We start from the raw sequence: 135,031 nt of genomic DNA on the forward strand, positions 1-135,031 counted from the left end.
ACGTAATAGAATGCTAAAAAGATAAAAATGAAGAAAATTAGAATTATATTTTCAAATGATAAAATTTTTAAAATAAATTTTAAAAAAAGTATCATAAAAAAATAATAAAATAATAATAAAATAAGAATTATAATTATAAATTTTAAAAAAAATTAATTTTAATTTAAATTAAAAATTATCATTTAAATTATTATTTTTATTATTTAATTAAATTTATTTATTAAAAGATTACAAATAGATAAGTAAAGAAATTAAAAAAATAAAAAATAAAAAAAAAAAGAGAAAACGCCATTCTCTCCCCTCCCCAAATCCCTTTTTCCCCTCCTTCTTCCTTCTCCCTTCTCCTTCTCCCTTCTCCCTTCTCGATCTTCTCCTTCTTCCTTTACAAATTTAAGTAAAGGAAAAGAATACGTAATATATCATAAAAATGGAAGAAAACTAAAATTATATTTTTAAATTATAAAAATTATAAATTAAATTAAAAAAATATATCAAAAAAATAGTAAATAAAAGAGAAAAAATGGTAATAAAATAGAAATTATAATTTAAAACAAAAAATTAACTTTAATTTAAATTAAAAAATATCATTCAAATTACTATCCTCATTAAAAAATTTAATAAATTAAAAAAAAATAATTAAACAAATTATAAAAAAATTTAAAAAAATTAAAAAAAAGAAAAAGAATAAAAAAATGCCGAAGGGAACGGCGTTTTCTCCTTTCCCCCCTTCTTCTCTCCTTCTCCCTCTTCTCCTTTCTCCCTCTTCTCCCTTCTCCGGCGTCTCTCCGACAGCACGACGGTGAGCTGCCTCCTCTCTCTCCCTCTTCCTCTCTCTCCCTCTTTTTAAAAAATTTAAAAAATAAAAATTATCAGAAAGAAAGTCAAGGGGTCGACTCAAAGAGTGTGACAGCCAAAAATTTTGCATGCCGTTAAACTCTTTTAGCCATGAGTCGATTCATGGGGTCGACTAAAAAATATAAATCTATTTTTCTTACAAAATATACTTCCAAAAATATTGAAATTGCCTCTAATAGATTACACATCTTTTGTTCTTGCTTTTGAGACTTCAGAATCATATCTGATAAAATTATGATTTTTTTCTTCATTTTTTAACTTTTTAATGTATTTATTTTTTGATCAAAATTTAATTCAAATTAAAATTTTTTAAGTCACATTTATAAAATATCCAAAAAAATAAATTATAATTAATTTAATTACATTTTATTCTTTTATGAAATATTTTTTTTATAATTTTTATAATTTTAATTTTAATTTTTAATTTTCTTCCATTTTTATCTTTTTGACATTCTATTACGTATTTTTTTTATTTAAAATATTTTTTAAATATTAATATTTAAATTAATTTAGTTATTTAAAATATTATTTTTAATTTAATTATAATTTTAATTCTTATTTCTTAAAATTAAAAATTATAAACTTTGTTCTTCAATTACAATTAGAATTTTTATTTTTTTTCAATTCTTTATCTTTTTATGAAATTTTTTTAGCGATTTTTATATTTTATTTAGAAATTTTTTTAATTAAATTAATTTTAATTTGAAAATTAATTTTAAAAAATATTTTTATTTCACTTAATCTTTAAAATTTTATTTTTTTAAATTTTTAATTTATAATTCTTATTTTTTGTGACTTTTTAAAAATCTCACTTTTTAACTTTTCCTCTTTTTTTTAAACTTTTTAATGTATTTCTTTTTTTATCAAAATTTAATTCAAATTTAATTTTTTTAAGTCACATTTATAAAATACCCTAAAAAAGAAATTGTAATTAATTTAATTTAATTTTATTCTTTTATGATATATTTTTTCTAATCTAATTTATAACTTTTATAATTTTAAATTTAAATTTTAGTTTTCTTCCATTTTTATCTTTTTGATATTCTATTACGTATTTTTTTTCTTTTATTTATAATATTTTTTAAAATTTTATATTTAAATTAATTTAGTTATTTAAAATATAATTTTTAATTTCATTTACAATTATAATTCTTATTTCTTAAAATTAAAAATTATAAAGTTTGTTATTCAATTACAATTATAATTTCTATTTTTTTCAATTCTTTATATTTTTATAAAATTTTTTAGCCTATTTTTCAAATTTTTTTGAATCTTTTTTAAATTAATTATTTTTAATTTGAGAAAGTAATTTGAAATAATATTTTAATTTCAATTAATCTTTAAAATTTTATTTTTTTTTATTTTTACATTATAATTATTTTTTTTTGATTTTTTAAAAAATTTATAATTTTTTTTAAAATTTTTAGGACAAGTATTTCGAATGATGTTTTTCAATTAAATTTCAAATTTTTATTTCTTTCAAATTTCTTTCTCTTTTTTTTTTTATTTTCTATGATATTTTTTTTTATTTCTTAAGATTTTTTTTGACACCTTTTAAAAAATATTTTAAATAAAAAATCTAAATTAATTTTTTTAATGAATTACAAATTCAAATCTTTATATTTTAAATTTCAATCAAAATTATAATTTTAATTTATTTATTAATTTTAAATTTTAAAAAACCAATTTTCTCATTATTTCACGATTTTTTCTCCTTTTTTTTTTATAGGAAAATTTGAAAACGCCATTTTGAATGGCATTTTTAAAAACGCCATTCAAAATGGCGTTTTTAAAGATGCCATTTGGAATGGCGTTTCTTCTTCTTTTTTTTTTTTTTTTTTGGACGATGCCACCATGGAAAAGGGGGGTGACGTGGAAGGAAAAAAAACGTCATTCAAAATGGCGTTTTTTACTTTTGCATTAGTTTGGTAAATAAGTTTGGTTTTGATATATTTTGGTATTTAAATTTTTTTTTGTATTATTCTGGAAAAGAGCTCAAGATTATGGTCGCATCGTCATCGTCTATCCCATCAAACTCATCATGCATTTATGTTTCTATATTAAAATATTAAAAAAATAGAAATGAATAAACTTTAGAATTAAAAATATTTGAATAGTTTAGATAAATATCATATAACCTTCTGAAATTTATCCATTTCTATTTTTTTAGGTATGCTTCGGAGATGTGGCAAGTGATGACAGATCATAATTCATTCTTTCTATGATCGGTCCGACTATAAAATTTTATCTCTATTCTCCCGAGAAAATACTTATCCTATTTAATGATGCATCGTTAATTGGAAGTTGATGCCGTCCATGAAGTAGGAGAGCACTAATCTATCCGCACAGGAGGGATGGGAAGTGCCGGCCAATGATCTGCAGGATGCTAGTAGATCCGGAGATATGCTAATCTACGTTAGAAGACCTCTACAGAAGGAAAGAAGGAGAGCTCGAAGCAAATCCAGCCGGATGCAGTTCCTCCTACGTTTATGATGTCAAGTAGGATTCTAGAAAATGAAAGATGTGAAAAGACAGCGAATAGTAAGAGCATACGTCTTGTGTGCCTGCATGAGGTCTCGAGATTTTTTTTTTTTAATTATTTTTTTCATCAAAGATTAGGAATTCCCGTCTAGTCGGAGTTGGACTCTAGAGTCCAGATACAGATGGAGAGCTGACTCTCGGCTTTCTTTACCTGGATCCATGCGGGAAATCAAGTCCAACTGAAACAATTTTCTCTCAGTGCCACAGCTTATGATTGGAGTCGGATTTGGGCCACAAAAAAACAGTTTAGGCTTTAATCTTTCCTCTCACAAAAATAAAAAGTACCGTTCCATTGGTTATTTCAATGTACCTTTCCTTGAACATTGAACATCAATTGGATCACTCTTGCCAATAATAGAAGATATTAGAAAATGTTTACTGATTTGAACTTTTAAATTTCAATTTTAAAATTTGACCGTTGCATCACGCGTGAGACATTTTTAGATGTTTATGTATTTATTCGGTCTGAGAACGTGGAGAGTGGGTTAGGATAACTGTTAGAATTTAACACCTCATGATTCAGTTCACATTGAGCCCACAACGAGGTTCGCAGCGAAAAACGGAGTCCAACGAGATCAAGATCACCCAAAACGGAGCTCGGACGGAGAAGATATGAGTTTTTGAAGTCGGCACAAAATCTGAGGTGATGGAGGACCGCCGGCGGCCGACGGCGGCCAGCAGAGGGGCGGTGGCGCGGTCGCAGGTGGCGGCGTGTGGCCCAGACAGGGCCGACGTGCGGGATGCGCGGCCCGACGGGCGGGCGGCCTAGGCGGGCGTGCAGGCGCGGGCCGGCGCGGGCCGGCCCAGGCTCAGGCGCCCTGCTTGGGCTCTATACTCCGGTCCACCATGGACCAGACGGTCCACAGATGGGCCTGTGGACTGTATGGGCGTTTCCCACACATTTCTCGCGGTCCATGGTACTATTTTGTGGACCGGAGCGCGATCGAAGGGCCAGGATGTTCCGATATTGATCCGACGGTCCACGGGGTTATTTGACTTTGTTTAGGACTCCTAATCCATCTCTAATCAGGGTTTAAGCCCTTTAAAAGGGCCTGTGAGGCAACAGAGAAGTGTGTGGTTTGATTTTTTTTGCTGTGGATGTTGTACGGAATCGAGGAAGAGAAAGAAGCACGCGTTGATGAGAGAGAAGGAGCAGGAGGCTCTTGGACAGCGGACGTCGGTCACTTCAGGGGTTCGGGGGGCCTTCCAAGAGAGAGAGCTTTTGAGAGGAAAATTTCTAGAGAGAGAATTGGGTATACAAGGGTTGAGGGTGATATCTCCTCTTGTAAATTTTTTTTTCATAATGAAGTTTGTATGTTCCATGGAGGCGAGCCCTTTTGTGGCTGATCCATATATTTTGATTGTTTTTGTTTTGTTTTTTCTTTCTTCCTGTTGCATTGCATGGTACTGAAAGAATCTTGGGAGGTGGTGTCCTGATCAGACATCCATCCAACAGTAACAAAGTTGGCAGCACAAGGTCAAGGACACCCAAGCTTCACAAGTAATCCTAGTAAATATCTTGTTTTAAGATAAATACATATGATATCTCTCGTAAGCTTAAGCTATTATGAAAAGCAATCTGCCTTTATAACCCCATTTTTACATTTTTGATGGAGGTTCATTGACTTTCGTATTCACACCATATGACGAACAATAATGATTTCAAAAAGGATTAAATTGCCTCCTTTGATGCTTCATGGAATATATGCGATTTTTTTAGCGCATTTTTGACAAAGTTATCTCTGAACTAAAACTTCGAGGCAACTTTAGCAAACTTGGACTTATATTATGGCATTGCTAACTTTTGCAGTGCTAAAGGATTGCCAACATATGCGAACATCGTATGATCCAAGTTTCTCGACAAATGCAACGTTGGCCCAATTTGGATCATGTGAAACTTTGACATGGATGCAACTCGTGGAAGGCAGCTCTACACTAGAATCAAGTGCGAAGCATGAAAGAGCCGCACTTATATTTTACTATGAAAATGCTTAACATATTTGAATATATGTTTACGTACACTGCTAAAATGCTCAAAATCTTTTGATATTCTTTACGTACTTCCTCGAGAAAATAAATCTGAACATATCTCATGTCTTTAACATTTCAATCTCTACCACTACTGCCGTTTCAAATTATGCTACCCACTTTGAGCTTTTTATAATTTTGAAGTTGTTAAGCTTTTGAACTGAACTGACCACTTTTAGCTGCACACATCCAAATGCACAGGAACATGCACACACGTGCACGCATGCATGTACATACATGCAAATGCACTTGCACATGCACCATGAATATGAAAATATTATCTATTTTCGACCTAATAAGCATTAAAATTGTCTATAACATATCTTGAAAGTAGAAATTATCACAAGCATCAAATGAGGGCATTGGATATAGAGAGAACACTAACTGCGATTTACAGAGGGTTATTAAATCTTATCTCGTTCATCACTATAAAATCTATTACGGTCAATACAGGTCTAATCATAGCAATGATGCAAGCATGTAGCTAAAAAAAAAAAAAAGAAAAAAAGAGAAAAAATAAGTTGGGAATAGCCCAAACAGTTGGTTCACTCATTCATCTGCAAGTGCCTGAAAAATTAATTTTGCATTTTGGTGGAGCCCATGGTGATGCAATACTATGATGATTCTGGAGCTAACATCATTGAACTAGGGTCTTGCAATTAGATAGGACCATTATTTCAGAAGAAATTATATACTATGATACAGATGGTATATAACGCCAATTCCTATGGCAATGTACTAATATAAGTGCTTGATAAATAAGATATAGAGAAACAAGCAGTTATCATGTGGTGCATGCATGGATATATATATATATATATATATATATATATATATATATATATATATATATATATATATATATATATATATATATATATATATATATATATATATATCATATATGTCCATATGGTATGCATAGTGTAGAATATAATTTTTTTTATTTCAAATCTATGATCGTAAAATAATTAAAAAAAAAAGTCGCACCATTGTAGAAAAGATGAAGATGTAGTTATTCCTTCCTAAAATAAGATGTTAATTTTATAGTATAATCTACGATGGTCAATAATTGATCTTATATATGGAGCCATCCACAGATTGGTCAAGAAAGTGTGTGAGAGGATGGGTTAAAACCAGAAGCATCATTAGAATCTCTTGGAAACTTATTTTTCTTTTGTTGACGTAGATGGCAACGTAAAATGACCTTTCTTTTTAGTTGAGAGAGGGAGAAAATCGGCCCCACCATACTTCATTAATTGAGAAAAAAAATGAAAAAAAAGAAATATAGATTTTAAAAATTACATCAGAATGAAGAAAAAAATAAAAATATTATCTATTTTCGATCTAACAAGCGTGAGAATTGTCTGTAACGCATCTTGAAAGTAGAAATTGTGAACATCACAAGCATCAAATGAGGACAACAGATATAGAAAGAATACCAACTGCAATTTATAGAAAATTATTAAATCTTATCTCGTTCATCACTGCAAATTCTATTGCGGTTAATAAAGATCTCCATCATCGCAATGATGCAAGCATGTAGCTCAAAAAAAATGAAAAAAAAAAAGAAAAAAAAAAGTTAGGAATAGCCCTCACTTATTCTTCTGCAAGCCTCTGAAAAATTAATTTTGCATTTTGGTGGAGCCCATGGTGATGCAATACTATAATGATGTTGGAGCTAACATCATTGGACTAGGGTCTTGTAATTAACATAGGACTATTATTTCAGAAAAAATTACATCCTATGGTACAGATGGTATATAACGCTAATTACAGCTGTTCATTCCTATGGCAATGTACAAGTACTTGATAAATGAGATATAGAGAAACAAGCAGTTGTGATTCATGTGGTGCACGCATGGATATATTATATATGTTTATAGGATTTGCATGGTGTAGAATATAATTTCTTCCATTTCGAATCTCTGGCCGCAAGCACCAATAGAATGATTTAAAGAAGAAAAAGTCGTACCATCCTCTAAGTTGTCACGGATGTGAAGTGATATATTCTCACTGCTGGACAATTTGACGGACAAAGATGTAGTTGTTCCTTCCCAAAACAAGATGTCAATTTTATGATAGGATTTACGGTGGTCAATAATCTTACATATGGAGCTAACCGTAGATTGGTCAAGAAAGTGTGTGAGAGGATGGGCTAAAATCAGAAGCGTCATTAGAACATCTTTGAAACTTATTTTTCTTTTGTTGATGTAGATGGCAAGATAAAATGATCTTTTTTTTTTTTTTTCAGAGGGAGTGAGGGAAAACCCCACCATACTTCATTAATTGAGAAAAAAAAATGAAAAAGAAGAAATATAGATTTCAAAAATTACATCAGAATGAAAAAAAAATAATGACCGGTCAAGATAGATAAAGTGACATTTGGGTTATAAAAGTTAGTCTTTCTCACACACACAGAGCAAGTTAAGTTTTAATGTGCCAGTATACCGTTATATCTCATCATATATAATCCAATAGAAAAATAAAAAGCTTAAACAAATCATACACCAACTCTCTGGTTTTAATTCTCTTTCAGGGAAAAAAAAAAAAAAACTCCTATGATTTTAGTTAAACTGTGTAGTTTGAATACACGGTCAAAAGTTAACCACGTTAAGTAATGGGAAAAAATATTCGACTGTGTAGTTTGAATACACGGTCAAAAGTTAACCACGTTAAGTAATGGGAAAAAATATTCTATTGCGGCAAGGGAGCCCTCCAACCAAAATCCCACTGATACGGGGAGGTTTAGGTTTTTCAAGGACAAGATCCCTCCTTTATCATTTAAAAAAAAAAAAAATCCCAAAAATATAAAGATATTTAATTTCTTTTCATAAATGATTTTTGTCATGCCTTATTTTTAGGGATTGCAAACTCTGATATTTTCTCAATCATATAGATCTTTTTCTTAGCAATCTTAATGTCTGTATGAACCCAACATACGGAAGAATGATCAATATCAAATAGCCCAAAAATATCAACAAATAGCCCAAAAAGGCATGTGAATTCGAGAAATTACATACAAAATCTGGATAGATAGTGGATAAAATATGACACGTAGATCAAATTTATAAGAAGCAACCCATCATTTTCTCAAAAGAATATATAGCGCACCTCATCTTTCTTCTACCTACTATTTAAACTTTTATTTTGCTATAATAAATAGGAAAACTAAAGCACGACACAGTTGTAGGCCAAGCATATAAAAAAACCACAAAATCCCTGTGCTAGAATCGGATTATCTAAAGGAAAATGCGTGATATCCGAACCAAAAATGGGATAAATAAATCTTCGTTCAAAAACATGAGGAAATACATAATATCCGTACAAAAAATGGGATAAACTCATCCAAATCAATCAGGGAATGCATAATATCCGAACCAAAAGTGGATAACAGCAACCATCCGTCCTAATTTAGAGTCAATTAAGTACGTAGGAGCAATGGATAGCATTTAGTGAAAAGATTTTAAATTCAAAATTTACCGACTCAGAATACTTTTCTAACCCGAGACCCTCCCTCCATCCCTTCTCTCTCTCTCTCTCTCTATATATATATATATAGCATCTGCAGACTATTCTTTCTCTCCATTATCTTCCCCTTCGCACCACTCACCATTATATCTCTTGTCTCTCCCTCTCTGTCCTTCTCTGTATATGCTCCCCAGAGATCAACTTTTTTCCGTCTCTCCTTTCAATTACTAACCCTTCCTTAGATCCTTCTCTTGTTCGATCAGTGTTTGGGCTTTGGAAGTCTTAAATGGGAACCCTAACGAGAGGAGTTTGGACGGCGTTGATGCTGGTGGTGGTTGTCTTCAGTGCAAGGAATGGAATGGTGGATGCTTCTCATGCGGTGTATCCTCACCTCCAGTCCCTGCAAGTTCCCGCTGTTGACTCTTTGTTGAAGACAGGCTATCACTTCCAGCCTCCCAGAAACTGGATGAACGGTGAACCTTGGCTCCCCTTTTCAACATACTACTACTACTTCTTCTCCTTTTGTTTTCCTTTTTCTTCGCCATTTATCTCTCAATACGAATGAAATTTTTTTTTTTTTTTTTTGCTAATTTAAGGTATTTGATGCAGTCCAATTTTTTCCATCTCATCTCTTAACTGTTCTTTTGGATTCCTTAGGATGCCGTTCTTTATTTTCTTTTCTCGTTTGTATGGTCGTTGGATCACCGCGTGGACGCGCATTTTAGTGAGAAATTATCGAACCATGCTAAAATAGGCCGTCTAATCCCGATGACCGGGACGGTCGTAGCTAACGGAGCGGATCCATGCTGTCAAAAAAAAAAACGGAGCGGATCCATATCCTCTTGCTCACGTTATTCCCGCCGGATCTTTTGGGCGGTGGTTGTGGCCCGTAGGCTGTAGCCCCATAAGATTTCCTTGCGTTTGGTGCCTCTCCGGTACTCATTTGACTTTGGAGTGTCCAATACCATTGGAATTTGGCCACCAAGTATTTGATACATATCGGATCAGAGGTTCTTCTTAAATTAAATTTGGTGATAGTTTTAACAACAGCCAAATTAGTTTTCATTTATCAAAAAAAAGAAGAAGAAGAAGAAATGAGCACCATCGTTTGAACTCCTATGTGGACTTCCCACTATACATCCAAAGGCCATTTCTTCACCACTACGTCTACGATATGCTGATCTAATAAAACCATGGAGATAAAAATGGCATTCTCATCAATTTTCTCTATCACTTTCATTGAATAAATTTTTATTGATCTACACTACACACTACTAGTCTAAAAGCAGATATTTATTGCATTTAAGCCAGTTGGATGTTGACATTTTCTGTGTTTTTCTCATGCCTGCTTGTGCCTGTCGGTGAATTCAATGAACGGGACGACAGATCCAAATGGTACGCTACTTACTGATCATTTGCCCTTTATTACTTACCTTACAACCAATTCTAAATATGACTGATGAGTAGATTATAAGGCTTATTAAAAATCTCGAGCGGACGCTAAAATGTAAGCTTCCGCAGGACCCATGTATTATAAGGGAATATACCACCTTTTCTATCAATACAATCCCAAGGGCGCGGTGTGGGGCAACATCGTGTGGGCGCACTCGATCTCCATCGATATGATGAACTGGATCCCGCTCGAGCCCGCCATTTACCCCTCCAAGTCCTTCGACATCAACGGGACCTGGTCCGGCTCGGCCACCATTCTCCCGGGCAGCAAGCCGGTCATCCTCTACACGGGCATCGACGGCGCCGGACGCCAGGTCCAAAACGTTGCGTTCCCCAAGGACTTATCCGACCCGTACCTCCGCGAATGGACCAAGCCCGACTACAACCCCATCATCTTCCCCTGCGGTGTGAACGCCAGCGCCTTCCGCGACCCCACGACGGCCTGGCTCGGGCCCGACGGCATTTGGAGGGTCACCGTCGGAAGCAAGCGTGAGAAACGGGGAATGGCGTACTTGTTTAGAAGCAAGGACTTCGTGCGGTGGACCAAGGCCAAGCACCCGTTGCACTCGTCCAAGGACACCGGGATGTGGGAGTGCCCGGACTTCTTCCCCGTGTCGCCGGAGGGAAGGCTGGGGTTGGACACGTCCGCACGTGGGAAGGGGTTGAAGCATGTGCTCAAGGTCAGCTTGGATTTGACCAGGTTCGAGTATTATACGGTGGGAAAGTATGACTATGCTAAGGATACTTATGTGCCGGATAATACGTCGCCGGATAATAGCACCGGGTTGAGGTTTGATTACGGAAATTTTTATGCCTCCAAGACGTTCTTCGATCCAGTGAAACACCGGAGGATTTTGTGGGGGTGGTCGAACGAATCGGATAGAGCTCAGAATGAAACTATTAAAGGTTGGGCCGGGATTCAGGTGAGTATTGATTGTTTTTAGCTATATTCCTTTTTTTTTTTTATTAATTTTATATGCAATACGAAGTAGGTAATGACATGACGGTTGCTCTCTCTCTCTCTATCTCCATCTCTCTCTCGAATGTTGAGTCAAAGAGACTTTATTCTCAAGTTGTTGTTCTTGTTTTATAATTTGTTCTTTGTTTCGCGTTTCTTGTATTAGACGATTCCGAGGGTTCTTTGGCTTGATAGCAACCAACGGCAAGTTGTGGAATGGCCAATCGAGGAGCTTGAGAGTCTTAGAACGAAGCAAGCTTATATCCACGACAAGCTAGTCAAAAGTGCAAATTATTTTGAAGTAGAAGGAATACAAACTTCACAGGCTAGTAGTCCTTTTCTCATGTTACATTTGACCTACTAATCTATTCTTTTATCTACTGTCATTTATCATTCACCAAGTATATTGTCATATTTGTTTGCCATATTCTTTCTCCAAGTTTGAGCTTCTTTTCCAATATTATTTTTCATGTTATTCGCACGTGCAGTACATTCTGTTTCTTGGATAGCCAAGAACTCGTTTCTCTTTGGTATCCGCTGTTTCCGTCTTTCCAGACAAGTCAAGCCCGCTGTTTGAGAACTTGAATCGGTGATAGACTTGCTATGAAATTTCTAACAATCTACGTATTGTTGGCTATCTTATTTTCCGGTGGGACTTGGAATAGTGTGTGATGGGTTGTTGATCTCTTGTTTTATTCTACAGGCAGACGTAGAGGTAACATTTGACGTGTCAAGCTTGGAAAGAGCCGAGAACTTCGATCCTGCTTGGACTGATCCACAAAAGCTTTGCGGCCTAAAAGACGCAGAAGTCAAAGGCGGAGTTGGGCCCTTCGGGCTCCTGGTTTTGGCTTCTGCAAAGATGGAGGAGAAAACTGCGGTGTTTTTTAGGGTGTTCAAAGCTCAGAATAAGCATGTGGTCCTTATGTGCCAAGATCCCAAAAGGTTTGCCGTCCACCTTTCTTTTTTTTTTTTCCTAGCGAACAGATATATTGACCATAGCTCATCCAAGGAATGGTTAGCAAGAGAGCACAATATTCACTCATTTGATTTTTGCAACGCGTGATCACCACAATGATTCATAATCTGAAAGCATTATTGGTCTCCAATAAATTAATTTGACGTGCTAATTAAAGTGAACCACAATATTAGATTGTCAAGAGTGTGGTGATTGTGATGTGTATAATCAAACCAGCAGGAATCTTCCTACACGCCACCTTATCTTGAATTGTGAGGTGTTTGTATTTGACATGAAAACTAAAAAATCAACTTTGGTGGGTCAGATTTTGGTTGTAGTTGGAGAGTAAGAAAACCATTCTAGCTCAATGATTTTGGCCCAGTTTATAGTGTACAATAAGGAGACACGCAGATAGCTACATCTTTGGTAGAATAATATGTGGTAAATAAGTAATTGCTAATATAATAGTAGTCATGTTATTAATAGTCCTTATCATCCATATAGGTCTTCTTTAGTGCCACGTGTATATGAACCAACATTCGCTGGCTTCGTCGACGTTGACATAGCGAAAACCAAGAGAATCTCTCTAAGGAGTTTGGTATGTCAATCAATCTTCATCTCCTTATACTTTTCTAATCATATGTTCCCCTTTAGAATGGTTCAGTGAAATTGCCGAATGATTTTTTTTTTTTTTTTTCACATTTAATTTTTTGTTGACGGTTGATATGCAGATTGATAATTCTGTGGTCGAGAGCTTTGGTGCTGGAGGCAAGACATGCATTACATCGAGAGTTTATCCTACGTTGGCAATAGGACCCAATGCTCATCTCTTTGTTTTCAACAATGGGTTGGAGGATATAAAAGTTTCGGAGTTGAAAGCATGGGAGATCAGGACGCCTCTTATGAATGGAGACTAGTAGGATCTTTTGTGCGAATGCATAATCTGTTGTCTAATAAATCTCGCAAATCTTTCCACTAATGAAACCTGAGTAGAGCTAGAAAATGACACAGAATCATGTTTCTAAATGGATATCGAATAAAGCATTAATTTTTCTTGAGTGTTCTCCGGAAATGATGCAATGCAGATTATGTTCACCTATGTTCGTGTGTCCTGTTAGATCTGATCCGGACCAAAATGGTTTCAGCTTTGTCCTGTTTTTGGTCATTGTGGTCGTTATATCTTGGGCCTGCTTTTATTTTGTCTCTGCCTGCTTCTTCTTCTCTGTACATTACGACCTCTTCGGGGGTGGGAAGGTTTTGGTAGTCTCTAAGTTTATATAAGTGTGACCGATTTGATTCCTCTCCCTCTTCCGGACTATCTTCAATGTCAGCTAAAGGATTGTTTGATTCACAATTAGAATTGGAATGAGAATTGGAATAGATTGAAATCAGATTTGAAATAGTCAAATTCTCTAAAATATTTGGTTTGTGATTAAAATCAGAATCGAAATCAAAATTTAAATCCTCAAAGAATAATAAAAATTTTGAATTGTTGATAAATTAGACCATCCTCATTTCGTTTCTAAATTAGAATCGAAATAAAACTCCTTTTAACCAAACAGTTGAAGTAGTTGTTGTCTATTCCCATTCTGATTTCAAATTCTAATTTCTTCCAATCGAATATCCTCTAATGTATATTCAAAATCACTCCTATCTTTTCATCATCTTTCCTGTACTCTTAATTTTTCTTTATGAACTCTTATTCCCGTTTAGTCAAAAAAAAATAATAATAAAGGATTTGTTTAATCCACTACGATGGCAAGGTTTAAAGTGAATTTGACAAATGACCAGCGAAGCCTGGTGTGATATTAATGTTGAACTGAGGGGAGAAAAAAAAGATTTGAATGATGCATTCTCTTTTTCTTTTTGGTACAGATAGAACAAATTTTTTTTTTTTTTCCAGTTTTTTCAGTCCAGATCGAATGCTGCTCATTTTGAAGCACATGGACTCTTTTTAAAGTTCCAATGACTTCTTACCAAAAAGGTTCCCATGGCCAGAGACCTGCTTTCCCTTTTTTTTTTTTTTTTTTTTTTTGGTTAACAAGAAACCTTCCCCTTTTTTTTTTTTTTTTTGGTTAACAAGAAACCTGCCTTTTTTTCGAGCATAGAAATGCGCATCATGCTTTACCCAGAGAGAGTGAGACAAACAATTGTGCGAAGCTAAAGTTTTGTTCCCTTAGCTACACCCGCGTTGGAACTCGAGTGCACCTCAGCGTAGCTATACGCCTGGTAGTAGGAAACGCATGCGTACCTTGCTTTTATGAAGTCAAAAGGAGGTAAAAGTGACTTAGCCTAGTTAGGATATGACAAATGTCCACCTTCGACAAATGAGTCACCGACTTCAAGGAATAAAAACCTGACACGCCCAATTTTGATTTTAGATGAATGCGACACTATTAGGTGCTCCTCCTTAATGCTCCTTTCCAACATAGCAAAATTATTTAGAGCCACATAAGTTTCTTATGACAGCTTACCCTTCTCATTTCAATGAAACATTATCGACGCTTGGTGCGGAACATGACAAACTCAACAAACAAAAATATTTTTGCTCCTTTTTCCTTCCAAAAGAAAAGAGCTGGCTTTTCTTTTCATGCAACAAAAAAACAAAACAAAAAGAAAAAAAAAAGGAGAAAAAAAGAAGCACCTTGGCAGAAGGGGAAAAAACATGCGAACGGATCACGAGATGGGAGAACCGCCTTCTTCTAATTGGCACGGTTTGATGTCTCTTGATTCTAACGTGTGAACGGATCTTGACTTCCCGCAGCCACAAATCTCAAAGCACTACAAAATCCATGAATCCATCAGCACAGCACAGCACTAAAAGCTTCTAATACATCAAAATTATCGAAAGAACAGATCTAATTGAGGGGCCAACTTCCAAAGATCAGGTGCAAACTGGTGCATTTGGGCCTTGCCCCTCCTTGCCCTTTGAATAGGATTTTTATGATTTTTTTTTTATTTAATTTAAAATCCTAAAATTTGCTGACGTCTAATCAACTGGTGGTGCCATATTGAGCCTCCATCATTAGGGGCTTCGGCTCTTCAAATATCCTAACCTAGAAATGGGCAAAGTGTGGGGAAGCTTAGTGACCTGCATGATCCCAATAAAAAGGAAAATGGAGGGGACCATGGCACTATTAGAGAACTGCATTGCGAGATGTCCTCTTCAAGGCACTGTATATCTCTCTTTAAGTACCACAAAGCCGGAGACTTGTTCAGCTCACGTAATAGTAAATCTTCACAGCATAACCAGGAAAGGTGACCACAATGCTGGGGTCAACTTGTGATCATCCATGAGGAAGAGCTATACAAAGGAGAGATAAGTGTGGTCCTGTCGAGAATGCACGCATGCCTTGTCCCCAAGCCAAAAAAAAAGAGAGTGAGAGGAACCAAGAAGTGAGCAACCTTTCAAGATGTCACTTTACGAAATGATCATAATGCATCCTCATCTTGGATGACAGAGAGACTACCATTCCTGCACGAAGGAACTCTACATTCAGTAGAGTTGGTATCTAGAAATTCCAGTTCTATATAGCTCCAGAATGTGCCTTGCCATTATAGAGGCATGAGAAAGAACAACCCAGCTTCTCAATTCATGAAATAGTTCAGCATTCTTATGGTGATGAGATTAGAGATTCAATAAGAAATCATCCCCGCTTTTGACTTCTGTTGCCAGTGATTTTACTTGAAAAAATAAAATATTGTTCGTGGGACTCCAAAAGTTGGATTGGGAGGCTGTGGATGTGTTGTGATGACAGTTGCTTTGGCGAATCACACGAGGGGTGCAATCATTTTGAAGGAACAGGAGCAGGAGAGAATCTCTAAAGGACCACGCATCATGATATTCACCAAGAGAGTCGTGCATGGGATCATCTTCCACTTTTGCAAGGAAGCCTAATGGCCTATGCACATCCTCATATATGGTGGTAGGTCTAATGGCCTGTCAGTGCTTTCCAGAACGAACCATAGTCCCTGTAAAGGAAGAAGTCATCAGGTTTTGACCCTAGGTAGCTGCATTATCAAAGATTCATCAGCCTGTCCTCAAATTGTTGCATGAGAATTCATGTGTTTTTTTTTTTTTTTTTTGGCTTTTTATTATTTTCAGTTTTGAATTCTATCCTTATTTTTTATTTTGAATTGAAGAGATCAAGATTACGACGTTTAAGTTTTTAAGTCCCCATCGAGAGAAGCGGCACATTCAGTTCAGCTCGGTTGGTTTCTTATCCTTCCGTTTGTCCTGTTTTACCAATTTAATTTGAAGTTCATCCAGTGGATGGAAATGATCTGGTTTTTACACTTCCAGACAGTATTGAAAGCTTGAATGCATTGAAAACTTGGAAGTTGAATGAGTCTTTTGCTATCTAGAAAAGTTGTTTAGGTTCAGTCTCTTCTGAGGTCTCTTTTTTTTCTCACATGAAATTCAAAAAGTGCTTGGTCGAGGGGGTGGAGGGCTGGAATATAGATATCTCCCACTCCAACCGAACTCTCATTCCAATTCTGAGATGGAATGAAAATGATATAATCTAGTTAAAAATCAATCCCTACTTTTTCTTATGAATTCAAATTTCTATCTGAATTTTGATTCCGATTATGAACCAAATACTTTCGGGAATTTGGCTATTCCGATTTCAATCGTGAACAAAACACTCCTTTACTTCAAAAAAAAGAACATTTTGATGGAAGGCAGTAATCTCATATGCAGCACATCATAGCACTACCCCACCCTAACAGTTCTCCACAGTAGTTTTACCTTTTGATGAAACTTGAAGGATTGAAGACAACCACTTCAAATGGACCACATCATGACACTACCCCACGGTAGTTTTACCTTTTGATGGAACTTGAAGGGTTAAAGACAACGATTTCAAATGGACCACATCATGACACTATCCCTCTGATAAGGTGCCATCTGACATTTTAGGAAATACTTGGTTCGTGACTGGAATCGAAATTGAAATCGAAATGAATTGAAATAGAAATTGGAATGACCAAATCTCTGGAAGAGCTTAGATCATGATCGAAATCATAATCGAAATAAAAATAAAAATTTAAATCCATTGGAGAGAGTAAGGATTGAGTTTTAGATAGATTGAGACGTTCTCATTCCATCCGAAAATCAGAAACGAAATGGAACTTCCTCCAACCAAATAATTGAAATGGGAGTCATTCATTCTGATTTTCATTTCAAACCTTCATTCCTTCCAACCAAGCATCCCTTTCTTATTTCAAGAGTTCAAGCTTTTAATGAAATTTTAAGAGTTGAAAAGAGCAACCTTCAGTGGACCACATCATGGCACCCAAGTTTGCAGATAAGTCATACAGAATATCAACATCAACTGTTCACAATAATGATACCCACTGCACCTAAGGGTCGCACCGCCTGGAACATGTGCAATCAGAACTCAACTTTTGTACTCAGAAAATTCACTGGGCTAATGTCACTTGATCTTATATAGTGGTCTTGTCCCAACTCGCTCAAGATTTGGAATCAGAACACAAAAAAGATTGTACTCTAGAATTTTTTTCTATGAGCCTAAAAACTGACCATTTTCATTGACCACACGACCAGCATCAGTGCTGTGCGTCGGTAATACTCCACAGAGACCACCATATGGACGAACCACAAAGATCATCGTTACAAATGTTGCGGCTGAAATCCGTCCTGAAAATATTAGAGCAAAATGACGTCCAATGGGTCAATGATGGCCGGACTTACAAGAAAAATCTCCATCGAAATTGGCTCCGACGAACATCCTCCGATGCTCATATCAGATTTTACGCAGCAAGAGAAAAAGATCGAGCATTTATGAAAGAGAGAGAAGATGTACCTAGAGAGTTCTCGTTTACCTCTTTATGTAGGTGAGGTGGGAGCTTTGGGGAGAGAGAGAGAAAAGTCGTAAAGAATCTTTTTACCCCTCATCGTATTTTTGAGCATGTCTGTCCCTTTCGACTTTCTGAGTTAGTGAGTAACGTCAGCAAACGGAGATCCATCCCTATTTATGTCATGAGTTGACAGTTTGGGACTTTAAGAAAGACGTGATTTTTTCTGTCCGAGATCACATCCATTTTTAAATGAAATGATATGACCAGATCGCAGTGAGACTACTTGGGGTCATATCATGGCAAGACACTCCTCCAATAGTCTAACTTGATAGTTGTCTGAGGACTTCACATCGAAGTTATCGAGTGCACCGATCGAACCGAGCATCGGGAGAAAAGTGGCCTCCAAATAACTTGCATCTTCGGTATGGCCGATGTGCCACCTCCTAACATATGCTTTCTACTTTTTGGCCCGAGCTGGAATCAGACCAGAGAGTACGAACCAACGTGCTTCTGTGAAGACAGATTTTTTTTTTTTTTTGATTGTGCTGCTTGGATGGGATGAAAGGGAATGGAACAAGAGGGGAAGAGTCATTGCATGCGTCGAGTTCAAGTAACTTCAAGGCAAATCCCGAAGCATAAGCATGGTGGATAGCGCACATTTAGGAGTCGATGGGACAAAGGGTAGTGCGGAGCTTTTTCCACCATAAACCTTCCGATGCATGTAGCATAGAGGTAATAAAGATGCTGAGGTACTCCATGCTGAGGGGAGATCCCATGGTATTGAGCGGGTAGCTTCAGCGCCATCCACAGGTGACTTCGGCAATGGTGGTCATGAAGACGGGGGGGGGACTTTAGGGTCTCTCGTGGGAGGCTTCGGTGCTGTCAAAGATCGGACCTGCTTGCAGGTGCTCATACGTACAAAAGAAGCACGGCCACTCATAGGAGTCTGCATGTAGACAGTCTCGATGTTGTTCGAGGTCAGATGCACAAGGACCTCCTTTCTTTTCCCATGTAATTGCTTTTGTTGTAGCTTGACTTCTATAATCAAGCAATTATTAATAAAATAAAAATTCCTTACTTTATCTGTATTCATTGCTTCAGTTTTTTTGTATGCCATTGCTACTTGAATTTAGTGCTTAGGCTTCATATTCAGGGGTATGCAAGGACTTCCGTAAGTTAGCTTTAGCTTTGGATTCGGAGGTCCTTGTAGGTTATCTCCTATTTCTTCGTCTAAATCTTGTCGATGGTCTTTGAGCAACTTCGAATCTTATTGAAGTTGGTCTTCTTCACCTTGGATCTAATCAAGCTGATCTTGGATCTTGTCGACAGTTTTACTTGTTTCACCTTGGATCTTGTCAAGGTGACATTGGATCCTATCGAAGATTTTTGTCGGTGCACCTCAGATCTTGTCAAGATGACCTCGAATCGAGGATTTTTACTGGTGCACCTAAAATCTTGTCAGGGTGACCTCAGATTTCATTGAGGACTTTTGCTGTTAGGATGGCCTCGGATCTTATCGAAGATTTTTGTCGGTGCATCTCAGATCTTGTCGGGGTGACCTCGAATCTCATCAAAGATTTTTTTCGATGCACCTCAGATCTCATTGGGGTGATCTTGGAACTTGTCGGGTGATCTCGGATCTCATCAAGGATTTTTGCTGTCAGGATGATCTTGGATTTTGTTGAAAATTTTTGTCGGTGCACCTCAAATCTTATCAGGGTGACCTCGGATCTTGTTAAAGACTTTTGCCGGTGCACCTCGGATCTTGTCAGAATGATCTCGAATTTCATCGAGGGTTTTTGCCGATGCACCTTAAATCTTGTCAGGATGACCTCAGATCTCATCGAGGATTTTTGCTGGTACACCTCGAATCTTATCGAGGTGACCTCGGATCTCGTCAAGAAGTTTTGCTGATGCACCTCGGATCTTATCGGGATGACCTCGAATCTCAACGAAGATTTTTGCTGGTGCACCTCGGATCTTGTCGGTGTGACCTCGGATCCCATCGAGAATTTTTGCTGGTGACCTCAGATCTTGTCGAGGTGATCTCGGATCTTATCGAAGAATTTTTTACGAATGCACCTCAGATCTCATCGGGATGACCTCGAATCTCGTTAGGGTGACCTCGGATCTCGTCGAGAATTTTTGCTGGTGCACCTCGGATCATATCGGGGTGACCTCAGATCTCATCGGAGATTTTTGCCGGTGCACTTCAGATCTTGTCGGGGTGACCTCGGATCTCGTCGAGAGTTTTTGTCGGTGCACCTCAAATATTGTCGACCTCGGATCTTATCGGGATGATCTCGAATCTCATCAATGATTTTTGCCGGTGCACCTCGGATCTTGTCAGGGTGACCTCGGATCTCATCGAGGGTTTTTACCGATGCACCTCGAATTTTGTCGAAGTGACCACGGATCTTGTCGAAGATATTTGTCGGTGTACCTCGGATCTTGTCGGGGTGACCTCAGATCTCATTGCGGATTTTTGCTAGTGTACCTCAGATCTTGTCAGGGTGGCCTCGGATCTCGTCAAGAATTTTTGCCGGTACACCTTGGATCTCATCGAGGTGACCTTGGATCTCATCGAGGATTTTTATCGGTGCATCTCAGATCTCATCGGGTGACCTCAGATCTCATCAAGGATTTTTGCCGGTGCACCTCGAATCTTATCAGGGTGACCTCAGATCTCGTCGAAGATTTTTGCCGATGCACCTCGAATCTTGTCGGGGTGACTTTGGATCTCGTTGAGAGTTTTTTCTGGGTGCTCAAGGACCTGTTGTCCTACAAGAAAAAAATAAAATAGTGGAAGCGGCTAGAATGCCTATTACCATGGAAGTTGGGAGTTCTGTTTGAGAGCTCCTAAGTTTTGCTTGGCTCCCCATTGTTTATCTTGGCTTGGGCTTGAGCTTTGCCTCAGTTTGGACTTATTTTTTTTTTTAAATCGACCTGATTCTGGACTTCGAATCAGTCTAGATCTAACTTCGAATAGCCTGGATATGACTTCGGATTGGCCTGGATCCGACTTCGGATTGGCCTGGTCCCGACCTCGGATTGGATTGGTCTAATTCTGGACTTCGAATCGATCTGGATCTGACTTCAAGTCAACCTAATTTGGCTTTGGATCGGATTGATCTGATTGTGGGCTTCGGATTGATCTGGATCTGACTGTGGATCGACCTGATTCGGCTTTGGATCAAATTGATCTAATTCTGGGCTTCAGATCGATCTGGATTTGACTTCGAATCGGTCTGATTTTGGACTTCAGTTTTAGGCTTGATTTTGATTTGACTTCAGCTTTGATTTTGACTTCGACTTTAGCCTTGATTACGGCCTCGATCTTGATTTTGACTTCGATCTTGATTTTAACTTCGACCTCAATCTTGATTTGGGTGCTCACAAGCCCGTAGTTTTTTCCAAAAACAAGAAAATAAAGTAAAAAATGAGGGCTTAAGAACTTCTTATCAAAAAATTTTATATAAATCTTATGAAGCTTGCTTTCTCTTCCGATCCGAATTGCATGCCCCCTATTTCTTGAACTCAATTGGGAGTGCTTAGGAGGATGTTAACCGATCCATTTGATTTGTGCCTGCAACCGATTCATTTGACCTATGACCGCAGTTGAGTTCGGCACCGATCATAAATTCATAGATCGTCTAAGTGATATTCTTTAAAAAGCCTTCCCTATCTCCATACATATTTCTACTTTCTCTTTTTCCATTGGCCTCTGATAGATCTTTTCTCTTTTTCTCTTTCTCTCTTTTCTTTTAATGCATATTTGAAAAGAGGAGAAGCCATGGAAAGAGAAAGAGGAACCCTAGAGTGGAAGGTGGCTTCTTTCGAAGACTGAATGTTCGATCAATTTTATCTTTGAAGACTTGATGCTGTTGAAGTGGTGCGACGGAGTTTCTTTGATAAAACGATCACTCTTTCCCATGAATAAGCTTGTATCCTTTCGACTTAAATTATTTGTCCCTTGTTCTTAAGCCTAACCATCCTTTCGACTTAAATTATTTATCCCTCGTTCTTAAGCCTAACCAGGAGAGCTCGAAGGGGGGCGCCTCTTGTTTAATGAGGCAGAGTTTGATAGTTGCAAAGAGTGGACCATCTTGTTTCTTCCAAAAGCCGGCAGAGAATGTTGTGAGGCCATCTTTGATGGCTAACACAGAGCATGATTTCTAACCAGAGCTTCTGCCAGCGAGTGTGCCTTAGATTAGAATGCCTCAAGGACGTTCTTTGCAATTGCATGACAATGGATTGTGCACTTTTCTCAAAAATGGACAAAAAGCTTCTTCTCTAGCACCAATCTATTGCAGTTAAAATCCATTCTGGATCGGGATGCTGAAGCAAGACGATGTTCGATGGATCAACAACAGTCGGACCTATAAGAAAAGCTCCCATCGGAGTTGGCTCCAACGAAAATCCTCCGACACTCAAATCAGATTTTCCACAACAGAAGAAAAAGAACAAACATTTTTGAAAAAGAGAGAAGACGTACCTAAAAGATCCCCAATTGTATTTTTAAACATATATAAGTGAGATGGAAGCTTTGGAGAGAGAGAAAAGATCGTAAAGAATCTTTTTAGCCCCAATTGTATTTTTAAACATATCTACCCTTTTTGACATCTGTCCTTTTTGACTTCTGAGTTGATGAGTAATGTCACATACGAAGGTTATCCCTATTAATGTCATGAGTTAACAATTTAAAACTTTGAAAGAAACATGATTTTCGCCGTCCGCAACCATACTTATTTTTAAATAAAATGATGTAATCAGATTGCAGCAAAACTACTGAGATCATATCATGACAAAATACTCCCATGATAATCTGACTCGATAGTTGTTTGAAGACTTCGTATCAAAATTTTTGAATACACCGATTAAAAAAAAAAATTTCAAATGACCTACATCTTCGATATGGCCGATGTGCCACCCCCCAAAAACAAACTTTAAAGTTGAGAACAGCGGTTAAAAGAAGCTGCACCCAAACCTCTCCTCGCTTTGAAGGACCCAGCCATTAACAGTTTTTTTTTTTTTTATTACACGGGATGTTGTGCCACCCTTTATTTTGGCATTTAATAGAATACCATCCAGGCACCATCGTAACGGCTCAAACAAGTCAACATGCTCGGAAAAGACCTCACAATCCTTGAAGCCCCAAGGTATGGGACCCAATCATAAAGAAATTTTCTAACTGCCACCGAGTGGCAATCCAATAAAAGGATCATTTATTTCCAGCCAAATGATCTAAATTCAAATCACAATGAAGATCAAATTTTGATTAAATATCAAAATGCGAATGACCGAAAAAGAACACATTCAAATAGTTTGTAATAGTTGGCCTTCCTATGGAATAATGTATTCATCCATTAAATTCGTGATACAGTGAAAAAAAACCGTTTATTTATCTAAACTCGACTTTGAATCATCAAACATTCTCTATTAGACATTGAAATTCTATGATCACACTCAGAAAAGATAGTTGCACCGGACCACCCCTCCAACTCTTTTTTTTTTTTTTTTCATATACCAAAAAAAAAGAAAAGAATTTCCTAACTAACTCAACCATTAATTCACGTTATTTGCATTATCTTCTAGCGCAGGAATTTATCCCTGGGGGATTCCCCCCTAAAAAAAAAAAACATTTTGTGAAGTTCGACAATACAATGACTGGAAAGCAACAGCATTAAAAAGGCACCAGCAATAAATGAAGTAAGATGCTTAACTCAAAAAAAGCCACTCAAAAGGGTCATTCACCAGGTAGCGTGGTGTTATTCCCTTTGAACTGCCATCGCCATGCATGCAAAGAAATGAAACGAAGTGATTGGCACAAGGCACCTGAGTGACTTCATTGAGTGATCTTTCTTAGTTACCGTAAAAAGAGAAAACAAACGATTGCATTACTCGGAAAAGATCTAACATGCATTAACGATTCACATTTCCAGCACTTATCGAGAACCAAAAGGCAGTTTGTATTTGCTGATAAACTAGGAAAGAAAAATAACATGCAAGCTAAATTCCTCCCAAAAAAGATCTCATATATTCCATATCAGAAATAACTAGAAATGCGGAATACAGCTCAGCCAGGGTTTACTTGATCTTCTTCTTAGGTCTCAACTGCGAGACAGAAATAACACAACGTCAAAATTTACACCAAAAGAACACCATAGGGCATAACTATATCATAGTCAATGAAGACAAAATGTGAAACTATATAGATATATCGTAGGAATGGCAAAAATTGACCCTATTGAAGAAGCCGGCCCACCAGATACTATTGGGGTGATCTAGTTATTTAGTGGGTTTTTTTCGACCCAAACTTTAGATGAACATATTCATATATGGGTCAAAGCTTTGACCTAACATGGATTATGAGGGTAGAGTTTCTATATGCTGATTGATGGATTGAAATAATTTGGACCGGACAGAATGGACAAAAGCTTATCTGAATGCTTGGCCTTTTCTTAATATTAGTTGTTTAAATTATTTTAAAAATTAACTAGTAAGAATCATAATAAGTATTGAATTTGATAGGTTAGTTTAGCTTTATCAAAGATTGAATCGTATCACAAATAGATTACATTATGGTCAAATAGATGATCCGGAATGATCATCGGATTGATACAGGTCAAGAGGTTGGATGGGTCAAGATTTTGTATGTTGTTGGATCAGGCAAAATCTAAACCAACAAGAAGAAAACTTAAAAATTCATAAGCTTCATTACAGAACTTCACATATACCACCTGGCTAGCCATTCACATCAACTGTACAAACTTGACTTCCTGCCCTAGGAAATCTGATCTACAGGTGAATTCAGTAGTGGACAAACAAAATTGAACAGTTTTTTGAAAAAAAAATAGAATCAACAGACGACCGTCCTGAACCTAGCTTAGCAAGCCAGACTGACCAGTCAAAGGCATTCAACAGGAAAAATAACAAAGGGGGGAGGGTGTACCTGGTTGCTATGACCACACTTCTTCTTACGGCAATTCACAGCCCTAGGATGCAGACGAGCATAACACCTGAAAAAAGAAAAGGAGATAATTAAAAGCAAAGAAGGAAGCAAATAGCATTGGCAGTTGATGAGAAAGTAATGCTACTTGCTGGAAGAAGCCAATGCAGCAAAAAACATTTGCATCATTTCATTCAGAATAGATTCAGTAAACTCGGGAACATAGACAAATGACAAAATAAGGTCAAGGTTGTCAAAGATAACTCTAAAAATGATAAAGAAATAAAACACCTGTTATAAGTCTTGTAACAGAACATGCAATAAATATCATTAGTTAACCCAGCCAAAAAAGCAATGGATAAAAATTAATCATCCAATGTTATCACCATCTGAATGTTACATTGGCTACAGCAGCAATGGCGTAAATCATTCATGAGTTTCATAGACCCAGAAAACTTCATCAATCCTTCATTTACAATGACACCAGAACAGATGCCATCATCTGTACACACAATAACTCGAGAAAAATTAAAGAGCCTAAACTTGCACCATAACAATCTGGAAAAGGACGTCAACTTAAGTCAATCTTGGATTGATATTTTAATGAAATGTTTCAAAGATGACCACAAAAGAATGAAAGTAGGTGTTTTAACTGTAGCCATGAGATGTATTCTTAACAAACCTCATCCAAGACACATAGTAGGACTGCAACAAAACGACAATTTATAATTCTTTCCATGGATGAGTGGTACAACATTGACAGTTAAGCACAGTCCGCATCTATGACCTTTCAACTAGTGGAAAAGGTTAACATATCTACCTTGTTGGAAGTAAACAAGATGGAAATTTCAAATATCTCTAGTGTAAAGACATGACAGTTATGATCTCATAAAAAGTATTACCGAGAAATACTTTACATGATGACCTTGGCTGCATGGCAAATGTCAATACATTTTTTTATAATATAGACATCATGCATTCTGCAAAGAAAATAAGGCAAGCCTAAAACAAAGACAAAGATTTGCACACCAGCTGTGATCAGCATGAATGCATTATGATAGAGAAAACTATTGCCAAAACTCAAGACGATATCACATGGAGTGACAGGTAATCTTATAATTGAATGCATGCTGGTAACCATGCCAAAGTTCAAAACAGATGCAAGATGAGTTTTGTGGCCAACATGCTGCAGATTACAAATAGAAAAAGACATGGCTAGAATCACACATGGTTGATCAAAAGATATCATTTATTTCACCCAAAAAATGATTTCCTGTTTCCAAAGTCATCTGACCAGCAAATGGAAACGTAAACAAATGAGTCCTTATAGTATTATCTTTAGCTAAAACAAGAAATCATATTAGTCATTCATGTAAAGCTGGCGAATCTTAACCCATTGTGCTTACACAGTATGTTACAACCATGCCTAAAACAAAATGGCTTCAGCCGATTTCATTTACACCAAATAGCTTAAATAAGTCAAAATAAATAATAACAATTTAAAATTATAAAAGAAAAAAAAATATAGGAAATAATGATGATGTTACCAGTATACTAAATATAACATTTACAAAAGAGTACAGAAATTATGAATACCAACATCATCTTAAGCCATGATTGTCTTGGTTTTTCACTGGAGAATATGTTTAAGATGGTGCATCCAGTTCTTGTGAACCAATATAATTGGAGGAAAATGTCTCCCAGAATAATATCTAGCGATGAGTCAAAATCAAGCAGCAAAAAAAGTACAAAGGACCCTAACTTGGTAAAATGACTTTAAAATTTTAGACAAAATTCAAAGGCAGTACAATGAAACCAGCAGCTTTCAGTTCACTAGCTGAAGAACACAGGGTTTTGATTTTTCAAATAATGCATCCAACAGACCACCCCTTGATACAAATGCACATTTAGAAACAGATCTACATGACTACATCACAGGAAGGAGATCAAAGATCAAAACGTATTCATATTTAAAGCATAAAAACGATATTGGTTTCAATAATTTCAAGTTGATCAGCCACCCTCAGCTACCCAGGAAGAAGAAAGCCGCGAGCTACCAATAATGTGACAAGAAACCCATAGTTACACAGAAGAGAAACAAAGAACCTCTGAAAAATATTACATCAATAGCACCAACGCCCTTAAAATGCAGCTTAAAGTCCCTCTGAAGCATAGTAGAATACTTGTAGGGTAGAGAAGGACAATGTGGTACCAAACGGTACCAAACTAATGTCTCATGCAACATTCAGAAAGGTTTCTTAATAGTCCACGACTAGAGCTAATGCATTTGCAACAAGAAAATAACAGAATGAGACGGCAAACTATATTCTTGTCAATTTACAAAGCATCATACTGGAAGGTCATGATTATAATACACTACGACAATATAAAAAAAATTGCAGCAAAAGAAACAAGTGATAGGAGAAGAGAAAGATCAGAGAGAATACTTTCTGCAGATCATCTTGTCCTGGTTATATTTCCTGGCAAGGGCCATGAGTGATGGCTCGATGATACCACCCCTCAGCCTCAGCACCAGATGAAGTGTCGACTCTGTAACAAAACCACGACAACTTCCTCGTCACCAAATCATACCAACAAATGCTAACAATAAGACTGAAAGAACGCTTTAGCTAGGTTAAAAACAGCAAGGGACCGTACAAATAACCAATCTAACCCAATCATACAGAAACTAAGTCACATTGCAATAAATTTTGGGGGGAAAGAGGGACAGGTGGAAACACTCATTGAATCAAATAAAATTCAATCAGATAGAGACAAAAAGGTTACACCTTTCTGGATGTTGTAATCAGCTAGCGTTCGTCCATCCTCGAGTTGCTTCCCGGCGAAGATTAAACGCTGCTGGTCCGGTGGAATTCCTGCGAAAAAACACCATTTAAGCATCCGCTAGGTTTTTGATGTACGAAATCCTCAGAAACTGGATTCCAAAATAAGGGAAGAAGAAGGAAAAAAAGGAATACGTTGAATCAAATCTAACGAATTGGGGGGGAGAGAGAGAGAGAGAGAGGGGAGGAGAAGAGAAAGGTGGAACCTTCTTTATCCTGGATCTTGGCTTTGACGTTGTCGATGGTGTCAGAGGACTCGACCTCGAGGGTGATGGTCTTCCCGGTGAGGGTTTTGACAAAGATCTGCATCTTGGTCGCTCGATCTCTCTCCTCCGCCTCCTCTCCTTCGTTCCCGCTATGAAAACCCTAACCCAAACATCGTTTCGTCATTTTAGTAGCATCGCTCGTTGTTATGGGTGTGCTGAGATTTGCTGTTCCATTGGATGGACGGTTATGATGTCGCGACTGGGAAGAAACACAGGTGTGGTACTCTTCATATGCTCTGCCGAATTTAAAATATGCCGCACCGCACTCTGTAGAGGCTTTTACATGTCTACCACTCAGCATACGCTGTACTATACATTTGGCCCTAAAAAATTCTGTTTTTCCTATAACCCATATCTTTTTTTTTTTTTTTGTGCAAATATAAGTTTGTAATTAATTAAGTTTTTGTTACAATAAAGCTAGGTCTTAACTATTAAATGACAAAAATTACCTTTCCTCTGCCTGATTATTAGCATATTTATCTCTTTGATATGGAAGCATGAAATCTTGCATCTTAACATAATTAACAAAAAATGCAGGGACTTAGTTTTCATTTTCTACTGTTCATAAATCATGATATATAGTCACTGTATACAGACATGAATTTTTGATGCCGATGTAATTTATAAAAAATAGAGTGACTCATTATAAATTTCATCTTCAGTGTTCCATATAATCATCAAAGAATGATTTTAAGATCACTCTGCAGAGGCATCAATTTTCAGGTGTTGATAAAAATAACAAAAAACAAAGAAACTCACTATTCAATTTTATTTCTATGTCTCGTACAATAAAATTGGAATGGTTTGAATGCAAATATATAAAGCCATAATCCAATGAGATTTGTTATGATTAATAACAAAAAGAATATTATCTTTCAAGTTCATTTCAATGTTTCATATAATCAACCCCAAATGATTTTTCAATCACCATATGGTTAGCACAATTTTTTTTATATATAGTTCATAAAAAATTCGTAGACTTATTGTTGGATTTTATTTCACATGTTTCAAACGATATCCCTAGAACAGTTCTATCATTATATGATGTTACGGATTTTCTGTGTTGACATAACCAATGAAAAATAAAGAGCCTGACCAATGAATTTTATTTTGCATGTTTTGTACGGTTAGCTAAGAATGTTTTGACGTAGAGCAATGAATCTTCATATTTTACTATAATTATCAGAAAAAAAAATTTTATATTTGAATTCCATTTGTCGTGCTCCATGCATTCATTCCAGAATGTTTCTTTTTTTTAATAAAATTTACACATTATTAAGATTTGACGTCTCAAAATTCGATCTATATTGAGCCCACAACGAGATCCACAATAAAAAATAGAGTTCAATGAGATCAAGATCACCTCCAACGGAGCTCAAACGGAGGAGACATGCATGAGAGAAGTCGGCATGAAACTCGATACGACGGAGGACCGTCGGCGGTCGATGGCGGGCCAGTGTAGCAGCGGCGGTGCAGCCGCGCACGACCCAAGCGCAGCAGCGCGCGGGTCTGGCGCACAGGGCATGGCCAGTGTGCAGCCCAGGCCCGGGAGCGCGGGGCGCTACCCAGACCGGGGTGCGCGGGCCAGCCCAGGCCCACTCGCGTCCCTGTGAGCCCGTTGCCCGATCCACGGTGCACAGCCTACCGTGTGGACCACTTGAGCATTTCCTACGTATTTCTCGCGGTCTGCAGTACTATTCTGTGGACCGATATGCGATCGGAGGGTGTAGGTTGATTTCGATTTCGATCCAACGATCCAGACTTTATTTGAGGGTTATTCGGAGTCCTAATCACCTTCTAACATGATTTTAAGGCCTTTAAAAGGCCTGATGCGTGAAATAGAAGAGGGGTGGTGCGGCGTTAATCCGAGAAGAGCCTAGAAAATCCAAGACCCACATGAAGAGAGAGAGACGTGCGGTGCTGTGAGGAGAAAGAGCAAGGAGGCTCTGGACAGCAGACAGCGATCGCTTTAGGGGTTGAGAAGAGTCTTCCTAGAGAGAACTTTTATGAGGAAAAATTTTCTGTGAAGGAGAAATTGGATGTTCGAAGATTGTGGATGAGATTTTCTCTTGTAATATTTCATTTTTTCATAGTAAAATTTACATGTCCCGTGGAGGCGAGTCCTTTTTTGGTTGATCTATATAATTGATTATTTTCTGTTTTATTTTTTTTTTTCTACTGCATTACATGATATCGAAAAGATTCTGAGAGATGGTGTCCTGTCCAGACATCTACCAACACACATTTCATTGATATAAAGAGCGACCAAGATAGCATAAGAACAAACAGAATTAAGAGAAATGGTACAAATGTTCTAGAATGATTTTTGAGTTACCACATATAAAGATAAATTTTGATTGTTGATATAATTAGAGGCATTTGGCTCACGACTGTAATTAAAATTAAATTCAGAATTGAAATAGTCATATTCTCCAAAATATTTGATTTATTATTAAAAATTAAAATAAAAATTTAAATTTTTAAAAAGAATTGAGATTAAATTTTAGAGGCCGTTTGATTGGAGATAATCTAATATGAAAAATTAATTTTTATGTCATATTATCATATTTGGTATGAAAAAAAATGGTAAAAAAATTGATGAACTCCATGCTTATTTTTCAGAAACAAAAAATAAAACAGATATCATAGAGATTGATATTTGATAAATTTTCAAATGGCAGTAATTCATATTTGATAAAAATATTTTCAATAAAGTTACATATATAATTATTGAATTTATTTAAATATCTTTCTAAATTTATTCAATAAAAATTTTTGTCAAAAAAATAAGATAGAGATGATACTATGTAAAGGGCTATGTGATTATAATCATAACATAAAAACTAATTGGAGATGACAATACTATCTTAATATTAAAAAAATATTTTATATTAAAAGATATATTTATAAATTTAACTATATTCCTATGTAGATTTACTTTCAAATCCTATTTGACTAAATTTTTAGAGTGCCAGAAAGTACTTTCTGACTCTTAAAAAGTACTTTGAAGTGATACTGTGATATTTGGTAAAAATATTGGAAATCTGCTTTAACTAAACTTGTCAACGAGTCGAGTTTGGGTTGGAACCTAGATATCCAATCCAAACCCAATCTTAGTGATTAATACTGGACTCGGACCCGAATACCAAACAGATCTAGCCTTGAAGTACCAGATCCAGACCCTAATGGGTCCAAGTATCCGGATCCGGATTCGAAATCCGAAACTTATATTTAAAGTCTCAAAAAAAAAACCTAAAAATTATATAATAACCTAGAAAAACACATAAAAATTATATAATCAGATGATCATACAAATAAAAATACAAAAGTTGTTCAAATTCAACAATAAAACTCCAATTAAAACATCCAAAAACATAATAACATACAATTATAATATATATATATATATTATTCGGATCCCGAATCTATCGATTCTGGATATTAAATATCTAGACCTTATCCATTTACATGATTTATCGAATCCGAATAAACGAGTCCAATACTAATACCAGACACGAATCCGTCGGATAAATATCCATGGATCTCGGTCTGCACCCGATCCATTGACAACTCTAGCTTTAATTTTGTAAAAAACTGAAAAAATCTACTTAAAAAAATATATTTTAATTTTTTATAATTTTTTTCTAAAAATACTAGCTAACTAATATAAAAAATTATTTTATTTTTTTCAAATTACTTTATCAATATGATTACCAACAGTAAATAACTTTTTTTGTAAAAGCTCTATTTTCAAAAATTCTACTTCTCAAAAGCTCTACTTCCAAAAATTTCAAAAACTCTACTACCAATAGTAATCCCAAACAGAAACGTAGTAATCTTTTTTCAGTATCATTTTTTAAAATAATTTTTTATCAATCAAATATAATAAAAATTATTTTTTATATAATTATTTTTTTAAATAAATAATTTAAAAAATTATCAAATTATTCATAATAATATATCCCAATCAAACAAACCCTCAAAAGGAATTGAACCATTTTTATTCCATCCTCCAATCAAATGATTAGAGTAAGAGTGATCCATTCACATTTTCATTCCCCATCCCAACTCCCCCAACCAAACACCCCTCAGCCAGAGAATGAGGAGATGACAACTTACAAGGGAAAGGAACAAAAAGCAGCATGAAAGGATAACGATTTTGTTTAGATCGTCTGGAAAAGCAATAAAGCAATACGGAAACTCAAACGTCAAGGGCAGTAGCAGCGAAGAGCCCAAAACTTAATCTGGAATAAAGATAGTTATAAACAATTTGACCTATTTGATATGGTCAAGCATAACAAGCAACCCCATTATTCCACTGGTATAACCATGCCTAAACCTCCTGTATTATAGTGGAGATTAAAATGCATAGCCAATGATAATATCATTACATTAAGCTCCTCCTAGTTTAAAGCAATAAATTAGTACCCTACAAAGATACATTAGCAACATAATAAGCAGCTCCACCAATCATAAGGATCTCAATAGTAACCCCTAAAACAACATAACACATGCAAATAAGAACATCCTCTTAGGTTTTCTTTAATCTAGGCTTCTGCTTATGCTTTAACTGAAAAATGGTAAATGCAACTGCTTATGGCAACAAGCACAGCATTAAACAAGCTCATAACGTTCATTAGATTCTCCAATGATGATAAAACAAATAGCAACAGGTCTAAATATATCTCGATAGTGTCACTTGATAATCCGAAATCATTTCATCAACTAAATCATCATTCAACCAGATACGCAACAAGAAACTACAAAACTGATCCCAAAATCTAAAAGCAATTGCCCAGCCAGTGGCAGAGAACTTTTGCTACTCTGTAATAAAGGTGAAAAGGAGTTACAGCCTCCTCCCTCTTCTCCCACCCTTTCTGCGGGTGCTGTCTGTAGGGATGGGGGTCACGTCCTCTGCAGGGAAAAAGGCACAAGACAATACAGTATATTAGTAAAATACACCAATGGAAGGGGCAAGATATTCATCCACATAGACTCAAATAAAAAAATAATCATAACGGCAATTATGCATAAATTTTTGCCTAAGGAACATGTATCTTGATTGGATAATGAAACAGTGGATTTTTATTTCAAATAAAAATATGAAGCAGGTAATAAAACAGTCTGCACGATCCAAGCCAACAAAGTGATAATTGGAGAATTAGGACACCGGAGAACAGAGAACAAAAATACAAAGCTCAGTCCGTGTGAACCAAATATCAACAATGTGATTCATGAATGTTGTATTTTAGGTGATGATGCCATTTTAAATGATGCCTCAATAAAGGCCTGCATGTTAAGATCAGCAAGCATACTTATGACTTCTGAGGATACAAACAACATAGCCTACAAAATTCAGTGGTACACAAGAATAAGCATGTACCCACACTTGAAAAGCATTGCTTAAAAGCAGAACCCGGACCAGGCTGACACTAAGCATGCAAATTGGCATCAGCAGCAACAACTCATAAGATCGACTTAAGGCTATCCAAATTCTGTTATAAGCATGGAGAACTGAAGTGGGAACGTGAAAAAAGATCGAGGCAGAGTCAATCCATACCATTTTGGAAACCCACTTCCTGCAACTCTCATTACACAACACAGCAAAGCAAAGCAAGCAAAAAAATAAACATCTAGAGGACAATAGATGCAGGGAACCACAAGATTGTATTGTTTCATAAAACTATGAACTATCATGGACCATCATACCATACACACTATAAGATGAGTACATTATATTTATGATGCATTTCAGATTGCACCTAACCAGATGTTTGCCACCACCAGGGAAACCAAACATGATGAGTTTCACAGATGCATTTCTCCATGACATTTGGGTGAAATGATAAATTCATCTCCAACTAATTATTGCCATATCCTTAACCATGACCATGAGGTACCAAATCAGAAAACAAAACCTACAAAGCTGGCATAGTTCAGACAAATAGACACTAATCAAATTAGAATATTAACTTACCAATACGCCCAATTTTCATTCCAGAACGAGCCAAGGCTCTAAGGGCAGACTGAGCACCAGGACCAGGAGTCTTTGTCTTGTTTCCACCAGTGGCTCGAAGCTTAATATGCAGAGCAGTAATGCCCAATTCCTAAATCATGGATGAGAAAAAGAAATGAACATAATAACTAGAGAAGAACAAATGTAATTGAACCAAAATTGCTCGAGATAATAGTAGACCTTGCACCGCTGGGCAACATCTTGTGCTGCAAGCATGGCTGCATAAGGAGATGATTCATCCCTATCAGCTTTAACCTTCATGCCACCTGTAAAAAGAAAAAGTTAAGAGCTGTCCCTTAGAGTGCCTGTACCAATCCAAAAACCAATATCCGCTCTAAAAAAAAAGGATTACAATTATGGAACTAAATGTTCTACAAAAAAATTTATAGAGAGCTGCAAGATAACAATTTTCCACAGCTCACTCATGATCTTCCAAGATATGTTATGTACATGGCAATAATCCAAGTATCAGTTTTTAAACCTTCATCCCTACCATTTAATATGACCTTTATTTTTTTCTTGGCAAACTGATATAATATGATTCACAAAACAGTAGCTAAATAACTGAGATAAAGTTTGTACAAGGAGATTTCTTACTTTTTATGCAAGTACACATACTAATACAAGTATCAAAAATTTCATATCTGGTATACAACACATCAAGGATGCAAGAAATAAGAAATATGCAACAGGAACAAGTGAACATATGAGTATTGTGTTCTAGTGATTGATAAAATAAGGCTGCTCATATGAGAAAAAATATGAGTTAAAAAAGAGTTTTGAGTGACAATACTCTTAAATTCTTAAGTTAATAAGACCAATATGCCTCAAAAGTCCAATTTAAGAGAAAACTAATAAAACATTTATAAATCAATCACTCTTGCCCCATAGACACCTGTCAAGCATAATATTCTCAGTATCTATTGGACCTATCATACAAAAAAGTAATGTAAGTTGTAGGATTGCATTTACAAAAAAGCGATGCTATGAAGTAAAAAAAAAAAATGTAACTTGTATATCTTCCTTTGCCATTAGCTAGGGAACTCATGAATGAAATGGCAAGAGATATCCACCGTACCCAAAAAAAAAAAAAAAATGTAACGTGAATATCTTCCTCTTCCATGAGCTAGACATCTCATGAATGCAACGGCAAAGAGATATCCACGATGGAATCACTACAGATGAGAAACAAAAAGGCTGTCCCATCATTTATAATATTCACTAAGACATCAAATGCCATCATTGAGATACCCAAGGAAAAGGAAAAAGGAAAGAACCCAAAGAAGGACTCTTTGGTTCCTAGCATCAATATTGCGTGGTTATGACTCAAAACACATCTACATCATCAAAGGAAGGTGATCTTAAGGGCCATACTTGGGAAGAAAAAAAAAATTAAACAAAAAGAATCATGAAAGTTCTATACTGAGAAAGAATAGTAAATAACAAATAAAAGCCTAAAATATTAAACATTAAATTGCACAGTTATGACTCAAAACACTTCCATGTCATCAAAAGAAGGCGATCTTAATTACCATACTCGGGAAACAAAACATAAACAAAATAGAATTATGAATGTCCTATAGTGAGAAAGGATAATAAACAACTAGAAACCTAAATAACAAGCATAAAACTTGAAGCAGTTTAATCAAGAATTTATTATTTGATGACTCCGCCATACAGTCAAATTAAATCCTTTCCAAAGCACATGAAAGACCAGATCTGAAAAAGGACATTCTTTGCCTTGCTTGCATAGAAGTATCACAAACACTTATCAATTACAGCATTCTCCATTCTAACTGCTGCTATGTCTCCTCCAAGGCAGTTGTTTCTTCATCCAAGTTAAAATTACACATTGAGCTCAATGTTCTTTTTCTCAGTCTATCTAATGCAAACATTAACATTCTCACTAGGGCAATCAATGAAATATAAGTTTCACTTTCACTTCACAAATTCATATCATTCCCCATCTTACTACAATATAAAGATCATGCAACTGATAAAAGCATCTACTTCTCAATCTTATCACACAGCATCATTTACAACTTTGCTAAGTTCAAACAAACACTGCACAGGAACTAATCCTTTTGAGGAAAAAAATAGATGCATCTCCAAACAAAGAGGATAAAGAACTATAAAATTTAAAAGTAATAAATGCAACCAGGTAAAAATAGATCCATCTCATACCAGTGATGCGAACCATTGTTTCTCTCCCAGATAGATCAGTAACATGCTGCAAGCCAAATATGATATCCAGTCAATAAAAGGACCAGGAAATGCGTGCAGTTTTTGTAAATAAAGAAAAGGAACCCACAATGAAAGTATCATTGAATGACGCAAATATGTGAGCGACACCAAACACATGCTCTCCTTCTCGCACTGTTGGTCCAAGTGTCACATTTTCCTCTTTGGGCTCCCTGGTCTTCCTTCTAGACTGCAAACCCCACACAACTGAATGTGAGAGCCCCATGAAAATTAAGCTAAAATTTCATTCCATAGCAGATTTAAATTTAGATAGCATAAAGACTGCAAAAAGTTCATGAAAAGGCCCTAGCAGTCATAACAGACTGCTAATAGCAAACCGGATCAAAGATTTTGAAGCTAAATTTGTATTTGTATATGCAGACAATTACCAAAAAGCACAGAAATATACGATGAACTTAAACTAATTTTAATAGAAGCAATTACCAGATACTCTTTTTGCATCATAAAATGGATCAAAATGTACAAGTTCATGCATAGACATCATTCCGCCAAATAGCAAATTTTACTAGATGTTTGCATAAATTCACGAGATTTCATACAAAAGACTCATAAAAATAACTCCTTTGTCCCGACTGAAATATGAGATGATAAAGACATAACATATCAGAGCTTTTCGAAATACAAAAAATCATAAAGAGTAATATCCAGCTCTGATAAAAAATCAAGAGCTCCAGCTTAATCTTTCTTTCGGCTCAGTGAATCCCAAAAAAAGGAAGAAGAGTTAGGGTTAAGAAATCTATGAACAAGATCACATAATGCAACTCGAAAAACGAACCCAAAAAGCACCAAAAATATAAGAAATATATCGTAAAAATTTGACTTTTATGAGTAACAAAATCATACACTTTGGATTTGGAATACAGAGATTCAAATCTCAAAGCTCTCCACCAGGAATACAGAGCAGCGGGTAGAAGGAAAAATCAAGGACTCCAACCTAATCTTCCATCAGCTCATTAACTTTCACAAAACGCAGAAAAAACTTGGCTTCCAAACAACTCCTAGCTCTAGGTAAAACCCAAGGATCGGATCATGCTTCAGAAAGATTAGACGACCTACGAAACAGAAACAAAAAAAAAAAAGACGGAATCGAAATTTATAAACAAAAACAGCCAAAAAGAGCGCGAAGTCGAGAGGCCGATGCTTCATGTCTCTTACCATGGTCGCGGTGGGAGCGAAGCGGGCTACGGCGGAGAGACGCTAGGGTTTGATCCGGGACAAATACAACCCTAGTTTTCGCTCTCACCAACCCCTCTGTCTTTGCCATCAGCTAAATATGAAGTAGAGAACTGGGCCGAACCCGCCAACGTCAACTCGTGGGCCAATTGTATGTTTTGGGCCAGACTGGATCTAATGGGCCCAATTATACATTTATGCCAACGTTCGGCCAGATTGAATGTAATGGGCTGCCCATTTGACAATCTAGCTAAATTTAATTTTTCTCCTTTTTTTAAAAAAACGGTGAAACTTGAACCACTAGTCTACCAGGTACTTGATCCAAATGCTATTGGATTTTATAGCACTCAAGATTCGAAGCCTTTTGCTTAAAGGTGAGAAGGAATACCACTGGGATGCTTGCTCAAGTACAATGGATCCGTAAAAGCAGGCAGTCCTTTTTGTTCTTTCTATTTGTTCCTCTTCTCCATCACTCCTCTAATTTATGATCAACTTTTTTGATCCATAATTCCATCATGCATTATTTCTTTCTTTCCTTCTATACTATCTCTTTTTTTTTTTAATATATTGTGCGAGATTAATAAATAAATAGGTAAGAAAATATTTTGTATTGTTTTCCCTCTGAAGCTCCATTTTTTAATCTCCTCCTTTGTTGTTTATTCACTTTGTACATCTTCAACCATCTTTATACCCCATTATTATCTAAAGTACATTTACATTTTATACCATATATCATATTTTGATATATCAATGTATTAAGATTATTTTTTATATTTGCTATTTTTTTTTTGACCTACTCTATTTCTCTCTTATTTTAGTTTAAAATTTCATATTATGTAAGGTTTCTTTATGTCTAGCATCTAATTTTTTATTTTCTCATCTATCTTCATGTCTCTTGTATTTATTTTATTGTGACGTTATGCTTTAATCGAATCCTTTTTTTATGTTTTTACTTTTGTTTCTTTTATTTTTAATATTGATTTGTATGGTATATGATTTTAGTTTAATTACCTTTGTTTTACATTTCTATATTTTCTTGAATAGAAATTAAACTTAACCTTTACCATACTTTTATTTTTCATCTATATATGCACTCTATTTGATTTTTACATTAAATTTGTTATTATCTAATATAGTTTACTATTTTTTTATTCACATATATTATCAATAAAAATAACACGTGATTATAGTTTATAGTTATGCTTGTTTCCCTTATGTTATTTTAAACATTAAAAACTAATAAAAAGAGACATTTGTTTTTTAGTTATATTTTATAAATATTTAAAAGAAAATAGTAAAAGAATAAAAAGAGAAAAATTTAATATATAATTGTATTTATTTCCTTTGTAATTGCATCATTTTCTTTTATTTTTCCAAATAATAGAAAAGGGGAAATTGGAAATTTTTCATTACAATTTTCTTTTTAATATTTCAGAAAATGCTTAAAAAAATAAAATGGAGTGTTTAAAATATTTTTACAATTAATATGGAAAAGGGGAATTAAAATTAAGGAAAATATGTATTTTACAAGATATTGAAAAGAAAAATGAGTAAATATTAGTTATTTTAGAAGATATTGCGGGAGAGGGGAATGATAGTTTTTAATGACATTTACCTTTTTTAAATAATTAACTAAAAAAATTTTTGGAAGCTTTCAGAAAGAAAGCAAACAAAATTTCTGACAGCTGTGGGATTTGAACCCACGCCCTTCCGGACCAGAGCCTAAATCTGGCGCCTTAGACCACTCGGCCAAACTGTCGCTGGTGTCCAAGGTTTTGTCCATCTTTTACTTATCGTATATTGGCCTTCGTCGTCCCCCATTAAATTAATCAAGTTGGAGCCAAAGGCTTAATTTTGATCAACAAAATTGTTACTAATGATCAGAATAGGATGCTTTAGCAAGACAAACAGGCACTCCTATGCTCACCAAAAAGGCAAGCACAATGTCTCCCAATGATATAATCACAAACATTAGTGGATCTTCACCATTTGGAACAATTCCATGCTGTCAGATTTTGGGTAGCGGAACATCCCCAATGGCTACCACAAACTCTGATCCATTAATAATACCATCTCATAGCTTAAATACTAAATAGTCATAGTTGATAAATGGGTGCTAACAAGGACAGGCGCTACTTTGCAATCCAACTGAAATATACGAGGAGTCAGTCTTCTATACAACCAATAAAGCAAACACCATGATCGGGGCCTCAGCACCAGAAAAGCTTCAAGGGCTTTCTGTTAAAGTCGATCACTGCTCAATCAACTATAAACAATTTATCGTGATGCCAACTATCACAAAAAGAACATATATACCCGTCAAAGATAAATAAGTATACAACTTTCATTAAGGTGCAAACTTCAACACAAGAATCAGTTACAGATGGTATTCCATTATATGTGTTTCTGTATTCCTTAAATCACCCCAAATCATTCAGATACACACCATTCAACTCAATGACAAACAACCTCTTCCTAGGTAATCTAACACCACTTCAAGCTCATTTGTTTAACGATAGCATCAGCACTGGCCTTCTATAGTGAGATCTCTTGTCCTCTGTTTCAGTCAAATGGATCTATACGTGGATCATGTTCACTCGCCATATCCATTCCCGTGCAAAGGCATGTTGGGCACATCACCTGGGGAAAATGCAATTTTGAATGGTATCAGGGTGACATGGTATTCCATAAAATTCAGCCACAATTCCAAAGGTTAGAACAAACAACTGGTGCAGAAACATGGATAAGTAAAAGTATCAGAAATGGCTTAGCTGACAGTTTCAAACTTCCATCGCGTGAAGATGTAAACTAAAAGGTTATAAGGTAACACAATCAACATTACTTTGTAGAATTGTCATAAAATTTCATTTTTCTATAGTGTCACACCAGCCACCTACATCCAGGGAGTCATTGCTTGGCTACACAACAAATGGATCAGATGTTCTAGATGACTACTTCAGTTCCTAAATAATCACAGTCCAGACAAATTAGGGAACATAATTTAGCTTTTTAAGCTAGTTTATGGATCTTTGACAACGATGCTTCAAATGAGGCCATATACAAGGCAAAGTCATGAGCCTTATGTTTGGATGCAGGCTCTGCAAAGTCTGGCTTAGTGTCCTATAACAAGAAGAAGATGAATCTGCTTAGATTTCTTTGGACACACCATCCCTATAGCACGAGTATCAAATACCATACAGGTGCTATAGTTGCCAGAAAACAACTTCAGAAACAGTTTAGGACAACTTATTTGGAGAAAAGCTGAAAATCCACAGAACCGTCCATTTTTCTTTTGAGAAAAAGAAAATTCCCAGTACTGTCAAAAGCAATACAAGGAAATTTTTTCCAGGATTAGAAGGGGCTAATCCCCACTTTTTGACCCTATACCCATCCCAACCTAACACAAGGAACAAAAATTACAATGGTGACTGTTCTAGCAGATATGTCATACCTTTCCAGCACCTGAGCAATTTGGACACCTTTGAGTTGTAGGGGGTTGCAAAGGGCAGTCACATCCACCAGGAAGTGAAACTGGTTCAACGCTCAAGAACACACCACTGGCGGAACATCGAGCACAAGCCAAATATCCTACAGTCCAAAGTAATATATATGAAAATGTTGTGGAAACTCTGCCAGATTTATACAAAGAACTCTTAGCAGGCACAGAAAACAACTCATAAAGAAGAGTATCTAAATATCAGTAAATAACTTGCAACAAAAAATACATCATTTTAGGTTTCGTAAGTCACTGCTACCATTGAGAGCAGCAACTGCCCTCTGCAGGCAGATAATTTTATCATCTTGTGGTGATACCAGTGACTTGCTTCATCTAATGGGCACGTGTGCTTCCACATAAAAACACAGAGATGCCTTATACAAAATTAATACATACCAGTGCCATGGCAGTATTTGCATCTCTTTTTCTCTTGCTGCTCGACATTCTTGGCTTCAGCTAGCATCAAGGCTGATATTACACCCACAGCACCACCTGAGAAGGATGCTACAATGGGATCTACCTGACTGAATCACCATCCAAAAGAATGAAATTTAGGCAACTGAACATTTTATCCAAAATCTAGCAGCAAGTGACAACTTGCAACATACCTTAGTTGCATTGGCAAGTGGATATTGTGTATAAAGTCTTCGTAGGAAGTACCACCCAGTCCTAATTTCAGCTCCAGCTGTGGCAGAAACAGCTTAAATATTATATTTATCTTACATGGCAAGTGTCATAAAAAGAAAAAAAAATACACCCTTAATTGGCCACATAGTGCTCACACAATTTATAACATAAAAGCTACGACCCTGTTACTTATTTCACAATCCAGAACCTGAACCTAATATTTTGGTTCCAAAATGCAAATCCGATGGCCCAATCAGGTTGCTACTGTCCAGAAAATTCATTTATATCAACTAAACAAAACAAATTTGATTTCATGACTAACAAATGCATGATAGACACAGCATTTGTTAAAAGAAGAACTATAGATTGTTCATTATACAGTATAAGTCATCAATCCAGCAGACAAGAATTTGAAACAATTGAAAAGGGAACAACAACTTGACTGAATGTTGAAACACACACCATTGCATGATAGATGAACTAAAGATGATAAAAGCAGCACATACACATACATCTCAAAAACATAGCAATTTTTTCATTGCTCAGAAAAGTAAAGCACACAAAAGATTAGAAAAACAAAACAGCGAAATAGAAAAGTTTCAGCTTACTATTGGTGCAAGAAGGCCTCCAAAGACTATTATCCCAGATACAACTGAGAATGATGTCATGTATAGCTGCTTTAAGGTTTTTGGTGTCTGGTTCAGGAATAACCACAAAAAATTAGAATGCAAAATTTTAAACAAACCAATACCATGATCTTTCTGCAAAAAGAAAGAAACTGTCAGATAATCACCATATGAGAGAGAAATGGAATAGTTGATGGAATGTCAGGCATCTCATTCTCTTCAGTGCTCTCTTTGGCACATTCTACACTCTTTATGTGCTGTTGGACCCGCAATCTCCTAACCTAAATTTTGTTGTCAAAAGCATTAAATAAATCTAATAAAACGACAATTTGCCACCAGTATAGCTTCTTAGGCAATCAATTTTCCCAAATGCATCTTGAAAGTGGGTGTATCCAAACTAAACTTAGCAGACACAACAATAAATATATCATGTTTGTGAATCACCTCTTCCATGAGAAGAAAAATTTTATTTCGCCTACTTCTAATGTTGTCTTCAATTTCTTGAAGCTGCATCTGAACAAAATCCTGGATTGTCTCTGGCCCTTCTATAATGCAAAAGCTGCACATAAGGGAACACTAAATGAGACTATGTAGTTTATGGAAATTTAGTACTGAAGTTCTACGTATAAACGTATTGCAAAAGACCTCTCAGACCACAATGTTGCATACATCTTTGCAACTTACTGAGCATCTTGCATAAGACATAGCATCAAAGTTCAAATTCTAAATTTTATTATTATTATTTTTAAATAACAGAAAACAAAGCACACACTGTTGTCCCTAGTAATCATCTTCTATAAGATTCTTCGTCATGGTTCCCACGGGAGGTCGACAATTTTACGGGTAATACTTGACTACACTATGACATCACTGGTAAGTGCAACCCCATTAATATAACAAGCACATCCCAGTAATGATGTACTACCAAAATTGTCAGACCAGCCATGGAAAGAAAATAGAAGGTGGATGAAGGCCCCAGGGAGCAGTAGGCTGAACTTTTTTTTGTTTAATAGGACAAATTGTTACAAGGACATCAAATTGCAAAACTAAAATTACAAACAGGATCGAAGCTAAACTGCGCGATGGAAGCGTAGTTTAATTTTCTTCTGAAAATGGATTTTTAAGAATACTTTCATCTAAATGTCTTCTACGTGGAACACATGGTAAGTTCTAATCAAACACCTTCCACGACTCATCAAAATCCTCCTTCTTAACTATCCATTTCTCAAGCAGTTGACTTTTCTATCCTCTGGTCACCAATTACCACAAAACAGAACCCAAACTAATCGAAGAGGTCCCTAAATACGGCAATTAAAGGAAAGTAAAGTAAAGGGGGAAACCCCGGGACCGGGTACGAACCTGGAGGAATCATCGCCTGCGGGGTGCGAATTGTCGCCGGAGGCACAGCACACCGAACCTAACCGGAAAGAAGCCCCTTCTCCTGCTCTCCGGAGAGGCCGCCACCGTGGCTGCCACCACCCGCCGGTGCCAGAGAAGAGAACGAGGGTCTTGGACGGCGGAGGAGCAGATGTCGGGAGAGAGAGAAGAGAGGAGAAAGATGAGGCAATGGACGACGCCATCGGTATTCCACCCACCCCCTTCCCCACCAGCGACCGTCTTTTAAAACGGCCATTAGCAGAATCTACGGCCAGATAAACGGACAAATCTGGAAGCATCTCGCAGTCCAATCACCCAGGCGACGATCCAATTCCTGTTGGAGGATCCGGTAACCCGATAAGAAATTGGCAGATCTTTGAGTTTATTAAAGTGCGAGCGGAACTTGTCGGATTCGGATCCCTTAATCCGCATCTTTAACGAATCCGCTCTCAAAGATTCGGGAATGGATCTGACAGGAAGTCGTGAAATAATGAAGTTATGACGGCCGTCATAACGTTATGCCTTTGTCCATCCGAATACACCCTCACCGTCTCCCAGCGCTCTCCCCCGCCGCCGCCGCCGCCGCGGCCAGCGGGCCAACCCGCTGGCTCGCACGCCCCCTTCTCCTCTGCCGCTCTCCTTCCTGAAGGTTTGAGAGGATGAGGAACATAAATAGAACGAGGATTTAGAGGAGGTCTGGTAGAAGAACGGGAGGTAAAAGAGGCAACTTTAGATATGGAGAACAGGGCAATGGAGGGGAATTTGAGAGGTATGTGAACAGCCCCCATTTCCTTCCTATTTGGTTCACAGCGTCAGTCTAAATTCTCCTGTGAATCCAAAACCCTATAGATAAACCCTCTCAAAACCCTATCTTTCTCTCGGACAGGCCAACGACTAATAGAGAAGGAAAACAAGGGAACGGATTGAGAGTTTTACAACCATCACAATAACAAGGGTAGAACCTGGCTAAAAACCCAAAACCCTAGAGATAACCCCTCCCAAAATCATAAACTTTCTCTTCTAGAGACGAGAAAATGCTATTTTTCAGCAGAAAGCCATGGCAACTGCTCGTCCGTTTCGGAAGAACCCCAGCTTTCTCCGGCACCCAGAGATCAAATTATGTGGATGTGAAGATGGAGTGGAAGAAGGACCCCTTCTTCGACTCCCTTGACATCCTCACAAAGGGCAGGGACCTCCGGCCACTTGTCTCCCTCAAGAACATCATTGCCCAAGAACCCGATGCCCGCATCCCCATATCTGCTGTCTCCAAGCGAGGCCGGGAGCTCGAAATCGCTGGCCGTGTTGCCAGCTTCCTCCGGCGGTACCCAGCTGTGTTCGAGGAGTTCACAGGACCCAAGTACAACCTCCCCTGGTTCAGACTGACTGAAGAAGCTGCTGAGCTTGACAGAAAGGAACGTGAAGTGTACGAGACACGGCGGGTGGAGATAGTGGATAGGCTGAGGCGGTTGATCCTGATGTCGAGAGAGAGAAGGCTTCCATTGAGAATAGTTCAGGGAATGCTGTGGTACTTAGGATTGCCTGAAGATTTTCTTCAAAAGCCCGAGGAGATTTCAAAAGGGTGCTTCCAAATCGTTGAATTGGAAGATGAGGAGCAGGGATTAAGTGCCGTAATTGATCGAGATGAGCCGGTTCTTTCTGCACTTCAGAGGAACGAAATAAAGAAGTTAAATGGGACTGTGGAGTCACTGCCATCAGCCATTGCTTTCCCTCTCTTCCCTTCGAAAGGTCTTCGCTTGAAGCGAAAGATCGAGCATTGGTTGGAGGAATTCCAGAAACTCCCCTATGTCTCCCCTTATGAAGATTTTTCGCATTTGGACCCAAGCAGGAATATTTCAGAGAAGCGGGTTGCGGGAGTTCTTCATGAACTGCTTAGCCTCTTTGTAGATAATTCTGCTGAGAGGCGGAGGCTGCTCTGCCTCAGAAAGCATTTGGGATTGCCGCAAAAGTTCCACAAGCTATTTGAACGCCACCCTCATGTGTTCTACCTCCTGTTGAAGAACAAGACCTGCTTTGTTGTCCTCAAGGAGGCTTATTATGCCAGATCAACCACCACAATTGAGAAGCACCCGATGCTTGAGGTGAGGAAGAAATATGTTGGATTGATGAATAAGTCAGAGGCTATTCTGAGAAGCCAGAGGAGCAGGAAACCTTTGGCAGACGATGCAGAGGGAGGCCTCGATGCAGCTGTAGATTCTGAGAGCAGAGAAGATTATGATGGGTTAGATGAAGGCATGGAAGAGAATTTGTGAAGTTAGCACTGCTAGTTAGTCTGGACCAAAGATAAAAAGATTAATTTGCATTATCTTGTCACAAGTTCAAGGAATACAGGATACTGGAAGGTGGAACCGGGAAACAGTTGATCTATTCATTGAACAATAAAGCAAGCTATCCAATATTTACTCATGGATGATATGGTTATTGAGAATTTTAGAAGTGAAATGTGTAACTTATGATCATGCATTCAGGCTGGAGGTGTTAGCTATAACCAAGTGATTGAGATCGAACATAACTTAGGCTGAAACTGAGCCTTTGTGGTTTGACATCTATTTTTGGTTGAAACATATTTAGCTGCTTTGTTCTGAAAACAAAAAATGAAAAGCACAAAACTGAGCATGTCTGAGTTAAATTGTCAACACTAAAGCTTTTCATAATTGCTGCAAGAAATGAAGGCCTTCCTAGTACTAATTAGTCTATGTTTTTAGATTCAATGGTGAGATGAATAGGAACAAACTTCAAGCTCAGAATGGTGGCCATGCCATGTTTTGCAGTCTCATTGGCAAATATTGACTTCTTCTTTGCAAACTCGGGAAAGGACAGGCAACAGTGATTTTTGGTTCACATAACCATAACCTTTGTCAGCATCAACTGGATAATCACTTGAAATCTTCTTCTTATCCATAGACAAAAGTTACACAAGGGAACAGAAGTTTATACTCATTTTCTGCTTCTCCGACCTTGTGAGATCACATGAAACACAAGTTTTTCAATGCAAACCAAGTGTTTGTAGTGCTGTTTTTTCTCCTGAAGATGTTTCAAAGATGGATGACTGTGCACAAAAAAAAAAAAAAGTAACAAATATTATAGCTGATCTGGTAATTTTGACTTTATTCACTTTGTCAGGAGCAGCTCAAATTCGTGAAGGAAGAATATAAGATCTTTGATTTTTGTTTTGCTTAGTGGTCTTAAAGCACATATGAGGATCATGATGTTTTTAGTTTCTCATATTCCGGACTAAACTCCTATACAGGCTTTTGCTTGCCTTGGATAACCATGCCAAATGGACAAATTTATATTTTCCTTTGAAATATTATTTGAAAACAGAGAGGCGCTAATATGGAGGTGTGAGTGATTGCTTGAAGAAGGGAAACCCAAGAATGCAAGCAGAAAGCAAATTCTGATATTGCCACCTATGAGGAAACTTGGTCTTGGAAAAGATTGAATGGCAATTTGGTTTTCCGGAAAGCTGATACCAATCAGATGGAAAAAGGACTTTCCATCACTTCTATCAATGGCATCGTGCTTCATGAATTTCAAGTAATGCAAAATATAAACACATTTGTAGTTCATGGCTACAGATCTTAGCTAATGATTTGTTGTACTAGAAATCGAAGTAGAACTTCCGTGGCAAACATTCAGGATGAATTTGAATTAGACAGCTTTGGAGGTGGCGATCTTGATGTGTCAAATTAGCATGCAATTCAGGACTCAATTGGCCTTTATTTACATTTTTCCACAGGCAAATTCATAGGAAATGAGACATAACAACGCATTACTTTGTGGAGGGAGCACTCTTTGAACCAAAGTACAAGGTTTGGTGCCCATGAACTTATGAATGGCAAAAAATTCATGGAGCAACCTTTTCTAGAAGATATAGCTCTCTGTTTCTGGTAGAAGAGGATAGAACTTTAAAAAGCATTTTACTGAGAAGATAGTTCTTGGCAGTATGAGTAGAAGTAGTGCAAAATAGATTTATGAATGGATAATCGCAGGAGAATCTGTTTATTAAAGATACAGATCTCCTGTCCAAGCAGTGTGAGTAGAAGACAGAACTTTAAACCACATTTTGATAAAAAGATCATACTTGGCAATATGTGTAGAAGTGTTGCAAATTAAATGATGAGTATAGTGTTGGGGTAAACCGGCCGACCCTCAATTTTGATCATTATGACTCCGACAATGTATCAACCGAATAGATAGTATCGATTTTTTATTGACTGACCGAGCTAATTATGCCGACTAATCAACTAAAATCGATTAACCGACTAGTATTCGACTACCATCGATCGACAGCGGACGACTTAAACTGTCGGCGTGCATCGGCATGACAGAGCTAATAGCCGACGGTCACTCATAGATTCTGTCGACATAAAGTCAGTTATACCGACGTATGGTCGGCAATTTGCTCAACATACCATAACCGTCATGAATGGTTATCGACTATGTCACGGCTGTTAAGGGAAAGTAATATCCCATTAATTCTATATTTATAGTCCGATAATTTAGCACCATAAAAAGTGGGATCATGTACTCGACGGTTACATCAGAATCATCTATAAAAATGGGAGGTAAGTGAATAGTATGTGTAAGCCAACTTTGGGTCAAAGCTTTGCTACTTCATATAATCAAAGTTACTGTTCATCAACTTCCTCTGACTTAAGCATCGGAGAGTCCCCACCGGACACCAATTCGGTCTGTGTGGATGCTGTCTTGCAGGTGCTCGATACCGACGACAGGCGACAGGGAGTTGGCCGCAACAGATTGGCGCGTCAGGAAGAGGAGAAAGACAATATTGCATCATGACGAAAATCAGAGCCCAATGCTCAACTGCAACCGGATCAGTAAGACACTCTTCTCGTCGGGAAGAGATTCCTCCCCCTTCTCTAGTAGTAGAGCCTAGTTCCTCACGTCCTGCGATCACCACGGACGTCCAGCTTGCTGCACTCGTGCAGCAAATGAAGGTGGCACATTCGGTGCCGTCCAGGTACAACCGCCGCCATCCACGGTGATCACCTTCTCCTTCTTCGGAGCGGCCATCTCGGCTCTCTCACCGAGACGAATAGCGACATTCTCGACACTCTTACCGTACCGCCCACCATTCACGGCGTTCCTCTTCTTCCCATCTCGATCGTATTAGGAAAGAGAAACGGCTGCAGATACCTTCTGCTTCTCTTTCAAGCTCGTCGGGGGCTTCTACCCCCAAAGTTTCTCAGCAGTGTTGGTTCGATGAGTATGAGCGCAAGCTTCAAGAAATCAACTATCGACTCGCCTAACTTTAGGTGGAAGGTCGGAAGTCCTCCAACGACTACGACTTTCACACCGTCCAACCTCTCTCTCGGCACATCTTGGACGAACCGATCCCATCTCGGTTCAAGATGCCGCAAGTAGAGCCATATGATGGTTCCACCGATCTGATTAACCACCTTGAGAGCTACAAGACTCTCATGACAATTCAGGGGGCAACCGACGTCCTCTTGTATATCGATTTTCCAGCAATTCTTCAGAAAGTTGCTCGAGCCTGATAATCTGGGCTTCAGTCGGAAAGCATATACTCCTTTGGGCAGCTAGAACATTCTTTCATGGCTCACTTCAATACCAGTCGAAGGCCGCCACGAATCTCTGACAGTCTCTTCTCGATCAAACAAGGAGAGACTGAGACACTTTGAGATTTTGTGACCCGTTTTAATGCGGCTACGCTTGAGGTTAAGGACCTCAATAAAAATATGGTCATATCGGCCATAAAAAGAGGTTTGAGGGGATCTTGATTCACATATTCTTTGGACAAGACTCTCCCTCGGGCTTATGTCGAACTTCTGGAGTGTGCATACAAATATATGCGCAAATGAAGGAGCTTCTGATCGATGCCAGACAGAAGGCAAAGGTCAGAAAAAGAAGAAACAAAAGAAGGAAGGGGCTCCAGCCGAATCCAGTCGGACATCTTCTAATAAGCAAGCTTCACCCCGACGACGGAGTCCAAGGCCAAGTTACGGCAGGTATGACTCATATACTTCTCTTTCTGCTCCTCATGCATAGATCTTTATAGAAATCGAAGGAGCGGAATACCTACAACACCCTCCACCGATGAAAGCATTGCCGAGGAACCACGATCGAAGGAAATATTATCGGTTTCATCATGATCATGGTTACGATATCGAACAATGCATTCAACTTAGAGCTGAGATAGAAGTCCTGATTCGATGAGGCTATCTTGAAAAGTACTAGAGAGATCCTATGACACAACCTCCTACCGATCGACGACCTCAGCTGCAAATTGAGAAAGCTATAAATAATCAGCTGACTGTAGGGGTGATCAACATGATCTTCGGACGACCGAATTGGGGGGCAACTTCCGAAGAAGAGTCGGCGAAACGATGACGACTCAATAATGTAATAATTTTTTTGAAAAAAGATGTTCGGAGAATTCAGACTTTCCATGATAATACTATTGTTGTCTCGATAATGATAGCAAATTATGATGTAAAAAGAATCCCTGTAGATAATGAAAATTCAACTAATGTTCTGTTTTACTCGACTTTCTTTCGAATACGATTGCCGACTGATCAACTCAGAAGAGTCTCAACTCCATTGGTCGGCTTCACAGGAGATGCTGTCACAGTGGAAGGAGAAATCTCTCTTCCCTTAACTGTTGGAACCGAACCACAACAGAGCACTATTTTCATAACGTTCATGATGTTCGAGTACCTTCGACTTATAATGCCATACTCGAACGATCTGGGCTTAATGCTCTAAGAGCAGTGATTTCGATGTACTATTTATTAGTCTGATTTCTAACGAGATATGGGGTTGGAGAAATGCATGGAGATCAACAACTCGTCTGACATTACTTCCTTGTCTCTACCCAAAGTAATAAACCTGAAGACTCTTTATCCGTTGACAAACTGGACTAAAGAGAGAATCAGGAGAGGGGCGAACCAGTTGAACAACTAGTTTCTATCCCATTAAAAGAAGAAGAACCCGAGAAAACGATCCAAATTGGATCGCAGCTACCCGACTCAGAGCGGCAACAATTAATAAAATTGCTCAGAGCCAATACTGATATTTTTGCTTGGTTGGCCACTGACATGTTCGGGATCCTTTCAGAAATAATAACTCACCGACTTAACATCAATCCAAATGTTAAACCGATGAGACAGAAGAAGCGATCTTTTACTCCTGAAAGATAAAAGATCATTGATGAAGAAGTCAATAAACTCCTCATAGCAGGCTTCGTCAGAGAAGCTACATATTCTAACTGACTCACCGATGTGGTGATGGTAAGAAAAGTCAATAAAAAATGGAGGATCTGCATCGACTATATCGATCTGAATGAAGTTTGTCCTAAGGACAGCTTTCCATTGCTGAAGATTGATCAATTAGTTGATGTGATTTCTGACCACCGACTGTTGAGCTTCATGGATGCCTTCGTTGGGTATAATCAAATCCACATGGCACCAGAAGATGAAGAGCACATGATTTTTGTGACCGACAAAGGCATATACTGCTACAAAGTAATGTCTTTTGGTCTGAAGAATACCGACGCTACCTACCAACGGCTCGTCAACAAGATTTTCAAGACACAAATTGAATGAAACATGAAAGTATATGTGGACGACATACTGATGAAGAGTTTCCAAACTTCAGATCATGTTCGAGACTTGGAGGAAGTCTTCGGCACACTTCGACGGTATTAGATGAAGTTAAACCCAACCAAGTGTGCGTTTGGATTAACCTCCAAATTTTTTTTTCAGATTTTTTGTTTCACAACGAAGAATCGAGGCTAATCCTAAAAAAATAAAGATCATTATCGACATGAAGCACCCAAGTTCAAAGAAAGAGATATAATAACTCAGCAGAAGGATTGCCGCGCTCAGTCGATTTATTTCTAAGTCGGCCGAGAGATGTCTACCATTCTTCAAAATTTTGTGGCAGATGAAGGACTTTTTATGGTCGGATGAATACCGACAGTCCTTGGAAGACTTAAAAATCTACTTGGCTTCTCCACTTTTGCTTACAAAATCAAAGATCGGAGAGACATTGTATCTCTACTTGATGACTTCAATAGAAGCGATTAACTCGGTGCTCATCCAGGAGAATGAAAATCGAATTCATCGACCAATCTACTACACCAGCAAAGTACTTCATAATGTCGAAGTCTGATACTCAAGAGCAGAGAAAATGATCTACTCCCTAATCATATCGATATAACGATTTCGTCCGTACTTCCAAGCACATCCAATTGTGATCTTAACAGATCAGTCGTTGAAGGCGATCTTACATCGACCTGATACGTCAGGTCAGATGGTGAAGTGGGCAGTGAAGCTTGACGAGTTTGACAAACAATAACGCCCATGACCGTCCATGAAGGCACAAGTTCTGATCGATTTTGTCGCAGAATGTATAATATCTGACAATAAGCCAGAAGATACAGATGATAATACAATAAAAGAGGATACGACGCTCGACCTCGACCTAAGGTCGACTTGGGTGCTGCATATTGACGAAGCATCTAATGCATAAAGTAGTGGAGCCGGTCTTATACTCACAAATTTTGAAAGAGTAGTCACTGAATACGTCCTTCGGTTCAACTTTAAAGCCTCAAATAATCAAGCCGAATATGAAGCACTTTTAGCCAGCTTGAAGATAGCCAAGGAGCTTGAGATCGATAGTTTCAAGGTTTTCATCGACTCACAATTGATTGCTGGACAAGTCAAGGATGAATTTGAAGTTCGAGACCCTACTATGATGAAGTATCTTCAAAAGATGAAAGATATTACATGAAATATTTCGATATCTTTCACATTCCCAGAATCGAAAATGCTCGGACTGACATACTTTCACAATTGGCTACTACTGCTTTCAACTCACTGGGTCGGACATTCATTGAATGCCTCGAACAGTCGAACATCGACAAAGTCGAGGAAGTATTGCAGCTCACTATGGAACCAAGCTGGATGGATCCGATCATCCAATACCTGACCGATGGGATCCTTCCTGCAGACTCTTCGGAAGCTAAAAGACTCTGATAGACAGTCTCTCAATATGTGATCATGAATGATCACCTCTACAAAAGATCCTTCTCTCTCCCCTTGCTATAGTGTTTGAGACCTACAGATGCCGACTATGCACTTAGAGAAGTACACGAAGAGATTTACGAAAATCACTTGGGGGATAAGTCTCTAGCTTATAAAGTCCTGCGATAATGATATTAGTGGCCCATCATGAAAAAAGATGCAGCTGAACTCGTCCGAAGGTGTGAACTATGTCAAAAGTATGCAAATATACAACATCAACCGGCTAGTCAGCTGACATCGAGTACCATGGCCCTTCATACAATGAGAGATCGACATACTTGATTCTTTTCTTCCGGCATCTAGTCAGAAAAAATTCATAGTGATCGCCATCGATTACTTTACCAAATAGATGGAAGCCGAACCTCTGACGTGAATCACTGAAAGCAAGATGGAAGACTTCATTCAGAAATCCATCGTTTACAGATTTGGTTTGCCGCACACCATCATCACCGACAACGGTCAACAATTTGATAACCAAAATTTTAGAGAGTTCTGTGCGAAGTTTCATATTACGCACAAACTTATGTCGGTCAGCCATCTACAGTCAAATGGAGAGGTGGAGGTAACCAATCGAACAATCCTGCATGGGCTAAAAATCCAACTGAATGAAGCCAAAGACCTCTGGATGGAAGAACTATATCCGATCTTATGGACATATCGAACGACTTCCCGCATACGGACTGGAGAATCTCCCTTCAATTTAGCTTATGGGACAGAAGCAATGATACTGCTCGAAATCGGATTGCCATCAAAAAAGTGGAATAATATAGTGAACCGACCAACTCCGAATGTCGAATAGTCGACTTAGATCTCCTTCCAGAAATCCGACAGCAAGCTCAAGTTTGAATGACTGCATATCGGCAAAAGATAGCCCGGTATTATAATGCAAGAGTCAAGCCGAAGGTCTTCTGACTAGGAGATTTGGTCTTAAGAAAGGCAAAATCTCAAAATCCTTGAATCAAAGAAAACTATCCCTGAACTGGGAAGAACCTTACAGAATATTCGAAACTCTTAGATCGAGCGCATATTGGTTAAAAACCCTCAAAGGGTCAGCAACTCTCCGAACTTGAAATGCCGACAATCTGAAGATATATTATCAATAAAGTCATCGATATGTACATTATTTAAAATACAATCAGAATTTCATAATCACAAGCCTTTGACAAGTTTTATCAACTATTGGCTATATATCGGCTTTCATTGCCAAAGCCAAACTATCTGCTGTACTTTGATACGAAGTTTATTTCAACCTCCACTATAAAATCGAAGAATCAACTGCTTCGGTGACGACTGTATTTCGGTTCTCCTACAAAAACTGACATACCGACTGTAATCTCAACCAACATCGACTATACAGGCTTTTACTACAAAAATCATACTATCGATTATACATCGATTCTCAATATCGGCTCTCCATTATAAAAGCTGACTATAGTCGAAAGACTAATATGCAGACTTAGTCCCAACTAAGCAGAACGGAAATGCCAAAAATGACCAAAGTCGGATTGGAATTATATCGATATGGCTACAGCTAGTCGAAGGATATTCGGCTTACCACCGATTATCAAATAATCCGACGTACAAATCCAACCAAGTGTCAGATACTAGATATTTGACTTATCATCAAAGTACGTCGAGGACTATACGACTAACGGATATTCTACGAGTCTTACCGAATGATCGGATCACCAATCAATGTTCGGTGGTTACTTTACATTGCAGGCATTCCAAAAAATAAGAGTTCAAAATTAAAAATATTTTTATTCATTATTAACAAAGAGTTACAAAATTGGATCGGAGTCCGACTACAAATATCAGACTAAAAAAAAAAGAGGTAAAATACACTGACTAAGCTTCGTCACCGTTCCTATTCCTTTGTTCAAGGGTAGCATCATCGACTTGAAAGATTTTAGACCCGCTCGGTGCTTCATCTTGAGTCGGAGCAGCTTCTTCTTCAACAACCCCGTCTTCCGATCTTGGAGGGACGATGCTGCTCAAGTCGAGATTCGGATATAATTTTTTGACTGTATCTCGATCGTCTTCATACTCGACACAGTACGAGATGAAACCACTTTCGAAGATCTCTTTTTTGAATTCTTTCGAATTTTAAAAATCTTCGACTGCCCGACTCAATACCTCCCTTGCCGACTCTGCTTTCACCTTTGCCAAGTCAGCATCGGCTCGAGTGGAGGACAATTCTTCTTCAGCCAGTGCCAACCTTTTCAGACTGACCCAATGATGTCCACGTTCGGCTTCAAATTCTTCGATGCATCCGTCTCGCTCCCATCGAAGTCGATGGATAGAGTGCTTCTTGCTCTTGACCTGCGACTCAAGAGCCAAAATAGCCTCGTGAACCGACTTAAGTTCGGCCCCCGAGGATACCAAATCGTCAGTTAGTCGAAAAATTTCCTCCTAAAGTTTGATTCTCCGCTCTGCCATCGATTTAAGTTGTTCGAGTACAGCCGCTTTCTCAGTATCGACGGCTACCATCTTATTCTTCCATGCACTACAGATATCGTCGAACTTCATGTAGCCGGCCTCCAAGTCGGACATGTCATGGATCAACTACAGAGAGAAGATAAGTTGGGTTAAAAAAAAGGAAGAAGAAGAGTCTATCAAAGAAACTTACCCCGATGATCGTCGGATAAAAGGATGAAAATATCTCGACCACCGACCGTTTCCTCCAACGCTCCCAAGCTCCGATGCAACTTCTTCCACCGATGTCACCGAAGCTTTCTCCTGGTCTGTTATCGGCGGCCCGATGTTTGAAAGTGAGAGAAAGCTTGAGCTTGACTGCGCCCCAACTGAAGGAGCAACTGGCGCAGCCATAGCTCTCCTGCCTCGGTCCGAACCTCCTCAAGTGGTGGGACTACCGATGCTGTTTCAGTAGTTCCCCTTGCCGTCCTTTCCTTGGACGACGCAGTAGGGAGTACTGTCGAGGCCGATAGTGCCAGGACTAGCTTGGGAACCGATGTCGATGGAGCATCGGGTTCCACAGCCGATGTTGAAACATCAACTGGAGCTGGTGTTTGATGCCTCTTCGACGGCCGCGAAGGCCCGGCCTCAGACGCTGCCCTCTTCTTAATAGCATGCTGACAAATGTCGGTGTTTGACATTTGCACTCTCTGCTGCATGGCTGCAATTACAACGAAAGTCAGTACAATTCAGCAAGTAAAAGAAAAGTCAGAAATGACCGACCAACTATACTATACCTAGATGATGGACCGAACTAAGACCAGCGTCATAAAGGGCCTGTTTGATTACAAGCTCTTTTTATTTTAAGATCGCCATGTCTTTCAGCCGGTGAAAGTCCTCCTGGTTGTTGACTTCTATTTGGCTGTTGTCATTGAGATCGGTTCGTGGATCGCCCTAACAAGAAGGAAAACCCTAAGGAAGGGAAGAAGAAGCAAGGAAGTACTGATTCTTCCATCCATAAATGGACGATGAAAGATTGGTAATAAAGGATAGACCTTTTTGGAGATTGAAGAACCACCGCCTTCGGACCTTCGGATGAGGTTAGAGGACAAAGTAGGCTCGAAAAAGAGAAGGACGAGGTATGGTTGGCAACATCCGACACAGCAAAGCAAAACTAATTATCAGCCAGATCGAGTTCAATGCCAGCTAAGCCGGACAAAGTCTGTAATAATTCAAAATATTTTGGATAAATTTTAGAATAAAAAATTGAAGATCCGTCCGAAAATCTTCAATATAGAAGGCCACCTGGTCCAAAGGAGGGTTATTCACCTGACCATCGACTCCAGATGCGAAAAGTTGAAACTGCTCCGGGATACAGAATTGCTCCCGGAGCAGCTCAACATTCGGTCCCGAAAATGAAAAGACCTCCACGTCCAGACTCGACTGGGATTCATCAGTCGGATTCTCTGACCGATCGTCCTGAGAAAGAGAAGTCCTAGCCATAAGAACGACTCTAAAGAAGATGAGAATTCTAGAGGAAAGAACTCAAAAAGAAAAATGAACTTGACCTAAAAGTTGGGAGCGATAATCTTGAACATTGAGGCAACAATCCAGCAGAGTCCCGACACCAAAGACAGTGAAAAGTAAAAATTTGATTGAGAGCGATCCTATATATATAGGATCCCTCAACGGTTGAGATGAAGATGATCAAATCGAAGATCTACCAGATGATGATAAATGGCAACATCTGGATCGATCATTGATCGAATGGTTCAACGCACCTATCCCAGATCAAGCTACGTTATTTCTATCCGCATGAACAACTCCAACCCAATAACATTCAGACAAATGGCACAAATCTACTTGTCAAAATTATATCGTCCGATGTTGAATCGACTTTTCGAAACGATGCTTGACACTGACAATTGATATCAGATCAATCGATCAGTGCAACAGACGATCGTACTTGCCAACACGACAAAGTAGTCGATCACCCATATTTCGAAGAAAATGATATCAAAATCGAGATTTGATGTGACAGAACTCTCTTCATCCAACGTGATAAACCACGTGGCAATTCACACGTCGACTCACCTTGGACTTGAGAGTGGGGGGCAACTGTTGGGGTAAATCAACCGACCCTCGATTTTGGTCACTACGACTCCGACAATGCATCGGCCGAACAGATAGTATCGATTCTTCATCGACTGACCGAGCTAATTGCGCTGACCTACTGTCGACTAATCAATTAAGATCGATTGACCGACTAGTTTTCGACTACCACCAATTGACAGCGGATGACTTAGACCATCGGCATACATCGGCATGACAGAGCTAATAGCTGACGGTGGCTCATAGATTCTGCCGACATAAAGTCGGTTATACCGACGTATGGTCGGCAATCTGCTCAACATACGGTAACCGTCACGAACGGTTATCGACTATGTCGCGGCTATTAAGGGGAAGTAATGCCCCACTAATTTTATATTTATGATCCGATAATTTAGTGTCATAAAAAGCGGGACCACGTGCTCAACGGTTACACCAGAATCATCTATAAAAAGGGGAGGTAATTGAATAGTATGGGTAAACCAATTTTGGGCCAAAGTTCTGCTACTTTATACAATCAAAATTACTGTTTACCAACTTTCTCTGACTTAAATATCGGAGAGTCCCTATCGGATACTAATTCGATTTAGGGATGTCAATGGGTAGGGTTTGGGTCGGGTAGTATACTACCCATCTCCAAACCCGAACTTAATACCCTATACCCAAACCCTACCCGATACCCAATCGGGTAAGAAAAGAGATACCCATCCCCATACCCAACGGATTCGGGGATACCCGTGGGTAACCCATTTTTCCTTACCCAATCCATACCCGCCCCATACCCAACCCATACCCATCCATTCTATAGCCAAAAAAAAAAGTAAAATAATTTTATGCATATTATCAATCAAAAATAGAATTACCAATTATATATATATACATACATACGCACATACATACTTCTAACACACACACACATACATACATGCAGATATATATGCATGCATACATATACATACATACATATATATAATTATATATATATATATAGAGAGAGAGAGAGAGAAAGAGAGAGAGATCGTATATATGTGTGTATGTATATGTGTGTGTATATATATATATATATATGTATATGTATATGTATATATATATTCGGATATGTATATATGTATATGTATATGTATATATATATATATATATATATTCGGATATGAGTTCGGGTATTACCCATATCCATAGGTTCGGATCGGGTTCGGGTAGAAAATAATACTACCTATACCCTACCCATATCCGTACTATAGTTTTCGGGTTTTACCCAAATCCGAATCCAAACCCAGTCAAACCCTATTTTTCGGGTTTGATCGAGTTCGGGTAGGATGTTTACCCATCGGATCGGATTAATTTTGCCACCCCTAATTCGATTTGTGTAGATGCTATCCTATAGGTACTCAGTACCGATGATAGGTAACAAGGAGTTGGCTGCAGCATATAGTTAATTCAAACTGAACAAGGAAAACTAGATTGTAACAAGATAAGCCAGCAGAACATGACCAGGAAGGAAAAAGAATCCACTTTGCTTCCAGAAAACTGGGAATGAGGAGTATAAAACATTATCTGATTCCAGTTGTCCACAGGATGACATCACAAGAAAACTGTGATATTAATTGGCAAAAGAATGTCAAAAAATTTTTTTTTTTTTTTTTTTGACATAATCAAGACTAACAAAATTTTTATATGGTCATTCATTCAAATCTTCCGTATCATAAAATAAAAGGCTTTCCATGATGTCTTATTTTATTGGGATTTGATAAATATGAAAGGATATATTCATATTTCTTCAGTATACAAGGATTGCCTGAAAGCTTGCTCACTAGAATTGAATAATGTACCTTCGATTTCATCTTTTTATTCTTCCATAAGTAGGACCTTTTTGGCAACATTTCTCTGTCACTAGAAAATCTAAAATGAATTCCAATGATTAGAGAGGTCTCTCTTGCGAATACAGATGCAGGTTCCCTAAAGTGCTTAAATTACTAAAATTGTGTTAATTTCCTGCCATTCCTAATTGTACTAATGCTCGGTGGAGTTTGCCGTCCAAAACAAATTGCGTTCTTTTTTTTTTTTTTTTGTTGAGAAAATAAACCAACTAACATCGAAACAAATTGAAGGTTGGAGAATGCTTGACTCTGGATCAGTATTAACTGCACTAGGATAAGGATTTGATAAAAACTCTTATCTCAGAATTTCGATAGAGTTAGGGTGCAGCTCATGTCACGAGTAAAAAAAGAAATAACAATATAATATACTATCTGTGCCATAGACGTGTTGCATGGATTGGAAAGAAAATATTAAGGGGTTGTCCAGGAGTATCTTATGTGGATCGGGCTTGTTGGCTTGCCCTGCCTGCATCTTCGAAGGGTTTGTGAAAGTTGCAGGTCGCACAGCTTGTGAGCCTGTTGATTTGTTCAAAAAGAAAAAAAAAAAAAAAATCATGAAGGTCCATTTTTTTGTTTTTTTTTTTTGCTTATTATTGAATTTTGATTATAGGAGTGCTTAGTTGACATGGACCATGTTCAGATTGATTTCCTGACCCACGATTAGTATACACTTTAGAATCCCAACAATTTTCTTTTCTTTTTTTAAAGTATTCGATTTGCTTTTACTATCAGCTTCCATTGTTGTGGAACTTGGTATGTGGTTTCCCATTTCAGCATGTTTTAGAAATATATTTATCTTACATACGTCCAGGCCAGTTAACCTCAGCTTTTGTTATCATGCTTTACCACATGAAAGTTCATTCCAGGTTCCACATTTAATCATGTCTTAGAAAATTACTGGATTGCTAAACCTCATATCCTAGTGGGATGTGGTTCCTTTCGTGCTGATCTCTTTTCTTGCCATTGGTTAAACAAAATCTCTTCCCAATAGCAGGAAAGAGAAAGGTAGAAACTGATCTCTATGAATGAGTGAGAAGGCTCGGCAAGCCCCACATTTCTTTAATCTAGATTTTAGGCTCGAGGCAGGTGATAAGTACTAATCTTATCACATATATAGAAATATATGGGATTAGACTATTTTATTTATCTTTATTTATCTATCTAGCAAATGCGAGGAATGGCTTGCAAAATGAAGAATATAACAATTTATAATTCTAAGGATTCATAGGGTTGATGATAAGCACCATGGACCACATTGCTATTGGTTCTGATGTTTAGATAAATACAGTGTCTCACCGATCATCACATGGACTATTCCACAAATTAACGCATCTATGGTTCAAGAAAGATAGGACCATAGAAAATGGAACCATTTGTTAAATCTTTCGGCAAACACGTATAAATAAAACCAGAAAAAGACATCCGCCACCATGTGCTACAAGGGAATCCATGGTCTCTTCCCACATACATGCATAGATTCTTGTATAAGGTTTCATCTCATTTCTTATTTTTCATGTATCTCCCAAGTTGACAAGGACTTTTATGTGATCTTACAAACCCTGATGCCACCACACGTCTTATTGCTACGAAGAAATGGTGCACAAGGTTATCTACCAAAAAAAGGGGATAAGTATAGTTTATGAATCTTAGTCGTATCATATGAATAATTATTAAGAGTTTGTTTGAATGATTCAACTGAAAATTCGACCGAACTCATAGATTTTGAATATTTATAAAAACATTAAATAGTATCTTCCGACTTATCCTGAGTACTTAGAGAAGTGAAACGAGTAGACAGCAAACTAGCATTGGAGCGCACCTGATTATTTTTCGTAATATTCCTTCGGATGGAGAGACAAAATCTAAAAGAACGTATGATTAACCAACGTACTCCACGCAAAGAGAAACGAAAGTACAAGTGTACGACAACCAAGAAAATATTTGCTCATAAAGCAACCAGACAATTACCTTATATTTACCTCTACGTGGAAGCCAGATCTGTCATCCCCCTAACTCTTGATGACAACGACAGGTTCACACATCACGCCACGTGTCCTCTACAAATTGAGCGGCGGTGTCGATACCCATCCGAAGGGATCCCGCATGGTAGTCTATGTGCGGAATACCGGAATCAGAAGTCAGAAGTCTACTTACGAGAGAGATGATCATGAGCCGAATTTGGACCCAAAAAATATCATATTTTATATAGACCCGGTCTGATGTTCGATTACCCGGGGCTCGGCCTATGACCATCAAGCAACCCCACAGATGTCGTGAATCCATCCGGGACCACCCCACATCAACCATTGGCTTTGGATCCAATGGAGAAAAAACTGACCAACAAATCTACAGATTAAAATTTAGGTTAGGATTGGGATATGGACGTGTAGATGATGCGAGGTGGTTGGCCCAATAAGCCCAATTTTCTTGTGGTGCTCTCCTGCGTTTTCGGTGAGGCCCGCATGTCGCCATTTAACGACACTCCCGACTTTTACCCTTCCCATCCACGCCCCGACACGTCAAAGCGTTTATCCCCCCTCCAATCCCTCTATTTAAACCCCCTATTCCCTCTCCCCTCTTTCCCAAAATCAGGTCCACGTTCAGTTCGCCCTCCCTACGGAGAGCTTCCGCCACCAGCTATCCCCGGCCTCGGACCGCTTCCTCGGTTTCTTTGCCCCGCCCCCCGTCGCAGCCGGCACTGCCTCTGCCACCGGCGTGGACGAACTCCACGACGACTTCATCTTCTGGACCGGCGCCGACCCTCCTCCGACCGCAAACGCTCCCCCATGAATTCCTCCCCCGCCGCCGCCGGTCCTAACCCTAACCCTAGCCCTGCCACTCTTTCTCGAGCAGGGTTCCGGCGCCTTGCGGAGCGGAACTTCGGCATTCTCGCTGCTCTCGCGGACGACGACAAGAAGCGGCCGACGGCGAAGGCCTCCGCCCCGTTCCTCCAGCGGAAGACCGCTGCCTCCGCCGCTTCCGTCGTCTCCGCTTTCTCCTTGTTTGTCTCCACCTCCCCTTCTTCCGCCTCCACCACCAGCCGAATGATCTCGGCGGTCCCCAAGCCGAAGCCTCAGTTCGCGTTCTCGATGCCGGAAGGGAAGATCTACCACCGGTCTGCGCCGGTGAACGTGCCGGTGGCGTCGAAAGTGAGGGGAGGACGGGGGGAGTTCCATATGGACGACGGAGATTCCGGGGGGATGAGGAAATGCTGCCGCCCCACGAGATCGTCGCGAGGCAGTTCAGGAGTGGATCGCCGATGAACACCTTCTCGGTACTGGAGGGGGTCGGAAGGAAGCTCAAGGGAGGGATCTGCGCCGGGTTCGCAACGCCGTCTTGCAGAAAACAGGCTTTCTTGATTGATAGTGAGGAAAGTGCTTCCTCCCTCTGAAAAAATTTTGCTCTTTTGGTTGTGGCTTTATTATATTTTGTGATTTGGGAGGTATTGAGAATATTTTGGGGAACCAGTGAGAATAAATGAGCATCTTTTGCCTCTCTGCGTATTGGGTTATTTAGTTCGCCTTTGGTTATATGCCAATTAGCTAGCTCTTCTACTTTCATAGAATTTACTTGTATTCTGATTCTGTTAGAGAAAATCCAGATCATAGATTGGTGATTTGATAGTCTCTTATCTTTCTTGGTCAGAAAAGTGGGCTCTTTTTTTTATTTTTTTGAAAAAATTACAAATTAGTATCAGTATTATGATTGATATCTATTGTCGTGTACAAGGGAGGGCATTATTAGTCCTGCATTAGTTGTGAGTCAAGAAGAACTTTGGTTTATATAGAAAGAGACCATCCTTTTCATGTGAGGCCTTTTGGAATAAAATCCAGAGGGATAAAACTGTGATGCTTATGAGACTGTGAGTCAAGAAAGACTCTTCTTTATATAAGAAGAGATCATTCTTTCTATATAAGGTACCTTTTATATTAGAATCCAGAAGGACAAAATTATGAGAACAATACCTCATGTTCCAAGTCATGAGCTCTTGATCGCAATAATATCCGTACATGATTCAATGTAATTCAAATAATTGACTCATTATTTAGATGCACTAGGTGTGTGAGTGACTAATTCAGAGAGATGTTTGCAGCAAGGACATTTTAGTGTACTTGCAGAACATGGAACTGTGTTGCTTTTATTATCAAACAGGAAAAGAAATTCTATATATCCAATGTTTTCAGTAGGATGGCAAAGAGCCCCTACTGAATCTAAATAGATGCTTTAATACTACTATACTTCTGTATTGCCTAAAGTTCATTATTGTGGCTTGGTGTTTCTTAATTGAAGTTAAATTATCTGAGCAGTACATTCAAGAATCACGGCTTTTTGCAGAATATGAAGGTGGATCAGAGCGTTTATCTTGCATCCTGTCAGTTTGACACTTGATATCTATGGGTTCTGAGAGCAAGGTTCCTTTATCCAAGACGTGGACACATGTACTTATGCATGAGAGTTCTTTTAAAGAATATCTGACCTGTCTACATCTTGAACTTGGAATAATTAGTAATTAATCTTCAAGCGAATCTACTGTTCTCATAATGATTTAGATAATGACGATTATTAGGCTTTCCTTCTTAGTGCCTACCATTTCCAATCATAATTAAGAGTCGGTGGTTTAATTAATTCGGATTCTATAAGTGTAGTTCTATCTGTAAGCTCTCATAGGAAGGTAGGAACAAAGTTGAGGATTCTGACAGTTGGACACCGAAAAGGTAGAGTATTTGCATGTCAAACGAGAGTTCAACTGTAGTTTTGAAGGCTATGTTTTCCAACTTACACCTGTTAGAAAACTAAGACTCAGATTGTAAAGATCTTGATTGCGGCAAAATGTAGGCATTTGTGTTTTAATAATGTTTAGGAATCTAATATCTGAATGGGTCACTGTAGATGACCTAGAACATTGGTTTTAACACATTTTGTAGTGCTTATTAGATAAGATCGCTATCATGTTCTCTATGCATTATGCAAAGACATCTGTTAATATGGTGTAGTCACAAATTTTTTCTCTTTCGTTTGTGATCCTTGTCATTGCAATTCAAAGTGGACGACTTTTGGGATTATGAGATGCGGATTCAGATTAAATGTAAAGCTTGATAATGTGACACAAAAACCACTTTGTTTCTACCTCTTTTTCCTGATTGGATTCTTTTGGGCCTAGCAAACCTGGAACTGATATGTCAGACAATCATGATGATGGTGCTACTTGGACCTAGGGGTGGGTGACTGATGATGAAAATGATTCTTTTGTTCCTCTGACAAGCCTGGGTTTTAAGATTTTTCTTCTATTTTTTCTAATGACTTGAAAAAAAGAAGTCTAAAGACAGATTGATTTGCTCTTAAACTTTGAATAAGCTCCGTAACTGAAAATAAGGACTTAAGGAATACAGCCCTGCACGCACAATTGAAAGTAAATTTCAGAACAAAGGATTTTCCTTGCGGCTCATGAATCAAACCTTCTGTTCTGAAGACAAGGTTGGGTGAAACATTTTGTTGGCTTTCATAGGTGACTCAGGCCAGCTGTAGTGCTGTTCCACAAGGACCACCATGGTGTCTTAACACATCAATATAGTGTGGGACCTTTTCTGTGCCTTTCGATTTGCAGGTAGCACCATTAGTGTTGCTTTTCATGGGGACCAATAGCATTATTGTATTCCATGCTTCATCATACGTTTCCTATGCGGTTAGATTTCTTTTCTTGTCCTAAAACTGAGAGTTGCTGGAGGCCATGCTTTCATCTTCAAGCCTTGCTGACTGATATCAATGAATAAAGATGTGAAGACAGTCATTTTGTTACAAACAATAGCCTGACATTCTCTATTCAATCATATCGTTAGTCGTGCAAACATGGCAGGCATTCTCATATTAGGCACATGATGCAGGGAACAGCATAAATCTAAACATGTCCCTTGAAGACCATAACGAGCTACCAAAAGACCACCCCTTGCTTATTTATTCTTTATATGACATCTTGCGATTGGTGAGGCTGTCCTTTTCTTTTTAGGAGTTAACTCTCCAAGCTGCGTCTGGTTGAATCTTCACTATATGCTATTATAAATTAAGGTAATCGTATTATGCATCAAATGTCGAGATAATGAGAGAATTTTCTCTTCATATATCTTATCAACCATTTACTCATTTTCTTCATAATATCTGACATTAGAAGTAAAATACTGTAAATTGATGTGGAATAGATGATGAAGAATGCTGAAGTTCTCGATAAGTTGTTGTATCCTCAAAATCTTGGGACTCTGGATCCATGGCACTCTTCTTCTTCTAACAGCCTATTGATTCTTCTCTGTATACTAAAGCGGTCTGGATCTGTTAGTTGTCTCTGAAAGACTTGGGGGAATGTGCTTATAAAGGGACAGCTATTTGGTTAGCTCGAGGTGATTAAATGAGAAGTATTACTGATGGCTGTTTCTAATCCCCAGCTATTTGGTTAGTTCAAGAGGTGATCAAATGAGAAGTATTACTGATGGCTGTTTCTAATTTCCTGGGCCAAAACTTGGATTTGTTATCAGCATTGCTGATGGCTGTTTCTAATCTCTTTGACCAAAACTTGGATTTGTTATCTTAATTCGCAGAAGTAGGAAAACTGGAAGAGGGGTATCAGGCGCCCAGGCCCTTCTTTTTGTAAACCCCTCTAAGTCCAACCTAGGGCCCGAAGGCCACATATCTCAGTCCAAGAAGAGGCCCATCTGGAGATCAGGGGCGTCACAAAGAATTTCTCCACTTGTTAATCCAAATGAACAATTTATGGTGAATGGACTGAAAACAGCAAAAACTGATTATTATTGGGGAAAAAAAAAAATCAGATAGTTGCAGAAAAACTTGGCATTTTCAATTTAATCAAAAAAATATGATTAGCTTATCAATACTTAATCATTTTGTTTTCTTCGATTGGACCATGGAAGGCTCCTCTTTCACCAAACCTTGCAGGCGCCATTAGGTGGGTGCGAATTTGTAGGTTGACATCTGGCCAGAATACCGGCTTTATCCTTCCATGAAAGCCCTGGTGACCAGGACCGTTCTCCGTTGCTACCCTCGTTTTGCTGAGAAAAAAAGACCAATAATGGTTATTATATATTACAAGATTATCTATTAATTAATATAAAATTTAAAATAATAACGTACAATTGTATATAGAAAATAACATACAGTAGTTTACATGATTCAACTTTTTGGCCTACGTTCATGTACAAAGATGGAAAGAGATCTTACTATATCAAAAGATGAAGTACAAAAAGAATAATTTCTATAACGTGCGGTAGGTCAAATAACAAAAACATGTGATTACAATATATGACTATCAAGTACTAAAATAATGTGAAAAGATCAAAATACTCAAATAGGCTATTAAAATTCAAAAACGGTTCAAGTCCGTACTATAAAGATTACATTCCTACACCACTGCAAGAAATCAATAGCGGGCACCGGGTTTGGGCCTGATGGCTTGAGTGCTCCACTACCACCATAGGTCTTATGAAAAATCCACTTAGGTCAGCTTCTCAAAATAGTTGACAATGCTAAAATTTAAGCCATACTCAATATCATAACATCTTCTCAGTAAAAAAAAAAGAAAGGGTGACGATACCAACGCTGATGGATGGATGAAAATATCTCTGTTAATGTTTTTAGTACCTATGGATGTAGCAAAAGTGTGAAATTTGACTTGCACGCATTATAGAAGGGCCAAATGACCAACATTTGGTAGAATTCTTGTTAAGTTGCTCCCGTTATAAAAGCAATCTTGAGAATTTTTCCACTTCAAGGTGGATGGATGGTATATCTCAATTGAAGCCTGATAGAGATTCTTCTAAAGGTAAGAGTAATAAAAGAAAATCCAAGTGTCGTTGCAAATGGTTTAGATTTAGCCTCATTTACTTTCTTTCTTCTCCTTTCAAAGAGTAGAATAGTTTATATCAACTGCTTTAGGGAGAAGATATGGAAGGAGGCAAATGTGATTGAAGCAAGAGATGTCTTCCAAAATAAGACTAAAAACAATCAGGAAGGTTGGAGTGACATTAGTGTGCAAGTTGTCGTTTCACCTTTTGGAAAAATTGTGAAGTCAAGAACACTTTATGCGAAAAATTTCTCTAACGAAAGGTTTTATCCCGAAAATTTCCCTTAGGGAAGTTTCAATATAATGGAACTATGGTTAGGTACGATCATCTTTATTTCTGCTTTAAATTCCAATTCTTTATAACCTTGTCTAGAAGTTATGAATCCACTAGTTTGCTTTATGAGCAAGGAAATTTTGGAATTGACTTCAGAAGGTGTATTAAGTCCAGAAATAAAAAGTTTCTCAGGAGGTGATTGTGGCTGAAACGACATATAAGTCTAACATAATACAAAATAAAATTCCTTGGCCTCGACCATGTTGTCGTCACCTTCAGAAAAATAGAGGAAGAAAAAAGAGATGGTAGTAGTGACCGGTAGCGTGCAAGATGATAGTAACAGTTTATTTGAACGACTTGTACCTAGTGAATGGTGCAATCTGGTCCAAGACAAAGCGAGTAGCTTTCTCCTTGCTTGCCATCTAATTCCCATTGTCTAGCTCCCTTGCTCTGTTCTTATTGTGTTGTATCCTCTTTATCTCCCAATAGTCTTCTCTCACACTGTTGAGAGTTTGTAATTACCTGAGTCTGTAATCTCTGTTGTGTTTTCCTTTAATAAGTTTTTTTGGTGGCCCTAACGACCTCCATCTTTCATCAAAAAAAAAAAAAAAGAGGAAAAACCTGTACTACACCATGCATTCACCCGTCACCCATTCTCATGGAGCCTTGCCATAGGTCAATGGCTATCAACATCAACATGGTTGAAAAAAGGGCTGCCTCTCATGAAGATAATTCTCTGAAGAAATTAATAAGATCATAGCATAGTCGGAATATTTACCTCAAAACTTTTTCACACTAATAAAAAATCAACTTGACTCGCTAGTCCTTAGAATTACAGCTTGACATCTTAACAGAAACAGAAACAAACTCAAAGTCAGAAAAAACTTTATGCAATTCCATTTTCATGTAGAGTGAGAATTTTACTTTGGGTCTGAACTCTTCGCCGATATTCTAGACTAGATCAGAAGCTTGAAGGCTTGGACCACCTAAATTTTCAAATGAGTCCAGCATTGAAGTTACTCAACTACCTATCCACTTATGCCCTCTCTCCTTTTCATCTTCTTTGGCAAGGCAGTTCATAATCAAAGCACGCAGACCTTATTGTTGTGTTGCGCATTTGGAGAACAAAATGATACAAGCCCAATAATCACCCACCAGGTTAATATAACAATCTTCCAGATCTCTACAGATCCACCAATGGTTGATTATTTTTGATACTTGCAGCGATTTCTGCGGGTTTTGAGTCGAAGATGTTAGGAGGTCCACCCCACGTATCAATACACAACAGTCTCTAATTACTACATCTTTAAAAAGAATAGATGAGATTTAAGTTTATTATACTTCCACTCAATAATTTGTAAGGCCTACATTTTATCCAGTTAAATTAGCGATCGACATTAGCAAAATTGTTTACCTCATGTGAAAAATCAAAATTGCTTTTAAATAGAAAGGATGATGCATGTATCTTCTTATGTCCTTAGATAGTAGCGTGGATTTTTCAAACCATTGGATATAAGTACAATTTAGCTCTAATCTCAGAAGAATTTTGTAATTATTCTGTTAAAAAAAAAAATCTCAGAGTCCTGCTGTAGCAACCATGAGCAGTCCAGTAAAAATTTATGGGCAAGCAAAGGAATACTAATTTTTTCATTTTTCAATGCTTTTTGTAGAAATAAGCAAGTGAACAATACAAAAAGAACACTTTGAAGATTCCTTTTTCTGATGGAAGAAGCATAAAGCTATCCCAACACTTACGACAGATTCAATTTCCATTACTTCTTCATATACTTTCTGGGTTCGCTTGTCAGCAGCAGGAAGAAAAGGTGCTTTTAAGAGCACAAGAATGAAACAACGATCGTTCAAGGAGGCAAAGCGCAAGAAGCAGTTGTTTGGCGAAAAGAAAAATTCAAATTTACTGGAGTCAAAGAAACCAATACAGACTGGGCCAGGGCTGAAACGACTCCAAAGGGACAGCAGGTCCTCTGGAGGTTCCTCTCCAACTTAGGGTAGTTTGAAGCTTGCGTTTGCTCTTTTGATATATGATAGACTGAAGTTTGGATGAATAATTCTACCTCATACGAACCAGCCCGGGTTGGTCCCGACTCTCTCTCTCTCTTAAAAAACCTTCGTATTTGGTGCTTTCCAACTCTTCCACCACAAGTACACAAGGAAGAGGGACAAAGGTGATAATGAACACAGAGCACGGATCCCCTGTGCATGCGCGGCGATATATCCATGGATAGGCCTATCCGGATGGATAGCTATTAAATAATACACCATACATCGCATGGTCAGTACTCATATACGGTTATCCATTATGTGATGGACGGATGCACTACATCGTACACCGACACCCCCGGATGTACCATACCTTATGGGTGCAAGATCCACGCTCCTAAAGATAAAAGGTTCAATAAAAAAATCTATACATTCAATGAGTGGGGTACGGAATTTCTGCTGTGTATGTAATGCACCGTATAATATAGTATATTGTATGCATCGTATATCATATCATAAATATTAAAGATAATAATATATTATATGCATCCCATAGCTCACTGTGCATACAAACGGACGTGCTATGTACCACATAATATAATGGGCTGACGTGCATGCTATGCACAATACTATACAGTGCATAATAGAAAATCTGTGTGTAAAAAAATAAAATTAGTAAATAAATATGAGATGTTTTTACACGATGTACATCAATTGGAATTAGGAGGGAATCAAAATTCAGCTTAATTACAGCATAACCACAAAGAGTCCCACTCTTTGAGAAAGTCAAAATTTTCGGATTCCCAACAAATGCTCACAAGCCAGATGTTTCTTCAATTTTTTCGATAATTGAATATTTTATCAGTTTAATATTTTATTAGTATTTGTTAATGATTTAGAACTTATTCCTGATACATTTGCAGCCTATGGAATGATCTACGTTTCCTTTATTTATATTATTTTATACTTAATACATTGCTTGGTTGCCCCATATTGGATAGCTGCAGCAAACAAGAGTCTGATTTTTTATACCTTGATTCCCAGAGTAGAATTGCGGGTAGCCTGAGCAAATACCGGCTATGCCCATCAAGTGCTATGGTGATTAGTTGGATCCATAGGCAGAGTATGGGAGATGAGTGCCATCCTTTGCTGCACGACATCAGGAGCCTTAAGGATAAAGGTACATCATTCATTGAGAGTCATGTTTACCATGGGATGAATAGGGCTGAAAAGTTGGGTGGCCTTTTTCATGGCCCAGTATTATGGAGAGGTGCAATAGATCAACTTCCAAAGGACCTTCGAGATGGTTTACTTTCTGATTTTTTTTTTTTTTTTTTTTTATGCATTTCACATTAGAATAATGTGAATCAACCACCATGGCAAAAAAAATAATAAAAAGGCACTGCTTTTTTTTTTTAAAGAAAAACTATTTTCCTATCTATTATTATTCAATTTCACATTCTTCTCCCTTTGCTTGCTTTTTTTTTTTTTTTTTTCCTCCCTTAAATAGTTTTTTTGTTACTTCTTCTCGGAAAAGGTTCCAAGAGAGAAGACTGTAACTTGAACTGCAGGAGCTAAAAAATGGCGACTGTGATGAGAAGCCTAAATAGAACTGCATTTAGGCGAGTTTTGAAGGATGAAAGAATATAGTTTTTTTTTTTTTTTTTTTCATACCAAAAAAAAAGGAATATAGCTTTTTCTGCTCCAACGTACAAACAGTTGAGAATCAAAGGGTTCTTCATTGCTCTCTCTCAAAAAACAAAAACAAATTAAAGAGGAAAATAGATATTTTACTCTCCCCTTTTTTACACCACCACCTCAGATTCACCGTTTACTACACGAGCAAAAGAGGGTAGAAGCACTTTTCTTCTCTTGCTACTCATGACAATGCAGTTCCTTTCTATCTCATCTACTATTGTAAGCTCGAACCACTTCAATTTAATGTGGAGCCTCTATAAATTAATGTGCTATTCAATAGTCTCTCCAGTCCCTCAGTCCACAGTTGCTCGCCTCTCTTCATGGCTTCTCCTCCTTTAGTAGTAGAAGCCCTTCTCCTTATGCTAATCCTCCCACATATTGGCCTCTCAAAGCCCCATTCACTGAAGGGATCGGTGGCCTGCTTCGACTGCACTTCCCACAATCTCGCTGGTTTGCCGTCTCTGCTTCTCCCCCAATTTACGTATTCAAAGAGTCGTCTATCGTATATTGTTTTGTAAATATGACTTGTTGACTGAGTCAGACTCAGGCTTCTTTCTTCTACTTGTAGGTGTATTTGTGGCAGTAAAGTGCAACCATGAGAAGAGGTTGCTCCCTGCTCTAACTAACAACAAAGGCTACTTTGAAGTTGAGATCCCAACGAAGTCCTCGCCACCTTCCTCTTCCCCTCCTGACTGCCTTGTGAGGCTGCTCGGGGACCAGAGCAGCTCTGCTCGTTCAAAAAATCCATGACTTCTAAGATCGTAAAGGCTCAAGGATTGGAGGAGTCCTATGCTTTAGCCACCCCTCTCACCTTCTTCAGGTCATGCCCTTCCCATGCTGATCAAAACTGGCACCCTGATATGACCTCAGATGCTGGAACACCAAGGCCACCAAATGCTAGAGCACCAAGGGCACCGAATGCCGGACCGGCGAGGCCCGACGGCCTACCTCTGCCAAGAGACTTGGAGCTGCCACCTCTTATCTACTTCTTTCCTTTCATTCCTATCATTGGAATCCCTTGAGACTCCTATCGCTATGGTTTATCGTGCGTTGTAAGAACAAGATGTAGTCAAAGCCTATGCTTGCTGTGCCTTGGGAACTGCTAGTTTACGAAGGCTCTAAGAAACTATATTGTGAAATATTTTAGAGGAATTAGCTCTTCTAATGTAACTAAATATAATTCTTAATAAATATTTATATCGTTAGTGCAACCTTGAGTCTTGTTTGAGTGGTGTTAATAAACTGAATATTTTGTGCCTGAACTTGGACTTGGGATATTACAGGCACTTGTCAGCAAAAGAAACAGAGGAGAACTTGGAGATAAAAAGTCCAACTACTGTCATATTTTTGTATTACTTCGCACCCAAGATTCAGTTTCGAGTGTTAGAAAAGTATTCTGCAAATTTGATCGGGACATAACTCTTTACTGTTGAGAATATGGTTTAAAGAAAATGATAAAGTGATGAAAGATTAATGGAGAACCAAATATAGTTATAATCCTAAAATTAAAAACACACGGTCATATCTAAGACTCATTTGATGCAGAGCATCAAATGAAAATATAATTGAAATCCCACCTTCCTTGTGCTTTGCCAATGTATTTTAAATAACAGCACCAAATGTAATGTTGTCCATATAAATATATGACAATAGCTAATGTAATGCATTGCATAAATCAAAGCCATCAAATTTTTCATATTTTCAGATTTAAACCTTTCGGTGGATTAAAAAATATAATTTATATTCCATAGATTTAAAATCATATGGCACAGTTTATTTCCTCAAGGAGTTAAGGCAGTCTGGATGTGGTCTCTGTCATGACCAAAGACTATAGAGGAGTCGACGGTCTCATCACAGGTACCAAACTATGGACCGGACATGGCAGGGTCTATCTTGTAAACAAATTGACCTCATAACGTATACGGTGATCATAGCGTCCTATACCAGCACTAATACATTGCCCCCATCACTATCACATACCAGAAGAATGGAGCCTCGCCAATTGACCCAACCCAGGTAACAAGCTGGTCGTGTGGTTGGCAACAATGTGATCAACTAGCGACAGGTCTTTGCCTGGGGTCTTCGGCAACCTATTTGTTCAACCCTAGCCCTGGGATATATTTATTGGGCCAAGAAAGAGCTCCGCTCTGCCTCTTTATGTGGTGTTGGGTTCTTCTGGCCCATGAGTCTTTTTGTTGAATCTTAAGTCGGAACCAGAGTCGGACATTATTGGAGCCAATCACAATTCACCAAGGCTAAAGACAGCAAACGTTTGTTTCCTTCTTGGTTGGGTATCACGTATGCTTTGGGTAATGGGGTTCCAGAAACTAGAAAGACCTTCGCCAGGTGATGATTTGCCCCTCTGCTCACTGTTTTTCATGTTAATGGGTAGGTTGTATCTTTCGTACGAAAGAAAGATTCACTTTCCTTCGTATGAACATATCGATGAATCTTGCAATCGTCACTTTGAGATCTATGCAGTTTGATGGATACTAAAATTTGAAATATTTTGAGATCTATGTAGATTCAATGAATGATGTCGTAAAAAAAGATTATTCATTCTTTTGTGCAACCTGATCCCGCATGTTAATATACTCATGAATGCAAGATCAAGAGGCAAAGATTGAAATAACTTATGGAAAACTGTAGGCCCAACAATTCGATCAAAATGAAATCCTTCTGCCACTCTCATAAAGTCCGATGGGAAAAAAGTGATTTTATTAAAAGGTACGAATCTTTTACTATACATGCGATGTATTGTACTGTACAATGCATCGCGTATACCATCCATTATGCGATAGATGATACATCCAACTGTATGAAATATGCATCGCAAAGTTCACTGCACACGCAGGCATATACGTGCTGTGCACCATACTATACGGTGGACAATAAAAGATCCACACATTTTATGGAGATAGGCTATAGAAAGAAGTGAAAGAAGAGACAAAAATGGAGAGAGGAGGAAAGAACATGACTGAAGTCCCCTACTAAAGCAAGCATGCAGGACCCAGGTGTTGGTATCTTGTCTGATATATTTAAGCTATTTTTCATCATTAATTATCAAAACAGTTCTTTGGAATATCAGTTTTACTATTTATCACTAAAAAACTATTTCTTCGAGCAAAATTTAGATTGAGAAATCTTGGAACGATTATTACATTAAAAAAAAAAATGAACGATTAATTAAATATTGGATTGCTTGAATCGGTCAAGGATTATTCGTTGAAATGTGTTACCATTTCGATTGGTACCCGACACCGACAACAAGCAAGTTGACGGCCAAGAGGAAAACTTACGACGCGGAAAACCATATAAAAAAATTACAAAAAAAAAAAAAAAACCCCGAAGACATGGTCCACGTGAAAAACCGTGCAGTAGTAACGTCAATTAACACGTTTGCACGTGCGAGTTTTTAATGTTTTGCATGCAGCTACACTTATCATGCATGTCTCGTCTCCTCTGTCAATGTTTGCGGCCGGAATGTAATGGTACGTAATTGGCAAAAAAAATCTAGGGCTAGCTTGCTCTCTGCTTGCCCAAATGACCACAAGATTTCTCAAATAAATGAGTGTGACTATAAGATTCCGTTGCGGACACTGCTTGCCTACAACCGCGTGAGTGTGACTCAAAAGATTACGTTGTGGGCCATTGTGGGATCAATTTTAAAAACTGAAAAAGGCTTTGATTTAATTAACTTTTTTTTTTGTTTGCAAATTCAATGTTATTTAGAGGATGCATGTTACACAGGCTTCTGAGCTGATTATACTGCCATATCGAGGTTGGTACACCTTGGATTTTGGAGCCATGGGCATATGGCATAGATGGAGTTATTCATTACTGCATTAGCTGGTACTTTGATTATACTGCCATGCAGAGGTTGGTAAACCATGGATTTTGGAGCCGTGTTTGGCACATGGTATGGATGGAGTTATCCATTGCATTAAAAATGAGCCAAATATGCATATTAAAGATGCATTTGTGCCTCCCTCCATCCCTCCCTCTAACAAAATTATAAATATTTAGCCAACAAAAGAGTCACATTAACTATTTTGAACTATTGATTTCTTTCGAGCTCCCATCTTTGAGCGGATTGATAAGCTTTGGAAATCATTCCTTTAGTAATGATCTCATTCAACCAATGGTATTTCTTACAAAATGAAGTAGAGCAGAGCTTGTTTTAATAAAGAGAAAGATGGCTTGGACATTAAAAATTTAGACACTTTTAACCTTACTTTGTTCGCTAAATGGGGCTACTTATTTCTTAACAGTGAACTTGCCTCCTAAAAAAGGCAACTTACTTGTGCTTATTTTAGAAAAGTAAACTTTCACTGAGCTAAATGTCAAGAAAGAGATGCTCTTTTATTTGGTAAGCTATCTGCTTCTTTTTTTCCACTTTTTGGAATAGATCTTCTTATGATATTGGTAATGGTCTTAAAACCCTTTTTTTTTTTGGATGGATTGCTGATGTCCTCCCCCATTTGCATCTTATTTTCTAATTTATTTCAGCTATTTAGGAAAAACTTTTGGGTGCGAGCAGATTTCTTCAAATTTGATTTTTCTTATTGGAATTTAAATGCCCTTCTGATATTTTGCTTGAGGCTAGAGAAATCTTAACTTCTCACAATGCTTAGCACTTTGAATCTCAATTTGGTGTCAGATAAATTGATCTCGAAGTTGAAATGATCATGCTTCTTTTCCACGACTTCTTTATTTCAATGTCTTATTTGCAGAAGAATTAAATAGAAGCGGGCAAAAATGATTTGGAATGCTTCTATCCCTCTAAGTCTAATATTTTCTGTGGCTAACCTTGTCTTACAAGTTTAATACAAGAGAACAGCTGATACGAAACTTCGGAGGGTGCATACCCGATGGGCATTCCATTGAATCAGTTGATCATCTATTTTGTTCTGCTCCTTTACCTTATAAATTTGAAAAATTATTTTTTTAAGACTTGGCAACTAGTCAACTTCTGATTGGCTGTCCACCCTTTGTTCTTCATATTTGAAGGAAAGTTTCTCTTTAGCCAGTGGCCTGCTACCCTGATTCTTGTTGCTTCTGTCTTGTGCTATTGCTACAAAGAAAGAAACTCCAAAATTTTTCTTAATAAATGAGCTTCTGTCTCTCTATATATGGCCTTTAATGCAATGGTTCTTCTCAATGACTAGTCTAATATATGTCATCAAAAGAACCTTCTGGGTTTTCTCAAAGTTCGATCTATCTAATTATGGATTTAAATATGATGCTTTACATCATGATTGGTCAAGTCATTCCGTATTGGCTTCTTTGTTCTTCTTGCTTTGAAAATAATGTTGTCTATGCTGGATAGGCTTTAATCCAAATTAATTTTTAATGGTTGCTACCTTTTGAAAATTGAAATCCTCATCTCTTGGCTTCTTTTCTAAGCTTATTTTAGGATGAAACCAATGATCTAGTACTTTGATGATGGGGTCTTGGAAAGAATCTCTCTTTCTCTAGATGAGATTTTCTTCTATTGACTCTGATCCAGAGCATAGTATCTTTTCCCAACTAGTACCTCTCTCTTCTCTCGCTTGAGAATTGATGTGGTATTTGCTCTCATATCTAAATTCGGCTATTCATCTCTTGACATTCATCAATATTCTCTTCGATTCTTTTTTGATTCCCCTTTTGAGTTCAATTCTCGATTGCTTGAAGTGGGCTAGTGCTTATTGCTATTGCCTCTTTTGGAGAGATTTGACAATTTCTGAAGTCTCTTCAAGATCCTATGTGCTTGCAGCATCCTCTTGGAGGCCGGGTGCTTGCTACCATCCCAGAAGAATCTACAAAAACATGTTGATCTATTAATTGTTGTTGACCATCTTGCTATGTCACATTTTTCTTTTTTCCTCTTACTTATCGATAATATGAGTAACCATTCACCGTCACCCATAGCTTTTAAAATTTAATGTTCTCTTCTTATCTGTGCATTCTTCCGCTCTCTTGTAAATTTTATTTCCTTTAATAAATTCAAGTCACTGACAGGGTCCTCTCCTCTCCCGTAGACTCCTCTTTTTCTGAAAAGAAGAAAAACCACATCAATCCTTTCTTTTAGATCGCTACATTTAGGAAATGTTGCCTTTTTTTTATAGCATAGTTTGAGCTAAGATATATTCGCCTTCTAGAATTATTTGGAAATGCATGTTTATGGGGCAAGAATGAGTCAGAATCCACTAAGAGACAAGCGGACCCCTTTCTCAAGGTCTTGCGCAAAAGGTACTTCTCTAAGAACGAAAGTAGTGATATTGAATTACCGTTTATACCTTACCAATATATATATATATATATATATATACTATAGTACCCAAAAAATAATACTTTGATACTGGAGTCAAGTGCATCTCTGGTCTTACCATTGAATTCCACCGATTTAAATAGAAATGAAAACAAAAAGAAGTAAAGAATTACACCGCTCTATTGTCTCCAAATGAACGCGTATCCAACTCGATGATGTAACTTTCTAATTCTCACATCTCCATTTTTAAAAACAAAAGGAGGGTGGGCCGGGCCACCAACTTCCCTTTTGAGTCGTGAAGTCTTACTTTCCTTCTCTCTCTCTCTCTCTATTGGATTTCAAACATTGAATTGAATCAATCAAAGAAAGCTCAAGGGAGTAAGATCACAAGAAGGACGACGCGGTTGTCGCACAGCACGCGAAGCCCTCGCATTTTGTTTCTTTGTGGTAATATTCTCCTTCCCTTCTTGTTGACTTCCACCTGATCTCAGCCAGTCTTCTGGGTCTTTCAGCAAACAAAGATAAAAGAGGGGCCGGAGTAGAATTTAAAAATTTTAATAGCTTCAAATCCAACCATTTTAGCAAGCTTTGAGAGGTTCGAGGAAGCATCGGTCGCTGCCACGCTAGTCGTGTCAAGATTTGAGTTGTGGGTCCACGAGGAATTCCGACACACGTAATGGATCACGTCGCCGTGGGTTTCCAGCTCCAGAACACCCGCGCTCGTTGTGGGCAGCTGGTTTCGTTATTCCGCCTGCCGGACTCGCATCCTTGTCCGGGGTGCATCCAAGGGATTATTCATCTTGTTCGTTTATTTATTTATTTTTAACAATATACTTCTTTAAATTATATAATAACCACTATAGAAGCCATACGAATAGATGGTAAAAAATAAAATATCATAAAATTTATATGATGTATGATCCAACGGTTGACATTACGAGGAAAAAGAACGAGCATCTCCGTTGCACGAAATGTACAACCTGGACCCACAGATGTATGGGATAAATGATCAGCATCAGGGAGACAAGGGATGGCAGACATGTTTCTTTTTGTTTCGTCCTCTACCAGCCAAGCTTATAAATCTATATCCACTCGTATTAATGCAGCTTGAAGAAGTCAAATTTTCTAAATTTTTTATGAACAATATAGTTGGATTAGGATTTGCATTATTTTTAATCGTAAAGGTTAATATAAAAGAATTAGGAGATCATGCAATTAGTTTGCTGAATAGGAGTAGCTAGGTTTTATGGAACACTAGCCAAATATTGCACATCAAGGTGCACATGGCTTGCGACGTATGAATCTATGCCCACATGATTATGTGCACATAATTAGGCATCTTTTGCATTCTTATTGCGTGATATATATAACTAGTGAAATAGTGCAACACCCAAGCCATCACATGCTGCAATAAACATCAGATCTTATGCAATTGCTAATCTGATGGACTGGTGATGTTAAATTCAATTTCTGAAAAATCAATATTGAATATAAGTCAATATATATGAAAGCAGTGCTCAAATGTAAGGCATGTACACACACATATCACCATAGTCACTACTCTACCTTGGAAAGCTTCGGACCTTTGGGTCACATTTGAGGGAAAGTATAAGACTATATGTTCATATTATCAAAGCATGAAAGGAATGGTTGAAATCTATCCATTTCTTAAAATAATATAATTTGTTATATAGTTTGTCATTGGTGACAACCGGTCTAGGTGATCAAGGATTTTTTTTTTTTTTTTTTTCTACTTGCCTTATCTCGACAAAAATCTGATAAAGTCGAGCAGGCATCCCGGAATACTGAACAACCTAGGAGGCTTTTCTATAATTTATGGGCCAACTTGTTCAATTTTAAACTCTTTGGGATTAGATATGACTCAACTCTTGCTTTCACTATTTTATCTCAATAAATTAGATTCTTGTTGTCTAAAAAAAGCACAAGGCTTTTTCCAATTAAGCACTGTTCTTTTTAGATGTGCTTTCTTTTCTTAGCTTTAATTGTATATTTTATGGAATCTTTGGCAGCATGAAACTTAGTTAACCATTCTTTTCATATTACGATGTACTTTGTTGACCATATGAATGCAAAACGAGAACATTTTATAGAACAAAGTTTACCACTGAAGCTGTCTGAATTTCTTAGAAAGAAGATATGTGGCCCTCAATTGAATTGGATCAAAGAAGACCGAACCTCCCATGTCTTCAAACAGGCCAGCCATTTGGCACACTATCATCCCATACAGTGAATATTACCCGATAAATATTGAATCAAAAAATATAACCCGATAAATTTTCTTGCCTACGTGCGTACATGCGATCAATGCTCTACTGCGACCTGTAACTGGCTAGCTTTTTAGCTGCAGGTTCCATTTTCCAACTAATGTGCATGCATTCACATTTACCGAAAAAGTCAAGCAACTTTTGTGGGTAACAGGCCAGCCATTTGGATCCGTCATCTGATTCATTGAATAAAATCTCATATTTTTTCTTGTCTGGTAAATGTTGCTCATCTTGACCCACAAAAGTAATGAAAAAATATTCGGTGCACCAGTAATGACATGTCAAATTTATAACAAATTAATAAAAATCTTTATATTTTATTGATTGTCGTGTATTTCATCAATTCTCGCAAATAATATCCTACACTACCTCTTATATTTCATCTATTTTTGACTGTTGATTGATTTGTTACAACAGTGACGTGATATCACCGTTGCAACGAAAATTTATTCCACAAATAATAATCTGCTATAATTTGTAACTAGCTTTTTATCAATAATAGTTTCACATCTTCCGTACAGTAAAGAGCTAGCTATATGCCGCTTGGATCACCGGTAAGTTGTCTATCTTGAAAATGGAGGAATGTCTCACAATCTCTCTATATGGCATGTTTGGCAACTATCATCCGTCGATCTCCTATAATATGCATGCATACATGCATATTTGTTGGAGGAGCTTTAATTATTCAGGGTGCATCTAAACAGACAAGATCTCGTAACTTTTTTTTTTTTTTTTCATTGAAGGTAAGATCTCGTAACCTACGGGACTTTAGATTCCCTGGATTATGTTCACATAGACAAGATGAATTGTTGCTGTACGTGAGCTACAGGCTATTGGTGGCTTGCTTTCTTCAAACCAGAGAGAGAATACCACCACCAAGTATATCTATATTTGATGAGACCACCAACTATATTCTCAAGAAAGAGAAAGAGAGAGAGAGAGAGAGGTGAGGTGAGGCGAGGTTGACGGATTCTTTTTCCTTGGTTTTCCACGGGTCTCTAACCCCACATGGCTTGAACTTTCAAAGAAAATGCCACAGTATACTCGCCCTTCCCCGATCCCAACCCCACCGCTCCTCTCTCTCTCTCTATATATATTGCGCAATATTGCACCCTCCCTCACCCTCTTCTTTCCAAAGTCCCTTCAATATTTTTCTTTCGCCCAATCTCTTTATACACCCAAAACCCGTCCATCCAACCCTGTTCGCTCTGCACCAAGAAGTTCCAAAGGGAGGAGAGAGGGGAGGGGGGAGAGAGAGAGAGAGAAGTCGGAAGAAAGGCAGAGAAAATGAGTGATCTCCCTCCCGGCTTTCGGTTCTACCCAACAGAAGAAGAGCTACTGAATTTCTATCTGCGAAACAAGATCGAGAACACGAGGCAGGACATGGAACGCGTCATACCCGCTGTCGACGTATACAGCTATGATCCAGTGCAGCTCCCTCGTGAGATCCTTGATCTGATCCTCTTTAGATGCGTTCTTTTTAATTCTTTCATCCATTAAATACAGTGATCATGGTGTTAACGCCAGAACTCGTGCAAGGGAGATCTACACTTCTTTAGGCTTTCCTCCTTCCCTTTCTCTTAGTTCTTCATTTCTTCCTTCTTCTATTTGTCATTGTTTTAGATAACCAAAATTCCTATGTAACTAGTACCTCTCAAATTGTTCTTGTACATGCGTGATCATATGTCCATCACAAACTTAAATCGGTCTGAGTTATGATCTGTCTCGCATCCGTTTTTATCTTCCGTTGCTTATTACTGCACTTGGTTCTCTATAAAATTCAGGTGATCCAGGAATACTTCTTAGACTCCTTTTATTATTATTATTTTTTTAAAACAACCGCACCTGGTTCTCTTTCTCTTTTTTTCTTTTTTTTTTTGCGTTTTCTTTTTATATTTTCCCCTCTTTTTCTTCTTTTCCTTTTAGCCTGTTCGTTATCTCGATGAATTTAGTTGGTTTTCCCTCCCTCACGTTCAAGAGATAGAAAAAAAAACCAGCGACTCATAGTTAAACTTCTTTTGGTTTATGCAGCGATGTCAGGAGAAGCAAGCATTCAAGACCCCGAGCAGTGGTTCTTCTTTTGTCCTAGGCAGGAAAGAGAAGCACAAGGGGGAAAACCAGCACGCACCACTCCTTCTGGCTACTGGAAGGCAACCGGCTCACCGAGTTATGTTTTCTCGTCGCGGAACCAAAGGATTGGGGTGAAGAAGACCATGGTTTTCTACACAGGGAGAGCTCCCTATGGGACTAAAACCAAGTGGAAGATGAATGAGTATAAAGCTTTTGAAGAAGCATCATCATCAACGTCGAGCACTCCTCCGAGGGTATATGCTTGCCCGTTTTGTTACTCAGCTTTTCTTTCATAAAATTGTTAGTTTTCAATAGATTGTACATTCTAGTATCAAATTCCTATCAGATTAAAAAAGTTTGGATTCTTCAATTATATGCCACAAAAAATACAGTGCTCACCTTTTTAATAGACAGTGAAGGATTTGATTCAATAAAAATCTCGATATAACATTCCAAGTCATTCGTTTTTTCCGTGTTAGATCGAACCATTTCACGGGCCAGCTTATTTCTTGCAAGCGCATTACTCGCATGTCCATCAATGCAGATAATTTTATGCTCTAAAGAGTTTGACGACTTTCTTATCCTTATTCTTTAAACGACTTTAAAGATTTCAAGCTAAAGCTTAATGGATTTTGATTGGTCTACTATCCTTTCATAACAAAAAGAGAAGAATAGGAAGAAGAAGGAGGGGGAGGAGATGCCTCCCTAATCACGGAAAAAGAAGAAGAAGATATCCTCAAAAATAGAGAAGAAGTCTTTCTCAAAATAATAATAATAATAATAAAGAAGAAGAAGAAGGAGACTGCTTCTAGCTAAACAAGTAAATTTTGATGAAAGATTCGTACTGATGTTACTTTTTTTTTTTTTTTTTGGCTGGGTTGTGCAGTTAAGGAATGAATTCAGCGTGTGTCGGGTGTACATCAAATCCGGGACCCTACGGTCGTTTGATCGGCGGCCTTCCGCTGCTGTCGCCATGAATACTGATCAGAGCCAGAGAAATCCCGAGGCATCCTCCTCCTCGGCCAACCCACATGTACAGGCCGACGGGACCAGCTCCCAAGGTAGCTCATCATCGGGGGACGATGGCTCGCAGCCCCTGGCCGCTGATGGAACCTTTGACTGGAACGAATACATCAATTCCGAGCCTTTTTTTTGGGAATAATGACTGAACTGGGATCTTTCGCCTCTAATTTTCCCTTTCTTTCTTTTTTTTCTCCTAGACTGAATGAATTCTTTGATTCACGTTACCATGATCTAATTAAGAGTCCAGTGATGTATTACTACCAAAAAACAAAAAAAAAGAAAAAAGAAGAACGATGTTTTTTTTTTTTTTTTGGATAAGAAGGAACGATGTATTCTTTGTTGCTACAGACAAAAGCAGCAAAAGAAGCAATAAGGATGGAGTTGCTACGTCGTCTCTAAGGCTGTGATACGCTGATCGCCCGTGTGGAAAAAGGGTATAATAAACTTGCCTAACTCTGCTTTGACTGTTGCGCTGTGGACTTTCCATGGAAATTGGCCTCCTGGTGTCCCTTTAGCACTCTGAAGAGCTTTCCTTGCAGAATCGTGGGCCATGCCCTCACCCATGGTAATGATAATAGAGCCACAAATTGTTTCCGGAATCCAAACCAAAACTAAATATGATTTTCTTCCATTCTTTTCCCATAGAAATTTTGGACACACACATATTATAGACGTGTTAAAGCTGCGACCGGACACCTCTCTCCCTCGCCTAAATGGCTGGTCTAGAGGATAAACTAGTGAAAATAGCTATAGCAGTGAGAAAACACATTTATTCTCTAGCAGATATTTCTAGTGAATTTTTTTAATATTTTATTATTTGATTTTCATGAATGTATTTATCAATTTACTAAAAAAGGAAAAAAAGAAAACATGTTTGCTAATTGAGACAAAAGATAGCACCTCATTAGAGCCACCGCATGTAGCACTTCATGTGTAATGCTGGGAGTGGGGAGTAGAGTGGTACAGTGGAGTGATGCATTTTCTCCCCGCCCCCCCCCCCCCCGAAAACGGGGCTATGGTGCAGCAAGTTATCATCTTTTTCCCCTTGATTTTAGCAGAAGATTCCGGTTTCTAATATGGAGGCATTTCCCTAAATGTTTGGTATAGATAATTATGTTGTCATTTATGAATGATAAGGAAATATTTTTGTTATCTGCGGTTGCAATAGGTGGCCTTAAGGGTAGATTTGTGGGCAAGTGGATTTAAATTTCATCGACACATGGAAGGACACTAGATCGTAGTTTTATCAATCTTATTGCCATCAAAATATATAGCGACTTAAACATATTCAAAGCAAGAACGCTTTAGAAAGACAGACATTAGACACTACTGTAGATTAGATGGTGATATATATGACTGACTATATTGGATCATGCTATGCATGACATTGTCAGAAGTTCCCACTGAACTTGTCAATATGTTATTTACTGATTCCCACGAATGTTTTTGTTATAGATTCTCTTAAATACGTAGGAGAGCTTTGGATCTAAATTTTTCAATTTTTTCAATCCAATAGATAGCAACTTGATCCTATCTAAAGCAAGAAACCTCCCCAGTCTAAAGACCATTTAAACCTCACATGTCGCTACACATGTAGAACTTCTTATTGACACACTACGTTCCTTTTTTTTCTTTCAAAGAATGGAAAGGGGCAGCGGGGCTCTAATCCTTTTTCCTCTCCCATATTCACACTTTGTTTGAGCCTGAAACCCGGACAAACCAAACCTAAGACTCACAACACCAGAATATGGAATTAACAAGGGCCATGATGGACACCCTATAAATTGAACCTCATCACTTGCTACTTTAGGCAACGATGTACCATCCAAATTAAAGTTTAGTGGTAATTTTACATGACCAACCTCTTCCCTGGAAAGGTACCTTCTCTTTTGCCTCTAAAAAGGTCGGTTCTAATTCGTCCACTCACCAAATGGCTCGTCATCTCCAGTGTAATTATTTTATAATTATCTAGTGAGTTCACCAACCTCAAATAATAGAATTCCTCTTAATGCTCATTCGATGCTCATGTTATTTGTAATTATCTAAACTGTATCATCCTTAGCAATAATAAAAATTCAATCTTGCAAAGGACCAAGCATGGTGATAATAAAACTAATGTTTTGAAAGAGTTCGGGTCTCTGGACCAAACACAATGACGAGGAAGAGAGGGTTGGCCAAGACCCTACGACCGACTGTAGATCTTGCGGTCCGTCTGCCAATTGCCGAGCAACGCCACAGCGACTCCTCCTATGACAACTTCGTGGTTGCAGCGTCCAATTATCGATCTCTCCTTTTTCTCTTTTTCTTTCTGATTCTCGAATTTTGGGTGTTTGGGGGTATCCTTTTTCTTTTGAATTTCTTAATTTGTTGCTTTGCAGTAATTTATTATGATGAGTCCGTGAGATGCTGGAACACTTCAAATTACTTAGATTACATCAATAAGATAGGAGGGTATTTAATAGGAGAGAGTGAGGATCTGAAATCGGAATGAAAATGTGTGACTTTCATTCTAACCGTTTGATTGGAAAGAATCCTATTTCGATTTCGATTCCAGGATAGAATGAAAATGACTCAATCTATATAGAACTCAATTCCTATTCTCTTTTATGGATTCAAATTTTCATTCTAAATCCGATTCTTGTCACGAACCAAACACTTCGAAAGATTTGACCATTCCGATTCTGATTCCAAACCATCTCGATTCCCATTTTCATTTCGGTTACGAATCAAACACCCCCTCAAATTTTATACTTCTAGTGCTTGATTAAAGTACATGATTGATGGTTATGACAAGGAAAGGGGGAAAAATCCTTCAAAAAACTATAAGAACATCATCTTTGAATTTTTTTTTTTTTTTGGGATGGTTTCTATTTATTTTTTCAGAATTTTTTTAAAAAAAATATTTTACATGATTTTTGAAAATAAAAATATATTTATAGCATCAACATATTATCATGCGGACATCACTAGTCAGACCAATTTAATCGACCAATCCGCCCGATAAACAGGCCAGGGCACCGGGCCGCTTTCAATGTGTTAATGACACAAATAGCTGGAACAAGCGGAAGAAATAGTTCAGCAGAAAATGAGCACAAAGGACAATAGCCTGTACCATCAATACATTGGACGATAACAACAGCTTTAACCAAACCCATCACCTCCGGTCATTAGCATAGGGAACTACAAAACAAGCATAAGTCCATGAAGGAAGTTGAGAGGCACATGCGTTGAATCAAAATTTGCCTCGGCCGACAGTGGTGTATATCAATACTATCATAATGCACCAATACCAAATTGGTACATGATATGGAGAACATACCGATACTCAGTATATTAAACCGGTCTTCACATTGGATGTATCGATATTATAGTACAGAATCTGATATCGAGATGACAAATTTTGCAATAAATCGTTGAGTGAAATACAGAGCACCTGATGGTACCTTGTTAGGATCAATGTAAATGCAGATTAGAGGGCACCAGCTATCATCCCATCATGCTAAAGCTCACCTCTTGACTTGCCTCAGAATTCACCAGACCTGATCATCACCACTAAATGAAATATTCAGTTACAAACTCTTACCATCAAGAGCACAAATTATGTTAGTGGAATAACGGAATGGAGTGGTAATTTGTCTGCTAAGCTGTGACACTTCATAATATATGATCTAATACCGGTCTTACATGACGAGCAGGTTCGTTCGTCAAAAATACATCAAACATCAAAGTGTGCAACACGATTATCTTGTTCCAGCGAAGAAAAATGCATGTAATAACCGTACATAAGCCGTACATGAGTTGCATGTCCCTTAATTTCTTTGATTGATCCTCTCTGACAGGTTATTGCCAATCCTCATCGAGGCTAACTCAATGTAACCAAAGAACTGTGCCAACAAGAATGAACAAGGAGACAAGCTCTATGAACATGTCTCCCATCTCAATTATGCATCAGGATTGCTGGAATAGCAATACTCCCAACAGCAGATGCATCCGTGAGGAATTTTGCTGCGTTAATCCATCTGAAAAGGAAAAAATTTAACAAATTAAAACAAAATGGATTTTGATGCACTAAAATCAAAAGGGCACAAAACATTTGGTTGGCCTATGCTGGGACCAGATGGCAAAGCAAATAATGCAGGAATTTAAAGGTGGATGCAAATCTATAATATGAGGACAATGTCAAGACTATCAGTCATGACATAGCATCTATGATTGTAGGCGATATCATGAAGCTTTTAAACATAAAAACACATCGAGGATTATACCATTCATATCTGCAATTTTTTTTCTTCTCTCTCTCTCTCACACACACACACACGCTTTCTTTCTTTTTTTTTTTTTTTGCAAAGTTATACACATGAATACACCATGATTTGGGTCCTTAAAAGACTTAAATTTCCAAAGAGCTGATGCTGGGTAGCTAAAAATTCTAAATGATTTACATGTGACCAAGGTAACATGGTTAGATGCCTCGAAAAAAGAGCATCTCAGTGCATGAGGCTCCTGGTATAGCGAAACCTGGGACCAGTCAGACGTACAAAGCCTTACCTCAGTGTCAAGAGGCTATTTTCGTACTTTTAATGCATAACACAGGTTACAATGTAGCAACCTTATTATTTGGCCAAGGCTCACCCTTGTTAGATGCCTTCACCCTCTTGCGAATGCTGGCAAATTGATGCAATGTAGCAAATAAAGGAACATTTTTTGCCACAACTACCTCCACGCTATGCCCAGAGACTATATAAATAATGGAATGCATTTTCTTGAATACTTGTGTGCCATTCGATGCTTCAGTATGATATCATTAAGATAGGTGCATACAGGTTTCAAATTCTTACAAGAAAAATAGCATGTAAACAACATTTTGTCAGAAAAAACATGTTTGGTAGGTTCAGTGGCTCCACCAATGAAATAGACAACTAGCCTCATACCGAAGAGCAGGTTTCCACATAGAGCCTTTTTCTAGTATCAGTCCGCAGGCAAACATTCACATATCTTATTCTTCAACTAAAAAACTGGAGCCAATATGAGACAAGTGGTAATGACAGAATATATACCTCCAACAAAGAGTGCCAGAAACTTCAAAATATCCACACGAAATAAGCTTCAACAATGTGGTATATACTTATAGCAAAAGAATGTCAAACTAAGACAAACATTTCACGCCCACTAGGATGCAATGAAAAATTATAGCTCTTCGATGGATGCAGAAGAATTTCTATGACATGTCGCCGCGCCACCTCCATATTAAGGTTGCTGTAATAAGCTTAGATGAAACGAATGCTTAGGAGACCACAACACGAAACCTAGCCAACCAATTAACTCACCACCAGGCATGAATTATTTCCCCACATTTGACGCTACATACAAATTAAGCCTTCCTGTCCTTATATCGAGATTTCAACACTCACATAAGCATGTCACTGTTCAAGATAACCCCAATCTGATAGTGGGGGTATAGAAACAACCTCCAGTGCAAATACCTGACTTCAGAAAATGCAAACTTTAAATTATACTAGCTGCAAAGCTCAATGCTAAGAACTGAGGGGAAAACTATGGTGAGATTTGGAGAGGGAGGTGGTGTAGACTTATTGGATCTCAATGTTTTGCAGTTTGACTATTGAAATCAATGATTTTCATCAAACACAATAAAGCTTGATACACCTAGGAAAGTACACAATGAGGCCAACTTACGGATTTGGTCAGCTCCATCAATCAATCAGGATATACATGATGCAGAAACTATTTCGATCTAAAGATGAAATGGCTAGCAAGAGAGTGAAAAGAATTGAATAGGGATGCAGTGGAAGCGTATTGTTGTCAAGTGATAAAAAGGTAAAATAAAATGTCTGTCGAACAAAAGAAACACCAACCGTAACATAAAATTAGCCACGCACATGCCTTTTCTGCGGCATGACATCTATTTATTCGTGCAAAACTTGTCCATGGGGAACTTAATCTATATCCTTTAAATGAAACCTTGAGATGGACCGCGACATGCAAAACATGAAATCTAATTAGATAAACCAAATCAAAGAAAAATCCTACAGATTCTAAGCCCAATGGACTCGCTAATCCAAAACTTCTCACAAACCCTAGAAACAAGACTCATCGATTCCGAGACGAGGAACATGATTTCTGATTCTTTTTCTTCGATTACTGCTCGAATAATATTAAATTTTTTTAAGAGAAAAAAGGGAAGAAATCGGTCACCTTCGACGGTCATCGGCATTTCCTTGCCGCAACTCGGGAGCAAAGCAAGGGGGAGGAGAACGGCCATCCTATTTTTCTTTTTCTTTCTTTAATTAAGTGATGATCGATGTTCCGGCGGAGCATTTAAGAGAGCGTGTTCCGACGGAGAACAGGTAAGCAGACACGATCTACACCAGACGCATGTCAAGGTACACAGCGTGAACAGCAACGAGTGTTTCTACGTTGCACCGGAGAAACGGGTTCCGCATGCTTGGATTATATGCGGTGATATTTAATTATCAACCTATCATAAAGTATGTATCACCCTGGAGCTTGGACTTTCTTATGGATGGAATCTGATCAAGAATATGTTAAAGATTATGAAACATTCAAGATAATGCTACGGCATTCTAGAATTGTAAGGAGCATCAATTAAGATCTTAAGAAATATAAATAAAATAAAATAAGAAAACTCACATACAAGCAACAACGTAACCCACTCTATTTGGCATTGAGGAGAGGCCTTAATTGGTTGAGGAGTGCACCTTATACAAGCAGCATCTATCAAATATAAAATTAAAAAAAAAAAAAGAAAACTCACATACAAGCACGAACCGCTCTATTTGGCAAGGAGGAGAGGCTGCAATTGGTTGAAGAGTGCAGTCTAGGTTCACTCTTCAGCCAATTTAGAAGCATGTCCTACACAAATTCTACTGCTCACAGAGCCGGCTGGATCGGTTGGTCTCACTATACTTGAATGACGTGTCAGTCATCCTGTTCACTTCCTATGATGCACTGTCAAAGAAACAAATTGATGTCAAAATTCTGTTCCTTCCCTCCTTGTCTCAATGGTTTATTTTGTCAAAGTAAATTTCTTCTTGTGTATCAGGTGTTCGGGCTTGAGCTGAACATTACCTCGACAAATAGTGAAAACAAACATTCCAGCCACCACCATGACCTGGATCAAAACTAGTAATTAATAGGAGCTGAGATACATTAACATTCATTTCAGAGCTTAGGAGTGCAGACCAGCCTGTCTTCCATGGAGTTGTTTTAACTTTATGAGTTCTCTTCTTCGCTTCCGGGCTTGGGCTGCTGCAGCTGCAATCAATAACTGCTCATTAGGGTGAGAACAAGCTCCTCCAGATTTTTCAAGTGAAGTTCCATCATCATGATCTGTCACAGGCCCACCTTTCACATCTGATGAAGAAAGTAAAGTCCTACAATGAGAAGACATGTGCCCTAGTTTATATGGACAATGCCTTAACATCTGATGCTCTGTTGGAACTGTTGCTAGTAATCTCTGGTTGTTTGTAGCACCATTTTCCTCCTCCTGTGTGACAATTGTATGCGGCAAAGAAAGATCTGTTTCCTTACTGTTATGCATCATTGCTTTCTCTTCATAGTCCAGTGCGCCGTACGATTGTCCTAAATCATGCCATATAGCGACAGGATCTTCATGTCTTTCTTTTGGTGAATGAGGATGTTGAGAACGGGATCCGGGTATCTCATGTGAAGAAGGATAAAACCAAGCACAGGGAGGCAAATAGAGATGTGGCCTTGCTCCACTGAATACACTAGCACCATCATGCTCATGGCATGGTCTAGTGATTGTAGAAATGAGCCAGGGAGGCCAAACGTATGGCACCATAGGCAGTTTGCCATATATCATTGGTGGGAGATTGGTTGATGAAGATGCTGATATCTCCACCTGCATGGACGTCGCCTCTGCACTTGTCCCAAACTCGCAATTCATTGCCTTAGAAATCTGCAGAGGATAAAATGCTTTCAGGAACGTATACCATAGCACTAGATTAAAAAAAAATATTCGATGCATGCATCTTTTGCCAGACTCTGTATGTTTAGTAAGACCAAACCTGTTCCTTTAGTTGGTTGTTAGTGTCCTTCAGGGAAAGGTATTCTTTCATGACCAACTCTTTTTCCTGTTCCCGTTGCACATATTAAACAAATTTATTAAATGATTGGATCACTTAAGTTCAAAGTATAGGTGGGAACTCATATAATGCATAAAATTCCTTTTTCAGCATAACAGAACCACCTTTCAACCTTTGGAACACGCAAGCAGAAGTGGCAGCCCAACTTTAGAAAAACGGTAGTAGTGATATAATGGGTAATTATTTTCAAGGACATATACCAGTTAATTATTGCTTTGTCCAAAATCAAGAAATAACATTACTCTGCAAAATCATGAGAGAATTATGAATACCATCTTCATATTCTTATTTTTCAATGACAAATCAGCAACCTTTTTGGTCAACTCCTCGCGAATGATCTGATAAGACATAGGAAAAAAAACTTGAGAAACATAATAAGGCATGTCATCGATGATAAGCACAAACGTCAAGTTTAACTCGCTACGAGTTAACCAGATTAAGCCAAAAGAAGTACACAGTGGAGAAAAATGGAAACGCTTTATCAATTCTGTTTACCTGTCGCCTACGAATTGTCTGCCTAGCTGACTCTCTATTGGCTAGGATCCTGCGCATTCTCTTTGCTTCCTTCTCAGCCTTCGAAAAACTAACACATTTAAGTATGAATAAACGAGATATGCTCATGAGATTGAAACCGTCATTACCTCGGCCAAATTTTGCTTCACTCTACTAGAGAATGGAGTGCGACTAGTGGAGCAGGTGATGTCTGCTTTTGGCAATTCAGAAATCTCCTGCCCACTTTTTTTTTCTTCCATTGCATCCTTGACAGCTTCACCATCTTCTTGATAATCATCAACCAATTGTTCATGCTACAGGGAACCACACAAATGAAATCTCCACAGTGGCATGTTAAGGAGATTAATTTATATAAGCCAGGACAGCACAAAATTTTACCTGTAAAGAGACAAAAGAAAATAGATGCTAAAATTTGCTCATCATTTGCATGTTTCTTGTTAATGTCAAGGCTTTGACAATTGAAGCCTAGAACCAAGACATTACTGGTAAAATAATGCTTAGAAAGATAGGTAGTTCCTAAATTCTCTTCCTCCAGTTTGCTGAATCATCATTACATAATATGATTTATTTCCTAGATATCAGTAAGCACAGACATCTTACTCCTACTAATGCTGGACCGCAAGAAGATCCACTGTGAGAAGTATAAGATGGAATTCGGCAACAAGAATAGAATTGCAACTATCGGCCACAGTCATGCAAGAATATATCCATAAGCATGTGAGCTCGCTCGTTAGGCAGAAGAAGAATAAAAGCTAATAAAATGAAATAAATATTGACACAGATCCTCTTGAAGCCTAGAACCAAGACATTACTGGTAAAATAATGCTTAGAAAGATAGGTAGTTCCTAAATTCTCTTCCTCCAGTTTGCTGAATCATCATTACATAATATGATTTATTTCCTAGATATCGGTAAGCACAGACATCTTACTCCTACTAATGCTGGACCGCAAGAAGATCCACTGTGAGAAGCATAAGATGGAATTCGGCAACAAGAATAGAATTGCAACTATCGGCCACAGTCATGCAAGAATATATCCATAAGCATGTGAGCTCGCTCGTTAGGCAGAAGAAGAATAAAAGCTAATAAAATGAAATAAATATTGACACAGATCCTCTGTAGTGCATGCAATGCACCGCATGCTGCAGTGCATCGCACTGACCGTCCATCATGCAATGGACGACCAGCAAACAGCGGGCACAGGCATGCAGCGCACGCTGTTTGCTAACTGTCCATCATGTGATGGACGGCCGGTGCAATACACTATAGAAGATCTGCACTCGATAAATATAAGCCAGTAACTGGAGTTTCATAGAATCCCATAATATTGGCTGCTATTTGAGAGTAACTGCATTAAAATGCAAGAATAAACACTCCAATCTCATTCGCCATTGGCACCACCATGTTCATCCACATGAGACCATCTCTTATTTAACCCTGTTAATTCTGTCCTAATGATTATTTCTTTGCAAAGGCATATAAATTGAATGTGATGAAAAAAGAGAAGGAGATATTTATTTTTATTTTTTTTCTTACTATCAAGAGTGCGTACAAGGACCTATAAATACAGATATGTAGACCCAAATATAGATAGAGAATAACAAGAATATGTCAGAGAAAAATCAAGAATATGCTAAGGAATAAATCTCTGGATCTTTAATTGGATAGTTTTCCAATTAAGTTCAATCCTTCCAATACTCCCCCTCAAGATGAGGCAAAGATATCTCGAAGCCCCATCTTGTCAATCAATTCAGAAAAAGATAATGAGCTAAGCCCTTTGGTTAGAATGTCTGCCACCTGATCAGAAGACTGAATATAGGTAATGCAGATCTGGCCCTGATTAATCTTTTCCTTGATAAAATGACGGTCAATCTCGATGTGTTTGGTACGATCATGCTGTATCGGATTGCTTACAATCTCAATTGCTGCTTTGTTGTCACAATACAACCGAAGAGAAAATTTGTTTAGAAGTTGTAATTCCTGAAGCAACTTCTGAAGCCAAAGAAGTTCACATATGCCTAGAGCCATTGCTCTATATTCAGCTTCTGCTGATGATCTAGCCACCACTGACTGTTTTTTACTTCTCCAGGTAACTAAATTACCCCTTACATATGTACAATACCCAGAAGTAGATCGCCTATCATCCAATGACCTAGTCCAATCTGCATCAGTGAATCCCTCTACCTGGAAGGTGTTGTGTTGTGAGAACAACAAACCACGATCAGGACATCTTTTCAGGTAGCGTAATACTCTGAAAGCTCTCTTCATGTGTGATTCTCGTGAATCATGCATGTATTGACTGATGACACTGACAGCATAGGCTATATCTGATCTTGTATGTGAAAGATATATCAACCTTCCAACCAACCGCTGGTACCTTTCTCGATCAACAGGAGCTCCACCATCTGTCACTATTCGATGATTCTGATTTATTGAAGTAGTAGCAGGCTTACACCCCAACATCCCAGTCTCAGAAAGCAAATCTAGTACATACTTTCGTTGTGACAGAAAAATACCTTTGGATGATCGTCCAACTTCTATGCCCAAAAAATATCTTAGTGGACCCAGATCTTTTACCTCAAATGCTTGCTTTAATTTTTCTTTGAGTTGTTTAATCTCATGATGGTCATCTCTTGTTATTACAATATCATCAATATAAACCAAGAGTATAGTTTTATTTCCCTTGAGATGCCTATAAAATAGAGTATCATCTGCATTACTCTGTTTATATCCCATTCCTTTTACAGTCCGACTGAATCGATCAAACCATGTTCGAGGAGACTATTTAAGGCCATAAAGTGAGCGCTTTAGTTTACAGACTTTTTCAATAGTTGCTCTGGTCTCAAATCTTGGTGGTATTTGCATGTATACTTTCTCCTGAAGATCTCCATGAAAAAATGCATTCTTCACATCTAACTGATGGAATTTCCAGCCAAAATTAGCAGCACATGATATCAATGTTCGAACAGAGTTCATCTTGACCACTGGAGCAAAGGTTTCATCATAGTCTACTCCATATATTTGAGTGTAGCCCTTTGCTACTAGTCGAGCTTTGTATCTTTCCATCTTGCCTTCTGGAGTCTGCTTTATAGTGTACACCCACTTACACCCTACAGGATGCTTACCAGCTGGTAGAGTGATCAGATCCCACATCTGATTTTTGGATAAAGCAGTCATCTCTTCTAATATTGCTTCCTTCCACTTAGGTTCTGCCATAGCCTTTTGCCAGGTACTAAAAATACACACAGAGTCTAATGTAGCTACAAAGCTTTGATAAGTTGGAGACACATTCTTATATGAAACATAGTTAGCGATATCATAACAGTAACGAGCAAGAGGAACAATTGAGCGAGTACCCTTCCATTTTGCAATAGGAATATTAAGATTAGAAATGGAAGGAGTAGTAGAAATATTGTTACCATTAGGAGACTCTGGAGAAAAAGCTTCAAGCGGTGGAGACACTTGGGTAGTTGGTGGTGAATGCACACTGGACTCTTCTTCTTTCTCAATACTAGGCTCCCTCTGAACATCATTACTATGATACTCCTCCTGGGCATCAGAATTTTTTGGTGTGTATAGAAAGTCACCCGAAAGAAGTAATTCTGGTGTCTTATTATCAGATAGACGACTTTCATAATAAGCTTCAGTTTCTCGAAAAATAACATCCATAGTAACAAGCATTCGCCGCTCAGACGGATAATAGCACTTGTATCCCTTTTGAGTAGCAGGATAACCGACAAAGATACATTTTAATGCTCGTGGATCTAGTTTTCTTACTGAAGGTCTATGATCGCGAGCAAAACAAACATCCAAAGACCCTATGAGTGACTACATAATCAGTAGACCCTTTCAAACATTGTATGGGGGACTTAAACCCGAGTGTTCTTAGAGGCATACGATTGATCAAGTAAGCCACGGTCAAGACAGCCTCACCCCACAAAAATTTAGAAACTTGCATAGTAAAAAGTAAGGATCGGGCTACTTCCAATAAGTGTCGATTTTTTCTTTTGGCAACTCCATTCTGAGCAGGAGTATCAACACAAGTGGTTTGATGAATAATTTCGTGAGTGTGAAGATATGCACGGAACTCCTGATTAATATATTCTGTGCCATTGTCAGAATGTAAAATTTTAATTTTGACACCAAACTGAGTACCTACAAGTTTATGAAACTCTTTAAAGTAGTTTAAAACTTCCGTCTTTTCCTTCTATAAATAGACCCAAGTCACTCGACTAAAACAATCAATGAAGGTAACAAACCACCTATGGCCCATGAGAGTATTAGTACTACATGATCCCCATACATCAGAGTGAATTAAAACAAAAGGTTTAGAACTTCTAATTTCAGATATAGAAAATACTGCTATGGTGTGTTTAGCCAACTCACAATGATCACAAACTAACAAATTTTTATTGCATTTAGTTGATAAAGACGGAAATAAGCGACTAAGAATAGAAAAAAGAATGTGACCCAGCCTACGATGATGTAACATAAGTTCTGAAGTGGCACCTTCAACAGATAATGCATACCCCGTCAAAGAAGAGTTCATATTTTTCTCATCAGTTGATAGATAATAGAGTCTATTGTGCAGTCTACCACCCCCAAGTATCTTCTCCATTTTCAGCTCCTGAAATAGACAATGAGAAGGCCAAAAAGTGACAGAGCAATTCAAATCTCTAGTAACAGAGCTGATAGAGAGTAAATTTGTAGGAAAGGATGGAACATGCAATACTGATAATAATTTTAAATTAGGAGTACAGTCAATGGATCCTTTTCCTGAGACAGGGGTAAAGGATCCATCAGCTATTCGGACCTTGTCATGTCCTGAACATGGTGAATAGGAAATAAAACTATTAGATGCCCCTGTCATGTGACTGGATGCTCCTGAGTCTATTACCTAGGAGTTGGATATTCCGCAAGTAAGTGCATGTGATAATTTATATGGAGTACCTGAGTGTGCAGAAAGAGAGGAGTCAAGATATCCGTCCTGGTGGCTAGACTGTTCCAGAGTAGGTGTGATGTTAGAAGATGATTCATACTTTTTCATCATTCATCGGAAGGTTTGATACTCCTCTGCAGATAAGCTGTGTACAGCACTCTCGGTCTCTTCAGAAAGATTGGCTTGGGCAGGTCCACGAACATGATTCTGTCCTCCAGTTCTTCCACCACCACGACGACCACCACGGCTCCGACTACCATGCCCAGGCTAATTTGGGCGGCCATGGAGATCCCAGCAAAATGCCTTAGTGTGCCCAGACTTTTTACAATGAAAATATACCTTCTCACCTACCTGCTGTGGCTGTACAGTAAGAGCTGATCTTACAGAACTATTGGAGTCAGCAGTCACTCGTCGCCATGTCTCCTCGCTTAAAACAGTAGAGAAGACTTGACCTAAACTAGATAAAATATCTCTGGCGAGAAGCTGAACTCTGACAGATTCATATTCCGGATTCAGACCATATAGAAAGTTCTGAACCCGTTCTCCTTCTAAATATTTCTGAAATCCATCAACATCGATGGAGCATTGTGGAACAAAAGTTCTATAATGATCAACTTCAGACCAAAGACGTTTCAACTCGGTGGCATATTCAGTGATAGATAAATCTCCCTGACGAAGCTGACGTAATTGAGAATGGATCTCAAATGCTTGAGCAGAATTCTGCTTTTGTGAGAACATTTGGGCTACCGTCTCCCAGACTGCCTGTGCAGTTTTCAGTAGTTGAACACTTTTGACCACATTCGGTGTCATGGTATTTAGAAGAAATGCCAGAACAGCAGAGTTCTCCATTCTCCATTGAGCCATATCCTGCTCATTATTAGTAGGTTTCCTCTTTGTGCCGGTAAGATATCCCTCCAAACCTCACCCTTGTACAAGTAGACGAGTGCTCCTCTCCCATGGTAAATATGTTGCTGGGCCATCAAGTTTTACAGCCACTTGAAGAGCATTCAGCGATCCACTATCTCTTGACGAACCCCCTGATCGAGTGGCAACTGTAATAAGCCGATCCAGTAGACCTTCAAGATCTTGCATAGTAATTGGATTGGCCATACAAACAAAATACGAACGATAATCTCACTGACACACTATCAATGAATCACCAAACACACGAATCACCGGAGACACACTATCAATGAATCACCAAACACACGAATCACCGGACATACCGTAACTGCAGGCTTCTTAAGTATCTAGCCATAAAAGTTTTCCCTTTTTTTGTTTTTGTTTTGTTTTTTTTTATTTTTTTTATTTTTTTTGCCTTTTTATTTTATTTTTTTTAAATAAAATAAATAAAAGGTTAAAAGAAGGAACTGTGATTTTATTTGTTACCGATTATATATCCCATGAAGCACGGGATTGTCGAGGGTGATGCCGTCGTCGGTGATGCCGTCGGCAAGGAAGGCGGTGGCTGGTGTCGGGGACTTGGCCGTGAAGAGGTTTTGGTGGAGGCGTTGGAGGGATTTCGGGGCTGTAGTGGCGAGCTGCAGATGGACTCGGCGGAAGCGGAGGCTTCGGAGGAATTTCGGCCGGGAAGAAAGGGGGCTGCAGTGACTGGGAAGAAGGGGGTTGCGGATGGACTCGACGGAGGGCAGCTCGTGGAAGGATCGGACGGCGGCGATGGTCTGATCGAGCATCGGGAGCGGGATGCCGTGGTTGGTGATCTGGAAGAAACCCCAGTCGTGGGAGGCGGTGCAGATGAGATCGACGGGTCGATGGTGGGGATGATGGGCTCGACGGAGGCGGTCGGAGAGGAAGGGAGCTGCGATGGCTGCGGTGGCTGCGGCGGCAGCGGTTCGCTGTGAATCAGGAGGAAGAAGGAGCGGTGGCGGCCGTAGAGGCGGTATCAGTAGTGGAGGGAAGAGAAAGGGTTTTAAGAAGGGGAAGAAAAAATGGAAGAGAAGGGTTTTAAGAAGGGGAAGAAAAAAATGGATCAGAACCTGAGTGCTCTGATACCATGATGAAAAAAGAAAAGGAGATATTTGTTTTTATTTTTTTTTCTTACTATCAAAAGTGCGTACAAGGACCTATAAATACAGATATGTAGATCCAAATATAGATAGGGAATAACAAGAATATGCCAGAGAATAATCAAGAATATGCTAAGAAATAAATTCCTGGACCTTTAATTGGATAGTTTTTCAATTAAGTTCAATCCTTCCAATAGGATGCTTATTTTGCTTCCGCTCTTCCCCAATCCTTCCATCTTTGTGCATGCGTGCTGGCAATCTACATGTCCAGGTGTTAACAAATGAGGAACCAAATAATAATAATAATAAACAACTACGTTCCTATCTGGTGGAAGAAAGGTCCAGACTAACTGAACAATCATTTATAATGTTCCCCGAGGAGGGAAAATCCTTTACACTGATAGCTGGAATTGGACAAGATCCAGAGCAGTTTGTAATTAACGAAAGATACTAAAATCATATAGGAGAGGAATAAAGTAATTAGGTAAATAACAGAGCTATATGACATCCAACCAAGTCCATGTCTTCTAACTTTAACAACTTGATTCTGATGTTTGCATCGGTATAAGTAGTTTATCTCTTTTATTATTATTTTTTAAAACAAACAGATAGTTCTATCATTCTATGTTGCTTGCGTTACCTTATATTTTCAGAAGACTGTTCTGATTTTGCCCCTCCAAAGGATGATTCTAGTTTGCTTATGGGGGAAAAAAAAAAAAAGAAACTCAGCGCCTATTCCAGTATTACACTTAAACTTGAGTTGAAAAGGCAACAAAACCAAGAACCTACGAGGTAAAAGGAATTACTTATGAACACAAATGAGTATAAAGATCTCATTTTTATCGCAACGTCTCCCACGAAAATAGATCAAAATCACTTTCAGACAATTCCTTTCTGCGTCCATATTTTCTTTTTTTTTTAAAGGAAATTCCATCAACACTTGAATAAATAACTTATATTGCTTCCATGCAATAGGAAATTTTTCCAATTAAATAAGAACATACGTTTCTCATTCCCTCAAAGGAAGCATTTCTATGAAATACAAGCATCAGAAATCAACATCAGAGCAATGGAATCGATGAAGGAATGAAAAAAAACAAAACAAAACAAAAAAAGAGTTCAAAATCGAGCGACAAATTACCTTCAATCCCCAACCCTTCCCTTCTCTGATGCTCTCCTCTCGAGACGTAGAAGGGGAGCCGTGGTCCTCAATCCTCTTATTCTCCTGCTCTTGTTGAATGGCCATCTCGGCCAAAGCCTGCGCCGCGTCGAGCTCCTTCTCCACAATCGGATCCAGTCCCCATTGCTCGCGCGGCAAAGAAGAACCAGAAGTCGAAGAAGAGCCCCCTCGATCAGAGCTAGGGCTCCGTCTCGCCCCTCCGAAGCTCCCCAAAGCTCTCCTCCTCGCCTCCTCCATGGCATTCGCTACTCCCAACTCGAAGCGGAGCGGCGCTCCTTATCGTCGGGTCCACCCGCTTTGCCACGTAGGCAAAGCCTGGGAGCGGTCTTCGTGTATCGGACAGAACACGTGGCGTCATACAAAGATATGGCATTGTTGGCTCCTGTCCCTGCTATTCGTGGGTTAAAGACCGTCTGACACGTGGACGCGCTCAATTGGATTGGACCGACTTGAGCGTGGGTAGGGTGACGTGGCTAAGAAGACGAGTCAAGAACTGTTTGCGCCAATGCGGTGCACCGTAACAGTTGGCAGCTACCGACGGTGGACACCGAGAGCAGAGTAAGAACGCAACCGCCTTACCTTTGTGATTTTTATCAAAACATTATTTCTATAACGGCCGTTATAACGCCCTCTGCCTGCTCGTGATTGGATTCCCTGAGGCGCCCATTAGAAGCACGACGCTCTGAGCCGGCAGGAGATTTTTTGACACCAGCCCCGGGGCTCGGTGTACTGGCCCTAGCAGCTCCTAGAATGAGTTGTTTGTCGTGGAACGTTCCGAGACCACCACGTGTTTAACGGGTGCGATTTACCATGAGTCCCGAGCCAGCGTACCTGATATCGTTGTGGTGATCCCCACCCTTTGTCCGTCCACGCGGTGGATGGTTTGCATGGTGGCCACGAGATGAAATCCTAGGTGACACGTGGTGGCCCTACGCTCATCTAGCACCCAGATGCCATCTGACAAGATCGACATCCAATTTTAGCTGTTGATACAATAGCAGTGACGAATCTAATAATACATTTGGAAGAAGACCATATGTGATGATATCTCAGCAAAACTGAGCAAGGCCTGACTTTAGATTTTATTTTCTTAATCGGGACCAGAGTTCCCACCTAGTCTTTGCAATCTGATTCGACATAATAATGATCAAAAATAATGGGAAGATCATTATATATATTATACCTATAAATTTAAGCAATAATCCTTATATTGTCGTGCTGATAGTAATATGCAATTATTGGATGAAGATAAGATATCTTGTCCAAATGCAAATTAGATGTCACGACAAGTGTCTTATCCTGAACTCAATATCCATCAAAAATTATTTATTTTGCTTCCCGAGATGGAACGGTGGGCGGTGTCCGGGTACAGATAGATTATAAGATTCATTATGTTAGTTGGAGATTCTCTCGTCTTTGTCCTATCTCTGTCAGGGTCAGGCCACTTGGTGGCGCATGGAGTCCATAAATCTGCTACATCCGGAGACGTTTGATAGCTCATGCGCCGTTGCCTCAGCATGGCTGCTGGTCCGCACCACCAGGATAAACAAATAAAAATGCTTCAAATGTTGGAGTACATCATCGGGATGGATCTTAATTTAATAATAATCCACAGTACTGTCTTATTTTTTAAAAAATAATTTTATTTTTTTATTTTAAGAAATAGTTTTAACATTGAGGTGCATACCTAAATTAGTTAAACTATGTAGCCAAGATACATGGTGAAGCATCCAAACCCTTCATTTGATAATTGATGAGGTGCCAGGACAGTCAATGCTGGACATAATTTTCATACGCGCAAACCAGAAGTCTTGCCGGACAATCAAGCAAATACTGGACCTGGACCACATGGAATCGGGTCAGAAGGTCAATCTTTCCAAATCTGTTGCCAATTTATCCACAGGAGTCCCAGAAGCGAATGCTTTGGAATATTCCATTCTTGTAGCAGCCACCGCTTCGGATCCTGCTCCTTGGGTAAAGCGGTTTGAAATGAAGAGAGAAGAGAATAGGGACCCTCGCTCTGTCTGAAAAATCCAATGATCTGTATAATTAATTCACCGTAGCCTATAATATCTAAAATATATATATATAAATATATATATTTAAAACATATTACTGACGCAACAAGTTATTATATTTTTTATTTAAAAAATAATTACACTTGTTTTTGTGCACATTTATATTTTTGAGTAAGTTTTTACTATTAAATTTTGATCTAAATATAATTTATTATCTCAAAACTATTAATACATTAAAAAAATATATAATTTTAATATTCCTAACCCATCCATCACATAGTTTATTTAAACTCTTCAACTTTTGACGGATATACAAGATAGGAGTTCCTAAATCCCATAATTTTTTTATGTATAAGTAGTTTAAAGACGTTAGATCATGCCTAACAATTCGAATCATCAATACAAAATTTTTATTATCTGATTTAAATTTGAATTTATATGAATGGAAATACATCAAAATATTACCAAGTCTAACTACATGTCCTGTTACTCAACCTTCAATTACTTATTATTTAAAATAATTATCCATATAATTCCGGCCATCCAATGCACTAAATTTAGGCCTCTCTCGTCTGACTACTGAACACTTTTTACCTTGCTCTGCATCGGTGGAAATAACTCTCTCTCGAAGATTCCAACCCTTTTCCCACATAAGAAAAACAAAAGATATCATTTTCTCCAAATTACGTAGCCCACTCTCCATTCAAGAGGCAAGGCGACTCAAAGTTGCAGGGGTCATTCACTCACCCATCAGGCCTTCCAAAATTGTATATGTACTTATTTGAAAACTCGCAGTGAATAGCACTTTCGTTGTCAAGTCTTGTGAAAAATTCCTTAGCCATGGTGGCATGCAATCTGAAAGGCAACCATACCAAGAAGACTAAGATGTCCATGTAGCTTGCAAAAAATAGGCCGTACCTTCTCATTTACAATATTGTAATCTTTGTCAGGGGATGATTGAAGATTGTACTCATGCTTTTCTTATGTACTCTTCCGCTAAGGACCGTTAGAATTTCATTAACACTCATTATGGTCTCCAACTTTCCTTGGCTAACTTGTTGGATTTGTTCAACCATACGAGGCCTTCTTTGATTGATCAACAATATAAAGAATTTCTTACTTATGTTGTTTGGTGTTGCGGAAGATTTGCGGTTGTATATAGATATGGAGCATATTTGGAGACTATCAGAATGTTCTTACAAAACAAATTTCAATCGGAATTAGTTCTGATGAGGATCTTCCGACGATCAAATCAGAAATCTGATGCAATGAAGGAGAAAAAGAGAAAATCACAAGAGGGCACAAACATGGTGGGCACACGTACGCGTATCTTTGGATCTCCTCTTTATCTTTATTTATAGAAAGATTGATGATGTGATGGATCATACAGAGCATACCATTTGGCAAGTGAACCTTTAGCCGGTGCACAGCTGGCAAGGAAAGTGATGTGACACGGATTTAATAGACGCGTGGGTGGCAAGTGAAATGACGATAATATGTCTTGATTTGACATATTTGGACAAGAATTATAATTAATCCTTAGGCTTATTATGTTATCCGATGTTCGATCCCTCCTATGACACCAAAGTATGGAGGCCAACAGAGGTCCTTACTATTAGACAGAGAGCACCGGCCAGGAGGGGGTCAGCCAGTTGTTCCGAATCCGTCTATGGGTAGGAGTGTGGATACTAGAGGACTTTCTAAGAGGTCCTATTCGGAGTGTCAGTATGATAGGGGCCATGTTCTTCAGAATGATAGGTTATGATAGTGAAGGACCTAAGGTCTGATTAGGAGTAAGGATCGGCTCAGAATCCCCAAGGATAACATCAAAACTGAGCTTCCCATGATCTCGAGCTCGATGTTCAAATGGCCACTATTCGTGCGTTCCCCGAGAGCCCTCTCTGTCCTTCTATTAATAGGGGGAACTAAAGTCAAGCAAGGAGGGGTGAAAAGTCATTCCAACTATTCCATCACGCGGAGCTGCATGGCATGCAGTCAATCAGGGGAGGCCATGTGATGTGAGTCTATCCAGCGTGTGGGTCGCAAGTGGAATAATAGCGTGAAAGGATGCATCATGACTCGACTCATGCAAATAAAAATCATAATTGATGTGTCTTGATCCGTACTTTAGATGGAGGGTTGTTGTCCAGTATGCTAAAGCCCAAGAGCTTACGAATGTCTTTATCGCTAGATGGTATTGATCAAGGAGATCAATCGGTCCGTCCAAACTAGTTTATTCATTAGTTGACTGCAATAGAGGTCGGTGGCCAGGAAGAAGGCTAGAAGATCCTCTAGAGCGGACCATCCGAAGTTAGCGGGAGGTCAGACAAGCAAGGCTCGGCGCGACCTAATGGGCGGTTTAGCCCACCGCACGGAGCTTGAAAAAAGATCAGCCTCCCAATGTATGATAAGTTATAATAGCGTATAATTCAAAGACTGATTAGGCATAAGAATTGACTCAAAATCTTTAGAGATAGTCGGGCCTTCCTTGGCTCAACACCTGGCGCACGTATGTCACTTTAGGGGACCGATTGATGCATGAATCGGTTAAGGTGCTGGAAGCCATGATCGAGTTAAAGGGTCAGTGCTGCAACTTTGGTTAGGGTCCCTTCTCTAGGGGAGACAAAAGTCAAGGATGAGAGCATAAGAGATCATTCCAACCATGTCTTATCACATGGAACCATGCAAGGTATTTAAATATCTCTGACAGTGGTCATAAATTCACTCGACACGTGGCTGATCATAAAGAGGAGGGTGATGTGACATGGGCTTGACCTGTGCATGGCTGATAAATGGGGTAATGCAACTAGACAATAAAATTCTATGGATCTGCACAGATGGAATTAATTGGCATTTTCCAGCTTGGATCTTGGGCAGAGATCATTCTCCGAAGTAAACGGTCAAGGATTTATATCTTTAGATAATGTGCTGGCCGCAGCGATCGGAGCGGGCAAGATGATGCCAAACCCCTAAGATTGATTCCGTCCAATGGTTGGCGAAGACGAGCTCCGACTATAGTGGGATACTTCCTCCCAACAGTTTTAGTATTATCTGAGTCTTTTTTCTCTCATAGATGTTGTTAGGATTTGATGCCTCGAGATTCAGCTCACATTGAGCCCACAGCGAGGTTCGCAGCAAAAAATGGAGTCCAACGAGACCAAGATCACCTGAAACGGAGCTCGGATGGAGGAGATACGAGCTTTTGAAGTCGGCACGAGAATCGAGATGGTGGAGGACCGCCGGCGACCGGTGGCGGGCGGCAGAGGCGCGGCTGCAGGTGGCGGCGCGCGGGACGCGCGACCCAAGCCTGCGCGGGACGCGCGACCCAGGCCCGCGGCCCAGCGGGGCACGCGGCCTAGCCGGGTGCGCGGCCCAGGCGCGCGCAGGCGCGCCCCAGGCCTGCGCGCGGGCCGGCCCAGGCCAGCGGCCTGCTGGCCCCCTTGCCCCGGTCCACCGTGGACCGGGCGGTCCACGGTGAGGCTTGTGGACCGCGTGGGCGTTTCCCATGCATTTCTCGTGGTCCACGGCACTGTTCCGTGGACCGGAGCGCGATCCAATGGCCCAGGTGGCTCCCGATCTTGATCCGACGGTCTGGGACGCTGATTTGGCTTGTTTAGGACTCTTAAACCTAATTAGATTAGGTTTAAACTTTGTTTAACCCTTTAAAAGGGTCCTGTGACGAAACAGAGAGATGGAGTTCGGGTTTCTTGCCGTATAGAGCCGTACGAACCCGATTGAAGAGAAAGAGAGGCGGACGTGCTGTGAGAGAAGGAGCAGGAGGCTCCTGGACAGCGGTCGCCAGGCTCTTCAGGGGTTCAGGGGGTCTCCAAGAGAGAGAGAGAGCTTTTGTTAGGGAAACTTCAGGTGAGAGAGAATTGGGTGTACAAGGGTTGAGGGTGAGGTCTCCTCTTGTAAAATTTTTTTTTCATAGTGAAGTTTGCATACCCCGTGGAGGCGAGTCTTTTTGTGGCTGATCCACATATTTTGATTATTTTTCTTTTTGTTTTGTTTCTTCTTTCTTCCTGCTGCATCGCGTGGTACTGAAAAGATCTTGGGAGGTGGTGTCCTGACCAGACATCCATCCAACAGATGTTTCTTTGGAACACTTAGTTAGTGAACTTTCAGGATAGTCATCAGTGAAATTTAAACAGTACTCAAAGTATATCATATTAAATAAGATCAAAGACCTCAATTTCTTCTGGTTCGTAGTGGCCAATGTGTTAGCCCCCAATATTTGGGTTATTGGGCAAGTGCGAAATGATAGAATGTTTAATCATGGCAACTCTACCTTACAACAAGTTTGTTACAGATCTCTACTTTACTCAACAAATACCTTATCCCCGTTTAGATACTGTGGTAGATCTTTTTCTTTCTGCCATCCCAGTGCTGTCTTGATTTCTTCGCTGCCACCTCCCTTAGGGCCTATAAAGGTTAATTTTGATGGCCCTGTGAATTCTACTTGTACTGCTGCGGCTTATACCATGTGCAATCATAATGTTTGTTTCTTAAGAGCTGGTGGTGAACTTCTTTTACATGATTTGGTACCTTCTGTGGAATTAGTTGTTACTTAGTTAGCCTTGCGAACTACTATTATGGATCTTCATACTACTTATATAATTTTAGAAAAAGATTCTACAATAGTTGTGTCCTGACTAAATTCCTCATATTTGTTTAACCATTTTTCCTATCCTTTGTTACAAGATATCTTTGATTGGAAGGTAACTCTCTCTTACTTTGCATTTCCCATATATATATATATATATATATATATATATATATAGGGAGATTAATCAAGTCGTAGATTATTTGGCCAATAAAGCGTTATCTGATAATTTTACTTGGGATACTCATTAAGTTATTAATTTGCCATGTAGGTATATCCTTGATGCAAATGCACAGGGGATTATTTTCCATAGATACTATCATAGTTATGCGGCAGCATTGGCTGTGTGCTGCTTCGTTGGAAAATATTACATCGGCAACTGGTAGTTGTTTGTGGCTAACCTATTTTATGGTTTATTCAAATGTTCACAGGGTCTACTGGTGCCTACCGGTCTCTACTATTGGCTGCATGCTGGAATATTGTAAGATTGGCTTTGTATCTATGAAGTGGGGGAAATATTTTTGCAAAAAAAATTATGGAGGCAAAAATGTTGTCCATGTTGGAGAGACCATGGAGGATCGAAATTTCTTTTTCAAGAAGAGGGAAATTTGTTGTTGCTGTTTGTTTATAAGTCTTAAGGAAAATGTTCATGACGGAGGCGATGTTATATTCTATGCTGAAAGGGCCATGGAAGACATATTTTCATATATCATAGGATCTTTGTTTTGTATGAAACAAGAAACTTGCTTTAACAGATTGTGTTTATGGCACAACCTTTTTTTTTTTTTGAAAAAGTGTGGGTAGTGAGAGGAACTCACTATTCACCAATTTTATTCATAGAGAAAATTGAAGAATTTACAGCTAGATATTACGATTTTGAAGTTTCCCACTTAGACGAAAGATGACATCAACAGACTTTACAATAGGAAAGTTCTAAAAGGAGACTTTGCTAATTGTATTAGTGAAGTCATAAGATTAAAAACCAAAAAAAAAAGGAAAACTCAGTGAATAGTATCTGTACAAAAAATTGCAGCAAGTTGAATTTTAGGAAAATCACAATGCTGCTGTCTCCATCATTGTCTTCCATTCAAGCCACAATAATATAGTGGATAAAGAGCCAAGAGATAGGATCAAGTCAAAGATAATGGAGTCTCACATAAGAAGGTCTATCCAAAATAAAAGATGGCTCAGCCAAAACTGGTTTATGGCACAACCAGAACCAGTTACTCAATTCTCTTATCCATCTCATCCCCTCCCTATATTTCATTTGCTCTTATACATAATTTCCTTTCTTCCTCTTCTCTTGTTCTTACCTGATTATTGTCTTTGCCGTCCATGGGCTATTTGAACGCTCTATGCTTTGGTTTCCTTGTCTATCTCTTTATTCTCTATTCTCCTCTATGGTACTCCTCATGCTTATATCTATCTACTATTCTCTCTCACATATTAGCCATGTGATTGTCATCCTATCATCACAGCAGCGGTTCCTACTTCCTATTGCTGCACGACAGAGATACTATTTGGCTATGTTTCACTACTTTCCCTTGGGGAGCCTTGGAGGAATAATTTTCATGTAAATTAATTGCAGGGGGATCAGAGTTATTACTCTCTTCTTTTTTCTTATCAAGGTGTTCTACATTTTCATCTTCGGGGTCGTGACTTATTCAGAGTTGCTGGTTGCCCCTATTTGATGCATTTTACTTCATCTAAGCGGGTACATCTACCGCAGTGTAGAGTTGTTTTTCTATACAAGGTTTGTGATTCCTAATGTTCAAGGCATGATACTTTAAGCTACTTGTTATTCATCAATGCTGCTGTTTTCTCCGTGATGGTTACTACTTCACTGATGCTGCTCAACTAACTTCAACATATTGGTCGGCCTGTGCTTCATCATATTTGGTTTCTCTGAGGTTATGCTTGTTACTTATTCCTATTCCACTATCTGTTCTACCTGGTAGCTTCTGTCAACAACGTCAGGTTCATATATTTTCTTCAGCAGCAACTTATTTTCCAAAGCATTGGGAAAATGTATCATCACAAGGTCTTCGGTACAAAGACGTGTCTTCTGCGCTCAACTTCATTTTCTGCCACTGGACTGCTTCTCTATTGTTTCAGGCTTCATCTCTATTGCAAGTTATGGATTCCATGGATATTTCACTCATCCACTTCATCAGGGAGCTATGTTACTCTTCACTGCCAGTTATCATATCTAGTCTTATTTCTCTTTATCCTACTACTTCTACGGTTCTATGGCTACACAGATCAGACTTCACAGCTTTTCTTTTTGGTTCAGTCAGTTACTTTCAATCAAGCGTTACATCATTCATTCGCTTCATCGGGCTGCTTTCATTCTTCATCGATTTCTTAACTGCTTTGGTCTCTTTCGTAACTCCCTCCTTTACTTTTGTAAATATTAGGTATTGGATAGATGTCTGATTAAGATACTACATTTCAAGATTTTTTCAGTACCACACAATGCAGTAGAAAAAAAAAATAAAATAAAAATAATCAAAATATGTGGATCAGCCACAAAAGGACTCACCTTCACGGGACATGCAAACTTCACTATGAAAAAAAAAATTTACAAGAAGAGATCTAACCCTTAACCCTCGTACACCTAATTTCTCTCTCACCTAAAGTTCTCCCTCACAAAAACTCTCTCTTGGAAGACCCCCCTGAACCCCTGAAATGATCGGCATCTGCTATCCAGGAGCCTCCTGCTCCTTCTCTCTCAGCGTACGACTCTCTCTCTCTTCTCTCGAGTTCTGATCGTCTGCGCCGCGCAAAGCCTTCCCATGTCCATGAGAAACCAGGTCGCACAAAGACCACATAGACCACAATTCACTGTTCAGACTTTTTTAAAGGGCTAAAACTCAATTAGATTAGGTTTAAGACTCCTTAATCAATCCAAATCAAGTCCCTAAACCGTCGGATTATGACCGAGAGCTCCATGAGCCCTCCGATCGCGCTCCGGTCCATGGAATAGTACCGTGGACTGCAAGAAACGTGTGGGAAACGCCTACGTGGTCCACAAACCCAGCCGTGGACCTTCCGATCCACGGTGGACCGGGGTACAGGGCCCAGGCAAGGCGCTTGGGCCTGGGCCGGCCCGCGCCCGCGCTGGGTGCCTGGGCCCTGGCCGTGCCCCCGCGGGCCTGCACGTGGACTGGGCCGCCTGCCCGCCTGGGTCGCACGCCGCTGCACGCGGCCGCACCGCCACCGCTCTGCTGGCCCACTGCCAGCCACCAACCGTCCTCTGCCACCTCGACTTACATGCAATCTTCAAAAATCCGTATATTCTCCATTCGAGCTCCGTTTTGGGGCTCTTAATCTTGTTGGACTCTATTTTTCGCCGCGAACCTCGCTGTGGGCTCAATATGGATTGAATCTCGAGGTGTCAAATCTTAATAATCTCCACCTCGACTTGATATTCAAACTCTTCCTAACTTCGAGAGCTTCTGGATCTCCTCGCCCCCATGCCCTAAGGCATCACCTGCTGATCATGGATAGGCAAACATGGGAGTCGAGCCAGGCTACTCGATCCCATCTCTGTCGTATGTTGTGCTCCTCCTGACCTGAGACCTGCTCGAGACATCGTCCTGCGGCAATAGGAATCTCATCTTGCGACGTCGCCTCTCATCCTCCCGAGTCTCCTGTCTCGTACCCAATCCACCTCCTGGAGCTTCACCTCGCTCTAGGCTCCACTTGGCTCTCGAAGCTCCACCCGCACTAGGCTTCCCGCCAGGTAATAATGTCCTCTGCTCCCCTTCTTCCCCTCCAGCACAATCCTATCGTCGCATAGCACCCTCAGAATTTCTCCGCCAGCTACCGTTCTGTAGCCTCTTGAATTTAGTCTGTTAAGTGAGATAAGATTCTGCCTGAAATTGAGTATGTAGCGGACCTCCTCCAATCTCCTCACTGCACCATCATGTGTCCTCCAGCTGACCGTCCCAATACCTCTGATCGCACAGCTCGATCCATCCGGCAGATATACAGTGCCCTCACTGTTCTCCACGGAGTCAAACTGCTCCTCTCTCAACATACATGATAGGGGCATGCAGAATCTAATATCCACTGCTGGGAAGAAGTAGATATCTCATCAGATATCTCCAGGATATCTCCATCTGAATCACTGCCGGCCGTCGCTACAGCAGCCACCGTCCGATTTTTGAGTTGAGGACAATCTCTGGCTAGATGCCCTAACTCCTCACACCGGTAATATCTGATTTTGCTCAAGTCCCTCCTGGACTTGGAACGCCCTCATCGCGATCTCCTGTCGCTCCATCTACCGCCTCCTGCTCCTCCAGAAGCCACCAAAGCTGAGCTACCGCCACCTGAGCTCAAAACCAGGTTCTCCCTCCTGAGAACCTCATTCTGGAGTATCGTCGTGGTGACTTTGTCCATCTTGATAGTGCTCTTCTCCACTAGAAGAGCAGTCACCAAGGACTCATACGAAGGAGGAAGCGACGCCAACAAAATCAGTGCCCTGGTCTTCTCCTCAACATTCTCGCCAATGCTGAGAAGGTCGGTGAGGATCTTCTGAAAGTGGCTTAGATGCTTCTGCACGCTCTGTCCCTCAGCCATCCGCAACTGGTAAAACTGCCTTCAAAGGAAAAGAGTGTTGGTGAGAGACTTCGCTATGTACAACTCCTCGAGCTTCGACCACAGCACTGTCGAGGAAATCTCGCTCAGCACATGGATCACCATCTCATCCGTTAGGTACATGCGGATGGTACTCACTGCCTGCATCTGTAGTCGTTTCCAATCTCGCACCTCCATGGTGGTTGGCTTCTCATCGCACAAGAGAGTATCGATCAATCCCTATTGGATGAGCACGTCCTTCACCCTTGCCTGCCACAAGGAGAAATTGCTCTTACCATCAAACTTGTTGATCTCCATCTTGATTGATCATGTCTTCTCCATCTTCAGTCTTGCTCACCACCGCTGCAATCTGCGTCTTTGTACCGCCTCGCTCTGATACCACTTGTTGGGTGGATGTCTGGTCAGGATACCACCTCTCAAGATCTTTTCAGTACCACGCAATGCAGCATGAAGAAAGAAAAAACAAAACAAAAACAATCAAAATACGTGGATCAGCCATAAAAGGGCTCACCTTCACGGAGCATGCAAACTTCACTATGAAAAAGAAATTTTATAAGAGGAGATCTCACCCTCAACCCTCGTACACCCAATTTCTCTCTCACCTGAAGTTCTCCTTCACTAAAGCTCTCTCTCTTGGAAGATCCCCTTGAACCCCTGAAATGATCGGCGTCCGCTGTCCAGGAGCTTTCTGCTCCTTCTCTCTCAGCATACGACACTCTCTCTTCTCTCGGGTTCTGATTGTTTGCACCGCGTGAAGCCTTCCCGCATCCACGAGAAACCAGGTCGCACAAAGACCACACAGATCACAATTCACTGTTCAGGCCCTTTTAAAGGACTAAAACTTCATTAGATTAAGTTTAAGACTCCTTAATCAGCCCAAATCAAGCCCCTGGACCGTCGATCATGACCAGGAGCTCTCTGGGCCCTCCGATCATACTTCGGTCCACGAAATAGTACCGTGGATCGCGAGAAATGCATGGGAAATGCCCACGCGGTCCACAGGCCCAGCTGTGGACCTTCCAATCTATGGTGGATCGGGGTACAGGGCCCAGGTAAGGGGCCTGGGCCTGAGCCGGCCCGCATGCGCGGGCCTGGGCTGTGCCCGCACCGGGTGCCTGGGCCCGAGCTGCGCCCCGCGGGCCCGCGCATGGGTTGGGCTGCCTGCTCGCCTGGGCCGCACGCCGTCGTGTGCGGCCGCGCCGCCACTGCTCCACCGGCCGTCCTCCGCCACCTCAGCTTACGTGCAATCTTCAAAAGCTCGTATCTTCTCCGTCCGAGCTCCGTTTTGGATGATTTTGATCTCGTTGGACTCTATTTTTCGCCGCGAACCTCGCTGTGGGCTCAATGTGGATTGAATCTCGAGACATCAAATCCTAACATTAAGTCTCTTTCTTCCGTGAACACTTCAGCTTTTATATTCTAATATACCATTGGCCTTTTTTTTATTATTATTATTATTATTAAGGCCGCACCTATATGATGTTAAAGGCTTGATGATTAGAACAAGTTGCCCTTTATGTCACTCAAATGACAATTACGTAGATTTTCTCTTTGTCAGATGCCCATCCTCCATAAATTTTCTCTCTGTCGGATGCGTCAAAAATGGTCATGTCTATATTGGCAATAGAGTTGATCATGTGCCGGCCCATGATAAGCTCTATTGGGCAAATCCTTGATGCTGTGGGCCTACTCTTGCATCATTTGTAACTCGTTATCCTATTCTCAACCTTTCCTCTGGAACTCTTACCTAAGGTTGTACTCATTCTTTCTTTCATCTCTATAAATAAATTTGGGGGAAGCACTTCGTTTCCTCCCTTTTCCACAAAAGAACATTGTCTGATAAAAACTAAGCGACTCCCTATTAAACCATTGCCAACCAACAACATGGAAATCATTCAGATTTCCCCTTCTCTAACTGCTCACAATCCCCTCCCCTCCAACTCTCCACGTCTCTCCCTTCAGTGAGCTCACCAACTTCCAAACAAATCCATCGGGCCTAACAGCAGAACGCTGCAAAGCCTCTTGCATCTGAGCCCTCAATCCAGGGCGCCAAAATATCTCGCCATCGACCTCCAATGGCACGAGCCATCGAACTCATCGCCCTACAATGCAGTCATCCTAAGCCGCGGGCGTTCACGTCTGCTGCTTGCCGCTCTCAGTGTGGCTCAACAGCAGTGGAGTTCGGGTCGACGAGTTCGAGGCGACTGACCTTTTAAAAATTGATGGGAATCCTGATTCTAAATTGTCTGAAACCAACTGATGATTGAATGGATAAAAATATTTGATCAACATGACTTTTTAAGGCTTGCTGAACTTAAAAAGAATAAAATCAGATTTTGCCATCTATTAGTTACCTCTTGTTCAAGCAAAAAACTGTTCAGAGTAATGAGAAGCAATAAAGAATTTGTCAAAAGGGGATTCTACTCATGCAGTTGTTAGATGGACAGAGAGCTCTTCTTAAGTTTATTAGATGAGAAACCTCTTTCAGTTTCATGACAAAATTTTAGCATGTAAACAGGAGGCATAATAGAAAATTTGTTTTCTCCTAGTAATTTAGGCTCCACTGGCATCACAGATCATATAAAAATTAAGCATGCCAAGAGGGCAGACAACATTTATAATGAGGTACAACAAGTTCTACAGATTTTATAAGGCATAAATCAACTGAAAGATCCTTTAAGTACAGTTAGGAACTAGATCTCCAGCCAAGTCTGAAATATGAAGGTAACAATCTAGTCCTATGTTGAATAGTTTGTTGCAAGTGCCATAAACAAGGACAGGCAGCATTTCCATAAAAAAAAAAATTTGTGAAATGGGTCAAGCTGCGTAGTCTCATCCTCCCCACAACCCCCCCCCAACCGCAACCAAAGAGAAAAAAAAAAAAAAAGAGTCAAGCTGCATCAGCATTGTGCCATCCCTTTGTGCATGGAGGTATGTTCAAGAACTCAACAAACTCCTTCACATGAATGTCACAGCATTTCCACTAGATATGGGCAAAGACAGGTTAGAATGAGTTAGTGGCAATAGATCCAATTGGAATTCACTCAACCATCTCAAAAAGGAGAGGAAAACCTACCCCTCGCATCCTATCATGAAAAATTGCCGGACCTGGATGGTACTCGCATGCAGATTCATGATTATCCTTCTCCTTAAAAATTTTGCCGCATCCTTTATTTCTACAAGTTTGGTGCGCATTCAGATCAACTATCTTCTTGACTGGGGGAACAGCAGACTTCTCAACTTGATCATCTTTCTTAGCAGTGACTACAATTGGCTTTGAAGGTCTGCCTTGCGAACCTGAACGATACACGACAGTTACCTCAGTAATTGGAAGTGTCAGATTATTGGTTTCTGTAGAGTTCATCAAGAACCGATCAAGTACTGAAAACCAAAATTTAAGTTGCTTTACCCAGAACATCATGGCCATCTTATGTCAGAAAGAAACATTACCATGATCAGAGCAGAAAAAGCCATGGCGGCACCTTGAACAAGAATCATCAGGTTTTTTGTTTTGAGCAGCGGATGGAAGTGGAACTGGCTTCTGGGGGCTTGCAGATACAATCTTGGTGACTGTCAGTCGTATGTTTACCTGTCTTACATCTTCATTCATAGAAGAAAGTTACATGTTAAGGCATGGAAATGCACATAAGAGTCTAATTAGCCATCATGATTCAATACAAACAATGCTATTCAAGCATGCCATCAAGATAACAGCTACTAATTGGACATCTTCCAGGTTACATAGTTTCTCATTCCCTTTCCAATATTTTTGGAGGTTACCGCAAATGTCTTAAAGGCCAAAGCAATGGGATTTGTCTTGCAAATAAAAATAGAAAAATAAATGTTTTCAGTACAGCAGAAAATTGAACATTTCCAGTAGGGTATCTGGGGTCTACTGCTGAAAACATTAGTAATGTTTTCAATACATTAGAACTCTTAAAATCATTAATGGTTATGGTTTTTCTATCTCATTATTGGGGGCTTCATGTTCAAAGAGATTTTAGGCACAGAACTGTTTTTGATATTCATGCTCGAAATTAATAGTCCAGTTCTGGAAAGATTGAGCATACCTTGTTGTCTTGATCTTTTCAATCCCATGTCCCGTGTCTACCTTTTCCACTCACATGATCTTACATGAGGTGAACTGGGCATTTGGAAAAGGTTGATCATGCAGGTGTTCTCATTATATATAGCAAGAGATGATGTTTCAAGCACATTGATGTGGCTGGACTTCTGCATGTGTCACTTTAAATTTATCATGCAACCAAAAATATTTATGACCATTCAATTCTGCAATGTATGTATGTATATATACATATACATGTATATGTATATAGATATATATACATGTATACGTATATATATGTGTCTGTGTGTGTATATGTATATATATGTGTATATATATGTATATATGCATGTATATATGTATATATATGCACGTGCGTGCGTGCATGTCTATATAATCATCAGCATGCTGTCAATCAGATCAAGATACTGCAAACAGACTTAAAACCAATTCAGAGATACATGGAAGCCTACAAACAGATCAATTTCTTCTGGTCACATGCCAATTTAAGTAAAATAGAAAAGCTTGTAACAAGTTAGATTAATTAAAACAAAAATACATGCCAAAAAAAAGAAAAAGATATCATACAAGTGACTCCTATCCATATACCAGTTGCAATTATTAAAGAATTTCTTTTTTTTTTTTTTTAAGAGAGAGTAACCTACCCTGGGATAGCCAAAAATAAGCTAAAGTCATGACTTCTTTGCTTGCAACAGTTCCATTCTTTCATACCATCATGAAATATAGTCTGGTAAGGTAAATAGACACTTGCATTAGGAACTTATTGATGTTTGGTAAAAACACAGCAAATCTGAAATTTGACCTACTCCCTGAAAAAACAAAGCCACAAAACTGTTAGTACCAAGCTGTGATTTCAACGAAAAGGAATTAGTGCAAGAAAACAAAAACTTAGCATCCACTTTAATTACATATTTTCCACAATGTACAGTTGTGAAGCAAAATTTGCAACAATTTTATCCCAATCACTTGATATAAAGTATCAGCAATGATCACAGTTACCACCCTACTCATATGAAAGCAACTCAGCTCCTTAAGGGAGAAACATTTGATATGAGATCTACAGCCATGATCAGACGATAAAATTAAAAAATTGAATCCATTAGCAATCTATTGTAAGTTAGTAAACCAAGGGACACTTGCAAGATAGATGTTTAAACTTTAAAGCCCTTATCTGTAGACACGGTTTTCTACCTAAAATTACCCAAATGGTTGATTGTAAATGTGTTATCCCTGGTTTGTGATGGATCACGAAAACCGTGAAACTTAATGGAAAATATTACACCTCATGGCATTTCCACTGTTATGAATTTGGAAAGATTTATTGGTTCTATGGATTCTTTTTATACCCATTCCTATGGGAAGCAATTTTGAAACTCATAGTGAACAAAAATATGAAAAAAAAAAAAAAAAGGCTTATTTTAAATATATTGCTCTTACTGTAAGATGTGTTCACGGATTGAAATGAAGAAAGATTCTTGATATTCCCTAATTTGCTAGAACGTAATATAGATGTCGGCAATGATTTCCAGGTGATTTGAGAGTGGGCCTTGAGTATGTCAGCCCCTGGGTTGTTATTACTCAAATCTCGGAACAATGTGTCTTGTCTTAGGGTTTCATAGGATATAAAGGATGGTACCCTAAAACCTTGCAATCCGGAGACGAGCACTATCTCGTCTTCTTTCCCTTGAAAGTTCCAGCCTTCCAATGCTCTTCCAACCGAAATTCAAGAAATAAGGGCAAATTTCATGTTGTCAAAGTAAATGGCCAATCCTTTAACTCCCACAAGCAGCACATCGCTCCAAAGTTCAAACCTTCGCAAGCAATCACAAACCTAACCAACAACCTTTCACTAATTTTGCAAAAATTTCCCCCAAAAACTAATCAAAATTATCATTTGACGCGTGAATTCAATACGATATGAATGCAGGCACTGCAAAACCTGCTCTACCTATCAAAAGCTCCAATCTTTTTATTTTCTCCTGGCCAAGACAGTACTAACAAACAAAAACAGCAATCTTTATGCGCCAGGGGATGACAAAGCCAGAGAAGAAGCAAATACCAGAAGCCGGTGCAAGAAATTTGAGAAAGAGAAAGGAGAGGAGAAGAAAGAAGGAGAAAGCAAGTGTTTTGCTTACGGAATCGTGATAACGGCAGGAGCCATCGACGTTGCTGTCCTCGGTGAACATGACGTCGCATCCAATCCTTTGGCATCGAACGGCGTCGTCCTTCTCCATGGCCGTATTCTCTCCCGATCCTTCTCTCTCTCCTCCGCGACCTCTCCGGGACACGCTGGCACGGACACGGAGAATTCCTACAGAAGGCTACGATGAATTCTACCGTACTGAGGAGCCTACAGGATGGATACCGTATTGCTGTGATATTATTATATAACTAGCTTATAACCCATGGGATGTTATTTTTTTTAAATCAATATTTAATTTTACTTATCTTGTGTAGATCCGACCTGTAGAAGAATGAAGGAGGAAACCTGATGCAGATACCTTCAAATATATATATATATATATATATATATATATATGTATATATATATATATATGTATATGTGTATATATATATATATATGTATATATATATATATATGTATATATATATATATATATATGTATATATATATATATATATATATAATATTAAATTATATATATTAAATTAGATTAGATTAAGCTCTTAAAATTTCAAGGGACCGACTCACACTGCCACGCAGAAAACCTAAGATACAGCAATTCACTAAACAACCTAAACATGTGAGAATGGTAATACAAAATTTATGGATCACAGTAATAAAAATAAATAAGATGAGAATCTGTATCAAGCTTAAAATGCAATAAAAATCTAAATTAATCAACCATGCTGCTATCAAGCACTCAGTATTTAGGAATGCTGTGAAAAATACCTTTCCATGCTCTGCAAAGAAAGACTCTACATTTTCAAGCTTCACATCATAAGGCAAAGGAGATGCAACAATAGTTCTTGAATCCACTTGCTTTATAACCTCCTCTGGCTTCAAAAATACAGTACTTCTACCAATTATCTTCTCTACAAAAAATTCACAGAGAACATAAGAAGAGCATGTCTTAAGATGCAACCAAGTGTAGATTACGGATAAGAGGAGGTTCATATACCGGCCTTTAGTTAAAGAATGTTAATGATCTCAATAACCCCATCACCTCGGGTCAGGTAAGGAAAGAAATGCTTTTGTGTGTGAGCAGCAAATCCTAATTAACCTGTTAGACCCGATATCCAAGCAACCGACCTTAGGAGAAGGTTCATATTCAGGGCCTTAAGAAAGCTAATATTTCACATAACAGCCTGTAGGTTCAATCTCAACTAAGGAAAGAAAGGAATTTGTGGTTGAGCAAAAATTATTATCTTTATTTCAAAAAAAAAATCTAAATATAAGGTGAGCACAAGTTGGATTCGATCAGATTGAGAGAAAAATTTCATCCGACCGAATGCAATCGGGTTGAAAAAATTTCAATCCACTGCCGACTGTTTATCATATATAATCGTTTGAAATTGAAATGAACGGTTTGTAGTAGGTTCGGATGGATTGTGCCGGTTTGGATTTCAATATTGACCTAATATTAATTTTAAATTTAATATTAATTCGTTTAAATTTATTTATTTTTTTTATTAATTTAATATAAAAAAATTTAAATCTTATAAATTACAAATTTTTGACTTATTTTTGAATCTGTACGAACCAAAACAGAAAAAAAAAAAAAAGACTTACTCATCCGAAAGTAATTACATCTGAGAACTTTCGCTTTCGAATTATTTCGAATTGATGTGTTTTTATTAACAATTTAATATTAATATTTTCATAAATTCAAATGGATGATGCGGTGCTTTTTATAATGAAGTATTGAAATCTAAATGATTCCGTCCCAAAATGAAAATGAGTTTGTGAAATACTATATCGATTGGATTCGATTTAGGTTAAATATGTAGAAATCAAATCCAATCATAAATAATCGATTTTTTATAAATTTTAATTCAATTCTATCCAGATTTATATCTTTCAATCGATCAAAATCAATGTTTATTGAATTGGGTTAGATAATTTTTTTTATATTTCGGTTATTTATACGGTCCTATTTAAATAGATTGTTTTTGATAATAATCTTTACAACTTTTTAAAGTGCACTTGGGTCATGACATTAAGCCCTGAAAAAGTACAAAGCAACTTCAAGACGATTAGAAGGCGGTGACTTTTGAAAACTATAAGATGAAATAAATAAAAATATTTGGCTTTTGAAAACCATGAAATAAATAAAAACCTTTCTTTGACCCCGTCAAGGAACGTAACCACCTGTTGGGGGATACCCACCGATCGATCGACCGACTATCGGAGGGCCCGACCGGCTGGCGGCCCGACCACCCGACCGACTATCGGAGGGCCCGACCGGCTGGCAGCCCGACCGACTAACCAACGGCCCGACGGACGACTCTGACTGGCCGATCGTAAGTCGGGCGACAGGCCGACGGACGCCATCAGCGGCTAACTGCGGCCATTCCACGGTCCATTCCCGACCGACTAAACCCAGAGGTCCGGTAGCCGACCCACATGAAGCTCGCCGACCGACGGAGGAGTCCGACGCCACTCTGCTGGCCACCGACCTTGGGTCGGCCGACTCCACCAACCACCGTACGGCCGCCAGACGTTGTCAGCTCTGACACGGACATGCGGCACAGTTACCTAGGGGCATTGTCCCGCCGAGAGCCGGGTCAACCCTGGTGATTAGACGGCTACACGGCGACATGACATTTTCACGGTGGCTCTGACAGTCTACAGTGAGTTGACAGTTCCTCACTTGTCCGCGCCATTAATGATGGCGCCATACTGTGCTCCAATATATAAACCGGGGAAGGCAACAGTGCGAGGGATGGATCGATCCGCCCGTCTCTCCCACATACGCAGGCTCGCTCCTCTCTCCCTCTCCCTCTCTCCTTCTCAGAGCTCTCTGTCTGCATTTCACTGTTGCCCAGTCACCTCTCTGACTTGACCGTCGGAGGGTCCCCGCCGGAGCCGCCTCCGGTCAGTGCGGACTTCCTTTTGCAGGTGCACGCTTCCTGGCGATCGAGCGATGAGGCGATTGGCCGCAACAGATTGTTGCCCCCCTCCACTCCTAAGTCGGGTGGAGAGCTGGCCGATGCCTTCATTCGGGTAGCAAGATCGGACGACTGGGAGTGGATTTGTCGCATATGCAGATCCGACCGTACCGCCGGCTGATCCGTTGTCAGACACCTCACGAATCCCAAGGGATCCGAACGTCTAGTCGATGCCAGAAGTCGCGCCGGCGTCCGGTGTCAGACGCCGCGTCTTGTCGCCGTCAGTCGTCACGTCGGTGTCAGAAGATCGGGTGCCGGACGATACGGCGTCAGTCGATCGGATATTCGGCGCCGATCGCGGGTGAGGCGTCCCATCGGGAACGCGGACCGGCGCGGGCGGCCGACTGCGGAGCCAACCTCCGCGTGCCGCGTGTCATGGTGGTTGGCCGGTGTCTACTCCGGCATTTAATGAGGGCGGTGCGGGCGTCCCAGGACGAAGCGCGCCGAATCCTCAGCCAACCGGCGGGCGCCACGCGTCGCGCATCTGGAGGTCTTTGGTCGGTGCGGAAGGATCTCGGCCGTCGGTCGGCCCTATATATATAGGACCTCCCGGGCCCTGACCCATATTTGCCATTTGCTGGGGGAAACTCTGTCCGGGCGATTTCTCGGTCGTCGCGGGCAGAGCTCTTCTCTACTTCCGGAGGGTCCATCGGGTTCGTGGTCCTCCTTCCCCTTCTTCCTTCCTTTCTTCCCTTTCTCCTCTTTCGGTCCCTGCACAATGACCAGGAAACCGACTCAGGGAGCTCGGTCGGAGAACCCGACCGACGACACCCGATCGGCTCCGGAAGATGAGGCCTCCTCGCTTTCGGGGCCGAACGTCGATCAGCTTCGGGAGCACTATCGCATCCCGGAGCAGTTTCGGCTCTCTGCTCCGGGGGCCGGCGGTCGGGTCAACGACCCTCCGCCTGGTGACCTGGCGCTGTATGTCGAAGACCTTCGCGCGGGTCTTCGGCTCCCGATTCCGGAGTTCGTCCGGAATCTGCTTGATTACTACGGACTCTGTCCGGCGCAACTGGCGCCGAACTCTGTCCGGCTAATCATTTCTTTCGCGCTGTTGTGTCAGCTCTTGCCGACCAACCCTCGCGTTTCCCTCTTCCGGGCATTTTTTGTGCTCCGACCCCACCCTAAAGCCCGAGGGTGGTGGCTCTTCAACCCCCGGAAGGGTCTTGCCTTCATAACCGGTCTTCCATCGTCCATTCATGGATGGAAGAACCAGTTTTTCTTTGTTTCCTCTTCCTCCTCTTGGGGCTTTCCTTCTCGCTGGGGTGTACCCCGAACTGAGGCCAACGACAACAGTCGGGTCGACGTGGACGACCGGGAGGACTTCCACCGACTCAAAGATATGTCGGTCCCGAAGCAGAGGGAGCTTGTTACCGAGCAAGCTCTCTATGATGCCGGCCTGAGTCTGGTCCCCCGAATAGGTATCGCCCGATCTCCTAGCTTTTCTTTTTGTTCGGCTTTAGGGTAGTTCTGGTCCGGCCTTTGACACTGGTCGGTTTTGCAGGGACACCGCCGAGGATGAGGCCGACCGATGCCGAAATTCGTCAATTTGCCGCCGCGAGGAAGAGGCCAGCGCCGGGGGCAGGCCCTTCGCGCCCTTCCAAGAGACCAGCCCCAGTCCCGCCGACCGTGGAAGCGTCGGCGACCGAGGGGTCGGAGCCGATCATAGCCCTCGCGGCTCCGACCGTCCGAGTCGAGGAGAGGCCGACCGAGGAAGTGGCCGAAGGAGTGTCGGCGGTTTCGCCACCGCGGGTGGAGCCGGATGTCGTTCGGGAAGCCGAACATCTTCCGGAGGCGTCCGCTGGCGCAACGGGGGGCGCCGGGTCGAACTCCAGCGTCCCATCGCTGCCAGCCCCGTCGGTCGGGGCAGCTGATCGGGGAAAAGCCCCGATGGAGCCCTCGGAGGAGGAGAGATCAATGCCCCCCAGCGCATACTACCCTGAGGGTGCGTCGGCCTTGGCCGACCACAACCTTGCGAGGAGGTTGTGCCAGGGGATCCTCCTCCCTACCGACGTTCAGTCGTTGCGGTCTCGGCAGGTGACCGAAATGCTGTCGCGGTTCTACCCGACAATGGTGGAGGTAAGCTTCGCGTCACCTTTTTCCTTAAAAAAATTTTTGCTTGCCACATAATTCTGACAAAGCTTTTTTCCGTCGGCAGCTGATCTTCACCATGTCCGAGTTGGAGGCCGGATACCGAAGGTTCGACGACGTTCGGGCAGCCTTCAAGGAAAGGTCGGCGGCGGCCGAGGTCGAGATAGCGAGGCTGGTCGACCAACTGCAGGAGTCGGTCGACCGGGAGGCCAGGTTGACGGACGAGGTCTCCCGGCTTATGGCCGAACTGAAGTCGGCCAAGAAGGAGGCCAAGCACAAAGGTCGGGTCGTGCGTCGTCTTCGACGCGAACGGGACGCTGCCACCTCCGAACTCCAAGGGGAACGCGAGCAACTTCGGGCCAGCCTGGGGAAGCTCGCGGAAACCGAAGAGGATTTGTCCATCGCCCAAATCGACGCCGAAATTGCTAGGGCCGAGGCGGAGTTGGCGAGGGAGGAGCTGGCCCATACTGAGGATGAGGTACGGTCGGCGAGGGAGTCGGCCGATCGTGCGGTTGAGGACTTCCGGGCCTCCGACCGGTACAAGGAGGAGATGCTCGAGTCGGGCTTCGCCTCCTACCGGGTCGGGTTCGAGGACGGTCGGGATGCCGTCCATGCCTTGTACCCGGAGGTGGACGTCAGCCGAGTCGCCCCGCTACTCGCCGAAGAGGAGGGAACCGAAGAGGAGGCCGACCACCTGTCGGGAGGCGTCATCCCAGCGGAGGAAGCCGTCCCGGAGCAGGAGCCGACCGGAGGTCCCTTGCCGACTGAAGGACATCCTTCTGCCGTCGACCCAGCGCCGCTCATGGTCGAGACGCCGATTCTTCCCGATCCTCCGTCGGTCGAAGAAATTATCCAGGACGAATGATCGGTCCAGCCGACTGTCTTCCTTTTGTTTCTTCTTGAAAATACATGTAATCGGCTTCGGCCCGACTTTGTAATTTCTTTTAATCAATGAATGAAATTGTCTTCTCTTTTCCTTCTTGTTTGTAATGTTTCTTATCGCTGTAATGTCGAACCCTAGTCACCAACTTAGAGAAGTCGCCAACTCGGGTAAGTCGGTAGGACTTAACCGGCTTGCACAGCTCCGAAGTAGCTTGTGTCCCGACTTTAGGTCGGTTTCCAATAATTGTAGTCGCCATTCGGGCGCATCTGTTAAGTCGGGTGCCGACCGAACCTGGTAAAGGTTCGGCAACCGGACCTCCGTAGATGCACTTAGTCGATCATCGTCCGGCGCAGTGTCGGGGGCATGATAGTAAGTCGGGTCCCCATGCTCTTGCGTCGGGTTTCATGTCCTTTGACAGACGGTGGCAAGCCGAGTGTCGTTCAGCCGGCCGTAGGTCGGTCGGCGAGTAGTGGGTGCGACTAAGGTCGCGTCATATGATAGACGGTGGTAAGCCGAATATCCCTCGACCGGCCGTAGCCTGGTCGGAAGTCGCGGCAATAGCCGCGTGGGCTTTTAGCCTTTCTTCGGTCGGGGCCCGATCGGCTAGTCGGCCGATGAATTCTGCCCGAAAATTCGACCGTAGAAGGAGTATGAACTCCCGTCATCATAGATGCATCGGTCCGTGTAAGGGGCCGATGTGTCGTCGGTGCCAGGTCCGCGTCGATGCGTCGGGGCTGAGCGCCGATCAGTAGTCGAAGAGTTAGAACTCCGATTTTTCAAACTGAACTTGTATTCCGATGATTGAATTACAAAATTCACTGGTAATACAGCTTCAAGTTGTCGGCGTTCCAAGTCCGGGGAATGGTTTTTCTCTCAAGGGTTTCCAGCCGATAGGCTCTCGGCCCGAAGGTGTCAGCAACCTTGTAGGGTCCTTCCCAGTTGGGAGCCAACTTCCCTTGGTCCAAGGGCTTCGACACCTCCGCCTTCCTCAGGACTAGGTCGCCAGGTTTGAAGAGCTTTGGTCTGACCTTGGCGTTGTAGTACCGGGCGACCCTCTGTCGGTATGAGGCCATTCGGATTTGAGCCTCATCTCGCAGTTCGGGGAGAAGGTCTAGGTCGGCCCTCCGGCTTTCGGAGTTGTCCGGCTCGCGGTACTGCTCGACCCTTGAAGATGGCAGGCCAATCTCGAGCGGGATCATGGCTTCTGTCCCGTAGGCCAAACTGAACGGCGACTCTCCGGTTGGGACGCGGGGGGTCGTTCGGTAAGCCCACAGGACGGAGCCCAGCTCGTCGACCCAGAGGCCTTTGGCTTCGTTCAGTCGGGTCTTGAGTCCATGGAGCAGGGTTCGGTTCGTCACTTCAACCTCGCCGTTGGATTGTGGGTGCCCGACTGAAGTTAGTCGATGACGGATGTGGAACCTGGCGCAGAAGTCCTTGAAGTCTTGGTTGTCGAATTGCCGTCCGTTGTCGGTGATGATGGTGTGCGGCAATCCGAACCTGAAGATGATGGATTTTTGGACGAAGTCCTCCATCTTCCGCTCGGTGATCTGCGCCAAGGGCTCGGCCTCGACCCACTTCGTGAAGTAGTCGATGGCGACAACGATGAACTTCCTTTGGCCCGACGCCGGTGGGAAGGGGCCGAGAATATCGACTCCCCACTGAGCGAAGGGCCACGGAGCGACAATGGAAGCGATTTGGCTGGCTGGTTGGTGCTGAATATTGGCATACTTCTGGCATGGCTCGCACCTTCGGACCAACTCTGCCGCATCCTTCCTCATGGTCGGCCAGTAGTAGCCCTGTCGTAAGACCTTGAAGGCTAAGGACTTGCCCCCCAAGTGATTTCCACAAATTCCTTCGTGAACCTCTCGGAAGGCGTAGTCAGCGTCGGTCGGTCCCAAGCACCTGAGCAGAGGGAGGGAGAACGACCTCTTGTAGAGTCGGCCGTCCATGATCACATATTGCGACGCCGACCATCGGAGTCGCTTGGCCTCCGCGGGATCTTCGGGACTGGTCCCGTCGGACAGGTACCGAACGATCGGGTCCATCCAACTTGGTTCGGACGTTAGCTGCTGCACTTCTTCGACCCGATCGATGCTCGGCTGCTGGAGGTTTTCGACAAACGTCCGACCCAAAGAATCATAGGCCGACGTTGCCAATCTAGAGAGAGCGTCGGCACGGGCGTTCTCCGTCCTTGGGATGTGGGAGATCTCGAAATGCTCGAGGCGGGCCACGAGATCCTTTACCTTCTGAAGATACTTGATCATGGTCGGATCTCGCGCCTCGAAGTCGCCCTTGACCTGCCCCACGATCAGCTGAGAGTCGGAGAATGCCCGGAGGCTGTCGACGCCCAGTTCCTTCGCCATCCTCAAGCCCGCGAGGAGTGCCTCGTATTCGGCTTGATTGTTGGAGGCCTTGAAGTCGAACCGGAGGGCGTATTCGGTGACTACCCCATCCGAATTCGTGAGCAGGAGCCCGGCCCCGCTTCCCTAAGCGTTGGAGGCTCCGTCGATGTGAAGTACCCAGGTGGAGATCGGGTCTGGCTCAGAGACCGAATCTCGTCCGGGGCCTTCAGCTCCCGACCTTCGGTCGGTCGTCGGGCATTCGGCGATGAAGTCGGCCAAGACTTGAGCCTTCAAGGCAGGCCTCGGTCGGTACTGAATGTCGAACTCGCTAAGCTTCATCGCCCACTTAGCGAGTCGTCCGGATGTGTCGGGTCGGCGCAGTACGGCCCTCAGGGGCTGGTTGGTGAGTACCACGATGGCGTGGGCCTGGAAGTATGGTCGGAGCCGTTGCGTGGAGACGGTCAGGGCGAAAACCATCTTTTCCGTCTCCGAGTATCTGGCTTCGGCGCCGTGGAGCACTTTGCTGGTGTAGTAGATGGGCTGATGGGTTCGGCACTCGTTTTCCCGAACGAGCACCGAACTGATCGCCTCAGAAGATGTGGCCAAGTAGAGATACAAGGTCTCCCCGACCTGCGGCTTTACGAGCAGCGGCGGGGAAGCCAGGTACCTTTTCAGGTCTTCAAAGGCCTGTTCGCACTCATCCAACCAAGAGAAACCGTTCGCCTGGCGCAGGGTCTTGAAGAACGGGAGGCACCTTTCAGCTGATCGGGAAATGAATCGGCTAAGAGCGACGATTCTTCCGTTCAGCTGTTGGACCTCCTTCTTGGTGTTCGGATGACGCATGTCGAGGATCGCCTTAATCTTCTCAGGGTTGGCCTCGATCCCTCTCTGAGAAACGAAGAATCCGAGGAACTTCTCCGAGGTCACCCCGAAGGCGCATTTGGTCGGGTTGAGCTTCATTCGGTGTCGTCGAAGGGTGCGGAAGGTCTCCCCGAGATCCTGAACATGGTCCGGGATCTGCGTGCTCTTTACCAGCATGTCGTCCACGTATACCTCCATGTTGCACCCGATCTGGTCTTTGAAGACCTTATTGACGAGTCGCTGGTAGGTGGCGCCGGCATTCTTCAATCCAAAGGGCATCACCCGATAACAGTAGAGGCCCTTGGGGGTCACGAACGCGGTGTGCTCCTCGTCTTCAGGCGCCATCCGGATCTGATTGTACCCGGCGAAGGCGTCCATGAAGCTGAGCAGTCGAAATCCGGACGTCGCATCCACCAGCTGGTCGATCTTCGGGAGTGGAAAGCTATCCTTCGGGCATGCTCGGTTGAGGTCGGTATAGTCGATGCAGATCCTCCATTTCCCGTTGGCTTTCTTGACCATGACGACATTGGCGAGCCAATCGGGATACGTGGATTCCCGAATGAAGCCTGCTCCGAGCAGCTTGTCCACTTCTTCGTCAATGGCCTTCTGCCTTTCTGGGGCGAAGGACCTTTTCTTCTGCCTCACCGACTTCATTGTCGGGTCGATGTTGAGTCGGTGAGTAATTGTTTCTGGAGGGATGCCCGACATATCTGCTGCCGACCATGCGAATATGTCGTCGTTGGCCGTCAGCAACTCCGCCAGTCGGTGTCGTTCGGTGTCGGGCAATTGAGACCCGACCCAAACTTTTCTGTCGGGATTTTCTCCTACCGGGATCGCCTCGAGCTGCTCGGCCGGCGAACCCCGCTCTTCCTCCTCCCGTTGATCCAGTTTGTCGATTGTCAGGGGATCCTTTGTCTCGTCGCTTTGGGCGGAGATTTGGAAGCATCGTCGGGCGAGCTGTTGATCTCCGCGCATCTCCCCGACTCCGTTTTTGGTCGGAAATCAAACAAGGAGATGGTACGTCGAGACGATCGCCCTGAGGGCGTTCAGTCCGGGTCGCCCGAGTATGGCGTTGTAGGCCGAAGGAACTTGGACGACCGCGAAAATGAGGGAGACTGTGCTTTGCCGTGGTTCGGTACCGACCGTCACGGGCAGGGTGATTTCTCCTTCTGTTGTGACGGTGTCTCCGGCAAAGCCGATCAAGGGCGTGGAGACCCCACTAAGTCGATCAGTCGGTAGTCGCATTCGGGAGAAGGTCGAGTAAAACAAAACATTTGTCGAACTTCCATTATCAACAAAAATTTATTTTACATCATAATTGGCTATTATCGCCGACACAACAACAGCGTCGTCGTGGGGAGTCTGGATGCCCCGAACGTCGTCTTCTGAGAAGGTAATCACGTCGTCCGGGCGCGGCTTTTTCGTCGGCTCCCCCCCTGTAGACGTCCCCGATCCCAGCCGCTTGGAGATCATGTTGATGACTCCAGCCGTCGGCTGGTTAGTCGGCGCCTCTTCAGTCGGCTGGGGGCGTCGATCGGTGGTCGGTCGGGTCGGCGGACCCTTTCAAAATTTGCCGAGATACCCCCTGCGGATGAGATTTTCGATCTCATCCTTCAACTGGATGCATCGCTCGGTGTCGTGGCCGTGGCTCCGATGGAACCGGCAGTACTTCCGATGGTCGAGGCCCTTTGCCTTCAGAGGCGGAGGCCGTCGCAGGTATTCTTCCCCTTCGATCTCCATCAAGATCTGCGCACGGGGAGCGGAGAGAGGAGTGTAGGAGTCATACCTGGGACGCACCGACCTCGGAGTCTGTCGGCGGGGCGATTTTTGGATCTGTCGGGGTGGAGAAAGCCGACCATCGGCCGAGGGCCTGCTTGGTTCGGCGGGCTCCCGATCTTTTCTTCGCTTCTCCTTCGGACCCCTGGGCTCGACCAAGTGTCGGTCGGACGCTCCTTCGTCCGCGCGCATATACTTGTATGCGCGCTTCAGTAGCTCGACGTATGTTCGGGGGAGGGTCTTGTCCAGAGAATAAGTAAATCGGGACGACCTCAGGCCCCGCTTCATGGCTGAAACCGCCATGTCTTCGTTGAGGTCCCGGACCTCGAGCGTGGCCGCGTTGAATCGCGCCACGAAGTGTCGGAGCGTCTCGTTTTCCCCCTGCTTGAGGGAGAAAAGGCTATCCGACGTTTGCGGCGGCTTTCGGCTGGTGCTGAAATGGGCCACGAACGAGTGCTCGAGCTGCGCGAAGGAATGGATACTGCCCGATCGGAGACCGGAGTACCAAGCCCTGGCAGCCTTGCGAAGTGTGGCGGGGAAGCCGATGCAAAAAAGAGCGTCGGTTGCCCCTTGAATTGTCATGAGAGCTTTCTAGCTCTCGAGGTGGTCGACTGGGTCGGTGGAGCCGTCGTATGGCTCCACGTGCGGCATCTTGAACCGACTGGGAATCGGCTCATCGAGGACCAGTCGAGAGAGAGGCTGGGCGGTCTGGAAGTCGACGTCGTTCGAAGACTTCTGGCCGTCCATCTGCAGTTGGGCGAGTCGGCGGTCGATCTCCTCGAACCGTCGCTCGTAGTCGTCCGCTCGTCGATGCTGGGAGACCCCGGGAGTGGAGCCTCCGGAGGATTCTGAAAGAGAGGCCGACGGTGTGCGCGGCCGCTTTTCCTTCCTCGCCCGTTCCAACGGGGAAGGAGAGGGCCGCTGGGACCGTCGGTCGTCGCGCCGTGGTCGACCCTCCTCCTCTCCGTGGGAGCGCTGTTGGAAGCGCTCGCCTGGAGGCGACAGGGGTCGGCGCGACCGTCGGCGGCTGCTCCTGGAAGGCATAGGTCGGGCCGCCGGTTGTTGCTGGAGGCTTTTGACTGCGTCGGTCAGTACGGTCATCTGCCGTACGATGGCCGCAATCTGGGCCTCCGTAGTCACTGCAGGGCGCGGAGAGCTAGGCTCCGCCGCCGGTGGAGGCGGGGAGGCTTCTTCCCGGCGGGAAGAGCGCCTGGCCGACCCAGTGACTCTCGATCGTTGAGCTCTTGTCTTTGTCATGCTGTCCCCTACCTGGCGCGCCAATCTGTTGCGGCCAATCGCCTCGTCGCCCGATCGCCGGGAAGCGTGCACCTGCAAAAGGAAGTCCGCACTGACCGGAGGCGGCTCCGGCGGGGACCCTCCGACGGTCAAGTCAGAGAGGTGACTGGGCAACAGTGAAATGCAGACAGAGAGCTCTGAGAAGGAGAGAGGGAGAGGGAGAGAGGAGCGAGCCTGCGTATGTGGGAGAGACGGGCGGATCGATCCATCCCTCGCACTGTTGCCTTCCCCGGTTTATATAGTGGAGCACAGTATGGCGCCATCATTAATGGCGCGGACAAGTGAGGAACTGTCAACTCACTGTAGACTGTCAGAGCCGCCGTGAAAATGTCATGTCGCCGTGTAGCCGTCTAATCACCAGGGTTGACCCGACTCTCGACGGGACAATGCCCCTAGGTAACTGTGCCGCATGTCCGTGTCAGAGCTGACAACGTCTGGCGGCCGTACGGTGGTTGGTGGAGTCGGCCGACCCAAGGTCGGTGGCCAGCAGAGTGGCGTCGGACTCCTCCGTCGGTCGGCGAGCTTCATGTGGGTCGGCTACCGGACCTCTGGGTTTAGTCGGTCGGGAATGGACCGTGGAATGGCCGCAGTTAGCCGCTGATGGCGTCCGTCGGCCTGTCGTCCGACTTACGATCGGCCAGGCAGAGTCGTCCGTCGGGCCGTTGGTTAGTCGGTCGGGCTGCCAGCCGGTCGGGCCCTCCGATAGTCGGTCGGGTGGTCGGACCGCCAGCCGGTCGGACCCTCCGATAGTCGGTCGGTCGATCGGTGGGTATCCCCCAACACCACCATTGACACAACCTCACCAAACACTCCTACCACCAGTCCTCATTAGTACTCATAAACAGTTTCATTAGAAACCCACCGTCTTCTGAGGCTCAGAAGGAAGAAGATCTCCTTAGAACTTCAGCTACTGCCTGCACAGTCTTCTCCGGCACTCTGTCAATCCAACATGGCTTTTCATCCGAGAGAGAACATATGAGAGCCAAGCTCACTGCTGGAATTCCAGCCAAGATGAGCAACAAAAAAAAAATCCTCCACCCCACTCCCACCGAAAAAAAAATAAAAATAAAAAATAAGATTTTGTGAAAGGATACATCCATCCTTGCTCCCCTGCATGGTTTTCCTTGGAAACTTGTCCCGAGGGAGATTGCTGTCGCTGAAGTAGAACTCCACCTCTCCAAAAAAAAAAAAAAAAAAAAAAAAAAAAAAAAAAAAAAAAAAAAAATGAAGAAGAAGAAGAAGAAGAAGAAGAGTTTAGAAAAGATTGATTTTTTTCGCCAAATAGATGACGAAGGAAAGGGATGGCCTGAGGAAGATGAATGGCGGCACCCGCCCTGACCACGGCCTGGGCATCGTGCTCGATTTTTATTGATTTTTCCATCTTTCTTTTATATATATATATATATATATATATATATATATATATATATGTATATATGTATATATGTATATGTGTATGTATGTATATATATATTAATTTCATACAATTAGAATGGCCAACTTTATTTATGTGATATTTAGATTTTTTCTGAACTACATACAATAAATTTAAATATTTCAACAGATTTTAATATAGAATCCTAAATTTAATCTTAAAAATCTCAAAAAAATATTTATTTTGATGAATTATGATTATTAATTAATACAATCTATTTTATTGTTTAAATTTGCTAATATTTTTTCATTTGCATATATAAATTAAGATATTTTTTATATTTATACATAAATTCTTAAAATTTATCTAAAAAAATATGTTAAAATATAACACACAGATCTAAAAATATAATGAGTCAATTTTGCATCTGATGCTATAATGGGCCAAATGATGGCAGTCAGATGGTTTTTTTCAAATATTCGATCCATTTCAAATCCATTAAATAATAGCATTTAGGGTTTGAGATTAAGTTAAAATTTTAAATTAAAATTTATTTAGATTTAAAATTTATCTCTTAAAAATTCAAACCAGCTTATTAAGATGATGAGAGGATTTGGCCCTTAAATCTTTGGATAATATTCGGCCCCTTCAAGCCTCCCACCTAGTTGGGACTCTTGAGGACAGAAAAAATATAAAAAAAAAAGAAAAAATATAAAAAAAATCAACAAAAATAAAAGAGAGACAGAAAAAATTAAGGGTAAGACCTTTTCACATATAAATGATTATTTTTTTCTTTTCACTTTTTTTCTTTTTATTTTAATATTTTTTTCAGAGATGTATCGGAAAGGAGAGCACTTGAAAGAGATTAGAAGATTTCTTAGGTTTTGATTGGGTTTTTTTCTCAAGTATATGGGATTTTGTGCGAGTTGTGGCGGTGTGAGTTGGTTCCTTCAGGTTTTGAGAGCTTAATCTTGGTAGAAGCACGATATTTTGTAGGGTTAGGGATTTTTGATTGAAAGGATTTTTTTTGGCTACCAAATTCTCAATTTATGGGGCTCCATTCTCATGATAACGATGTGGGTGGCTACCTAATGGGAATCATCGATGGATGGCATTTTCGATGGAAGCATGTTAGAGTTGAACGAGGGCTAGTGTATTTTTTTTAACTGTATTGGGAGAGTTCAAAATTCACAACAGCATCCTAGACGATGCCTCCATCCATTGTTGCCATAGACGGTTGTTCTATATTTGCCATGCTTATTATGGTCAATGGCATTGGCGCCCCATCCATCTACATCTTCATGATCTTCTCTCTCCACCGCCCACTGCCCGATGTGCTCTCGATTGAGGAGGGGGATGGAGAAGCTAGGGAAGAATAAGAGGTGCCCTTTTGTTGTGCAGTAGATGCAGCCAACAAAGTACCAAAGAGAAAAATGGGATTCGATCAAGTTTTTGGTGGAGGGGAGGGCATTACTGATACATGATATGAATAATATTTAACATTTGGCAATCTAGGAGAGTTATGGACTCTCCTTTAATATAGTGTATAGATTTATTTAAACGGATCCAATCCAATCCAACTCCTCTTAGCTATCCGATCCAATTCAAGATGAATACGAGATGGATATGGATACAAGATTTTTACTTATGAGACGGGTATGGATATGAACCGACTGATCCATTCTGATCCATTGCTATCCCTAAGTACATCTATATAGAAGCAATATAACAATATAGTTTTGCCTTTATTTTCAATTATTATTGAAATACAAAATAAATAATATATTAAAATATAATAAATAAGAAATTTTAATAATTAAATTTTTATTATATATTAAGTAATTAATTTTAATATTAATCAAGTAGAAACTTCGGTAATTAATAGTAGCATAATTAATACCAAACAAATATGTCAAAAAAAATTTATCAAACATCTAAATTGACATTTTATATCAGTTTAGATAAATATAATATTTATCTATTTTAACTAGATAATATTCTCAAATATAATCTATGTTTAAAGATATCCAATTATCTACCGCGTATGCTTAATTACCGATTACTTGTCCTTGTACTCGCGTTTCACGACCCTATTCGTCCGTCACCCTCTTGCATTGTGTGTTGTCGTTGAGCTCTCCAACAACAAATCTCATTGGCCTCGAGGCTCTCGACACCCCCACACATAATATCACCGCCCTTCTTTTCTAAAGCCCTTGGACGATCGTCTACCGGGACTCCAACAACCAGCCGAGCGCTTGCGGTTCTACTTCTATGACAACATTTCTCATTAGATTTTGGTGTGCACCAGCAGTAGCAATGTGGCTAGATATCTGAGTTGCACTTATTATGCAGTTATAGATAAAGAAGACGTGGTAGATGAACAAACGAAAGAGGGAGATGGAATAGAGATGTCAACGACGATGGATATCGGAATATTTCATCCATCCCCAAATCGAACAGAATTGTTTTAATCGAAATTAAATGGGGGGGATGATTTTGGTGATGGTTTTAGAGATCAAAAACTGTTCGGTTTCTATTTTGGTAAATTCCCCAATGCAGATCCGATCTATAATCAAATCCAAAATCTGATCCGAAATTGAAAATATTCGATAGTTAATATCCTTATATTCAGTGCAAATTCAAATTAAGAACTCCATGAAATAATCTAGACCATCCTCTATTTTGCACAATGATAAATCTTTAATTTATATATATAAATTATAGAAATTAATTTGTATTATGAAATTATAAAATTTAATTTATATTATAAAAATTATGAATGTCAACTCTTATTTAGTTATTCATATATAGAAATTTGAAGTAAATACCAAAAGTTAAATAGTTTTTGATTTTGATTTCGGTTTTGCTTTTTTTTTTTTTTTATGGCAACTTTTTATTTCAAAAACTATTTGGATTCAATTTTAGTTTTAGTTTTTGCAAATCAATTTTGATTTTTTTTTTTTGTTAATCATATTGAATCCATTCCATTGACATCTCTAAGGCGAAATGCTGGAGCGATTAGCTAGTTTGATAAATAATTAGATCAAGACCCTCCTTAACATGCTATATCCAAAATATAAATCTTGATTAGTTTTGGGAGAGGCCTAATCACGTGGCCCCCAATGGTTCACTATAGTCATTATATTTGCAATTATCTTATAATTCATTGGTTTACTGCCATAAATAGTAAGTAGTTTTTCCAACAACTAAAAAAGCGACACGTCGCATACGTGCATCTTAACTTTTTTTCACTCAAATTGAATATGATAGATGACTCAAAGTAGGTATGCAATCAAGCCAAGTTGAATCGAATAGCTAAAAATTCGAGTTCAATTCGATTCAAAATATTTAAATATAAAATTCGATACAAAATCAGTTAAATTTTAATATCCTCAGTCTGAGCTCGGTATAATGAAAAATAGATAAAATTTGAGATTAATCCAAATTGACTCGAATATTAATTGAACCAAAACTCGAGTTTGAGCTCAAAATTGAATCTAAATATATTAATAATATATATTTAATATATATTAATTATAAATAAAAATAATATTATTAAAAATATATATAAATTTAAATAAATTTATAATTTTTTTAATTAAATATTTTATTATTTAAGTTTGACTCAAAAAAATTATTGGAACCATGAGAGCTCTAGTCTGGCCGGAATAACCAGTCCAGTTTGCACCGTTGACTCAGATTAGCGTGATCTCCGCTATTCTTTTCACGTTCTGGAGGAGTAACTTTTCTCCTCCCATCTAAATCAGCGAAGCACTTATCAATCCCACGAGCAAAACAATAAATAATAATCTTTTCTTTTGGTGGAAATAAATAATAAAATTTACGAGAAAAAAAAAATAATCTGTTTCCAAATGTCACGTCTCCACGTACAAGTCCGTTACGCCGTAACGTAATCTATCCACCGGTGACTCGAACGCGCCTACCTCTAGTCCCGGATGCTCCAGTGGCCGCCACGTGTCGGTGAAGCACGCCCATCAGTTGGTGATCAGCGACGGAAAGACTGAAGAGCCGTTATAACGGCATGGTTACTTCGCGTCTAAGAAATGAAAATTTATAAGAGAACTGATTCTGTTACAACTGCCAAAACCAATTATTATTATTTTTGAATATTTTTAAATCAAGAACTACGCTAGTAACAAAGGTCAACAAATAAATAGTGCCCATTTGCCGTCAGAACCAACGGTAGAAAGCATATCATGCGAACTAGGTTTGATAACGGTATCATACTTCCTCAATTATATTATGATTATGTACTTAATAAAATATTTTTTTTTTAAAAAAAATATATTTTACACAGCAAAGAAATTGCACCACTTGGAAAAATAAAATTTTCATTATTCTAATAATAATTTGGATAATAATATTATTCTTTTTTTAATCCAAATCGTATATGGAGCAACAAATAACAGCTATTATTATTTAATAATGATTTTGGTGAGGTCAGTTGTAAAAGAATAAGCTTCGTTTTTTATTTTTGTTTGAT

The 135,031-nt window shown here is 40.2% G+C and overlaps 7 protein-coding genes, 2 non-coding genes and 1 pseudogene across 20 annotated transcripts; 4 read left to right on the top strand and 6 right to left on the bottom strand.

Moving 5' to 3' along the window:
- The first annotated feature begins 9,498 nt into the window (after nt 1-9,498).
- On the top strand, nt 9,499-13,324 carry LOC105052110 (beta-fructofuranosidase, insoluble isoenzyme 1). Its single transcript, XM_073243669.1, has 6 exons — nt 9,499-10,290; nt 10,417-11,270; nt 11,472-11,634; nt 12,013-12,247; nt 12,765-12,858; nt 12,992-13,324. The coding sequence occupies exons 1-6, from the start codon at nt 10,266-10,268 to the stop codon at nt 13,175-13,177; spliced, it is 1,557 nt and encodes a 518-aa protein (XP_073099770.1). The 5' UTR covers nt 9,499-10,265; the 3' UTR covers nt 13,178-13,324.
- A 10,656-nt stretch (nt 13,325-23,980) lies between these two features.
- On the bottom strand, nt 23,981-28,311 carry LOC105052109 (ubiquitin-ribosomal protein eL40 fusion protein). Its single transcript, XM_073243759.1, has 5 exons — nt 28,082-28,311; nt 27,822-27,908; nt 27,480-27,582; nt 25,036-25,102; nt 23,981-24,197 (listed from the first exon to the last, which is right to left on the bottom strand). The coding sequence occupies exons 1-5, from the start codon at nt 28,182-28,184 to the stop codon at nt 24,171-24,173; spliced, it is 387 nt and encodes a 128-aa protein (XP_073099860.1). The 5' UTR covers nt 28,185-28,311; the 3' UTR covers nt 23,981-24,170.
- A 4,444-nt stretch (nt 28,312-32,755) lies between these two features.
- Nucleotides 32,756-37,702, bottom strand: LOC105052108 (small ribosomal subunit protein uS11z). Its single transcript, XM_010932813.2, has 6 exons — nt 37,575-37,702; nt 36,469-36,588; nt 36,342-36,387; nt 34,338-34,423; nt 34,119-34,248; nt 32,756-33,055 (listed from the first exon to the last, which is right to left on the bottom strand). Exons 1-6 carry the CDS (start codon nt 37,575-37,577, stop codon nt 32,988-32,990), a joined length of 453 nt encoding a protein of 150 aa, XP_010931115.1. The 5' UTR covers nt 37,578-37,702; the 3' UTR covers nt 32,756-32,987.
- Nucleotides 37,703-39,271: 1,569 nt separating this feature from the next.
- On the bottom strand, nt 39,272-39,351 carry TRNAL-UAG (transfer RNA leucine (anticodon UAG)). The gene has a single exon. It is a non-coding gene; the product is annotated as a tRNA-Leu (tRNA).
- A 567-nt stretch (nt 39,352-39,918) lies between these two features.
- On the bottom strand, nt 39,919-44,032 carry LOC105052106 (protein ORANGE-LIKE, chloroplastic). Its single transcript, XM_010932811.3, has 8 exons — nt 43,701-44,032; nt 42,786-42,900; nt 42,509-42,622; nt 42,324-42,410; nt 41,697-41,773; nt 41,485-41,612; nt 41,044-41,180; nt 39,919-40,232 (listed from the first exon to the last, which is right to left on the bottom strand). Exons 1-8 carry the CDS (start codon nt 44,015-44,017, stop codon nt 40,155-40,157), a joined length of 1,053 nt encoding a protein of 350 aa, XP_010931113.2. The 5' UTR covers nt 44,018-44,032; the 3' UTR covers nt 39,919-40,154.
- Nucleotides 44,033-44,309: 277 nt separating this feature from the next.
- Nucleotides 44,310-46,365, top strand: LOC140851654 (protein WHAT'S THIS FACTOR 9, mitochondrial-like). The gene has a single exon (XM_073243626.1). It carries the CDS (start codon nt 44,753-44,755, stop codon nt 45,986-45,988), a length of 1,236 nt encoding a protein of 411 aa, XP_073099727.1. The 5' UTR covers nt 44,310-44,752; the 3' UTR covers nt 45,989-46,365.
- A 15,426-nt stretch (nt 46,366-61,791) lies between these two features.
- On the top strand, nt 61,792-62,834 carry LOC105052141 (protein S40-7). The gene has a single exon (XR_012134504.1). It is a non-coding gene; the product is annotated as a protein S40-7 (transcript).
- Nucleotides 62,835-80,676: 17,842 nt separating this feature from the next.
- Nucleotides 80,677-82,946, top strand: LOC105052103 (NAC domain-containing protein 90). Its single transcript, XM_073242953.1, has 3 exons — nt 80,677-81,003; nt 81,594-81,886; nt 82,519-82,946. Exons 1-3 carry the CDS (start codon nt 80,850-80,852, stop codon nt 82,792-82,794), a joined length of 723 nt encoding a protein of 240 aa, XP_073099054.1. The 5' UTR covers nt 80,677-80,849; the 3' UTR covers nt 82,795-82,946.
- Nucleotides 82,947-86,286: 3,340 nt separating this feature from the next.
- Nucleotides 86,287-99,724, bottom strand: LOC105052102 (uncharacterized). Of its 12 annotated transcripts, none has more exons than XM_073243406.1 (11): nt 99,422-99,724; nt 91,444-91,608; nt 91,298-91,375; nt 91,075-91,140; nt 90,725-90,790; nt 90,039-90,615; nt 89,877-89,961; nt 89,763-89,805; nt 89,329-89,642; nt 88,869-89,203; nt 86,287-86,674 (listed from the first exon to the last, which is right to left on the bottom strand). In XM_073243406.1, the coding sequence occupies exons 1-9, from the start codon at nt 99,695-99,697 to the stop codon at nt 89,613-89,615; spliced, it is 1,386 nt and encodes a 461-aa protein (XP_073099507.1). In that variant the 5' UTR covers nt 99,698-99,724; the 3' UTR covers nt 86,287-86,674; nt 88,869-89,203; nt 89,329-89,612. The 12 variants fall into 12 exon arrangements, with proteins under 12 accessions (XP_073099507.1, XP_073099508.1, XP_073099511.1 ...); XM_073243407.1 differs by having other exon boundaries at nt 89,877-89,948; nt 99,422-99,723; XM_073243410.1 differs by adding an exon at nt 98,434-98,539 and having other exon boundaries at nt 89,877-90,615; nt 99,422-99,562.
- A 13,580-nt stretch (nt 99,725-113,304) lies between these two features.
- LOC105052101 (cysteine and histidine-rich domain-containing protein RAR1-like) lies at nt 113,305-117,231 on the bottom strand (annotated as a pseudogene).
- Between the last annotated feature and the right edge of the window lie 17,800 nt (nt 117,232-135,031).

Source organism: Elaeis guineensis, chromosome 9, assembly GCF_000442705.2.
Source record: "Elaeis guineensis isolate ETL-2024a chromosome 9, EG11, whole genome shotgun sequence".
Taxonomy (NCBI): domain Eukaryota; kingdom Viridiplantae; phylum Streptophyta; class Magnoliopsida; order Arecales; family Arecaceae; genus Elaeis; species Elaeis guineensis.

Coding starts and splice junctions, on each gene's coding strand:
- LOC140851654 (XM_073243626.1), top strand. CDS start 44,753: ATGCTATTTTTCAGCAGAAAGCCATGGCAACTGCTCGTCCGTTTCGGA.
- LOC105052110 (XM_073243669.1), top strand. CDS start 10,266: ATGAACGGGACGACAGATCCAAATG. Junction 10,291..10,416: donor CGGGACGACAGATCCAAATG/GTACGCTACTTA, acceptor AAGCTTCCGCAG/GACCCATGTATTATAAGGGA. Junction 11,635..12,012: donor AATACAAACTTCACAGGCTA/GTAGTCCTTTTC, acceptor TTCTACAGGCAG/ACGTAGAGGTAACATTTGAC.
- LOC105052103 (XM_073242953.1), top strand. CDS start 80,850: ATGAGTGATCTCCCTCCCGGCTTTCGGTTCTACCCAACAGAAGAAGAG. Junction 81,004..81,593: donor TGATCCAGTGCAGCTCCCTC/GTGAGATCCTTG, acceptor TGGTTTATGCAG/CGATGTCAGGAGAAGCAAGC. Junction 81,887..82,518: donor CGTCGAGCACTCCTCCGAGG/GTATATGCTTGC, acceptor TGGGTTGTGCAG/TTAAGGAATGAATTCAGCGT.
- LOC105052108 (XM_010932813.2), bottom strand. Junction 36,388..36,468: donor CATTCAATGATACTTTCATT/GTGGGTTCCTTT, acceptor TTTGGCTTGCAG/CATGTTACTGATCTATCTGG. Junction 34,249..34,337: donor ATGTTGCCCAGCGGTGCAAG/GTCTACTATTAT, acceptor TCCATGATTTAG/GAATTGGGCATTACTGCTCT.
- LOC105052106 (XM_010932811.3), bottom strand. CDS start 44,017: ATGCTTCCAGATTTGTCCGTTTATCTGGCCGTAGATTCTGCTAATGGC. Junction 42,623..42,785: donor TTTTTCTTCTCATGGAAGAG/GTGATTCACAAA, acceptor AACAAAATTTAG/GTTAGGAGATTGCGGGTCCA. Junction 42,411..42,508: donor TTCCATTTCTCTCTCATATG/GTGATTATCTGA, acceptor TTCCTGAACCAG/ACACCAAAAACCTTAAAGCA.
- LOC105052102 (XM_073243404.1), bottom strand. CDS start 99,697: ATGGAGGAGGCGAGGAGGAGAGCTTTGGGGAGCTTCGGAGGGGCGAGA. Junction 91,376..91,443: donor TGAAGCAAAATTTGGCCGAG/GTAATGACGGTT, acceptor AGTTTTTCGAAG/GCTGAGAAGGAAGCAAAGAG. Junction 90,791..91,074: donor AAAATAAGAATATGAAGATG/GTATTCATAATT, acceptor CAACGGGAACAG/GAAAAAGAGTTGGTCATGAA.
- LOC105052109 (XM_073243759.1), bottom strand. CDS start 28,184: ATGCAGATCTTTGTCAAAACCCTCACCGGGAAGACCATCACCCTCGAG. Junction 27,909..28,081: donor CAAGATCCAGGATAAAGAAG/GTTCCACCTTTC, acceptor GTTTTTTCGCAG/GAATTCCACCGGACCAGCAG. Junction 24,198..25,035: donor AGTGTGGTCATAGCAACCAG/GTACACCCTCCC, acceptor TCTGTCTCGCAG/TTGAGACCTAAGAAGAAGAT.